The sequence below is a fragment of the Colius striatus genome, chromosome 8 (assembly GCF_028858725.1).
Source record: "Colius striatus isolate bColStr4 chromosome 8, bColStr4.1.hap1, whole genome shotgun sequence".
Classification (NCBI taxonomy): domain Eukaryota; kingdom Metazoa; phylum Chordata; class Aves; order Coliiformes; family Coliidae; genus Colius; species Colius striatus.
In genome coordinates, this window is record NC_084766.1 from 31,806,726 (window position 1) to 31,949,825 (window position 143,100).

The 143,100-nt window shown below is 40.4% G+C and overlaps 4 protein-coding genes across 4 annotated transcripts; 3 read left to right on the forward strand and 1 right to left on the reverse strand.

Annotated features, from left to right (window-relative positions):
- Positions 1-433: 433 nt before the first annotated feature.
- Positions 434-15,669, forward strand: LOC104559821 (pancreatic lipase-related protein 2-like). The gene is given in 13 exon segments (XM_062000728.1): positions 434-482; positions 1,884-2,038; positions 4,134-4,259; positions 5,160-5,294; positions 5,660-5,768; positions 6,914-7,033; positions 7,123-7,245; positions 9,484-9,599; positions 11,131-11,260; positions 12,639-12,750; positions 14,449-14,608; positions 15,431-15,566; positions 15,569-15,669. Coding segments are annotated over 13 exon segments (1,572 nt in total).
- Positions 15,670-27,864: 12,195 nt separating this feature from the next.
- On the forward strand, positions 27,865-43,451 carry LOC104560109 (pancreatic lipase-related protein 2). The gene is made up of 14 exons (XM_010205332.2): positions 27,865-27,887; positions 28,728-28,758; positions 31,458-31,506; positions 32,287-32,441; positions 34,117-34,242; positions 35,701-35,835; positions 37,497-37,605; positions 38,184-38,300; positions 38,380-38,502; positions 39,872-39,990; positions 40,782-40,911; positions 41,180-41,291; positions 42,284-42,451; positions 43,388-43,451. The coding sequence occupies exons 1-14, from the start codon at positions 27,865-27,867 to the stop codon at positions 43,449-43,451; spliced, it is 1,461 nt and encodes a 486-aa protein (XP_010203634.2).
- A 3,252-nt stretch (positions 43,452-46,703) lies between these two features.
- On the forward strand, positions 46,704-60,809 carry LOC104560107 (pancreatic triacylglycerol lipase). The gene is made up of 12 exons (XM_010205330.2): positions 46,704-46,752; positions 47,489-47,643; positions 48,120-48,245; positions 50,331-50,465; positions 51,048-51,156; positions 54,031-54,150; positions 54,388-54,507; positions 55,958-56,076; positions 57,188-57,317; positions 57,861-57,972; positions 59,473-59,640; positions 60,746-60,809. The coding sequence occupies exons 1-12, from the start codon at positions 46,704-46,706 to the stop codon at positions 60,807-60,809; spliced, it is 1,407 nt and encodes a 468-aa protein (XP_010203632.2).
- A 12,355-nt stretch (positions 60,810-73,164) lies between these two features.
- On the reverse strand, positions 73,165-132,598 carry HSPA12A (heat shock protein family A (Hsp70) member 12A). Its single transcript, XM_062001459.1, has 12 exons — positions 132,446-132,598; positions 118,369-118,454; positions 116,592-116,719; positions 110,777-110,963; positions 109,784-109,888; positions 106,334-106,450; positions 86,251-86,422; positions 83,340-83,426; positions 82,700-82,804; positions 81,366-81,624; positions 79,802-79,905; positions 73,165-78,347 (listed from the first exon to the last, which is right to left on the reverse strand). Exons 1-12 carry the CDS (start codon positions 132,471-132,473, stop codon positions 77,713-77,715), a joined length of 2,013 nt encoding a protein of 670 aa, XP_061857443.1. The 5' UTR covers positions 132,474-132,598; the 3' UTR covers positions 73,165-77,712.
- Positions 132,599-143,100: the final 10,502 nt, after the last annotated feature.

The window sequence follows — 143,100 nt, forward strand, 5'->3', positions numbered from 1 at the left end:
GTTCCTGGGTTCTTTTAAATACAATCACTGAACAGCAGTTCTATGAGTAACTTTTCTACTCAATACTAGAAGAAACTTCACTCCGTAAAAACATATTGTTGCAAATCTTTTAAGAACTTAATTTACTTGCCCATATATTGAAAATCTAGAGAGAAAACAAGCTTCTGTTTGTCAAGGTCAGGAAGACAATTCTTTAAAATATGCTTAGAGGATAGCCTGCATACACAACATCTCCATGGCAAACAGAAAGAATCCCAAAGGTATTTCCCTGAAACCATGCTGTCTTTAAGGAAGTGTTGATTCTTTTGGATTCAATTTATTACCTGTTTTAAGTATTCCTATGGCCACTGTGACTTTTCAGAGAGTCAAAGAAACCTTTAGGTGAATTCCAGATTCTATTTTTAATTGTGTTTTATGTTCTTACTTGCTTTAGATGTTTGCAATGTGGATCATTCCCCTTTTTCTTCTCGATGTAGCCAGAGGTAAGACACACATTTGATAAACACCATAAAGAGTAAAAATTGTTTTCTGCAGCTTACACTAGGACATCTGTAGTTTGGGAAAAGGATGTCATCTGGAATAGAATTAACATACATCATTAGGAACACTGAGTCATGTCTTTCCCATACTTAACCTATTACCTTTTAATTCTGTAAAGGTTTTTTGCAGTTAGTTAGCAAACAGAATAGTAATTAGAAAGATCTTTTTGTATGTGAATTGATATTAAAATTCTTCCAGAGTAGTTTCTCCTGCGCACCCTCGACCCACATCAGCATTTATGGTAGATAACAACACTTGTAATGCCAGCCTAGGCACTTTTCACAGCACTACACAGAGAACAAGAAAATAGTCCTGGTCTAAAATACCTCTCTACTGCTAGGAAATAGTTCAACAGAAAGAGCAGAGAGACAATCCAAATGTTTGCTGGCATCAGAGAGAAGGCCTCTGTGCAAATCACTAGGTCATTTGTAGAGTCTCTAGCTGCATCTGCACAATTAAATGATCTTCTTCTTTAAATGTATTTCCAGTATATGTCACTCTGCCACCCAGTTTTATACACAGCAGCAAATAGACAAAGTCTGATGTGGTATGAACCTGTCACTCATCTTAGGTAACAGGCAACAATAGTTTCTCATTGTTTTCACTGTCCTTTTAATAACAAAAAAATTACTTGGGATTTCACAACATTGTGTTATAATAGTGGGTAGGGATGACATTTAATGGCAACACCCATATGTCATATTTGCATCATTACTGTATTAAAGCTATAATAAGAACCTGGGAAACTAGTCCTTCAGGCACACACTCCCTGAGGCTGTGCTTTGCTCCAGGCTTCCTCTCAAATTCCACTTTATTGCTTCCACTAAAATCTTATGGTGATAAAAAAATAAGGGAGATTTTTAATGTACATTGTGGAACAAACAGAGGTATCTATTTCACTGGGCTTTTCTTAATTTTACTCCTTCATGAAGTAATGCTCAAGAAAAAACAATGTAGATAATCTCTGGAGGACTAATTTGAAGGACTGTGCTGTCCTGGCAGCAAAAGCTAGTTTATTCTCTGGATCTATAAAAGATCAAGATTTTATTGTCTTTTTCCAATGACTGTTTGTACAAACACATTCTGCACACTTCTGAGTTCATCAGTCTGAGCTCTACACCATGTCTCTGGCAAGAATCAGTCTTGAAGTTTAAGTCTCTGTTACATGCACAAGAGCTCAACTGAGCCCCATAATGAAAAACGAGCACAAGTCCCATTTTAACCTCAACCAGGCATTTTCTTCTTCCCTGGTATAAACACTATCCTCTCATCTCCTTATAAAGTGGCAGCAGCCTAACCTGTTACCTTTCCAGAACACTAACATTTTTCTTTGCCTACCCTAGGAAGGGAAGTTTGCTACAAAAGGCTTGGGTGCTTTGAAGATACTCCCCCTTGGTCTGGGATCCCAGGGAGAGAGCTAACAGGTTTGCCTAGCTCTCCAGAAGATGTGAACACCATTTTCCTTCTTTACACTAGAGACAACATCATGAAACATCAGGTAAGAAACCGCTTTGGTTTTGAACACTGATAATAGACAACACATCCAAATAATTCTATGGACAGTTTCTTTCCTCCTCTGTTTTTGCTTCTAAGTCTCCTGGGAGAAGCCCCAATTCTGTATTACACAAGAGGAGTCTGTTACCATTTTCTTCCATCTTTTTTTCTTTTTCCTCTTTTCAGCTCTCTGATGAGCCAGGTTTATTTACAGTGTATTAATCACAGCCTTCTAACACAAACAACCTGAGATATCTTGGATATGTTTCATACACTTCTCTACAGTAAGCAAAGGGCCCAAAATCAGTTTTCACTTTAGCATTATAAAACCAGAGGTAGGGAAAAGGAATACAGTACAAAAGGCAAGCCCAATTTTCACTCCTACATGTCTCCAGATTTAAAACATGTTTCAGGCCCATACACACTCCTCAGGGATGAGGTTCACACAAACGATTGCTATGTCCTCTGAACCACATACAACTGGTCTTAGAGGCTCTGCTTATGTGATTGCCAACTCTGAGCCCAAAGAACAGGTAGACAGTTAAAGTGAAGAGCAGAAGAGAAAGTATCTGTGTTCACCAGAGAAAGGAAGGAAAAGTGGGATGAAAAATTAAAGGAAAGCTTAGAAAGCAAAACGGGAGACTAAAGAAAATATGAAGGAGAATGAAATCATAAGTGGAAAAAGAGGAAACAACCTAAAAGATAATGAAATGGAGATGGATAAAAAACATAAACAGATATTAAACTCTGATTTGGAAGACTGGGATTGAGGGAAAATGGAGACTAAAAAAGCTGGAGAAAAAGACTTAATATGATACACCATGGAGAGAGCCTGCAGGTTTCTCTTACAGAGAGCTGAACCAGGTTCTCCCTCATGAAGACACATCAGATAAACAAGTGTATAGACAGCAGATTGCACCTGTATGGAACAAAAAGGTTAAAAGGTGAGGTTATCTATAACATCTGCAAGCTAGCAGCAGCAAGAGGGAGCTCCGTACTGTGACAGAGTGACAAATGGAAGTAGACAAAAGGAGCCTGAAGGATGGTTTAGGATGGACCAAATGGGAACCTACTGAAAGATGCCAGCAGCATGTTAGTCCTTTCCTCTGAAGATCAGTAAGTACTAAGAAAAGCTCACAGCAGGTTGCTTCAGGTGTTGGAAGTGTCCGAGTTGGGCTCATCCATAGCATGAAGCAGTTTCATGGAGCTATAGGCTAGTCTGGTGAAAAAAGAGAAATAACCAATAGAGAGTGGGAGTTTTACTTGGACAAAGAGCAATAAAAATTAAGGAAGTTAATGTGGGATAGGATGGGATGGGACACAACATGAACTTGTTGCTGTTGTTGGTTTACATACATGAAAACTACTTCATAAGTTGTTTTGTATAAATGTCAGTGATAAGCAGTGACTTAAATAGGAAAATTTGTTAAACTGAGTCACCTCAGAACAAGTCCAACATCTCTAGCTGACAGCGTCTATGAGCTTTTAACTTTCATCTATCTTTCACTGAAGGTGAGATATGTGTTAATTAGTGCATAACATCTGCCTTTAAGCTTATGAAACCATAACAAAAATATATATGAGCCAAGTTTCAAAGTATTTTGTCTAATGAGAAAATAATGCCTTCCTTCCCAATAAACCCCAAAATACCAACAGCCTCTGATGCTGTAAGCCTGGTGGGCTTTCTCATAAAATATCAATAAGCTTAACAATGAAGATCTTATCTTTAAAGAAAAACAGAAAGAAAACCAGGAATATATTTTAAGTCAACCCCATGTTATCCTGCACAAGATGCTACCTTTGTGTTTCTATAGCCAAGTTTGATAAGATCTTGTATTTACATGGCATGTGGTACCACTATATCTCAAAGTATTGTGCAAAGGATGCCAGTATCATTACTTTAAACAGAGGGAGTGAATCTTTTGTTGAAGCACTTATTTGGTATCCTTTAGCAAGGCAGTTTGTGAATGAGGAGCAAGATCCATCTTCAGAGTCCAGATCTATGCTTTAACCACTGAGGTACTCTGCTCTGTGTCAAAATGTAAACTTGGCTAGAGCACTCACATCCTTGTTGTGTCGTTTGGTTCTTTTTGATGCAGCAAATTTCTACTAAGAATCCTTCAACTATCAAAGCTTCGAACTTCCGAGCGCACAGGAAAACACGCATCCTCATCCACGGCCACCTCGTTGGAGCAGACCTCCCCTGGATAAAGACTATGTGCAGGGTATGGTGGGACTGTTGTCTGACAGTCATTTTCCTTGTGTTTGAAAGTGCAAATATCCACATCACCTCATCAACCAGCTTTAAATCCCCACATAAAACGTGTACCTCCGTTCTCTTGTTAATTTAGGGAATATATGAGAGGAAAAAGAACTCGGAATGAAACTCAGTTCCACGTGATCACCCTCTAAATGCCCTTTTGCTGCATTTACCTCCATGGGGAAACCTGTAATTAATCGATTTTTCAACTCCTTGTCCATAATGCAGAGGCAAAAAAAGCCAATTTTCTCACCTCAGCTAAAGGTTGAAACAAACATCTCTGTCTGAGTGAGGCATTTGATCTAATAAAACCAAAATGCTGTGTTCAGCATATTGGCTTCATTTTATTTAGGCACATTTCAAAAATTGAATTGTTTCAGAAGGGAATATCAGACTGTTTCCTTTCCAGAAGCATATAAATAGAGCATTTTGGTTAAAATATATGAATTTCTGAACAATTCAGGCACATGAACACAAATTTATGTATCCTTTCATGTGATCCAAGCAGATGAATTTTGAAGAATAAAGCTTGGACAATAAAAAATCATACTATCCTCTTTTTCTAACTGGGATATTGTTATTAAGAAGTTGATATCCTAGTCAACCAAGGCATCTGGAATGCAAAACAAAACTCAAGCAAGATTCTGTGTCTTTAAAACTTGCAAAACCCCTGCTTGCACTCAGCCTCCACTCTGCCTCCTTGTGTTGACTCTTCAGTTAGCAGGAATGAGTATACTAAAGATGCCTCTTTACCAGTCACAGAAACAGAGCCCTTGTCTATAGCAAAACCAAATACTGTGTACATATACCCCGCTACAATTGCATTTCATGCCTGTTGGCTTCCGTTCTTCCTGTTTCCCACCAGTCCATGTTTCTTGCTGAAGATGTGAACTGCATTTTGATTGACTGGAGAGGAGGCTCTAGTGGTCTGTACACCGACGCAGTTAACAACGTCCGCATCGTGGGGGCCGAGCTGGTGTCTCTGGTGAACCTTCTGGAGGTAAAAGTGTCTGTGAGACATAAAAGCCAGTGTGTAGTCTGAATGGTAAAGGCTGTGTTTGGGGTGGCACTTTTAGGTTTGATGCAATAGAGTAAGGAAGTAATGAAGTACTCAATGACATAGAGAAGCCTGTCCCTAAAGGCTTACAGGCCATAGTAACTGGGAATGCATAGTAATGGGGACTCACTCTCTTTTAGGTAGAGATCCTCCCAACAGTACACAGGTTTATGTTTGGGTACATCCACAACTGTAACTTCCCATACAAAACACTCCCCTCCACATGCTGGCACAGTATGGGGCCATGATGCAGTGCCACAAGCTTCTATCTCCCACTTAACACACTTGCTTTTATCCTCTCTTCACAGAAGGACTACGGCTACTCTCCTGCCAACATTCATTTGATCGGCCATAGTCTTGGAGCACATGCTGCAGGGGAAGCAGGGAGAAGGAAACCTGGCATTGGAAGGATAACAGGTACTGAACTATTTCAGCTTATGAAAGCTTTTTCTTTTCATGCGACATAAGAGAACGGAAGAGTCACTGCTGCCTTATGAACACACAATGTGGGCTGCAACGTGCTGGTTTGTCAGCAGCAGCAGCACACAGGCAGCATGGCAGCACTGAAACAAAGCCATGTCCTATCACATGCTACACATTTCACATGTCAGTGTTCACAGCTTTGAGAAACACTCCACTGCAACAGATCAGAAAAGCCCAACTGTCGTGGCTGTGGCTAAATTGAGGTCACTTTTCACAAGTCCCAGGAAGCACTTGATTATGACTTTCAGTTATAAAAAAAGGAACAAGAACAACATACTATATCACAGACGGAACAACAGACTTACAATACATTATTAGCTCATTGTCACGTTTGGTTTTAAAAGCCCACTCTAATGTGACTTTCCAGCAGTTCAAAAGATTGAAAATCTGAAATGAAAAAGTGAAAACCTTAGGACTGGTATGTCAGGATGAGACAGTGAATAGCCATGGACACCCTGAAAAGGAAGCAAGCTGTTAGCCACATAGCTACATAGAGAGACACAGCATCATGACTCACTCATAAACACTTTTTTTAAGGACTCACCATTTTCTACTTTCTTTTCCTCTCCAGTCAGTCCTTTTATCTGCACAGATGCTGCTTTGACTAAGCTGTGTGCACAGCAAGCAATAACATAAGCAATCCAGGGAAACTGGAATCAGAACTGTGTTGTTTCAGCCCCAAAGAGAGCTCACTCACACTGATGGGAGGGGTAGCATTTTCAACCAAGTTCTTTTGGAAATAAAACCAGATTTTTTACCTAATTACATGCTGTAAGTAACATATCAATATTTTATATTTTTCACTAACATGCACAAGAAAACTCAGCCCAAACCTCTTTTAACATTGGTCCCCAAAATAAAGCCAAGCACCCATCATCATTTTACTCTGCTGCAATGCCTCCAGACACATTTCTATTCAAATCCTGCTTGTTTTGTTGGCTATGGACCAACAAAATGGATCTTTATATGTGGAGTAAAGGCTGAAACGTAATGTCATATGGAGTATACACACAGTGTACAAGATGACATATCTACCTACAGTGTTATTTACTCAATCAGATATATCTCCATTCATTTAGGTTTGGATCCAGCTGGGCCCCTCTTCCAGTATACTCCCACAACAGTTAGGCTGGATCCTTCAGATGCTAAATTTGTTGATGTAATTCATACTCACGCTGGTCATCTTTTCTTTGACTTTGGTAAGTTTTCACACAAGGGCTGCCACTAACGCAGAGGTTGGTCACAGCGTAGCTGAGAGTGATCAGCCTTGATTCATTGGACATTTCAGCTCCAGGGATTCTTCAGACTTGTGGCCACCTGGATTTTTACCCAAATGGTGGGAGGCAGATGCCAGGATGCAGGCAGCTTCGTGTACCTCCTGCAACTCGGAATATCAATGACCTTATGAGAGGTAAATGTATTTTAAAGAAGTAATACCTTCTTATAAGCTATGGTTAGATATAAAAGCTAGGCTAAGGTAAAGCCTTTTGAATGTATATATAATTCATATAGCTCAGAATTGGAGGGAGGAGAGAATGCCCAAAAATAGAATTACCCTCCAATTTTGTTTTATACTTACCAAGGCAAGTTCTAGATGGAAACTTCAGTTAAAGCATGCAGAGTTGATCATCACAACCTTCATAAGAGCGTGCCACTGTGCTGATAGAGTGACCTCAGTGGGAACTCCACACATGAAGGACTGGTAAAATTTAATTCAAGGATAATCCAAAAATGAGTATTTAAAAATCTGAGCTTCCCTTCTGCCTAGAAAGACATCAGTCCCAATATTACTGGGGTTAGATATACTCATCCATACCACTTACAGCTTTAGTGTCTTCAAAGGGAACAGCTCAATGTTTAAAATACAGATGATAACATGACTGCTCCACTGATAGTTCATGTTCTTCAAAGAAAGCTGGGCAGTTAAGCAGAATTACCCTGGGATCCAGCACAATAGATCCCCAAAATCCTGTCTTCTGATCCTAACCTACAGAAACGAGAACATCTGTTGTTCACAGCTCAATGCTTTGAAATTCCTGTCACCAGTGAAGTGAGTGACCTTCAAAAACACTGTCTTAAGAACAGTTGGAGCACTTGGTAACAAAGAGGACTGAAAGCTGGCTGTGCATGAGGTTACTTGAAACCAAAACACTTCCAAACAACTGCATCAGAATGTCTGCATTTTCAGAACACAAATTAACTATTTCCCAGAGATGTTTCTCAATGTTTGCAATGTTTTGTGGTGAAGGAGAGGCTCAGTTCTACTGAACACAAGCAAATGGAGTTGGTTGTTCATGGAGTTCCTAAAAATAGAGACAGCCTTAACTCCTGCCTCTTGGTCAAACCTTACTTTGTGTATATCTCTTCTGTATGATAATATTTACATTTATGTAGTATTTTCATGTATGAAGTGCTTTACAAATGCTGTTTAGTAACTTCTTTCTTTCGATGCAGTAGGGAGAGGAGTGTTATGCTCCCATTGTGTAGATGTTAAGTGAATTCGTCACCAACACAAAGTAAGCCAAGGATAAGAACTAGCACTTGTAAAGTTAAAAGCATAGATCCTTCTGAATGAGATTTAAAGAAAGAACTATGAAGAAAACATACTCAGGAAGCCTTGATGTTGCAGATTATTTTCAAGGAAAAGACAAAAGTACTTTTCAGAGGGTTTTTTTGATGTCTTTTTTTCTTTCCTTATGTTAAGAACAATGTGTAGCAACTGGTCACCACCAATTGGTCTGTCTTTAAGATGTGTAATTATTGACAATAGGTGAAATTCTGATTTCATTCTAACCTGTGCCAGCTTGCAATCATTTCAGTGCCTCCAAGGCTCCACCCTGTGGTTAGGTGAGCCCCACATATGCTGAAGCAGAGTAGAGCCTATTTTTGTACGTTGCTTTAGTACATCATGCTTTGACAAAGGAGAGATCTCAGAGTCAATGAAGGCAATACTCATTACAAGACACTCATAAATAGAACCCAAATAGCACTTTCTTCTTTCCTACACTGACTGCTTATAAATTTCACACTGATGGGAAAATAATTCTGACAAAATCAAGGACACTCTACCAAACATCTTTCTTTTCAGAGCATTTCACAGAATCACCAGTGTCAAATGATCACAGGCTTTCTAGAGCTTAAAAATACTGCAAGCCAGTGAAGTTAAATAATTACCACAATAACCTTTACTTCTAGAAATGAAAACTGCTTCATAGTAACAACAATATGCTTTACAAACCCTGTAGCTGTGACTTATTCCAGTCTTTGAAATATCAGAGGAGAATTCTCCTGAATTCTCCTCAGATCTTGTGCTAAAGTCAAAGCAGTTAAGTACACATAACAGGATGGGAGGCTGCACAAAGTCTGCCTTGGTGCATCTCCAGCTCCATTAACTTCAGCATGAGCACAAGGGCACACAGACTAGAACCTAGCTCTTCCTCAGTAGAAAAATATACATAGACAGAAGAAACTTTTTGCTATAAAACCAAATAATTCTTCAAGTTCTTTTAATTATTACTGTTCTTTTAAATCTGAGACACCATTCTATGTACAAATGCTCTTGAGGAAGAAAGACCCAGAAGTGTTGCTTTGGCATGGTTTTTATGTTAATCTATAGCTTTAATCTTTTTTTACTTGGACTTTTTCTCAGAATATAGATCTCTTGGATGTGGACATAAAAGAAGTCTCCGGTATTATGCTGAGAGTATTATCACTCCAAAGGGATTTGTTGGGTATAGGTGTGAAACATATCAAGCTTTTGTATTGGTAAGTATCAGATATATATAACATGATAAAAATCTATCATGTATATATATGTTATAACCTGGACCATCTTCTCTTAGTAATCTCCAGGACAACTTCTACGCTCTGGATCATGAGATCTAGGGAGGCTGTGTAGACTCACTGAGTGCTTTCATCCAAACCATACCCAAAAACCAGGCAAAATGTAAAAGCAGCAAACTCAAAAAAAAAAAAAAAGATCTAGAGGAAAATGAGGTAGACATATAAACACCAGAAAGTCTGTCAAAGGGAGAGGTGAAGAATTGAGTAAGAGAGCAAAGAGAGGCAGTGGCTGGGTTCATCTTTTGTGTAGGTCAGAAATAAGGGACATTCTGTTTGAAGGAAGTCCATCTAAACCTGGTGGAACCCAGCATCAAAAAGTCAGCCTCTGCATTTTAGAACTGTTGAAACATCTGTATGAACAATAAACATCCAGGGTATATAGGGCAGGGGAGCTATTTATACAACACACTATTGCTCACACAACCCTCATAGTGTGAGAAAGAAGGCAGCATAACGTCCTGGTGTTTCATGCCTGATATAATTGGGCTTTTATTGGGCCAGTTGTGACAATGCAACTGAGTACTGATCAAGGAGGAAGATGAGTCTGAATTTATTCCCAAAGGAATGATAAAAATACTGTGGAAAAGTTGTTAATATTTGTACCAATGTTGCCACATAACTTGAAAGTTTGATGTAATTCAGGACTTGAAAACCTCAGCCCTGTGCAATTTAGCAACGCAAGGGCAATGTTTTCTTCAAACTCATAATAATTGTGTGATGATTTTTTATTCATCTAATGCCCAAATAGTCAAAGAAGCACAAATTCTAGTTCCTACAGAACATCTCAAACATCAAAACTGAACTATCTAAACATAACAATGCCATTTCTTTCCAGTTGCAATCAAATCCCTTTCATTGAAAACACACAAGCCTATCCTCTTCTTTAATCTCATTTCTAATGGATGTCAGGGTCTCGATCTGAATGTTTGATCTGTCTAGGTAGATTAGTTTTATTACAGTTCTGCATGAGAATAAAGGCTGAAAAGCAGGCAGAACATATCCCAAAGAGACACCTCAAGCTTCAGTATTCCTAAACTATCTTTATTATGTAAATGAGGTATCCAAACAGCACTCATTGGCAATATGGTTACTCACCCTATAATAATTATTAGACAAACTTTCAATGGACCCTATGAATGATGAATATATTACCTGTATTCTACATATCAAGCAGTAAGGCACAACATAAATCAAGGGACTTACTTATGGTCTCTGCAAGAGAACAAGGAATTAGGCCAGATTTTCAACCTGTTTCTCTCTTCAACCAGATGAATAGGCTGAGTTACCACCTCAGCTCTTTCTCACCACATTGATAAATAGTGAAGATATTATTTGAAGCAAGTACCTTCTCAAAAAAGATAGGAAAAGGATGAAATACCCTAATTCCTTAAACTGTAAGAAATTTAATTAAAACAGATAACGTCTTGTAACACATGTTGTTATTTTCCCCCAGGGAAACTGCTTCCCATGTCCAAAGGAAGGATGCCCACTGATGGGTCATTATGCTGATGAGTTTATATATAAAACTGAAAAAGAACAGCAAAAGGTTTATTTAAACACAGGGCCCTCCCCTCCGTTTGCTCGTAAGTGCTCCTTTTGGGTTGTGAACTCTAAAGTGGCGTTGAATTACGTGTGAACAGATATCTTACCCTTCTGAAGAGAGCTGCTGGAGTTGATGAGTGGCACTCAGTACAAAATCTAGAGTTTCAGGTGTGTTAGGAACATGCAGTTCCAGCACTATTTGAGAAGGACAGATAATTATAGACCGACTGATGCTGACCTCTGAGTTAGAAATCTGCTAATTCATTAGATAATGGATGCAAAACTTCAATAAAGCTGAAAGGCAGAAGAAATTCTGTGCTAAAATATTTCAAATCTGAAAGAATTATATCACTTCTACTGACAAAAAGTTATAAAATTGGATCATTTCAGGATATTTTTGCAAAGCTCAAGTCAAAATGGCAGGGTCTAATTAGAAGTTTCATTTTAATTGTGATTATTGTAGAAGAAACCTCAGAACTGGGAGATAAGAACATTTGTGAATAATTGGTAAACCATCACAGGTGATGAACTGGAAGGGCAATAAATGAGAGAGGGTCTTTTCAGTCCTTATTTACTCAATTATTAATTCACTAAAATATTAAATCAAAATTAAGAACAAAAAATTAAAAATCATACCTCACTTCTCCATGACAGCAAAAGGTGTAAAAATGAGTTTAAGTACAAAGAAACTAGCCTTTTCACAAATCTGAATGAATACATTCATTTCAACATCTACAGACTGTTGAGTTTACAGAAATTACAGCAGGTGAAGAGATTCTCCTTTTAAAAGTCCAAATTCAAACAAGTCCAAAAATTCTCCCAACCTGGTTGCTTGAAATCAACGTGTGATATTGCATCTGAGACTGCTTCTGGCTTCAAAAGACAAGTGGGATGACAGGATCCCCTAACAGCTGCTGGGCTGTGCACAGGCATAAGAAAAGCCTTACATGCTCTGTTTGTCAGAATTATCCTGGGAAAGTAGCCAGTTTTTTTGTTAGATCTTTATAAACACAGAAGTCCAGAGGCCTCACTTCATAGTTAAGTGCAAATATGCTACACAGAGTCACAGAATAGTAGGGGTTGGAAGGGACCTTTACAGATCATCTAGTCCAAACCCCATGCTAAAGGAGATCCACTTAGATCAGGTCACTTAGATCAAGTCACTTAGATCAGGTCCACCTAGATCACGTCCACTTAGATGCAATGGATCTGCAATTTAGATTGCTGCCAAGGAAATCAATCTTAACAGAATCACACAAGACTAACCTTTGCCTTAATAAAGAGTGTCACTTTGTTTGCTTGTAAGTACATTTGTGCATCCTTTCCTGTCCCTGAAAGACATTGAAACATATGAAAAGTTTTACTGTTAGGAAAGCAATCTCCTTTATCACCATCATCTATTTCATTTTGCTTTCAAAGGCTGGCGAAAACAGATACATGTCAGAGTATCTGCAACAGAAACCATGAAGGGAAATATAGATGTAGCCTTGACTGGAACTAATGGGATCAGGAAAAGATATACAATTGACAAGTAAGTTTAATATGGCTGGTGAAAAAAATGGCTCTATCATTGTTACCATATCGAATTTATACACAGTTCTTTCTCATGTCTCATCTTGTTCTATGTGATCTGTGATTTAAAATGGTTATAAAAGTAGCTGAGAAGTCCTCCCATACTAGAGATTGTGGACAAAATCTACTAGCTGGTTTCTTCTGCTTTGTATTTTGTTTTCTTCTCTGAGGATGACAGCTATCATAGCAGTGGGCAAGAGTAAAGAGGTCTGTGGCTACTTCTGGATTCAAACAGCATTTAGTGATGTTCTCTGAGAATATAAATAGCTGCATGATTTACAGTCATTTAATCACTCCCCCCTCTGGGGAATATGTGAGTAAGAAAGTTGCAATTTGCTTAGGAACTGTGCAGAAGTCTGGGATTCCTGTCCACTCAACCTGGCTTTTCCTAGTAAATAAGAATTTAAATCTCACACTGATCTTTGTCAAAAGCAGGGTTTAAATATTGTAAAACAACCTCCTCTGTGTTTGATCACAACTCTGTTACTGGTCTGTACCAGGAATGTCTTTGGTTGCAAATACACTACTGCAGGGATACAGCTACAGGTAATTTCTATGTCAGCCTGTAACGTGCCACAGAAGGCACAAACTATAATTTTCGATTTTCCTCATGGTTGAGAGCAAGCAGGAAGACTGAGAGAGCTTTTGGACTTGGGCTTATTTGAAGATAGATCTCATTTTTCAAAAATAAAGTCTAGAATAAACCCCATGGCAACACTGGCAAAGGCTGGGCTAACTAACCCAGTGTTTTTATCCTAAAAGACACAGTCATTTAAGCAACTAAGTCGTTTGCATAGTTTTGTAGATCCCATTGAGCAGCTACCTCCTCCTTAGGTGCCAACAAGCCCATACATTGGGCTGATAGGCTGAAAACCTACAAATCTACAATAACTTCCCTGCATAAGCAGGAATAGTGTTTCTTCTGATTTGTCAAGTAAGGTTAATACAAAGACTTTGAGCTTCGACCAGTTTGCCTAGCTGGGCAAAACCATGGGCTGCTGCCAAAGGGGGAACATTTATTCCTCAGAAGTTCTTCCAGGTATTCAAGACAAATGATGCTGGGAGAAGTGAGGTAACCTCAGCACCGTAAGGGCTTCAGGGAAGGCACAAAACTGCAATACTGATTTGAAGGAATAAGTTAACCAGAATTTCAATGAGACATTCCTTCCTAATCCTTACAAAGAGGGTTACATGAGAAGTGCATCATATATCTTTTTGGTATATGTAGGGGGTTTCATCTTCCCTTAAGTTTAGCTCTATTATAATGTTTGTCCAAAAAAAGTATTTGTTATATTTTATGTATAAAAATTCTATTGACCAAGAACTTTGTAAAAGACTTTGCTCCATGGCTTGAATGACTAGTCAGCAAAGTGTTTCTGAATCTGACACAATGATGCCCTACTGAAAGCCTCAGATCTGTGTGAGTCTCTGCATTTCCCAAGGAACATATTCTCCAAGAACATATTCTAAGCTAAAATTTCTCCTGACATCCCTGATTGGTAATTCTTGAAAAAATCCCAACATAATGACATTATTCAAAGCTTTAACTCTCATAACATCCCACAACTCATTTCCCTTTCTGCCTAAAGAGTAGCTTTTTTCCCCCTTCTATTTCTGAAGAATACAGAGCATCACTTCTGTTCCTTTCTCTTGGCAGGGGAGCTTTTCAACCAGGCAACACATACTTTAACTATATTGACACAGAAATCTCTGGGAACATTTCAAAAGCTGAGTTTCTCTGGCAAAAGCATCCACATGTACAAAGAGGCTGCATGGGAGCTGAAGAAGTCACAGTAATATCAGGGGAAAATGGAAATGTGTGAGTATACAATATACCTGTTCCATCATGTGGGCTGGGGGAGGAAGAAACAACAAATAAACAGAATACAAAATAAAAACAAACAAAAAACATAAAGGCAAAAAGGACTGAAAAGAAGAGCCTAATCCAAATTTCATGGCAGTCCCTGGGTGTTTTGCTGACCATAGTTACTCCCAGCAGCTCAGCACTGCAGTCAGACTTTCCCAAAGAACAGAGATATCAAATCTGAAAATCTGGCAGGGTATAGCCCTGCACTTTTAAGAAAAGTACATTTTTTTCTGCTAAATTGTGGTTTCATATGCCTACATCTCCACTAGCACAGAGAAGTGCACATCAGAAACAGCTCTGCACAGCGCAATAGTACATTTGCCTCGACAGGATGCTTTAGGCTGACTCAATCCCATGGGCCAGGCACCCACTGGCATCTGCAGAACATTAGATACACCTCTTGGTTTAGTTTTAACCAAAATGAATTTGGCTGATGTGTCCCAGCACCACCCTGCCATGTAAATCAAAGTGTGGTAAATGGGAAAAATGGAGTGAGATTTCCTTCATAAGGGCACTCCAGGTGCACATTAAAATGCTATAGGAGTCTGAGCATAAAGACAAACCCATCCTAAATTCAATAACTAGTCCCTAACATAATTCCTTTTAAAAAATCATCTGATAACACAGGCTTTAGCTTATCAGTGTACTAGGACTCACACTTTGACTTAACATGAAACAAAAATAGGATTTACATTGATTGTCTTGGGCTAATGCTAAGAAAATGATCCATTGTGCTGAAAAATATTTCCTTGAATATTTCTTCCTTCACCAGGTCTGTGTTCTGTGGCTGTGGAACTGTGAGATCCAGCACGTGGCAAGCCCTGGCTCCTTGCTGAGGCTGTGATTGTCCCCTGGGGCAGCCCCTCATCAGCCACTTCTTCAGCCAGCAGCAAACTGTTCACAAAGCTTCTTCAATACATGGTGAAAAATTTGCCCAGCCCACTACAAAAGCTCTCTTTCCATATTAGTGTCATCAGCTTTTATCCACACAGGGGAGTTACACTTCTGTGAATTCCAGTTACAATGACAGCTACTGTGTACTTCACTAGTAACACACACATGCAGTGTGATCATACTTCAGAGTCAAGAGGAAAAAGAACATAACAGGAAAAAAAACTTGCTAGCCAATTCACTTTTGAAATATATGTAATTATCTTAGAAGGAAGATCCAAAAAGAAGCAACAAAAACAAGAAAAAAAAACCCAAAACCAAAACAAACAAGCAAAGGAGAAAGCAAGTTTTTAAAAGCCATAAAGAAAAAAGAAAGGAAAAAAGAGAAAAAGTGAGGATGAGGAAAAAAAAGCATAGGCAGATAGCCAAATTCTTTAGTAGTGCCTACTTACTTGTTCAGGAGAAGGATACTTGCACACCCTCAGAAGCATCTGATTGCTTCTATGTCAGGAGTCTGAAGAATATTTTTAAGTATAAAAAATAACCAGAGTTTGAATGGCATTGCCTGACAAGTCCTTCCCTCCTGGAGTATACATTTAAACAGCATTTTAGCAACATATTCAAAAGACTGCTTAGGAGTTGGGACTGCATACTGCATCGAGAAACTCTACCATTAAAGTTCACCATGTGTCAAGTAGGACAGCTTGAGGTACAGCAACATTTTTCCTGGGAAAGAACTCGTTGGTGGTCTCTGCTGAGCACTGAGTGGGCTGGGACCCTCTCCATTATAGGAACAGGCATTTTCTTTATCAAAACTGTGAGGATCCTCAATTTTCTGGCAGCCTTCAAAGTAACTGTTTTCTCTTTTCCTATGAAGCTTAATTTCCCACCTCTCACCTTTCTGAAGCTACTGAAGTTGCGGTTGAGCTGCATTATTCATGTTATTACATAGCAGTGCCTCCCTCTCAAAGTCTGGCAACATCTTGATTATACTGGCTGACAAAAACAGGCTACTAAGACTTATCAACAGCAGCCAAAACAAGCTAAGATTGTTTCTATTTCAATATAAGCTACCCACAAAAATCAGTTTGGTTTTTAGTTGCCCAGAGTGGTCCAGGACATATAAGTACTTTATAAATCTTTTATGAGGCTTAGCATTTGCATGTTTTGGGTGCTTCATGTTGGGCAGAACTCTTGTTCTGTCCCATCCTAACAACTGGCTGTTCCAGAGCACTTCCAGTGAGGTTTACCAGAAGGTGTTGAAAAGACACATTACACAAGGCATGTGAGCAATGAACAGGTGTTTCAAGTGATGCAGCAATGATTTTGAGACATAAGACTTCAGTTACCTCTTGTGAAGTTTGCCAGAGGAGCTTGCTTAGGAGGTTTGCAGCAGAGGTGACACATTTGCTGTCCACCTTCTCACAGCTGCAGTACCTTCACCACCTCCATCCATGTGAAGTAGGATCCAGGGAATTCATCCTCCTCTGCCTCTTTAGGGAAACTCCTTAGGCAAGACTCACTTCTTGCCTAAGTAGGGAATCCCCTCTTTTGTTTTCGCCTGGAGAAGTACAAAACAACTTCAAAGGTACTTCTACACAGTTGGGAAATATCCATAGCTGGTAATTACACTATCTTTAACATTCTTCATAAATCAGGCACGGCTCTTTGCCTCAGAGTTGCACAAATAAAAGAGGTTTGGGGAGGAGAAAAGGAAGATTTATTTTCCCTTTCCTGTAGTCAGGAACTGAAGCTAAAGTAATGTAAATATTTTTTTCTGGGGGTCATGTGAAAGCATGAAGAAGGCCCAGGCACTGGATTGTTTCATCAGATTTAGTGACATGAGACAGCAGTGTAAGCAGTTCAACGGAGGCCACCACGTCTCCCAGGAACAAAGCAATGTCCCCTGGAACTCAAGACTTCAATAAAGCCTCTTCCCTCCTGCCTCCGTACTTGGCTGTGCCACTTTGGCAATTCTAAACATTAATTTGACAGTTCTTATGGATAGAAAATAATATTCTAACTTTCAAAACTACAAACTTTCATTTTGCTTCATATTGAGCTGTTGATTTCAACAGTGTTCTGACAAAACACGACAGCTGATGACTTCTTTTATAAATGTGGTCCAATTGATTAGAGCACTTAAAAACACACATTTCCTCACCCAAAAAAAGTTCAGCTAAAAATAAAACATTGCATTTATTTCTTCCCCTTGTGTAATCCTGTATTGCATTTTTGTCATGTACTGTTTCATTCTTTGGTAAACACGAGCGATGTTTCACTACAGGTGAAAAAACCCTACCATTGACAGCAGCTATGTGTTGCAGGTAGCAAATTGTCTCCCTCCTGTTTCTTTCTGTATTTAAGAACTGAAATTGTTGCCTGTATGAAACCTTTAGATACTATCACTTTGTGTTGATGGAGCCAGTCCAAAAAACTGTGAGAGTCTGGTATTTCACAAGACAGTCTATCTTTGACAAAGACTGGGACAGGTAATTCTTTCATATCTTCCCGAGAATTTAATTGAGAGTTGACATTGAATGTTTAAAATGCCACATGAGATGCACCACTTGAGGTGTTTGGCTGTCATGTTGAAGGGTGGCTTTTTTTTTTCAAATCAGACATGCTTCATTTGTCCAGGATTTTTAAGGATATGTTACGATTTGCATTCACTCTTTTAGTGTAAAAGCATTCATAGTGTTGCAAGGTATTTGAATAGTGCAATGAACTGCAATACAAATTTTGTTTAATACTCCTTCAGCATTTGTTCACTACAAAAATGATGCTAAAGGTGAATTATTAACAAAACCATTACACAGCATTCAGCCTCAGTCCCTTTTCTCTCTCATGACACTCTTTTGGCAACTTGGTAAGGTAAAAACAAATACACATACAAACAAACCTCAAATCATTTTCTAGAAGGGAACAGCAATAAAAAGTAATCCAAAATCATAGAATCATAGAATGGTAGGGGTTGGAAGGGAACTTTAGAGATCATCTAGTCCAACTCCCTGCAGAAGTAGGTCCACTTAGATCAGGTCACACAGGAACATGTCCAGGCGGGTCTTGAAGACCTCCAAGGAAGGAGACTCCACACCCTCCCTGGGCAGCCTGTGCCAGGGCTCCCTCACCTCACAGTGAAATAGTTTTTCTAGTTTTAAATGGAATTTTAAGTTTAAATATCCCTTGTCCTGTTGCTAGATAAACTAGAAAAAAGTGCTTCCCCAACCTCCTGATATCCACCACCTAGATATTTGTAAATATTAATGAGATATCCCCTCAGTCTTCTCCAGACTAAACAGCCCCTGTTCCTGCAGCCTTTCCTCATAAAGAAGATGTTCTAGTCCCCTGACCATCTTGGTGGCCCTGTGCTGGAATCTCTCCAGCACTTCCCTGTCCCTCTTGAGCTGAGGAGCCCAGAACTGGACACAGGACTCCAGATGAGTCCTCACCAGGGCAGAGTAGAGGGGGAGCAGAACCTCCCTCAGCTTGCTGGCCACACTCTTCTTGATGCATCCCAGGATGCCTCTCTGCTCAACTTACATTATCTGTATTACTTTTTATGTGATGTCAGGAAAATTATTTTAGGAGAAAGCATGCCCTTGTCATAAAGTGATATATGTAGGGGTGCTAATGTGCAAGCAAGGGCTAGTTTTGTCAGAGTTCTCCATTAACAGGAATAACAGCAAACCTTCCTCTTTACAAAAAGCAGAGCCTATCAAAATGTCCCTCAGAAATATTTGTGAGCCCAGAATCAAAAGCATAAGAATAATTAAAATTAATTGAACAGAACCACTAAGCAGAGACCTCGATGTTTAGCTTATTCCGTCATCTCCCTTCCCACGTTTGATCCTATCTGTTTTATTTCTGTGACTTCTCAGGTTTTGTCATGATACTCTAATATCCTAGAATATATTGATAAAATCCTTGTAAATGAACCACAAATTTGTAGGAGTAGTCTACCAAGTTCTTTTGGTCTTTCATCTTTGTTAGAAATTAAGCTTGACAAGGCTCTTGTAGAGAAAGGCACCTTCTCGGTGCCTTCATTTTCACTTTAAGACTATCTCCTTTATGATTGTATCATTTTACAGCCCAGCCATTTGCCAACATTTCCTTATTGAAACTCCATGAGAAACTCCATCACTTTATCCAGGTAAGAACACATTGAGATTTTTTTCTTCTGTAGATAATCTGTTTTGCCTGTGTTCCCATATAATTTTTTATCAGTTTATGGTTTTCTCTTCAAGCTTCTATTTCCCCAAGAAAACCTAAATCTTCTCAAAAAGTTGCATTTTCATAAGTTTTTTCTGACTTCTCCCTTTACATTTCCTTTAGGTGAGAGTCTTTATCTTTGGCATACCAGAAGCAAGTGAATGATTAGTGTCACCTAATGTCTGAGGACACACATCCTGAAGGGACTTTTGGTAGACCTGAGATTTGCTTTTAATTTCTTTCAGCCCGCAGTTGTTGCATACCAGTTACCAACCCATCTGCAAGATCACATCACCTGGGAGCTAAGTCCAGTAAGAATTCTTGCAAAAACATCACCTCACTTCTTTCTCTTACATTTCCTCCTGCATGTTTTTATAGCAAAATTATTTCCCTACAGTTTCCCCACTAACTTCCCTTAGTGCAAGTTACTGATTTTTCCTACAGGCTCCAATTCTCCAATGTGTGTTTGTTACATAGAAGGTAAAATAAAATCTTTAGAAAGTGATTTTGCTGAGATTTTAATGCAATCTGGGTATTCTCTGTAACCCCTGGCTCTAACAGTTACCCAAACAGAGCAGAAGCAAAACTGAAAATGAACATTCCAAACATTTATTTGAGTTCTTCTTCCAAAAGCAAAGCTGGAGTTGCCACTGGGAGTGTAAACAATTGATCAGTGACCTATCAGCAAATCTATCTGCACAGGCTCTCGTGGCTCTCCTTTTGTTGTAATACAGGTATCAGGGACTTTGTAATTTCAGTCTCCAAGCTGCTTTAAGTTATTCTGTTTCCAATACTTAGGATTCAGAAACTAATATCATGCCCAAATCTATATTTTATGCACATTTCCAAGATACAACAGAGATAAGAATCTTTTCTTTAACTATCAAGGATCTAAAAACTTGCAGAAAGAATGCTCATCATCACCAACCCTTGCACAAACAGAGCACACCCACATTGCTGTGCTGCAGAAAAACATACCTCTCCTGCCAGCTCCTGCAAGCTTGGATGGGGCAAGTGTCTTGCAACACCGGAAGCATAAGCAATATGTAAAAATACAGGTTGGCATTGGTGTCAGTCCTCTTTCTATCCTGTAATTGGTTTTCCTTTTCTTGACAGTAGGAAAACTTAGATGGAACACAGGAGATATGTAGAGTCCTACATGGCTAGCTCTGCCCTGAGCCACTGGTCTGTATCTGAGCCATTCTTTTATCAACCTAAACATTCAAGAAGATTTGCATTTCCCTTTCAATTTCCAAGGCAAATTTACAATTATTGCCTTTTATTTAACCAACTCCTTTCAAATAAGTTTAATATTCTAGTGTTAACAGGAGATCCAGCATTCAGAATAATGGACTTCACCCTCTTCCCTTCAGTTCTGCCCATTACTTGTAAAGAAAGCCTGATGTCCCTCTGACTCCTCTCTGTTTTTGATTGCTTTCATCATTGGCTCCAAAATGTTTGCCTAGCATTATTTCCTTTAAATGATACCACAAGACTCCAGCTCACAAAACCAGAAGTTAAGATAATCTTTGCATGCTTTGACTGATTTATTTAACAGGCAGCATGTATTATGGAAGGTCACAAATATTTAGCATTTCCAAAACATTCCTCTCATTGCTGTTGTGAAATACCAGAAATGATCCACTAAGGAAAATTGGTTTTTTTCTCTATTCAATGTAAGATTTGTTCACTTGACCAGAATGAACACACTGGAGTCAGACAACAAAAGTGTCTAGAAAGTCTTTTATTCGTGGCTCTGCCACTCAGAGATTAAAGGTAAGATTCTCCAAGAAGGTGAGTGGTCTATACATATTAGCAGTTCTCTAGGGGATGGAATACACAAAGCTACTTCCACATGACCTCCATCCAAGCTAAGAAATTCATTAACCACCTTCAATCTAAAATTGAAATGAGAAAGAAAAACATTGCTTTCACAATTTTATTCACTTCTCTTTCTGTGAAAGCCTTGGCAATTTACCACTGCACTTGAAACACAGTCGTTGAGATTCCTTTGGAGAACATGATTTTCAATGAGTGTTTTGATCCTTTTTCCTACCCATGTGAAGGCCACCACTACCAGAATGCAGTTACATCCTTGATTATTCCCAAGTTGACATTTATAAGATCTCTTGGCTGTGTTCTCTTTCATATTGTCAGAGGCAACTGCAAAAAGCCAGTTTTTTCTTGCTGTCCATAAAAACCTGCCATTCCTCATAAGACATAAAACCAGATTCAGAAACACAAAACATTCCTAAAACAAACTAGACTTCAAAACCCTAAAACACGGGATAGAAATTCTTTTCTCTATTAATTCTGACTTGCCATACAGGCTTACATTAGTTTAATTTGCATCACTGTGTATTCCCTCTGAGCTACACCAGCAGTGAGTGTTGAAAATATAAACAGGCTCCCTGTATAGGCCACACTGCCACTTGTCAACCTACAGAGAAGATCAAAAAGTGAACTAAGGAAGTTAGTAATCTTCTTGCAAAATGCACTTTTCAGCTACTCATTTCCATTTGTCCCCAGAGGTATTATTGCAAGTATGTACTTCTGTTGCAACTTTTACCTGTATCACTGGAGAGGGGCTCAGTGGCACTATTCCAACACTCAGGCACAAAGAACTAACTCTGTGAAAAGTGCAGCAAAATATTTGAGTGTATCCATTGATTCTAGTGCCCTAAAAAAAGGGATTTTCAAAGAGGTCTGATTTTCACATAAAGGTGTTCAGCAATTTCTGAAGATGTTTCATCATTAATAAGTTTCACTGGCTGTTCTGCATTTAACTTAAGTGCCAGTATTTTGACAAATGGCTCCCCAACCTCATTCCTCGCTAGACTTCTCCAATGAGCTATATCAGTCTGAGGAGATGTAGGTCCCATAACTGCTGCCAAATTTCCATCTTCCAGTCAATGAACACAGGCTAGACACAGTAATTAAATATGAGATCCAGTCGCTGACTAGTCCCTGCTTCTGCAGATTCCTTTGAGACCTCTTTCTAATGGTTATCAGCATAAATGGCACTGGCTTGCACCACTTTACCAACAAGAACCAGACCCAGATCCAAACATTCACGTAGGCGCCACGTGCTACAAGGAGTGGCGGATGCTCTTGACTTGGTTTTTACAACTAGCAGGCTGAGCACATTATGTACAGCTCAGCACATGAAAAGCATTTTTCTGGTGTTATTTCTGCAATTATATCTTCTCTCAGGCAATGCACATATCTCAAGACCACAAATAGGCTTCTTATACGAACCGTAGATTCAGCCCAAGTTACTTCCTGCCTTCAGGCACTTGAATCACTCCTTGTGTGTGGATGACAGTCTCTACTATACAGTAGCCAGAACAAGTGACTATGGCAGCAACCATCCTGTAGTTAGCAGTGCAGTAACTTGAGGTCTTGCCCAGGAACTGAAAGACCTGGGTGGTGACACAGTTGTGACCCACAACCTCCAGAGCACAGAGAGCAGCCTGGAACTTGCACAATGGACGAGTCACGAGACTATTGCAGAGAAAAAAGATGAATGACACGATTATCCTCACCCTATCCTTCTCCTCCCGACACAGCTTTGAATGAAAGTGGCTGTGATTTCTCTGCTTTAAGTGGATCACAAGGCTGTCAGCAGATGCTAGTTATATTTGGAGCATGCCAACCAATGAGAAAGCTGTGTACAGAGATGCCTAATGTGTGAATCCCACATGGCCTTAGAGGACATAGTCAAAATGGTAGTGGATAGATAGAGCTTGAGTAACTTCATTATTAAATGCTAATAAATGCTCAGGCACCCATAGTGTCCTTAAGTTGTAACAAAACTTTTGCTTACTCCCCTCTTTTTAAAATAGGCCAACAGCTCTTTGCAAAAAATACAAACAGGTCTGATTATATGAAAATGTGCAAAGGTTTGCTTCACATGGCATGTACATCAGGCAGATGACAAACAGCTAACTGGTGGCTCCCAGCAGATGACACAGAGCAGCAAAATTCAGCTCCTGTTCTGAACTCCACACCGCAGAGGAAGCTCAGCCCACTTACTGCTTGTAACAGGAGCTTACAGGACAACCAGCCCAACCAGCCAACTAGGGTAAGCATTTCACTTTGACTGTTACAAATGTTACACACAATAACCCCTCTGAGGGCTCAAGTGGCCTTGTCTTGCTCTTCTGCAAACCCTTCACAAAACTTTAAGAGGTGGGAATTTTGAGTTAGATATGACAAGAGACAAGGCAACATCTGTTATATCCAGCAATAAGGGTATCATTCTTACAAAGGTTCTCACTCACCCACACAAACCTTATAATTGGATGCTGTGTGGGCAGGTCCCCACCCACTGTTGTGGGACTGATTCCAAGTGAAAAGAGCCGGTAGCAACCAGGATTTGACAAGGAGCTGGCTGAACAGAGCTTGCAAAGCAGCAAACCCTTTCTGCATTCAGAGTGGTAAGTGGCTGAAAACTTGGTAGTGTTTTTGGGCAAGCATCCTTACTAACTGCTGGTTGAGCCTAGAGGGTTGTAAGGACTCCTGCTTTAAAAAAAAAAGACAGGCTGAACAGTGTGGTCTGTGTCAACAGGTGAAGAGCAAATAGCAGCACTGGGTGATCCTGAGGAGAACATGGCAGCAGCTACAAAGCTTAGAGCTTTTCAATTCCAGGGAGTCCCAGTAGGAGATGAGAATTTCTGGGCTGTGATAATGTAAAGCAGCTAGGAAAATGGGGTAGATTTAGTGAGGCTAAGGTAATTTAGGACTGAAGACATCTCTCTGCTTTTAAAGGAAGAGCAAAAATGACAATATTTGCACATGGAATCTGGACTTGTCTTTAAAAAAGGGGGAAAACGTGTGAGAACACAAACAACAGCTGCAATGAAAAAGGAGGATAGATTAAGCTTCATAATTCAGCATTATTGGGAGCACTGTGGGTTTAAAAGGAGAATGGAAGAATTTCAAGGGAGAATGGGGAAGAATTTCAGAGCTGTTATATGAAAGAATGTGGTGAACAAGATGCATTTTGGTTGACTATCAGAGAAACTTGAATTATTCACCACAAGGGTTATTCTACAGTTCAGGAAGGGCAAAAGGAAAACAGTGCTGGTCTTAGAGTTGACTAAATTTGACAGTAGTCTAATCATGAAGTGCGACAGTGAAGGTCCTCCTGGAAGACAAGAGACCAGATGGAGGCTACAAGTTAGATGAAGGCTCCTTAGTTAGCAAAGAGCTGACACAGCCACCTCCCAAAGCTGAATCACTTTTATTGGGGGTTTTATGATGTTTGTAGTCAGATTAAACGATCATAATTGTCTCTGTACATTTTAAAGTATGAATACCAGTGTAGGGTCATGGCCAGAACCCTATTATTTAGGAAATCAGAACAAAGTCCTTGAAATGGGAAGCCAAAGACTTGACATTTAACCAGTTTTCTTTACTATGATCCCTCAATTTTTTCAGATTGTTCACCATCTCTAAGCAATTGATGTAAACACCTTAAAAGCCCAAACCTTACTGCATCCTCCAATGGTGAACAAATATATGTACAACTTTGTGTATTTACTAACCTTCTATTGGAGCATTTATTACATGAAACACCTCAAGAAAAGTCTTTGCATCACTATTCTGAGTCATTATTTCAGATCCACTGTTTCAGATTCAGTTTAAAAGGTCAGTAGAAAATCAGAAAGCTCAATTACCCAGACCAGACAACAGATGTGAGCCCTGCCTTGTCTTGGTTACTGCTTTGGATTGGGTGGCTTGGAAAAGAAGATCTACAAAATATTCTGGATATCCTGGCTCCACTACAAAATTGATTTAGTTCATGTTAAATTTGTGGGCTTCAGGGCTACTCAGTTAAGATCAGCTTCCTTAAGGAAAACCTAACTGTATGCAAAAGCTGGTGAGTCAACAGGAAAGAGGATTGGCTAATGTCAAACTGCTCTTTTACTTGTTACTACTTGTTTGTTCTGAAGCAGTGCCAAAGAGCCTTCATCTGTAATCAGGACCCTACTATGGGTTATTTATGGGACACGAAATCAAGTCTTTTATCAATCATGTCAATTACTCTGCTACCTGAAATAGCATATCATATCACCAGCACTTTGTCTGGTAGTGTGTTATCAGTTTTTAGTATTTGATAGTCTGGCTAAATACTGTGTCTGAGCTACCAAACAGGGACTGTGCCTGGAAAAGATGGTATTCTTTGTATACTTGTAAAGAAGGAACTAGACAATCTCTATGGAAAAATTACATTCAAACAAACAAACAAAACCCAAAAAACCCTATACTGTGCCTTCAGGTATTTGTATATCAGCAAATACATATGTGATGCCCTTTTTAAGGCCTAAAGGTAGTTTTGTAATATGTTTTTTCCTGAATTTCTTTCACCTTTTTGAGTAATGTCAAAATGCTTGAGTGTGCAATTAGCAAGTGCTTTCTAAACACCTCAGGCTCAAAGCCATGCAAGAATTTGCCAAGAGAAAAGGAAATCTAAGTTGTAACTTCTATACCTAAGGCTTATATGTTACTCTTGATGGCTTCTTCTCCTTTGTGTTCCCTTTACACTGTTAACAAAGTGCTGAGCCAAACTACCAATACGAAAGGCTAAAATAAAATGCTGAAAAGGCAGAACTAACAAACATATTCTCTGTTGAAGGACAGTGCCAGTGCAGGAAGTGTGGTTGGGGTGAAAAGGCAGGAAAAGATGGAAAAATCCATAAATGGCGAAAATTAAGAAGACTTGAAAGAAGGTGAAGGACTTAAACTTCAGTACTGAATGGGGGAAAGCAGACCTGAAATTCAGAAAGATCACACAAGACTACAGGGACAGAAGTGCTAGGCTTAGCTTTGCTGACAGATGAACGTGAGCCAGTACTGTTCCTGCCCTACTGCTCCTTACTTTGAACATAGTAATTTTAACAAAGGCTTTTCCTTACCTCAGCACAGGCCACTGAGGTGACTCTCTAACTTCCCATCTGGTGTCTTTGAAGCACAGGATAAAGAAGTGGGAGGTATTGTCTAGGTCATTAACCCTTCTCCATGCCACTTCTCACTGTCTCAGCAAAAAGAGATAGAACTCCATCTTAAAATTAGCCATGGTTTTTTGCCCTGTGACTTCAGCTTTATGGCTAGTTCAGGACAGCACACTGGACTTGATTTCATGGACTTGACTGGACTTTTTTCAGGGCTCATTCTTGTTCCACCACTACTGCTTTGTTTAAGTATCACTACTCCTCTTCTGGTCTAAAAAAAGTCCTTTCTTCATTTCTTGTTCTGAGTTGCCTCTTCTCCACTCTCATATTTCCTCAACATCCCTCTCGGACTATGTGTGCAGCACCAATGAAACTTCTGTACTCTTTAAATAATACCCCTATATACATATTCAGTACAATATAAATACTGAAAATACTATTCTCCCAACTGTATATGTGGAAAGAAAGACTGACAAGTCCTTTGGCACTTCAAAAGTCACTAATAATATACTAGTAAGCCTTCAAAAGTCTTTTCAGTTATTGCTTCCTCAGATGCTCACTTCCATTCTGTATGATATGCAGTGTGACAGCATTTGCTTTCCCAAACAATACAAAAAATCCAACACCCATGGCCTGTACTTATTATTTACTATTCATCTAGATGTCAGTATGTTTTCACTGTGAGCTCACATCCAGCAATACCAGGGTTGAAAGCTGACATGCAGAGTAATGTCAGGAACTGGTTCCTCTAAAAGCCTAACCAGTGATGATCCATCATGAGCAGTGATTACCTATAGGGTCAAGAAAATGCAGCTAAAACACTACAATCACAGCTTGATCGTGATGTGATGCTATGGTGCACAGATCATAGAATGGTAGGGGTTGGAAGGGACCTTTAGAGCTCATCTAGTCCAACCCCCCTGCAGAAGCAGATGATGCACTTGCTAGAACTGTATTTGTAAATCCAAGAGTTGCCTTCTAGTTCCTTGCTATTATAGTGTGAGATGCAATAATTACTTTTTAATCTATTTAATCCATGCATTTAATTTTTAATCTACTTAATTGTTGTAACAATGCACGTGCACAATGATAAATTCTTAGCCAAAATATCAAGTAGCAGAGCAGATCTTATCAAAATCCAAGTATCATGAGGTTTATAACGTTGATCGTGTAAGAGCAGCATGTTTTGTCATGTCATGTGGCTGAGTTCATTTACACAATTTAATCTTTTTCACTCTTTTTCTTTCATGGCTGAGTGTCCTCTGAAGAGTTTCATTATTCTGTCTCAGGCTGATATTGGACCAAAATTCCACAGATCTGAAGCTACTTAAGTCATTCATCCTAATTTTTTTAACATGTTAGCATATTAGTTTTTTCCAAATCACATCTCTGACATTTTCTTGCCAATGAATAACTTAACAAAAAATTATCATTAGTATTTGGGCTTTTGATAGCTATATTTTTGAAGGATCTCAGCTACGAGTTACCAAAGTCCAATGATTTTAAAATATCTAGTTCCAGCAGCTGTTCTATGGCAGATCCAGAGTTATTGTCTGAACAGAGCATCACCATCACTTTTTTCTTGATGTGAACAACATCAGCTGGTTTTAGTAAAGAGGAAAAAAAAGAAAAGCCTAAACATTTCACTTCAGCTACATCATTGCCTTTTGCTCCATCTCTTTCTAGTAATGGACCAAAAGCACTGCATCGTTTTCATTCTTCCATGCATGAAATATTCCTTCTTGACTCATGTCTTCATTCTACTGGTAGTAAGTGTACATGCTGCCATTGCTATTTTCTTAATTAAATCTGCATGACTTCTAGCTATTCCTTCAGTTTCCAATATTCCCTTTCTTCATCCTCATGTATTTAACAGTTTCTTGCACTTCACCAAGTTTTCTGCCTGGTTTTAACCTCTTTTCTGTGACTTTATTTCAGCATACAGCTACTCATTGAAGTACTTCATTAAAGAACACAGTGGCTCTTTTGTATCCTGCTACTGCTCACCAGGGAAAGAGATAAGAAGTGTGATAGGAGAATGGTGAGTAAAATTCTTAAGCAATAACATATTTTGCTTATGTTTTTCTTTAATAATCTATTGACAGCAGTGAGATTATTAGGCTAAAAATGCTGATAATTAAGCTCCCCCTGAGATTTGGGCTTGCTTTTTCTGAATAGACTGGGTGCCCATGTCTGCAAGGGAAAGGTATGTGGATACAAATGTGGGACTTGAAAATACACAGTAGACTTTCTTGTGTCTCACAAACCATCCACTAGTGGCCTATGAATCACAGGCTGAGTAACAATGCCCAGAAGGTGAATTGATGGCCTACTGTGGAGGACAACTACTGCTCCAGTGGAGGTTTTATACATCAGATTGTCAGTCTATGGAGGGGTTTTTTTGTTGTTTTTTTTTGGGTTGAACAGTGATTTAGAAATATTTAGTGCTGGTTTTGCTTCAGAAGTGCATGTCCTCTGTTAATTGAGTATAACAATTTAGGTCAATGTTCAGCAGTCTTCTTGTCAGCCATACTGGCTAGGCTGAGATCACATTCACAAACAAGTCATTCCAGTTCCACTTCTTCAGCACTAAGCCTCTAAACTGCCCAGAGAAACAATATTCCCCAAACAAATTGTGTGCTCTCTCAACTCTTTTTACAAAGACACAATCTCTTAACCTCTTTGCAATCTTTTTGCCATTAAGTTAACAGAGACCAATACCAAAAGCCTACCTGTTAAAAAATTGTCTCCAACTACACTCTCAATCACAGAATGAATCAACATCCCACAAAACCCCAACAATAAAACAAACTTTCTGCATCTTCCACTACTTGCTTAGCTCTATGTTCATTTCTGTTTTCTGCCTTCAAAGGAAGAACATCTGAAAGGAAACTACTGATCACTTATTTGGCAACAGCCTCACACATGTTCTAAAATCATTACTCATCAGCTCCCTTTCAGATTTTGGGTCTGAAAAGAAATTACACTATCCTTCCTACTCTGGTGTTCCCAACATTGACTATATGTCTCCTGAGTATGAGAGCTCTCAGTTAAACATAAACAAGGCCCACTGAGCTCTACAATTCGTTTGATGAGCCACATCATCTGTGATTTTCTTGCACTGTCATCAGGTTCTCATCATGATGATGAGTACTTCTTGGCAGATATTCCAGTTGAACAGAGGTGTTCCTTTCAGCTAACAGTTAGGGCCTTTCTGTTTATCACCAGCTGCTTAGAATAACTCCTGATCCTTTCCCCTCCTACTCTTACTGCTGGTGCTCCTCTCTTCTTTCCAGTCTCCTCGAGCAGCAAATTTTCTTCTCTAACTGCATCAAGGGATATTTTAGGCTAGGGAACAGAACTGTATTTCCAAGGAAGTTTCATGACTCTTATCAGCTCTGCACTTGCAAGTTCAGCTCACTGCTTAGATAATGAGCCTTGCTCCTCTGCCTTACCACACAAACAAGCTATTACCACACAGGGACACAACAGAGTTGATTAGAGTGTGCTCAGAACACTCTCTGCACTCTGACCTATCCCCTTGGGCCTGGTTAGGAAACTGCATCGTTACAGCCAAGTAATCCAACTTCCACCAATAAACCAAAAAGGTGAATGAGGCAAATGAAAGGGGAGGAGAATGGTGGGATATATGGAACCCCTCCATGGGAAAGCCAAGTAAGGGAAGTGTAGAGGAAACGAATCTGAACACAGTTAGATGCAAAGAGCCCTAGGTATAAGCAGTGTAAACGACCTGAAGATAGAATCATAGAATCATTTATATGAGAAAAGACATTAAAGATCACCTGCTTTCAATTGTTAACCTCACACACTCAAGCCCACCACTATAACCATGTCCCTAAGCATCACATCCACATATTTTTTACACACATAGCTCCAGGGATGGTGACTCAACTACTTCTCCAGACAGCCTGCACCAGGGCTTGATGACCTTTTCAATGATGACATTTTTCCTAATCTCCAATCCAAACCTCCCTTGCCACAACCTTGAGGCCATTTCCTCCTGTACTGTCACCTGTTACTTGGGAGAAGAGACTGACTTCCACCTTGCCACAATCTCCTTTCAGGTAGTTGTAGAGAGCAAGAAGGTCTCCACTCATCTTCCTTTTCTCCAGACTAAACAGCCCCAGTTCTCTCAAACACTCCTCATCAGACTTGTGCTGCAGACCCTTCACTAGCTCCAGTGCCTATCTCTGAACACACTCCACCACCTCAATGTGAGGGGCCCAAGCTGTCAAGCATGTAGATCTCTCCAATTTACATCTATCACTGTCTAGTTTACCACATCTCTCACCTAGCTCCTCATTTGCTGGCAAAAATCAGGACCTTGTGATCTGATTCACATCCTCAGCAACCTGCATGCAGTTTTGGCTGCACAAGATATGCAATGAACAGTAAAACTGAGAGTAAGGGAAGAAACTCCTTCCTCATTCTGCTGGCAATACTCCTAATGCAGCCCAGGATGCTACTGGCTGCCTTTGTTGCAAGGGCATGTTGCTGACTCATGGTCAACTGGTGTCCAACAGGACCCTCGAGTCTCTTTCTGCAAAGCTTCTTTCTGGCTGCTGGGTTCCCAGTGTATACTGTCTGGTGTATGAGGTTGTGTATGAGGTTATTCCTCTCCAGGTGCAAGCCTTTGCATTTCTCTTTGTATTACACTCTTTTAAGAAGGACAAGTCACTCTAAATAAAATGCTAAACCTGTATATTCAATTTGCTTTAGGTGGTTGGAATGTGGATTGCTGCATTTTATCTCCTTGGCACAGTGGCAGGTGAGGCACTATATCTACAAAAACTACCACTAGAAGCTGAATTCAGATGAAATACTCTATAGAAGATGATGACTGGTATTTGCCTTTGCACTGAAGTTGTATGATTTGCAGGTCATTATGTGACAAAGTCTATTGCTGTACATAGAACTAATGCTAAAAGGCACTGCTCTGTTTAAAATTTATCATTAAGAAAACAATAGACATAACTCTGCACTGAAAATTCACTGAGAAATTCAGAGCCATGTGTTCTATAGAGACAGTGCATGAACTGTCTTTACATAACTGCTGTATATAAAGAACCACTCAGCAACAGGGAGCTTAGTACAGCAGACAGGGCCAGAACATAAAAGTTGAGCAAGAGACCCAACTTATTTAGAAAAGCTACTATTATAATTTCATTCACAGTACAAGGTTACTGCATAGATATTCATTCCTATGAGAAGAGATACAATGCTTTGGAGTAGGAAGCCTGCAGGAGCAATTCTAACAAGCACTTCTTAAAAGATTTCTTTTTAAAAGAAATTGAATTAATCCTGTACAAGCCTAGAAAATGGTGTAAAAACTGGGTCTGGGTCTTTTCTTTGTTTATTCTCAATTTAGCTCCCCTTGTGTTACCTGCTTCAGGCAATATCCATAAAGGAAACAAGAATCAATCTCAGCTTCAAAATCATTCATAAAATGGAATCCTTAATTTTCAGCTCTTCAGACTGTTGTTGTCTCAAATACACCATCAAGCATAAGACAGTCCAACATATAAACAAATTGTTTCTTCTACTCTAGGTAAAGAAGTTTGCTACAGCAGGATTGGCTGTTTTACAGATGATCCACCCTGGTCTGGGATACCAGGGAGGCTTCTCACAGGTTTGCCTGACTCTCCAGAAAGCATGAACATCACTTTTTCTCTCTACACCAGAGAAACAGGAAATAACTCACAGGTGACATTTACTTTTAACATCAAGAACTGTCTAAACCTACAAATGTTTGTTGTTAAAAAGTGTATTTCAGTCATCAGAGACAAACAAGTCAGAGCAAGAAAATGGTTTGAAGGTACAGTGATGAATGGACTTTGGACACAGCAGCTTTCCTGGCATTTTTCTGCACAAGGATGTAGCTTATGGCAGACTCCCTTTTGCATGTAGTTAGGTCTCTGAGGAAGACTTGTTCAAACAGACAGCTGTCTGAGTATTCACATAGAAGAGCAAATGTTGCTGTTTAAGTGGGAAGCTAAGTTAGATACTGTCACTTTTAAAAGTCTGGAGAAGACTGATGCTGTGCAATTTCCAGACTCACACTCTGCCTTGAAATGTATGTGATTTTAAATTATTATATAACTCTCTGCACTCTGAAAAGAACAGGTAACTAGTCAAGTTGCTTATGTCCTGAGACACTGAGAGAGCAACACGAAGGAACCTGTAAGATGGGGAGTTGGGTCCACACTGCTTCAGCAAAAGCTTGTAAATCATAGAATAAGAGCCTTTTCAGCTGGAAGAGAGCTTTAAGCTCATTGAGTCCAGCCTTTGTCCCAGCCCTATCAACCGCTAGACCATTTCCCCAAGTGCAACATGCACCTGTCTCTGAAACTCCTCCAGAGACAGTGACTCCAGCACCTCCCTAAATCCCTGTGTGTCCCCTGAGCTGTGCAGGGGTGTTTAGGATTCTTCTGGTTTGAATTATGATGCCATCACTGCTGTTGCAGATGATGTTGCTTACAGCAATCCTGGTTGCCATGCTGAGAATCAAACTCAAGCTCTCTAAGGATGAGAAGTTCTACCTGTAATAAGTTTTTTATGACCTGCAAAGCAGGGACAAGTGAGCACACAAGTGAGCACACATTCAGCAGCAGGTTACTCAGCACTTCTTTTGCTGACAAGTCAAAATACAACTTGTGCCACTTTCCAGCCACTAAGCTGAGATGTATCTATGATCTAGGGCATAGCCCTTGAACACCCAAACTCCCTAAACTCACATCACAGGCCCTGTATTTGTCTCAAAACAACACAGACACTCAGATATCTATCTCGGAGGAAAAGGAAAACATGTAATTAAGGAGCTTGCAGCAATGTGTGAAGTTCAGCTTCACCTCTACTGTCTGCAGTTCTTGCATGAAATTCCTTCAGCCTTTCAGGAGTAGCTAGTGTCAAAACCAAGCACAGAAACACCATCTACCTAGAAAAAAAACAATGAACTGATGCTTAGATGCAGAGCACCACATAGAAGCCAAAGGTCAGGTCAGTAAAGGGGCAATTTGAACCAGGAGATGTGGAGCTGGTGGGCTGCTCTCTGGAGAAAGCTGTCTAACTCAGGGCAACAGGAATTGTGTGACACTCTGGCCCTTTTAGGTTGCTTCACATTCCACATAAGGGAGTTGTTCCTTCATTAGGCAAAATAAGAGCCACGGAAACCACATTGGCACAATTTCTTTGGAAACCATAGTGGAACAAAGAAAGGCAAGATACAAGAGTCCTTGAATTTCAAACCTCACAGACTGTCTATTCACAGTAGTCCCTGGCGTCCTGCAGAGGGGATGACTTCTTAGCTGAAAGGTTTTTTTAATGTTTGAGCTTATGAATAGCTAAAACTTTTTCTTTCTTTCTTTCTTTTCACACACAGGTGATCTCAGCAATAAACTCTTCAACCATCCAAAGGTCACATTTTTCCTCACATAGGAACACCTCCTTCATCATTCATGGATTTGGAAGCACTGGAAAAAAAGGCTGGGTGGTAGAAATGTGCTTGGTATGAGACAGTGGCCTCTGATTCTCATCAGCACTTGTACCTACAATCTGTCAATATCCTTTAGATGCTAGTAGTCACCTTCTCTTATACAGTTCACTTGATAGTAGCAGATACTAACCAAGAGGTGTATTTCACAAAAGCCAAAGTATTCACGCTCTGGAAGATGTAGTATAGTGAAGGCTTCTTGGTCATCTCTGACATTGTGTTTCTTTAGAGAATTTCCATCTCTAAATCCTACAGATCAGATCAAAGCAATACACTGAACATAGATGTCCTTGGCCTCTACACCAATGTCAGAATACTGGATTAGACACATCAAGACACTACTCCCGTTAGGAGCAATTGGACCATTCTTCAGACAAAAGGCCCTCCTGAGCTGTAAAGCTCAAGATTCAGTCTATAATCACTATTCTGATTCACCACTATTCAATTCTTTAAAAACCAAACCAAACCAAATCATCTTTTTGTTTGATTACAGAGTGCAATGAAACAAAAAGATTTCAAATAGGAAATGAAGAAGCTACCAGAAAACCAGCAGAGGAGATTGTCAATGACAGCCTTGCCTCTGACAGATATGCAAAATCTACTCTAGTTTCTGCCTCTTCCTCTCTGTCAAGGAAAAGGACAACCTAGAAAAAGACCACTTCTGAATATTAAGTCCTAGATCTACAATAATATTTTGTTCATACATCTATGAAAACTTTTAATCTAGAACATTAAAATTCCAATTTTTTCAGTTGAAAAGAAACAGCATCTGTTTCCCTCCATCTGCCTCTTCACACTACAAACTTGTGGTGCCTACAGGAGATGAGGGAGCCCAGGATTCAATGCATAATCACTTCAAGCCCCCGTTTTCCTCACCACTCACATTCAGCTGTTTATCTAGGAATCATTTTGGTTTCCACTTCTATTTCTTTCTCAAACCTTAGATGAGCCTTAATCACAGAAAGCTACAACTGCTGCTTGATATATGTTTTTTTCCTGTGATCTCTGCAAAACTGTGACCAAAACATTAGCTATCTTAGCTGAAAAATTCTGCTCTACTCCAAACCATTCCAGTCTGATGTGACTTTCAAAGGCATTCTGTAAATAAGTCTACTCCCTCTGCTATTCAGTTAAACTACCAACATCTCTCAAAGAGAATCACATGCTGCACGTAGAAACTACTGTGCAGTTGAGTGGCTTTTCCAAATTATTTCAAATCTTTACACAAATAGCTTATAAAGTAAGATGTTTTTCTTAAGGTCTTTCATAACTGATACCTTATGGATGAATGGTTTGTTATATTGTCCTGTAAGCAGATGCACGTTTCGGTGTGATACAGGCTACAGTGAAGAGCTCTGTTTAGTAAAGGAGAAATTCCACTACTACCTTACTTTTTCTTGTTCATCCTGCTTTAAGTCGAATCTTTGTTATTTTGTTTCCTTAAATACTTTGTTTTATGTGTTCCCACATCAGCTGTTACTGGAAGTGGAAAATACCAACTGCATTGCTGTCGATTGGCACGAAGGTGCAAAAGGCACCTACGTCAGTGCGGTGAACAACATCCGCGTGCTTGGGGCTGAGGTTGCTTATTTCATACAAACTTTACAGGTAAAAGACATAGCTTCACCACCGACCATTCTGAAGTGGTTGTAGTGGGGTTATGATGCTGCTGCTTTGATTTTGAACCCTGTTGAGTATGGTCGGACGGTGCTTTGGGATGAGCTGTACAATGCATGCAGTTGCAATCTAGCTAATTATACTAATTATCAACTCTGTAAGGCCTTCTCACAGCCACAAAAGACGTAAATTAAGCTGTGGTTGAAAAGAGGTGCCAGTTAATTAGAGACCAGTAGGTGGCAACATTTCCATACGATGATACAGGCAAGAAGGCATTCAACAGAGACGAAGCCTAGCAGCACTGAAACAGGGAGCTGGCTGATTCAGTAATGCCATATTTGCTGTCTACATGCATGATAAACTGTACATCTGCCTTATTGTTGTGAACTTCATATTCCTGAAGGTAAAAGCTCACATTTACACATACAGAGCAGAGCTGCTTGGTTGCAATGTTGAAGAGTATCAGCATTTCCCTGTGACTTCAGAGAGACTCACGAGCACTCAGAACTGCTGAAAGTCATAACCCTCCCTGGCTATGGATTTGATCCTGGTCAGCTGGTGCTCATTTTAAAGTGCTGCAAGGGAGAGTCCAGAGAGCACACGAGGCAAAGCACCAACTTTGTGGGCTTCAGAGCATAAAAGGACACTTCCCCACAATCTACTGTTTCTACCTAAGAAACTCATATCAAGCCTCACACTTTTGTTTCTATATCTTCTCTGTGTATCATTCCAAATTTTTTGGAGATAGGCTGAGTTTCTCATTTAATATCCCTTGCTGCATGATTTGCAGTCTCAGCCTCTCTTTCCTCCCTTACAAAAATGCATAAATGACACTCCTTTCTTTTCCCCAATTCACAAAATTTCTGGAGTTTGACTTTAGGAAAAGTTAAGCTGCACTGTAAATGGAAATACTGCAGTAAAATGTATTCAGAGGAATCTGCTGTCTGACAATGAAGGTAGATAGGTCAACACCACAGATCTTTATTTTGGTATGTGCGTGACAAAGCAAAACTAAACATAGTATAAAAACCCCTAGCAATTAGAAACCAGTCCTTATTTTCTTTGGTCACTACAAAACCCAGTAAATCTCTGGATGAAGCATGACTCCTGTGTGCAGCTGACACACTGATTACTCTGTATTTCCACCTTCAAAACATGTAGTCTCTCGGCAGTGCAGGTCTCACACAGCTGATGTTTGGCAAAGAGGAGAATGAATGTCACCCTACTTGAGGTCATCAGAGACAATATTGAGTGATATGATCTCATACTCTAAGCAGACACAAGGAGAATAGACATGAGAGCTCCATAAGAAGGTAAATTATGAAAACAAAAGATTGTTTTGATAGAAGATAAAGTTAGGGATTGCTCCAAATCAGAAGGAAGGCTCATATTTTGGAACTGAATACGGTAACCATAAGCAACACTACAACAGTGAGTTCACCATCACTAGGCATCTAAAATTGTAGATTGCATTATTCTCTATCAAGTCTCAATGTAATTTAAGCAATAATGAGCTCAGGAAACTCAGACCATGTTTGCTCTGCAGGAAGTCAGTCTAGAGGTTCCTAAAGGCCCTCAATGTAGGACATTCTCTTTGCTTGCTGTTTAAAGCCTGTGTTCTTGTCTCCCACCACTACTACCTTAATGATCAGAACATCTTCAGATACCCTCCTTCTGAAATCCATTTAATTGGCCACAGTCTGGGAGCACATACTGCAGGAGAGGCAGGAAGAAGGATCCCAGGCATCAGACGGATAACAGGTAGGCTGTTCACAGGGAGGGCAGAGCTAACTTAGCCTGTTTCTACAGGAGAGGAACTTGCAACACGCTGGTCTGTAGACTGGAATTCAATTATTGGCAGTGCTGGAGACACATTGTGTGAGAGCAGGCAAATTTTATGGTTCTCAGAAACAGAGGAATTATTACATCTTTTTCTGGCTGGGTTTAAAACTCTTTAGTGGAAAGACAAACATAGTTATGTTTGTAACATTACTGTCATTCACTGAGTCAGGTCAAGCCTTGCACAAAGACAAAGCAACATATCAAGAATCCTTAGGTTTCCCTATTCATACAATGTTATTGGCCAGTCATAACCTCACAGGCAATAAAATGCCTCCTTCATGGCTATACAATGCAATGTATTGGGAAATATTTTGCTTCTGTTGTGATAAGTTTGCAGAAAGGTTTGCAAAACTGTATTATTGCACATTTTCTTAGAATTTATAACATTACCATTCAAATACTGAGTGTCTGATGTAGTCTGTTGGCAAAAGATATATTAACACATGCAATACTTCTCTGCCTCACTCAACTAATAAATGTGGGGATGTTTTTTTTAGGCTTAGACCCTGCTGGACCCTATTTTGAAGGTACTCCTCCAGAGGTGAGACTAGATCCTTCCGATGCAAACTTTGTTGATGTTATTCACAGCAATGGTGCTCACTTTCCTGCTGTAGGTAAGTGTACATGTGGAAATGAATATATGCAGGGATGGCCATGTCACAGAGACACTATATCAACCCATATCTATCTCAGGGCTTGGAATGTACAATGCCACTGGTCACCTTGACTTTTACCCTAACGGAGGAACTGAGATGCCTGGATGCACCGATTTAATTCTAAAGATGAAATACACCAATTTTGAAGTTATTCTTGCAGGTAAACATACATTCCCAACATACATAGTGCTTTGTTTTCCTTCAGTCCTCAAACAGGAACTGTGATGTTGTCTTCCAAAAGTAACTGTCATAAGGTTGCTCATAAGGTTGAAAAGGAAATAACCAGCAAAGGCTGGATCAGAACACTGTGGGGAAAGGAGATATATTACAAGCCTACATTTTGCTTCTGTGATTTGAAATTGGACTGCAGAACACAAAAAGGCAGGGAACAAGAAGTCTGTCAGGAGTCTGACACCCTCAGTAGGAGGTTTCCTAGGCTGAGACAGGTCAGTGTCAGAACCAAGCCTATGGCATGACACTACAGCCTTTGGTTTCTTGCAGGTGCTACAAAGAGCATTTGACTCTTAGAAGGCATGAATTGGGCAAAAGCTTATTTCCAGGGACTGTACATGCCTCACTTCTGCTTCTGAGACTTCCCCCTCTTCACAGGCTTTGGAGAGTTTGACCGAAGGCTAGTGGATTCTCTTTCCTCTATTAAGGTTTATAAAACTAGAATCATTATCACCTTGCTGTGACACCTCACAAATATATATGCATAGAAGGCCAATGGCATCCTGGGATGCATCAACAAGAGCGTGCCCAGTAGGTCAATGGAGGTTCTCCCTCTCTACTCTGCCCTGGTGAGGCCTCATCTGGAGTCCTGTGTCCAGTTCTGGGCTCCTCAGCTCAAGAGGAACAGAGAACTTCTGGAGAGAGTCCAGCACAGGGCCACCAAGATGATCAGGGGACTGGAGCATGTTCCTTATGAGGAAAGGTTGTGGGAATTGGGGCTGTTTAGTCTGGAGGAGACTGAGGGGAGATCTTATTAACATTTATCAATATCTAAAGGGTGGGAGTCAGGAGGCTGGGACATCCCTTTTTTCTATAGTAGCTAGTAACAGGACAAGGGGTGATGGGATGAAGCTGGAACACAAAAAGTTCCACTTAAACATAAGAAAAAACCATTTCACTGTTTCAGTGAGGGAGCCCTGGCACAGGCTGCCCAGAGGACGTCCCTATGCAACCTGATCTAGGTGACCCCGCTTCTACAGGGGGGTTGGACTAGATGATCTCTAAAGGTCCCTTCCAACCCCTACCATTCTGTGATTCTATGAGATATATATATATATATGTTTAGTTGTCTTCTTTAAAGGGACTATTACTCCATAGCAGACCAATACAATTGTTGGGTAACTCATGCACAGTTCTCCAGGTAAAACACAGACAAAACCGTAACTTCTACTGCAACTAGAAATGTGTAGCTTCAGAGTGTTCTGTGTCTGGGCTGTTTCCATGATGAAACAAGGGCAACTCTTGTATAGAGGAATGGGAGGTTATTTCACAGATCCTCATAAAGTTTGTTCCGACAGATGCTCCAATTATTGGAGGGTGCCATCACTCACGCAGTCATGAGTTTTATTTTGAAAGTATCCTCTATCCCACTGGATTCCTTGGATATGCCTCTGACAAATACGAATCCTTTCAGTCAGTAAGTGTATCAGCCCAGGAATGGGTGAGCTGTAAAGAAAGTAATCCAAGTCTCTGCACTGAGGGTAGGTTCAGCTTTGTGCACGCAGCGCTTGGATGCTGGTGGTTGTACTCTCGTGGTGTGATCACTTGGATGCTGGTGGCTGTGCTCTTGTGGTATGGTTTGGTAGGGGGAAGTACACAGTGAGGCACAGTGGCTTCATGAACTATTCCATTCTGATAAATTGCTTCTGAAGCACAGAATGATATCACCAAAATAGGGGGAAAAAATAAACCCCATGCAATTCTTACCCTAAACCTTTATGCAAATAGCATGTAAATTAGATACATCTATCCTACTAATTTGTGGCTGGAAGAAGAGACATTTGGATCCTCCAGAATCTTTGGCTGTGTTTTAATTCACACTGGGCACTGATTAAAGCACCTACATAAATCTGCTTACAAATAATCCCCCTTCCCCCTGCAACATGAATGCAGGCAAGTTCATTTTCACTAGGAGGGTAAAATTGGCTTACATTTTGTCCTAGACTCTAGCTGAAAAAATATTTGAATTAGAGAGACTTACACCATCATCAACACAGGTATTGTGGATGCTGCTTGTTCTACACCTTCTTGATATATGCTTGGGTGCAGCTGTTATCTGAAACTATTTCATCACATTTTGATGGTAGGATATGATAACATACAGCACTGCCAGAGCTTTGCAAGATCAGAACAGCACCTTGAGCCTCAATTTTGTCAGAACTAGGATGACAAGTACTCCTTGTTAACTGATGTTCTTATTTTCTCTAGGGAGATGGTTTCCCATGTCCTCAGGAGGGTTGTCCAATGATGGGGCACTATGCTGACAGATTCCCAGCAAAATTGGAGAGGATAGACCAAAAGTTTTTTTTGAACACAGCACCAGACCCACCTTTTGCTAGTAAGTGGAGAAAATTTGTTACAATTATTCACATCCCTGAAAAGTGATTGCCTCAATGTGATTTAGAGCCAAGCATCTGTAAGCTGCCAATATCTCTGACAAAAAAAAATGCTCAATTTGTTACCAAAATTCAAGCTCAGTGAGTCTTTTGTTTGCTAACCCCAATGGATTTCAGTTAGGGAAAAATAAATAACTTTCCAGTATACTAGTGGTTTTAGATTTCTCATATCAATGACAATCTAGTTTTACTTTGCTTTTATTTGTGCAGCTTGGAGACAAAAAGTATTTATCAAACTGTCCGGTGTCAAGAAAATGAGAGGGGACATAAACCTTATTTTCCATGACACAGAAGGGAACACAAAAGAATATAAGGTTAATAGGTAAGAAAAATGAGTGTTTTCCTATAGCATTTCATGTTAACATTAATCTACACATTCTCCACAGATTTAAGCAGTGCAAACATTTATTCTATGTTGCAGACTTTCTAAACATCAGATATGAAAAAAGTTACCACATAGATAAGACCTATGAGGGCAACTTGAGAGCTGCCACAAGGAGATGGAAGCCACTTCTTTACCATGAATTGTGTGTCTTCACACTAAGTTAGGAATACAGTTTGACAGAAGTTTTGTTCTTAAGGAAAAAATGAATGTATACTGAAGTGCCTGCAATTCATAGAGTGCTCACGTGTTACCTACATGCTTCAGCACTACCAGTCCCACACCAGCATGGCACACACATGTCAGGATGCTCACTCCACATGCTGACAAGACTCTCTGCTCTGGTCATGACTTGCTGTATCTCATGTCAGGCAATGCTATGCCTGAACTTATCAAATTTGCCAAGTGGATACCTCCTTCTTCCCTAGGATACATTAAAAGCCATCATTGCTGTAGATACAATCTAACAAGTAAACCACAGCTCATATCATCTCCCACTATCAAAATAGAAGCTCCCACTGTACCTGGTCTGAAAGAAGCATTTCCATGTATTCTTCCTCTATCCTCTGTGAATGTGCAGAACAAAGTCTCAGAGAGCTTCCAAACTCATCTATAAAATCCTCCCTGAAAATCTCTCCTAGAGCCCTCCCTTCAGTGACACCTGCAAAACTCAGCACACCTGGGTGCTGGAGGCAGCCCCAGCCTCACCTCTACCATCTCCTGGTGTTCTGCTGCCACACGTGCATTTAAAGTTCCCAGTATTGCTTCCCATCCTCTCCCTGTTCAGGGCTGGTGCAGTGTCCTGTGCTGTTGAAAAGAACAGCAAAAGTGCAAATTTCTGTTGTAACAAAGGGGAAACCTCAAATCTTGTGGAGAACATGATTTGGTTCAATGACTTCTAAACTGCACTGCTGTCTTCATTCTATTTGCAGTGGAGTCCTCTCTCAAGACCAAGTTTATACAGAATACCTTGATGTTGAAATTAATCCAAAAAATACTAAAAAAATTGAATTTCTCTGGAATAAAACCATATTCACTCTGCTCTGGGCAAGACTGGGGGCAGAAACAGTCAATATAACTCACGGAGAAGACGGACATAGGTACGTGCTTCCTTTTTACATCAAATGTTCAGGTACAAGCTAGGGAATGACTGTCTTGAAAGGAATATAGCAGTGAATAATTTGGAATGTATACTGCCTCACCACAGTAAAACAATTACAAACCAAGATAAAGCAAGTCTCCTTCCCAGGTGCAGTACCAGGAGTACTGTGAAGAAGATCCAAGGGGTATTTATGCTAATTTGAATAACCTGGGTAAGACTGTAACCAGAAACAGGATCATTTTCAGGCTTGGAGATTATACTTTAAGAAAAACAGACAGACTTAAGTTTGGAAAAAAACAGCAAAAGAGATCCAGAAAACTTCATCTGTGTAGATCAACTAGAGAAAATGTATTTCTCAATAAAGAAAAGCTGGCAGAGGAGCATAAAAACATGCATAAACTGTCTGTGAGGGTCTGTGTAGCTGCAGGATTTAGGTCAAGTTTTAACTGATGTATTATATGACAGAAGAAATACTGGTTAGATATTAGGAAAAACCCTTCCCTGCAGTTTGGCATTGGCATGGATTATTTAGAGAAGGTGATGAAATCTTTTCCAGTGTATGCTCCAAAAAAACCCTGCAAAGCTTTGCTTGGGACAATCTAGTTAGGTACTTAACATGAATAAAGGGTGCTTAATAAGATGCCTTCTGGAGCTTTCATCTAGAGCTCTATATTTGTGGATCTAGAGAATTAATTATTCCTGTATTAAAACTGAAATTTTACAGCTGGTCCCTAGAAGAAGGAAACACACCTTGTTACTGTTAATATACAGACACTAACAGTCTACACAGCAGGCTTTTGAGAAGGCTTAAGTGAGGTTATGGATCAAACTTATGATCCTCAAAGAGACAGCTGACAACATTTCCTTTTTTCTTTGGGGGAAAACAGATAAATAAATCTTGATTCAAGTTTTGGTGGTTTCTTTTTCTTTCCAGGTCAACTTATTGTGGGCATGGAACTGTGGCATATGGAGTTCCCCAGTTACTTACACCTTGCTAAAGGTCACCGAATAAAACTGTTCTGTACACGGCAGCTGAGCAAACAATCAGTCCTATGCATGGGAATGCTGGTACACAAGGCTATTAAAGCAAAAATCAAACTGCCTGTTGCTTCCTTTATTTTTCCAGTTCTTTGCAAGTGCATTTGTCAGTGTTTTTCATGTTTGAAGCGAGATTATGAGGCTTGTAACTGGAAATTATATATGCTAAAATCTATTTATAACACTCCACAGTCTTACTCTACCAGTGCTTCAGGGAAAGAGCTGCTTCCCACCACACTGATATTTTGTCTATCAAACACTCTCAAGGCAGTACATTACCTCAGCATGTCCTGCATCTGAGAATGGTCCTTTCCACAGCATATGCTATCACTCAAAACTTTCCAACCCCACATAAGAGCACTGCTCTCAGAAGAAACTCTGGGATGGGGCAGGGACAGAACAAGACAAAGATATTTCTTCAGCAGCTTGGAGCAGCCCTTTGTACACTGCACCTTCATGGAAGCTATAAAGACAAGAAGAAACTTTGGAAGAAACTAAATGGTTGAATCATAGCTATGGGCTACTGTTTCATTTCAAACACATACCTTTGCTGTGGGCACTGACAATCCTGGAGAGGAATTCTGAATAACTCCAGGCTTTGCAAAACCTGGGATTGACTATTCCACAGTAAAATAAACACTACAGCTCTGCAAAGCATGGCATGAGTAAGATACCCAGGGACCAAGGCATTATTTTTCTTAGAATCAAACTCAAAGTTAATGAATAGAAATAAAATGTTAATCATTCACTCCTGTTTCCCCGTGTTTGATAAACAATGTATGAGTACCTGGGAAGAAAAAATTCTAAGAAATAGGCATAGAAATACAATGCTAAGGACAAATGAGTATAAATATCTGAATGAAAAGTGGTTTTTTAAAAAAAGAACAACAGTGTTGTACCCTTGGCTAAATACTAACCAAGCCTGTATGAAATTACAAGCATAACCAAACACAAGTCTGAGGTTCAGCCAAGAGCCTCTTTCAGTCCCGAGTACTACAAGTCCCCCAGGGACTTGACAGATGGTAAGGGAAGCAACAACAATGTCAGGAAGCACCACATTGACCTGCAGCACAAATCCAATGCTCTGCCTGCAGCCTACTCCAGAATACAGCTTCTTCAGGACTGCAGAAACATGGCTGGGCCTTTATTTATCACTTTTTTTTCCTCAGAAGCCATCTTTCTCAACAGAGGGACATGGATCTCATCCCTACCTCTTCTTCCCAAAGGGTAAGTAAGCAGCTGAAACCCCTCGGAGCATGGCCTAAGAACCTTGCTAGTTATTCAGTTTGTCCTGTATTATTACTGTGTTGAATAGGAGCAGCAGACTAATTATGATCAAATTCTAAATCAAACCTTTTCCATCAGCTCTTAAATTAAGTTGGAAAGACTGTTCACCCCTCATTCTGAACAAGTGTTAAAACTTATGAGTGTGCAAGGGCATGTACTGATTCTCTTGTATCACTGCTAGGAACATATAAACTCAAAAGGTGCTTCAATTAAGTGTGGGAAAACTGAGCTCTAAATTCGTGTCAAAAGAGATATTTAAAAATAAAACTTCTCTACTGATAGAGAAATAAACCCCATTAAGATAGAAGATAGCAGTGTAATACATATATACACAGCTGGTATCCACTTGGACATTCCCAGAGTTGGAGATTAGGGAATGGTAGTTCTACAAAGATACATGGCCATAGCCTAGAAGCTGACAAAGCTTTCTACGTGGAAGGTTAACTGAGACCTCATCTCTTCTTGAATTTTCTTACAGCTTTGTTGTAGGAGAGGACAAGGCATTCCCAGACCTAGTCCTGTTCACGTGCACAGGCTGTTTTTCACCTTTTAGTTAATCATAGAATCATAGAATGGTAGGGGTTGGAAGGGACCTTTAGAGATCATCTAGTCCAACCCCCTGCAGAAGCAGGGTCACCTAGATCAGGTCACATAGGAACATGTCCAGGCAGGTCTTGAAGACCTCCAAGGAAGGAGCCTCCACAACCCCTCTGGGCAGCCTGTGCCAGGGCTCCCTCACCTCAACAGTGAAAGAGTTTTTTCTTATGTTTAAGTGGAACTTTTTGTGTTCCAGCTTCATCCCATCACCCCTTGTCCTGTTGCTAGCTACTATAGAAAAAAGGGATGTCCCAACCTCCTGACACCTACCCTTTAGATATTTGTAAATATTAACAAGGTCCCCCCGTCAGTCTTCTCTTTTCTAGACTAAACAGCCCTAGTTAATGTCTATAGCAGAGCAACCTACTGAGCTCTGTAACATCTCTACACAAAGCAGTTGTGTTGCAACATCTGGGGAAATTTTCTATGTTATTTGTATGTATTTCCATCATGTTTGCTCTCAGAGAACACTAAGAGAAGAGCTTTCTTAAAACTTGGATTACATGAATAGTACAGAAAAGGTCCGAAGGGATAAACAATTGCCCTTCTACAACTATTTATTTAGACAAGAAAATGAAAGGTCAGACTCTTTCACCATAAAAAAACCCCTTAGGAGTTTTCCAAAAGGGATAAGGCTTTGTCAAATTAAGCTGGTGTCAGGAAAAAAGCATAAAAGACCCTGAAGCACAGAAGCATTCCACATCCAAAGCCACTTGAAGCAAGGCAAAGGAAGAGTCTTAAAAGATGATGTGGTTCCCTACTAACTCCTCTAGTACACTCCCTACATCCCAACTACACAACACTAAAAACAAAAGCCCTTCCATCCACAACAAGTCCCTAAATGCACTGCCACACAGATTCACACAATTATCTTTAATGTCCCACTCTGGATGTGTTGCTGCCTAGGAATCACCCAGCCTCTGGAACTCTAATCCTATTCTAGGCCCCAGTACACCAATTCAAGAAATTGATGTCCAAGGATTTTTGAGTTTTCAAATAAACAAACCATTACAAGTTATTTTCCAGCTACAAACTATAACCTGAAATAAATGCTCCTATCTTTCTGGGAACTTTTCCAAGGACAAAGAAGACTATAAAAATGTACATGCAAAGTTTGCACATTACTGCATGGATTTTCAAGCCTGCATTGTAAGTAGTTCAGGTTTTGGGGGTTTTCTTTCTCCTTGTCAGGTATATAACTTCCCAAGACAACAGCAGTATAAAGGGGAATAGGTGTCCTTATGCTAGCTCTAAAGCAGCTACTCTACATCCAATTACAAGTGTAGCCTCAACAGGACAAAAATCACCCTGGTTTTCTATTGTTCTAGATGTTTGGGATTTGGATCCTTGCAGCACTTCTGCTCAGCATAGCAGAAGGTAAGCACATGGGGTTAGTATTTATACAGCCTTTCTATGCTCCTGTATTTTGTGATATCACTCTACACTATGGTGCCTTAAAACTTTCTGATTGAGGTTATACAGTTCACTTTGCAACACAAGAATGGTGAGATGAGGCTGTGTATGTGTGCTGCCTTTCCTCTTCACTCTGGAAATCTCATTCTAGGAGTGTGCAAAAAATGCTGGTGTTTTCTCTCTCAGAGCAGGGAATTATTTATTGTGCTCTTCCTTAGTGATAGAAAGGGAGAAACAGCCAGGGTGGAGGTAGGTGCAGCAGACTTAGTACAGACTTATATTCAGCAGAAGCCACTGGCATGTCTAGTATAAGACTTCTAGTGTACAGTGCAGTCATCTGTTCAGCATAGTCTCTTGCTGATTATTTGCAATATCTTGGCTTGGCATTAGAGAAGAGATTCATCAGCTGCCTTTACCTCAGGCAAGATACAGATAGAGAAAGACACCGAAGGTATGGTACAGGATACCCAGGGAGGAACTCCACTGCATATTTATTGCTGAGTAATAGGATAGCTTCTTTCCTTGGGGTAAATTGCCTTTGAAGATCTGAGAGAGGACAACTGCTGGCCTTTGCTTTCTGTAAACTTTAGGATTTTCAAGAAACCAAGAGACCTGCAGAGAAGAGATACTATGATTTATGACTAACCTGCTCCACTTCTTTGCACATTCACACATTATTGATCTGATCTGTGTGCTGCAGGTGAAGAAGTTTGCTACGACAGACTCGGCTGTTTCTCAGACGATGTACCATGGTCTGGGACTATAGAAAGACCAATCTATAAGTTACCTTGGAGTCCAGAAAAGATAGATGTTCAATTCCTCCTGTACACAAGAGAAAATCCTGTTGTCTTTCAAGTAAGAACTATTGTGGTTTAAACATTATGAAATCACAGGCAAAAAGAGTAAACAAACACAGGCTATAGATGTGTTCCTGGGAGTGTTAGAAATAGCCAACTTCCACTTTATTCAGGAGACAACATCTTGCAGCTCCCTGGCGGGGTCTCTGGGCCTTAACTCTCATCCTCCTCCACCCCTCATATGTTTTGTATATGGCACTGAGGAATAATGGGAAACTCTGCATTTTTTAAATCATTGAGTAATTTTTTTCCACAGATAAGATGAATAACTCAAAGTCTTGGCTGCTCTAAGATAAGTGCCTAAGTTTGCTTTGAAGGGAGATACAGCCACAGTCGCGTGAACACTTGCAGATGAGTTTTAATGTTGCATAACTTTCAAACCTCTGTGCAGATGAGCACAGTTCAGGTCTTTGCAATTTTGATAAACTATTTATAGAAAGCAGAATTAAATGTGGATTAATTTGCCTCCAACAGGAGATCTCTGCAACTGATAACTCAACGATTACTTACTCCAATTTTAAAACAAGTAGGAAAACCAGATTCATCATACATGGATTTACAGATAATGGAGAGGAAAACTGGCTGTCAGAACTGTGTGATGTGAGTACCAGAGGGAAATCCTATCCCTGGGAAGTTCTTTAGTTTGCATTTATAAATCCATTCCTACCAAAAGTCTGTTTTCTCTATTTCTAAGCAATTTCTCTCATGGTACTTGTAGTGATAACAAGGGGAAGAGAGGCCATATTTTCAAACTGTTAGCAACTCAAATATTTAGCTCTGCACCCACAGGAAAAGCATGAGGTAAAATACAATCAATCCTGCTCTTTAGCAAAGTGACTAACAACAGGATTTGGCTCAATAACTTTCATGCTTCTTGGTGAAAAAAACGGAAACCCTGGAGCAAAATACTGTTCAGGAATGAAGGCAGTTCTAGAAATAACTGCAGACTCCTAACTACTGCATCATATTTCTCCTGACAAGAGAGAAGGGTTTTTAGATGTGGAAAGTCCATCACAAAGGTGTGGGCTACCACGTGAGTGGCTGAGGACATGGGCTGAGCGTTAACAGAAGCAATAAAGCTGTAAAAATGTACAGCCCAAAGGGACCTCAAGGGGACCCTTTTGAGCAGAGCTTTCAATCTAGGACATGTGATGAAAGGTGAATGAAGTAGAGCACTCTACTTTCTGGATTTTTGTGCTAATTCCCCAAGTTGTTTCTTCATTTTGTCCCCACACAAAGTTGCAATTCCAGCTAGTGGTTTAAAGTCTTATAAACCTGCTTTCTATTGCAGCTGCAGCTAATGAAAGCTACTAGTCATACAGCACAAAGGAATACACCACTTGATGGTATACAACACTCTTAGGATAAGGTTTTTCATCTAGTCACACAAGGAGAATCTTGTTTCAATTCTATATTCCTGTTTTACTTCTGAGAAGCAATGTAAAATCAAGGTATTTATTACATCCTGTTAGATGCTTGTCTTTAAAATAAGTTAAAAAGAAAAGAAGTTAATTTTGACGATTTCTCATTGAAGAGAAAGGATCTATGTTGATTATCACTTGATTATCGAGGAATGATTGCTGGATTTCTTAGTTTATAATTTGTTCAAAGTATCAGAGGCAGGTTGATGTTTTTATAGCTCCTATTCTCCCATGTTCCACTCTTAAAACAGAGATATTTTTTTTCCTGGAACTTCACAATCGACAAGACAATTCACATTTTGCTTCAGCAAGTCCTTTAAACCCTTTTGATCAATTTTCACAAGGCATGAAAAATCTTTGAAGTCTTTGTCCATCATAGTGGCCCTTGTTTTATCACTATACTCCAATTTATTTCTTAAAAAACCCAAATTTAGTCTCAGTGAATCCTTTAAGTAAAGAGTGGAGCAAATGAGATTGTGGACACATCAATCCTCCTATGTGCACTTGTTATTTAATTTCCTTTGCATTAAGTAACAATCCTAGCTGCACATTTATTACTTCTAACACAGCCACAGATACTTCTATTGCTTCTTTTTTGTCCTTTGTCAGCTTGTTTTTTATGCTTTATAATGGCTGGATATAAAGCAAAGAAGAATAAATATGTAGAAGCTGATCAAGCAAAATACATTTAGCCAAACTATCCAGCTCAGAGGAAAAAAGCAAAGCTTCAAATATTGTGTCAGATAATGAAGTACCTGCTTGTATATACATATTCTCAAATAAAGCCATAAATCTGAAATGAATAATCAATGACACCAGCAATTTCTGCAGCCTCTTCTAAAAAACACAGACATTCCTTCACAAACCTGTACCAGTAACACTCTGGATTTTTATCATCAAAAGTGTAAGTTCTAATTGAATTGGAACTAAAGTACTTTTAGATTGCTTAAGTGAATCAGCACATGAGTAGAGCTCTTATTTAGTTTAACATATAAATTCTGATTGAAGTTAAAAATTCAAAGTATCAATGTGCATATTATTTTCCTTTCTACTATTTCCTTTCTATTTTCCTACTTCAGCACTGTGTGAGCACATATATGCCTGGGAGGAGGCATGACCACATATATATGCTAAAGTTTAACTTCTTAAAATGTTCTCATACCAATTCATGCAACATTTATGAGCTGTAATAAGCATCATGGATCGATTCCACAATGCATTTACTGTGGGGCTCTTTGGTTTTCGCTTTTCTTTTACAAAACAGAGGATGCTTAGTGTGGAAGATGTGAACTGTATCTGTGTAAACTGGAAAAAAGGTGCAAGATGTCAGTACTCCCAGGCATCAAACAATATCCGAGTTGTGGGCGCTGAAGTAGCTTATTTGGTAAATGTTCTTCAGGTAAGAATCTTCTGGTTACAAAGTTGTGGTTATAATGTTGCCTTGAAGGAGACATGATTCAGGCATTTTCACAAACGTGAATGTAACCAGCAGAAAACATTTTCTTCTACTTGGTGATTATTGTAGAAGTGCTGAACACAGACTCTAATAAAGAGAGTTTGTGAAGTCTGTGGTAACAGCAGGGTTAGCCAGCTTAGGGATATGAATTTGTACAAGAAATCCTCATACTACAGCCAAACAGTTATTCCACAACAGATGTAAAATGTTGTGTAGTTTTAAATATGCAGGACACAGAAAACTGCCTTTTCGTGGAGACAAAACCTACCAACAGAGAGCCTCTCAGGACTCTTGCCAGAGCTGTCTAGAGTTTTAACAGCCTCCAAATGAGGGCAGCACCTGAATAAGTTTTGAACAAAATCTATGCACTGGACAGAGGTACCTCAAGTGGTAAACAGATGCTGAAATCCTATAGGAGTTCCTGAGTCTGTAATCAAATCAACAGTAGTTTTTCAGACCCTTTCTACTCTTCCCTGTTGCTGCTGAGAACAGATGTAGTAATTTTATATACTGCTGTTCTCTCAGACACAATACAAATACTCCCCAGCTGATGTTCACATCATTGGCCACAGCCTTGGAGCACATGCAGCAGGTGAGGCTGGCAAGAGGCACCCAGGCATCGGAAGAATAACTGGTAAGTCAGTGACTTAACTCACAGCTTATACTAAAGACACCACTGCTTAACAAGATGTTGCTGTTCACTTGTTTTTACAATTGTATCTGACTTGTGGGCTGTAGTTTAGTCAAGGTCAATTTGGACATTACAGGGCTTAGCCTCTTCTCATAGGTGTCCTGATAACTGTGGGAAAACAGTCACTGCACTGGTGATTTTGCTTGCATATGGTTTTACAAAGCAAAGGAAAGGCTCCATACAGCTAACAGGGCCAGAAGGCCCCTTGCAAGACATCAATTGACTTGCCAATACACATTCATGGTTGTGGCAATCTCTGTGGACCTTCTGGTGCTTCAACCCAACAGTGTCGCTGTCTAGAACAGTACCAGTTTGGGGCAGGACAGGAGCAACGCTGTAACATAACAATACTCCATCATCACTGCTAAAAATGAACTCACAATAACTCATATACAATCAAAACCAGTTTCAGCTGCCATGGTTGCTTTTCTTAATGATTTATCCAACATTAATGTAATAAAACAGACCAAGAGGGTAATCCCTACTTTCTTTGTCTTAGCAGTGCTTCTCCTGCCATTTGGCCTGTTGCATAGCAGCACATCTGTTGCAAAACGTGTCCCACAGCCTGCAGCCCCCCCAAAGCACACTAGAAGCCGCTTATTTTGTACAGTATTTTTGCCAACAAATACAATTTGGATTGAGCCTGATGTTTCAGAAGTTGTAGGCTTCCTGATATATCACCCATTATCACCCTGCTCTAGGACTACATAAGCTTTTCACCTAGTAGAGTACATTCCCAGTAAGCAAATTATCTTTATTTCCAGCAAACTTTCTAGAAGTTCATTTCTTCACTTAACAGTCGATACACTGAATCTCTGTATTTCCTTGACAGCAAAAATTGAGTCACACCGGATTGCATCATCTGTCCAGATTAAAGATTTCAACTTAATGTGCTTTCTCTTTGTCCGAGAGAGAACACAGACATTATGTTTATACAGCCTGTATTAGCCTGAGCCACATGAGCTCACACTTTCCTTATAATGTCACATCTGACTGATCAGAAAGCATTCCCCTTTTTCACCATACCCCTAAGTAACAGGCTGTTCCTTTTAAACACTCCCATATTTCTGAGATTGGACATTTTTAAGGAATATGATGTTGTTGTTTTAGTTTTCAGACAGCTGAACCAATTCAATTTTTGCCTCCCCCAGCAGCAAATTGCCCTGTTGTCTTTCCCTGATGTGAGTTACACACTCTATGCTCTGAGAAAGCGAGGATGCCTCTCGCTACTGCTGAAACAGGTTTTACTGTCCAGTTCTTTCAGACAAGACATTTTTGGTTTAGGTTTGTTTTATAGCTGTCCTCATGTTGCTCTGAAAATATAGACTCTGGATATCCTTGAGTGGTCCCATAAATAGTGTCTGTGTCTTGCAAGATATAACAAATCAAGTCCCTGTGACTACTGGCCAGAAATGGTTTTATCTTATCTTTGATCCAACAGCAAGTTTTCGTTTTCCACCATCCTTGGGCTTGTAATCTGCTCTCTACCCATCCTAGCTGAGAGTGAATGACTCTTGAAGGAATCATTTTGCAACACTGCAGGATCTAGATGATGAAGATGTGTATAGCTGAGAGGCAAAGTGAAGTTTTGTGGGGGCACAGGCCCTCTCAGGCTTCTGCTCACCATGGGAGCATAACTGCAATACAGTCACTGCATAAACCATTCACCAGATCCCTACAATGTTCTTCAAGGAGTAGCCCTCATACCTCTGAAATTGTTCAACTGACTCTTTAAAAGAGCAAATGGCAATCAAATATGCATATTTATTGCAATATAAACTCATTTCTAAAAAAAAGATGTTCCAGAGACCTCACAATCCAGAGATGCCATCTGAGTATTTTAAAACCTCCAATAGTTACCCAGAGAGCAAAACTTATAGGCGGTATTATCAGCTAAACTTCTGATCAAACCACCCCTTTCTCAAAATGCAGGTAACTCACTGCAGTCTGCATTCTTTAGCAATTTTTTAACGTGTTCAGCACTCTTAGAGTTTCAAGCCAAGGGCCTGATCTCCTTATTCATCATGCAGTGCCAAGGGCTGGGTGCATTAAGCAGAGTGACCTTTCATACACAAAGGACAATTTTGAATAGCATTAACACAGCACTTTTCAATTGTTACTTTCCTCAGGGATTTGAGACTTGGTCAACCTTGGAGTAATAGTCTGCTAAATTCAGACTAAAAGCAAAACTAAATCTGCTGCCCAGGGAAAACAGGAGATGCAAGTATGAGACAGCAAAAACTGCAATTTGCAAGACTTCACAAGCTCCTAAAATTGCTGCAGCAGTTTGGGAGGCAAATCAGTTCTGTTTTCTGCTAGGATCAGTTGCAAAGATTATCACTAGAAAACTAGATGTTTTTCTAAAAATCTAATTGGAGCCAGAAGCAGCCAGGCTGGTTTCAACACCTCCAAGCATATAGCAGCAGCAAGTCCTGTTTGAGTCCTCTCAAACAAAGCACTCTGGAAACCACGCAGATAGATCAGTTTAATGGGATACAGGCACAACAACCCCAATTTGAATCACATCATTAAAGGGAAGTGCAGTCTTTTAAAACAAAAGGTTATATCCAAGTCTTGGGATTCAAAATTGATGTGAAATTTAATGGCCTTCCCACAGGTAAACCTTTCTCCTTCCTGGCAGAAGAGGTACTTGGTAAGAGAGAGAGAGCACATCACTATTTTACCCATGTTTATAATAGATATAAGGAATCATAGACAACTATGTATGTGATATTCATTACATACAATCATGGTGTTCTATAAAATGATACATCTATACCTCTTTATCTGCTCATAACACAAGTCTTTTTCTTTCAGGACTGGACCCCGCTCAACCTTATTTCCAGGACACTCCAATTGAAGTCAGACTGGATAAATCTGATGCAGAGTTTGTTGATGTTATCCATACAGATTCAGCTCCCATGATTCCCTACTTAGGTGAGTGATCATCTCTACTGTATTTATACTGAATTATTTATGCTCTGTAGCAATTTATCCTAATCATTCATCAAGACTCAGTTGTGCTGGGTGGTGAGTAGACACCGAACAAATAGACCACACTAGTTACCAGCAGATGATATCCTAAAATACCAAGCACAGACTTCAAAGCAGCAGCTATAGGTATGAGACAATATAAATTTAAAACATTGCTTACCCCTGGTTTAAATGTTTCAGGGTTTGGCATGAGCACACCCGTAGGTCATCTCGACTTTTATCCAAACGGAGGAAAGGAAATGCCAGGCTGTGGGAAGAATGCGATTTCACAGATTGTAGACCTGGATGGCATCTGGGAAGGTAAGTATGTTCATTACATAGCAAATTCAGAGGAAGGTCACCCCTCACCATGTAACAACTTAACTTTTCTTAATTCAGGTGTTTTGCATTAGCTTTTGGTGTGTTCACCAGCAATGACAGCTGCAGAGTGTAGTGCAATGTTAACATGCTCAATACACACCGTTATCCTCACATTCATAGAATCTTAAGCGATGGAAGGGACCTTGAAAGATCACCCAGCCCAACCCCTCAGAGCTTGTTAAAAAAATAAACAAGACAAAGAGTTTGCCCCTGGAAGATATTCCACTTCTAAAGCGTCTAAAAGCAGAAATCAAGGTACTGAAATCATGCCAAAAAATTTTGACGAGTCTGCAACAACACATTCCACTCTGTTTATATTTTCCATGTAGTTGCCCAGCAGCAGCATAGGGTGGAGCAGGGTAATGATGCTCCCAGCTGCTTCTGTTGGTTACCTGTTACAATCTGGGTTGCCCTAAAGGAATGCTGGTTTGTCTATTTTTAGTCAGCTAAAAAAAAAAAAACACCAAACACACTGTTCTGTGTTGGTTTATGTGGTTCTAAAAATAAAGCTCCAAGTATTAGACAAACTCCAGGGGTCTCTGGAAAGTTAAATTGCATAGGGCATTATAAAACATAAACCAAACCAAGATTTCTGCTGTAGAGATTTTTCAGTATATTATCCAGGCTCTTGCTTGCATTACTGCAAACACCTTGAACTCTGGGAATCCCAGCTCACTTGGGATAACCAGCCTTTCTCTCCAAGTTTTAGTCAACACAGCTGGAAGCCTTCCTTTCTATTTCTTTTCTTTTTTATTATTATTAGTAGAGTAAGCTTTTTATCACTAAAGGGGAATTAAAGTACAAAGAAATAACTGTGTTGTGTATGATCTTCTTTTAACCTAAAGTTAGGAAAATAAAGGTAGCACAAAGGAAAAGAATATATTCATTATTTGAATTTGAAGAGTCTCCCTTCCTGAAGCACCTCCCAAATAATAATCATTTTGTTTTGAAGTCCTCGGCTGGAGCAAATCAGCATTTCCTTGGGAAGTTCACTGTTAAATACTTTTCATTTGGTTTTCCTTTGTTATGGTAATGCAACTGTTGCCTACAAAAGACCCGCTTCATGCAGTTCTCCTTTCTATTGTGAAACTCGGTCACATTGCTTGAATAAATGTTAGGGAGGGGAGGGCAGGCGCTGAGCTGAGCTGCACAGCAGTTCTGCTCAGAGCATTTCGAGTTTGCATTTTGTACCTGTTGAGCCATTGACATTCCTTTGAGCATCAATCCGTTGCCGAAGCAAGCTTCAAACCTTACCTTTCATACCCCAAGAGTTGTGAGGAGGCTTCTGAGGAGGAATGATGCATCCCGACGACACAGCAAGGGCTGTGCCATTATCTTTTCTCAAATGGTACCAGAAAGGAAGAAGTAACCTGGGAGTATCTTTTCACAGGAACTCGGGACTTTGTGGCTTGCAATCATTTGAGGAGTTACAAATATTACTCTGACAGTATTATCTACCCTACTGGATTTCTAGGCTACATTTCTACTTCATATGACACTTTTGAAGAAGTAAGTATATCTCAAGAACACATAGAAAATAGCGGCTCTCACCTATACATCTGAAGTTCAATTTCTTCAAGCTAGCTTGTACCCAACAAGTGCATCTGAAACGAGTGTCAGACATCCTAAAGTACTATAGCTCATGAGGCTAACATGAGCTAACAGGTCAAAGTAGGAAAAGGGAACTACAAAACAGACATATCCCTGATGTGACAGCCCTGAAATATTACTGGAGCTAGCGTAGCTCCTCAGGCCTGTTCTGCTGCATCAAACTGGGAAAGAGGTAAGGAGAAGAGGCTGTCCCTGTAGTCACTAAAGGCATTTGTCAAACACAAGGAGTGGAATCCATACTGTAGCAGGTGAGCTTTCAAACATAGCTTAAATGTCTTTTCAAAATAACAAGAAGTAAAATAATATGTGATGAGCTGATGGGGTAAATTCATGATCATAGTACTTTGATGACTTAAGATGGCCTCAGGGACAAAGCACAATGGTTTATGGACCAAGGTCAGGAAGCCCTGTCTTATCCCAGACAGGTAGTAGAAGGGAGATAATGGGCTCATCACATCCTTCATGCAGCACAGACAGGTATACATTTCTGTAGTGCTTAAACTGACCTGTGAGCAGGTGACATAGATCACACTTCTCAGATCACTTTGTGAGGTGATTACCTGCTTCTGTCACCATAGTAGAAACCTGCTTTCACAACAAAAATTAGCTTTGTTTTCAAGACAAAGTCTTTCTTGACCCAACCTGAAGTTATAAGAAGACATCATTCTTTCTCATCAGCTGCTGGGAAGGGCACTTCCTCTTCCTCTCTGCTCCAGCTGGAGACTACCCAAAGATGCTACTGATGTGGCTGGATTGAGCTAAATGGCATGAGGAAAACCATAGGGCCCAGACATTCAGAGCATCTGAGAAAGCTGGCTAGCTTATATGATAGTTCTCAAGTCACAGAGAGGGTTACTTGAAATTGCTGTTGCTGTGATACAGGGTCAGTTAGCTGGGGATGTTAAAAATAAGTTCTATAACTAATCAGGGGTATTTTAGGGTTTGGGGCTTTTTTTGGCTTAATGGATAATTTTATTTATTTATATATGTATACATCTGTTTTCTCTAGGGCAGTGGCTTCCCGTGCCCAGCAGAGGGATGCCCAAATATGGGCCACTATGCAGATAAATTCAAAGGGAAAATTACAAATGATATAACAAAGCTTTACCTGAATACTGGAGAGGCCAGGGATTTTGCTCGTGAGTGTTGATTCCTTCCATTGCGACCTACTTCTTGGAAACCTTTTATTGTCTTGTTTTACAAGTCATTTTAACAGATGAACAGGCCTCATTGCAGTGCAATGGCTCTTCAGTCCTCTGTGCCTTCTCTTTTGCTCCAATACTAGTGCCCTATTTTGGCCCCTCCAATCCAAGAAGGATGTTGACAAACTACAGAGTCTAGCAGAGGTCACTGAGATGTTTAGCCGACTGAACTAAAAGGTATAAGGAGAAAGGAGGATAGGCAACACACAGATGTTGCAGCAAGGGAATTTCTTATTAAATAGTATGAATATCATATGAAAATGAAAGTCACAATGACAGTGCATGTCCTAATGAGAGTGTTGTGTTAACCCCTTTGAGTCCAGACAGCCTATGGTGTAACCTTGAGCTAAAAGTCAAAGGCAGAGATCATTTTCTTTGCTTTCAACTACAGTGTACAGATTGAAGAAAGCACAACACTTGCTGTTTTGGAGACTGGTTTTTTTGTCCTGGATAGAATCTAACTGTGTTTCTTCTCTGTAGTTTGGAGGTACAAAGTAACCGTGACCCTCTCTGGAAAGAGAAAGGTACGAGGATATGTAAACGTTGCCCTGTATGGGAGTGAAGGGAACACAAGACAGCATCAGATCACTGAGTGAGTTAAGAATCCAATAGAAAAGAAACTGGTCTTCTAGACAGTTTAATTGCTATTTTTAATTAATATTTCTGTTTAAATCAGCTTCATTATAGAGATCGAATTCTACTCCCGGTGTAAATGCAATGACAATTCACTCACTCTGGGTTTCCATTTGAATGGAGAAGGTTAGCATGCAGGATTTAAAAATCTTAGACTTGGGTGTCACTTGTGTAATTGTCCCACTAAGGTCCTGCTGGGCCTATGCTAGCAGAGTTCTGATTTTTTTGTCTTACATAGACTTGCAAACTAGTGCTGCCACAGTTTCTTACAACTGAAGTTACCTCGTGATTGACTGTATTAAAATCTACCTTTTATTGCTCACAGCTTTGTCTGCTTACATTGAAGCTGCTTGCTTGCCTCATGTGGTTTTGTTTAGTTATACTTTTCTTGTTTATATTAACTAAAACATATGAAATGATGATAAATAGGGAGAAGGCATTTAGATGTGGACTTGGGGGTTTACGTTTTGGTTTTGCACATCTTCAGACTTGGCAGCAAGTGTTTCTCATGACCCGACTCCAGTTGCAGACACCCATGCATTCACCTGAGAAAAGTCTGCCAGTACTGAATGCACTACAGCACTCTCCAGCTGCCACTTGCAGGACCTGGACCAATTCAACTGCTGGATTCTAACCTGCCAGACACCACTGTGGATCCAGCAAAGAAGCAAAAAGACAAAGGGATTTTTGTCTTGTCTCTCTTTTAATATGGAAGAGAGTAAACGTCCTCCTCTGAAGGCAGATGAATGAGAAAGTGCAAAGCTAGAAGAAGAAACAAAAATAGTGTCTTCTCATGAAGCTTGTTAAACCTGAAGAAGTTTTTTCTGAGTGGTTCTGATGAGTCCTTTTCTTCCCCTCCTGTACCTCTCAGGTCATGTCTACAACAACAATTCTGCAGTGATAAAGGCATCACAGATTCAAATGTCACTTAGTTTTAGCCAGCAGGGGTAAATTTAAAAAAGAACCCCATCATCCCCTCACCTTCAGAGCATGAGAGTGGGAAGGAGCAAAGGAGAGCTCAGAAAAGCATTGGCTCATATCCAGTGAGATGTAGTTGCTGAAGCCATTACCAAATTGTTTTGTGTTTGGCCATCCCCAAAAGTTTCCAACATCTGTATCATACCAATTAATTAACATTAAATGAAAATTTCATTTCTGTGCAAAAACTCCTGCCTACATCAGCAATAGGGAGCAAGTTCTATCTTCTCCACAGGGATCGTCCTGTAAGTGGGTCTTCACTGTGAGGTGTGGCTGCAGCATATCAGCCCTATCCACCTCTGCTTCTTCTTGACTCTGATCTGGGATGAAATATCTAGGAAAACTGGCAACAATGTTGTCACAATTTTACAAGCTAAATATTGTCCCTGCTAACTTTCTACTCACTTGCTTCTATAGCCAACCAGTTGACAGGACTGGTAATAAATAATGTCTTGCATACATCAAATGTTGTTTTTTACAGGGGAACCCTCCAGCCAGACAACACTTACACAAGCTTCCTTGATGCAGAAGTTGACATTGGAACACTTACAAAGGTTAAATTTCTTTGGAACAACAATTGGATAAATCCAACTCTTCCTAAACTAGGAGCTGCAGTAATCACAGTACAACCTGGAGAAAATGGACAAGTGTAAGTATAGCCATTGTAAAAATCTTGACAGTTGCTTGGGAAGGTAGGTGACAAAGTTATATGGGAGGTGAAAGGATTTTGACAAGAAATACCATTTAAGACATTCAAAGACTATCATGGGAACCTTTTGTTTCCCTACTTGCAAGACACTGTTCATCCATAGTTCAATATTATTTCAATCCTTTGTCTTAAGTAGCTTGTGTTTACAAGCTTAAGACAAACTTCCCAAATGACTCTGACAGAAGAATTAGCTCTGACTTGGATTATCATCATCATTCTTGCCAAGCTCCTACTGTCCTCAAGAACAAGTTATCTGTGTCTGAGCTTGCCTTTGGATGTCTGATTCTGAGAAGTTTTCCATTGGTATTGATGGTCCTCAAGATCATGATCGATAAGACAGAAGGGTGATAATAAGCCTAACCCTTTCAATGAGCAAGGCTAACACTTGGAAGCTGTGCTTAAGAGGCTAAATCTAAAATCAAGGGAAACAGCCTAAAACTGTTCTGTAGATTTCACAAAATAAGGCTTCATTGCTCAGATTATAGAAATAGGATTCACTGACCCAGCTCTATTAATTTTCTTGATCAGCTATGTTATTTTAGCCATCCCCATGGGTGGGTATCAAGAAGAAGAGCTATAGTGTATGTTTTAGACCCATACACAAATTCATAGTTAAAATGCCACTGCTTAAAAGACAACATGGGAGATGGAAAGAGTTTCAAGCAGAGCAAAATGATCACAGCCCAGCAGCATTACCTTTCAGCAGAGGTCCTAAGTCCAGTTGGGGCAAACACATTACTGAAGCATATTTCTGCAGCTCTCTGCTGCTGACTCGTGCCCTTTGCACAAGTAGTTGTGAGCATCTATATAGTGATGATAGCACAATATCTGAAAAGAAAAGAAACTGTAAACTGAAAGGTAGGCAGGCAGCCAGAATGAATACAGTCCATCAATACTTTCCCCAGGGGTAGTATTTCATACAGGAGCTCAAAGTCTGTGCTGTTCAGTTGTGTCAAATGACAGATCAAGTTGATACATATTAAACCACATCCATTTGTATAATCTCAACACTTCAAAGCACTTTACTGACTCTTGTTTTCTCCAGATACCGTTTCTGTGGTTCTGAGACGGTGAGGGAGGAGGTTCTGCAAACTCTTACTGCTTGCTGATGGAACACACAGATACCCAAAACCTTGATACCAATAAAAGCTGTTGTGCATAAAACATTGGAGTCTGTGTTCATCGCAGTTACAACTCTGGTGACGTGGGGGAGGAGAGGCTGTTCATTTGGGAGGCAGTGGTTAAGTCTGTGGATACCTGTCTATAGACAGAACTTTTAGAGTAGTTTTAGGGGTGAATGAGCCAAAGCCCATGCAAAAAATTCCCTTAACTTCAGCCTGTTTTCAAAACAGTTTCAGATAAGAGGAGGAAAGGAGTTGGGTAAAGAATCTGGATGGTGGCTCCTGGGCAGTACAAGAGAAAGCAGACCTGCTTGTAAGTAGGAGAGGATTAGGAAAGCTGATAAGAAGCTGATGTTCTTAACCAAACTGAAGGCTGAGACCAGAATTAGCATGAGATAAGGATGAAGCAGATAGGAGGGTGAGTGGATACAAAATGGGGACAGCTTAATTTTCATTACCTGTGAGAGATGCAAGGTGAATGTGATGGAGAATCAGTAATGTGTTTTGGTCTGTTAATGCTGAACTAAGCTTGTACCATATGATCTGGACAAAATGAATCTGAGAAAGCTGCACAGTAAATTTCAAATGTCAGTAAAGTTTCACTAAAATGCTTCTAATCAGAACAATCACCAAAATGTCCTGAAATATGCTGGCCCTCAGCCTTGAATAAAACTACCAAATAATATGGCTGAATCAGGTAATGCAATGAGACAGCTGCTTCTTTCTTTGCTTTTTGTTTCAGACATTCAGCTGAAGTGTGGATAGTCCACAAGTTCATTTCTGTCCCTACATAATTCTGTCTCAGCTCCCTCAGCCTGCTGCTGGAGAAGAGAGCTGCTTCTCCTCTGCTGTCAGAGGAACCCCATCTCCAATGAAAAGAAATACAGAATTGCTAGGGCCTGGAGATCTACCACTCACTGGGACCTTTTTCCTCCAGTAGTTTCTCTTGAGGATCTCCAGGCTGGGGTCTACCTCTCTGTGTGACTTTTGCTCCCACAGAAAGTCTTGTCCTGGAGGATATCAACTCCCTAGCAAAGCTTTGGACTCTCCTTGCAGTAGTGGAGGTTGAAACCAATGTATTCTGTGTTGGACCACTACTCTGCTAATACTGAAGAAAAATCAGTTTAATTAATTCAGTGCATTCTGACAGCACTCACAAGGTGACAAGAAGGAGAGAGGGCTGTAAAGAGTAGGGAAAGAACCATCAACACTGAAGATTGGCAGCTTGCAGGCATGCTCAGAGCTGGAAAAAGTTCCTTATGTGAAAAACAAATTCTCCCTTGTTTCAACTCAACTGAAGAAAATATGTCCCAACAATTTCAGCTCCAGTCAGAGATGTATGGGCTTGTTTTTATATTTAAAAGCCTTGTAAACTGCATTTGTGCTCCTTGCTCAGACTAAAAGGCCTATCCAGTTGTGCTGCCCCAGGAGCACAGTATGAACCGAATTTTGAACTGGAGAATCATTGTTTTCTGAGTCCCTGAAACCTTGCCCTAGGTAGGATACTCAGGAATAAATTCAGGCATTAGTAAAGGGGAATAACTCTTGGTATGCTCTCATAGATGTGTGGGATATTAAAATGCTAAGCCAATTTCTTTTCCATCTTCTCTCAAGGGGGAAAACTTTGTATTTTTCATCCCAATGATATTGTCTCTTCCTCTCATTACAGTGTTTCTCTCCCTGTGCAGCTCCTCATGGCAGCAAATGTACAGCAAAGTTTGCTTTGTGTTTTTTCTGCCCAATCTACATGAGGGATATCAGCTAACACTCAGAGTGGCTCCAGGTTTTCCCATCTGTGGCCGGTCTTATGTGATAGAACAAGAGAGTAAGGCTAATAACTTCAAGGATGGGAGTTGTTTGTCCTGCGTCAGGTTGCAGCAAGTTGTCCAGCACTGGACTGCTCCTGCAAAGCCTTTCCTGCAGCTTCCAGCTGTGCAGGAGGCAGAGGATCCAGTCAGAGCACTCCACACACTTTCACACTTGATTTGTATCATCCAGTCCAAGGATGAACACTCATCCAGGGAAACAAATAGTTACAGATTTACTCAGAGGCCACGTAGCCATAGGCACGAGAGCTGGCATCTGAGGTTGGCCTAGCATGTACTCCAAGTCCCTTTGACATTGCCTGCCTCCTTCTGCCTTGACTGTCTGTTGTAGAATTTGGCTTCCTGATCTCTGTACCTCCCGCTGAGGAAACCTCAACAGGGTTATTAACTTCCTAACACTGCAGAAGAGTTTCTCCTTTGTCTTTTGTTCCTTTACCTTAGTATAAGCAGATTCTTGCCTACACCATTGTTTTGACAGCCATGATATTCTCTGCATTATCCTTTGCCATAGCCATTTCAGCAGCCCATGTAATTTTAACAAACACCTAACAGAATCAAGACGTTAAAGCTGACAATAGCATAATAAAAACTCTCCTTTTAATAACGAACTGGAGCTGCCGTCATCTTGTTTCAGCAGAGTAAAATCTCTTCCCCCCCCCCCCCCAACCCTTCCCGAACGCTTTACAAAGCTATTACATAAAATGCAATGTTAAATGAACAACAAATTACTTTCCCTTTAGCTAGCTTTTAATGCTAATGGTGCTATTTATTCCTGACCTTTTGAAATATTAGATTTTTTAAATGACAACATAAAAAGAATTCTTGTTTGAAAACGCGAGCGACTTCAAACCACATGTTATTACTTGTAAGTACAGCATGCACATGCATCATTCATTTCAGTGTCCCATTTCTGCCTAATTGGTATATATTTCAGTTGACATATATTGTTCTCCCTCAAACGTGTCAAATTCCTTAACGATGTGGGTGACAAAAGCACAGCGCTGGAGATATAGAAATTACGCTCTTTACCATATAATCACTCTTATCTATCGGGAATGCTATTTGTGACAAGTCGTGTGCAAAAAACACACACTCAAATGGCTTGTTTTTCTTTTCAGCTTGAATGTCACACCGTTCCCTGGGCGAGGTTTTGACTCTTTCAATGGAGAAATGTCTCCATCTCTTTTTTTTTATCTGCGGCGTTGTGCAGCTTTTGAAAAGCTCACTTTGTTTAGGAAAGGAAGAGCAGCACAGCGCAGATCTTAAAATGTATCTGCATAAGAAAACAAATGGGCTGTAATTGTGGATATGGAATGAGTAATTTGGTGAAGGACGCTTTGTGCTGTAGTTTAGGGTTTGTAATTCCTGCCAGAAATTACTATTATTTTGTTGGTGGGCAGCGTTGCAATCAGAATTTTAACTACGGGAGCAACTTGGGCCACGTATTTTCATTACATATTAAATTGCCATGTGCAATGTATTTCTCTCCTATATTACAAACCATATGAGAAGAGTAAGAAAAAAAAAGGGAAGACTTCATGTGACTCTAATTATTACTGAGGCATAGCGGTGCTCATTGTTGTCTTTAGACAATGCTGTCTCTAGTCATTACTTTGCTCCACAAATCAGTAGGATAACGAGGTTCTATCTTTCAAGAAACGTTTCAGTGTATCTTCATTTAGTATTGATGAATTCTCCTTCCTCAACATTCTGAGGGGTTTTGTTTTTAATCTAGTTTGGCATATTAGAGCTCTCATCACCTAGCCACAGCTGACAGTGTTATGTAGGCATATTTATTTCCATACCTCACTGGGATGCGTCCTCAGAGGTTGCAAATAGGAAGCTGATGATGTTTGGCCGGGTTGCTATATTGTTCTTGAGTGTAAATCACAAGCTATTTTGCCACACCCTCATACTTCAGAAATATATGCTGTGCATGGTTGTAATTAACTGTGAAAAAACAAAGCTAAACTTGGTAACATCTTGTCACTTAGTTTCTTTGACAAAAGAGATACTCCCTTGAAGAAATCACCATCTTTTGCCACTGAAATTAGACAACAAGTTCAGATACACATTCTTTTTTCCTATGAAAACCCTCTGAAGACAATGAAAGAGTAAAATATATCAGCATTCTTAATCAGTCAAAACAGAGGGCTTCAGTAGGGGGCAGAGGAAGAAAGGAGAAGGTCAATGTGATGCTTCTAAAGCCCTAAATGAAAAAATACTAATAGTAGCCTATGTGCCACTTACTTGTAAATGATGCCTGTATAGCAACAATAACCAGAAGCAAAGCACTCTTTACATTAGTCTAAATATCGTATTTGATTACACAATAACAGTTGAGTGGCTGCTACACTTGCTGGCATACCAAAGACATATATTATCTGAGACCTAAAGACAGAAGTTGCATTCCAGTCCCTCTTTGTGCTATGGCCCATGTAAATACGGTACATATCCTATGAAAAATCTTACCTTTAATTGCATTAAGTGGATTAATTGCTTCACATCAAACCAATTAGGGAGGTGAAGGGGGGAAGAAGGGGATCTAAACCTCCAAAGCAATGCCTTTTCTTCCTGCATAATAATCTGCATTATAATTTTAGATAAACAAGTCTCCTCTGTTCTCATTAAAAATAACAACACTGGTGCCCCAGTTTGGGGCTTGCAGTGTCAGAGTTTAGACTCCCCTGGGAGTGCTGATTATCCTTTTTGGAAAGTGAGTTCTCCTGTGGGAGCAGCTGCATTTCTCACTCAGAAGAGGTTCTTCATGGAGGAGGAATATAGCCATCACGTTCATTATGAGGGATGCAAACCACACAATGAGCATGTGTAATGTCTTGCCTGAGATGATGGGAGTGCAGGAGCCATCCCCTCCTTCTCTGAAGAAAGAGCGCTGTGTCTGTTCCAAAAGAGCTGCCTAAAAACAAACCCAAACTCGTTTTAAACTGACAACTTTTTCCTTGCTGTCCTTAACTCCTTACTCAAACACCAACCATTTCTCATCTTATGAGGGCATAAAAATCAACAGGAGAAACGTGAAATAAGTTTTCCACCACCTTCAGCTCCCACCAAGGCTCCTAAGAGTCCCTTGGGAAGGTCTGTGGCCTGATTTCACATCTCACTCCAACCTTTCTCATCTCCCCTTTGCTTGCAGTTTGGAAACCTGTACCGTCTGACCACTTTATATCCTTGCAGAGGTTCAGTAATTTCTGCAGGGAGCCACAGAGGAGGATGCATTTGCTCCCTCTGCACCCTCACCCTGCAATCATCTGTCTCCAAACCCATGTCTCCCACAGAACACAAGGAGGAAAGGTTTGGGAAGTAAGGTTTCTCCACTTCATTAAAGACAGACTGTAGATTTTTAAGCCTTTGTTTTAAGTCAAAGAAGAGTCAAAATGTCTTTGCTGGGTCATAAAAATCAGCCTCTTGGTTCCTCCCATTGAACTCTCTCCCAGAGGCTGTTAACAGAAAGGACACTGAAGGGCAGTTCATAGCAGCAATGTGACATTCCTCACTAAGACTGAAGGGATGGCAACACGGCAGCAGAAAGGGGCATGTTTTTGTTGCAAAGGATCACAACATCACAGAATCACAGAATCAGCCAGTCCTCCCATTCTGGTGACATCAAGGAACTTGCTGAGGGTACCCTCAGTCCCCTCATCCCAGTCGTTGATGAAGATGTTGAACAAGACTGGCCCCAGAACCAATCCCTGTGGAACTCCACTGGCCACAGGCCTCCAACTGGATTCTGTGCCACTGATCACCACCCTCTGGGCTCTGTCATTCAGCCAGCTCTCGATCCACCTCACTGTTCACTCATCCAAGCCACACTGCCTGAGCTTTGCAAGAGGGAGACAGTGTCAAAAGCCTGGCTGAATTCAAGGTAGATGACATCCACTGCTCTCCCCTCATCTAGCCAGGCAATTACACTCTCATAGAAGGCTATCAGGTTGGGCAAACAGGATTTCCCCTTGGTGAATCTGTCTTGAGTCCCCTCATTAACCATCTTTTCCTTCATGTGTTTTGAGATGGCATCCAGGATAGTTGTTCCATTACCTTTCCAGGGATGGAGGTGGGGCTGACTGGCCTGTCATTTCCCACATCCTCCCTCTTGCCTTTTTTGAAGACTGAAGTGACTCCAGTCCTCAGGCACCTCACCTGTCCTCCACGATCAATCGAAAATGATGGAGAGTGGCTTAGCAATAGCATTAGCAGGTCCTTCAGCACTTATGGGTGCATCACATCAGGTCCCATAGATTTATGGGCATTAAGCTTGGCCAACGGGTCTCTCAACCTCATGCTTGTCCACCAAGGGAAAGTCTTTCATTCTCCAGACTATCCTACTATCCTCCAGAGATTGGACATCCTGAGGGCTGTTCTTGGCAGTGAAGACTGAGGCAAGGAAAGCATTGAGTAGCTCCACCTTTGCATCCTCTGTCACCAGGACACCCTTCCTGTTCATCAGCGGGTTCACATTCTCCCTAATCTTCCTTTTGCTGCTGTTGTATTTGAGATAAAAGTGAGACAAAAGTGACTGTACTAAAGAATAATCCTTCTTTTGACCCACAGAGGTGCCTAATGAACATATATGATCACGGGCAGTGTGAAGATAACTGTCTGATCAGATAATGGAATTGTTTTCAGTGATAAGAATGAATCCATTACTAATGCAAATAACGATAATAATTATAATTTGCAATACAGTAAAAATCACCTAGTCTACCTCCTCCTCTGACAGGAGACTGTATAATAAATTATAGGCTGAGGAAAAAAAAAATCAAAGGGATAAAGGTTAAAAGATTAAAAAAAAAAAATCTGAAACTTAAATGCTTACCAGGGAAGTCAAGACCTGAAAGCAGAAATGGGTGCTGTTTAATAAAGCAATTGTGAAGGATGAGATATTATGGAATTGATTAACAAACCAGAAAGCAAACGTTTCCTCGTATCACTACCCCCTTGTCACAGATTTCAGTATTTTTGAAAGAATAAAAAATTAAGAGTTGGCATGGAACAAGAAAATTAATTACTTAAATGTAGGGGAGTATGCAAATAATATTCTCAGAAGATGAATGGAACTTAAGACACAAAAAGCCTCCCAGAAGGGTTCAATAAATTTGAGGAGTTTCACCAACTTGTTTTTCTTTGCTGTCCAGCTGTTCTGTCCCTCCCAACCAGGACTGCACTTGTAGACCACGTATATCTATAGGGCTGATCTTTTGGGATACTCTGAGCACACCAACTTGCTCATATAAATCCATCATCTTCTTGTTCACTGAGGGCTTTTGGGTATGGAAACGCTGCGAAAAACACTTCATTTCACCTTTGTGGAGGAATGGAGTGGGGCAGATGAAACTACCTTTGTGTAACGGAGATTGCACTACAGTGAGCTGTATTTGTTTGCAGCAATGTTTTTTTGCAGCAATTCTGCTTTCTCCAGCAGTCAAGGAGAAAGTACTACACATGGCTTACCATACATCCTTGGCGTTGTACAGCCATATAGATTTAGGTGATGGAGCACTGGGAATATACCAAGAGTTCTTTTACACCCATCAGTTCCAAGTAAAACAGCAATTAAATGACCAAGTCTAAAGCACTATCCTCCAACACTCTTCATTTAGACCCTCATTTTCCAAAGCACAGTTCGTCCTGTAACAGCCACGGTAGGAGCCAGCGATTTTAATCACAGGGAGTGTGCAGGGGAGACTTAAAGACCAGAGATGCTGACACTTAGTCAAAAGTAGGGGTGACTAACAGATTAAATTAGTTTTAATCTCAGAGTGGAGCCTGGTTTTCTGCAGGTGGAGTATTTTATTGCATTTTAAATTGACAGTTAAGAGCTCCATGTATCTTCCCTAAACTTCCCCAGCGAGTTATTCGGGAAGTTAGAGATTTCTCACCCTCTTTGCATTGCAGCATTTTCTGTGTAGCTGAAAAGCTCAACACACTTCAGGTCAGTAAAGGACAAGCAGTTTATCAGAACTTCCACAGTAAAGGAGTTCAAATAAAATGCTTTAACAATGCAAATTCTGAAAGCCAAATGAGTGCAAAACTCGGAATCTATTTCATAACCATGATTTGTGGTTACCTCGTAAGTGCAATTTATCAAAAACACACTTAGCTACTGTAACTACTGCAACAAGCTCCTAAGGTTTAAACACTCACCCTTCAGATGGCACACAAGAAGGTCTTTCTGTAATCAATGCCTGCAAAAGTCAACACCACAACGTGCCTTGACTACTCGCATCATATTGTTTGTCGATGCTTCACCAGGGCTATTTCAGTGGTATGTGCACAAATCCTCCTCCATGTGTATGTACACAGAAGGACTTCAGCACAGGTTTCCAAATGTCCTTCCAGCAATGAGATGTTTATCTGCAAGAAACCAGCATCCACTGTCTAATCTTCAAAGCTGCCAACAGAGCCATAAAAACAGATCACAGTTCTATAAAATGTGACTGAAAGACCTGGGGGTTTAATTAGAGAATCAGATTCAGAGTAAGCATGACACTAGTCTTCAGATATGTCAAAAGCTGTCAGAGCAGGGATGGGATGAAATGTTCACGTGTTCTCTAGGGGTAGGACAGCCACAGAGTCAGACTTGACATTATGCAAAAGTTTAGAAAGGTGAGGACAGAGAAACAGAAGCAAACTGCAGCACCACTGCCACATCAGAAGGTTTAAAAGCAGATTAAACAACAGTTGGCAGTAGCTTAGGCAGAATTAATAACATTTTTGCAGCAGGGAGATGAGATACAGTTGATGTCTCAGGTCCTTTCCAGCTACATGCATCTCCTGTGATGCTCTGCCAGAGCTGCAATTGCAATGAGCAAAAATACTGGATGGGTCTGCGTAGAGATAGAGAAGAAAAAAGGGGAAAAAATCTAAATCCACAAGTAATACTGTATACTGACTCTGAAGGGGAGAAATGACAAATGTTTGTGTGTGAACAGTGTATTCTGGCAACATTCCCTCAGTCCTGCAGCATCTTTGGTAAGTGTGTGGCATTTTCTGATCTTCAGTCTCCTGTGTCCCATCCCTAAGACAAAACACAGTAACTACAAAAGGAATTTAAATGTGTTTTGGAACACACTCACTCATGTTACCTGATTCTTCAAAAGCCTTACACAACTATCAGAAGTAAATGCCAACCTTGTTGCTCTGAGCTGACAAAAGGACTGTTCTCCTGCAGAGCTATGTACTGCTAGCTAAGGACTTTTTCATGGACAAGACAGTGAGCTGTGTGTTCCCAACACCCTGAGACATTACTAATACCTGGGACCTCTGCTTACACAAGGAACACAGAGAGGAAACTATCTGAAGGAGGATGCTGTAATGCTGTTTGGGGAAAAACACACCTAAATACAGATGTCATACACGACTGGCACCTTTTCTGCTGGATTCAGCTCCGCTCACAGTTAACTTTCTTCAAGTTCACTCATTTTGAGGAGTTCATAGTCATCTAGATAAAGATGGTGTGTGTCAGAGTAGGGAAACAGGCTGAGAAAACAGATCTGTTACGACTGTCACTAAATGAAAAGGAAGAGCTCTGTGAACAATTCATTATTGAAGGGCTTTAACTGCAGCCTTGGTCTGTGTTAGCAAACAGGCAGTGATGGCACATGCATGGCCTGCACTGCAGCTGTGTGGGGGAAACGTCAGGTCAGCATCGAGGTTGCTCCTTGTACTATAGAGGATACGTTCAGCCTGGTGTCTGCTCTTATCAGTTGACAGCAAGTTCCTACTAGAGCTGCAGAGCTTATTCCTCAGAGGAACAGAAATACTCCTTGTTGTCCTTAGGAAAGGGAGAGATACCTTTCTAACTCCTTAGATTACTATGGTTTAGCAAACTCTAACATTCACAGCTCTCAGTGTCACTATTTCTTTTTACTTTGAAACTTTCCCTGATCTCCAGCACACCAACGCCTCTGTCCTCCCACATCCAAATTCTGGTTACACACCTCATCAGTCCACCATTCCTTAGGTTTCCTTACACTCCATCTAGTATCCTTTTACTACTTTGCTCTGCTGCAGCACACAATATTCCCAGAGGAAGCTTCTAATTGTTCATGTTTCCATAAGCTCACCTGCAGACACTGATAGAAGGATCACAGCAGTTGCAATGCACAAAGTTCTAAAAGCAATTTTTTGCCATCACATGGTGGCAAACACTATGTCTTAGTTTGATGACTTCTGCTCTGGGCACAAAGCCAGTGCTCCTGGATGCAGTGCCTAGTAAACTTGTTCTTATTACCACAGTCCCTGAAAAATGAGAAAATATATGCTGCTCCAAAGTTACAGCCAGCACCTGCATAACTCTATGTTACATAAAGAAAACAGATTGTCTTGGCTTGCAGAAAAACGTTTGCAGTTAACTCACTAACTTAACACGCTGCACTTAAGACCCTTCATGTCAGTGAGATATGTGCTCAGCTGCATTGGATACACCCCTCAGTGACGATGAGATCATCCTACATTTTTTTATCCATGAGCACATACACACATTGCCATAGGTATAAAACCAGAACTGCCATGAACTCATACATCACAAGTACATACATCAATATCGTCACCTCCCCAGAGGCTACTCAACACTCTTGACATTTGCTGTGATGCATTTGCAGGGTGGCACGAGACAGTTTTTGCTGCAAGAAACTGATATTTACATCTGTGGAACTGCACAGGCTGTAGTGCAAACATCTTTCTTTGATTGAACACTTTCAGGTCTCTGAAGGAAAAAAAAGCACACAATTCTGCCCACCCCCCCACCAAAACCTTGCTGACACTTTATGTCAGTCCCACCACAAAAATGTTTATCTGTGTCAGAGCACAGTAAAGGATGAATGAAATCTAATAAAACAGAATTTATCCCTCAAAAAACCCCTAAGTATGAGCTTTCCAACATCAGTAACTAACGAGACTGGCACATTAACAGGCCTGAATCTCAGCTACAGAAAGCATCTGCAGTTCTCACCAATTTATCCAAGCTGCAGCTCCTGAAAATGAACTGAGCTCGCAAACTGAGCAAGGGCACTTGGAATCCATTGTCCTTGAGACAGATGTCTGGGTGGTGTTTAATGTAGCTGCTTAGGAAACAGAGAGAATCTCTCTGGGGAAACTGGACCCTGCTGTCACGGGAGGTTGTTCTATAAATTGTTTTATTCCATGGCTATTAACACGAAAACACCATCTGTAAACTTCAGCAAGGATTTATGTGATCTTGGCAGAACCAACAATTTATAAAAACCCCTTCCTATCAAGATGGGGCTGGAACTTTAAATATAAACACACTCAGAACCACAGAACCACAGAATCTTAAGGGTTGGAAGGGACCTCGAAAGATCATCCAGTCCAAGCCTCCTGCCAGAGCAGGACCACCTAGAGTAGGTCACACAGGAACTCGTCCAGGTGGGTTTTGAATGTGAAAGCCCAAATTCTAAATGCACATACATGAAACTCCCTTGGAAATCAGAGCAAAGCACTAGAACACTGAAAGCAAAATTTGGTTCTTAATGTGCTCCTGAAGACTGTAATTATATTTCCCATTGTACTAGTAACATTAATTGAATGTTTAGCTGAAATCAAGTTCATTACAAGTTAAATACAGTACCTAGCCTATTAGGATGGTGTTTATAATTATAGTCATAAAGCACTTGTAAAACATCTTCATTGCAGCAAATAGGTGGAAGTTGGGGTGTAGTGGCTGCTACGCATCTCAGTTCCTTCTCTGCATCTTTGTGTCTGAGCTGCACTGTAGATTAAGGTTGTGTACGCCACCGAATGGCCTCTGTAGCCAGTGCCAACACTGACAAATTTTAGAGACACAGCCTGATATGCTTAGAAGAAAAATACAATTTGCACAAACAGTCAGACAAGTTTTTTTCAGTGCAGCTAGACCTTACTGAACAGTCCTAGCTCTAGAAACACACAATCAAGATGTACACTCTCATGCAAATATAGCTGCTTAGGGGTCAGCTTATTGGCCTGGGAACACAATTTTAACAATAAACCAAGAGAAAGCCCAAGAGAATACAGTCCTCTGATGTGATGGATGATAAATTTTTGTATTTGATTTCCTGGCCCTCTTGATGCATCATGACAGAAAATACCTAATCTGGTTTTGGTATTGTGCAAAGTCCTTCTGTCTTTGGACACCCTACATGGACCTACCCCAACTTTGATTTTTTTCAAGTAATCACCAGCAGTGGACTTTTACCTTGGGCACCTATGAAGTCCCCCTAGAAAGTACACAAGTGAACTAAAAATGCAGCAGCCTCCCGTCCAAGAGCTGTGTGTGCTGCACAGGAGCCTGCAAGCCCTTGGCAAAGACTCAGTGCCCACACATCTCAAAAGGTTGAAGAAATCTCCTAAGCAGTAAACATGGTTGGTGGCACTTTTGCTCAAGTTACACATACAAAGGAGCACCCAAAGGGCAAATATAACCACTTGGCCTTTCTCACTCACTTACATAATAAATTGGGTTTCTTCTTAGTAAAAACAGTAACACCCAAAAGGAAAAATTAAGTTTTAGGGTATTTTATTTGACATGATTGAAGACACAAGAACACTCAAGATACAATCCAGACAAGTTGCGAACAGCTCCAAACATCAGTGAAATCTGCATTTATCTGGCACAGAGGTGAACAAGACCACAATGGTTGGGTTTAGAATATAGTTTAAGTCTATTTCAAGCAGGTGAGTACTGTGACGTTATGCCCAACAACTTTTATACTATTCATCCGCTTAAGCCACTTCATATCATAAATATGCAGCTTATCTTGGCGATTAAATCTCTGCAATATATAATTAGCCTTCTCATAATAATGCATTAAAACTCCTGTATATAAATTTTGGTATAGTCATACCAATGTAAACTGTCTTAAAATCATCACTGCACACTTATCATATTCTAGCACAATTCATCATTCCATCACAATTAGCTGCTAACTTTCAGCATGGAGTTAAGTAACTTGGACCCAAACTTGCAAGTTGCTGCTTAAAGCGTAACTTCTGCTTCCCAAACGGCAGCAGGCCTTGCCTTTTCAATGTTAAGTTGCACAATGTCATCTGAAACCGCTACCAAAAAAATGCTCTGCAGGGCATCTCCTGCAAAAGCATCAGAACTATTCTAAAAATTACTCATTTCCTAATAAATTTCATATTAATTTTACAGCCTAACAGCCTTTATCACTGTGGGCATCCACATGCCACTTACATGTAAAGTTGTTTAACTGGGTTATAGACTACAGACCACAGCATAATATTCTACTTAACAATTCTAATCCCTTAGAGAAACAAGCTAATTTTCCATTCTCAGATTTTAAAAGGGCAACAAGGACAGCTGGGAGTTTGTTCAGTGCTCTGCAAAGATAAGCTTGACGGTGCTCTCATCAGACTGAATGAAGACGTGCAGAAATATGCAAGCCACATTTTACAGTTAGAGTGATTTCAGCAACAAACCCCTGCTTGGATCCAGATGGGATCTTACAAAAAAAGCAAACAAGAAAGGGTAGAGAATTGCTACTGTGCAGGGACATAATGCTTCAGAGGAGCTGCAGAAACTACCTTTAGCATTCCCTGCAGAAACTACCTTTAGCATTCCCTGCAGACAGGCTGAAATTGGCAGAAAAATCACAGGCTACCTGATCTTGCAGTTCACCTCCTTTTCAGAGGGGGAGAAGAGGAAGTTGTAGTCATTTATTAGATCAAAATCCATGTTAACTTAAGGCCACTGCAAACCAATCTGTGCAGAACTTGACTGATTCAGTTTAACACAGGATGCAAAGATGCCAAAGCCTATTCTAATTTAGGAATTTTGTCTTTTGGTAGGTTGGTAGTGGTAGACAGAGACTGAGTCTTACCTGTAGCTACAATACATTGGCGTTGCCTGGCTTTGGAAGGTAGTTTTGTGTTCGGTTTTTTATTAAACTAGAGAAGATCCTTAATAAAACCTGAAAACCTAGTGAAGAAGCTGTATATCCAGATCATACAATCTCATTTTTAACTTGGTTTTACAGGAGGATTCATCCATTATTATGATGAACTGCTGGAGAAGGAATGGTCACTGTCTGAAACAAAGAAATGAAAATCCCAGCAACACACTAACGCATCTGTGTAAGATGCTTCACTGGTACGATTTGCGTTGCAGGAAGAATGTTGTATTCTCTGACACATCAACATTTCTTGCCTATTATTATAAGATCAGCCTTTTACATTTCATATCTTACCATCTTTAAAAGCCTATAATTACAGAAGCTGATTGAGAAACTATGTTATTTAAAATTAGCAGCTGAATGAAATCAACAGAGGCAAAGAGCATTTTTATACAAGAAAATAGCACTGTAGAAAGAAAGAGTCTGTACAATATTTAAATATTGTATATACATAAAATTATATTGTTCATAACTCATCTTAAAGTTTCTCTTGTTTGTAAACCATGGAAAGCAACACACAAAAAAACCTCCCAGTATTTAGCTTTTAAAGCATTTAGCAGGCAGTAGGAAATTGAATGCTAGCAAGCACACTTTGTAATTATAGAAAGTATCCAGCCAGATACTGTGACTAGCATTCTCCAGAGTCCTTTTTTTTTCCCCCTTTTTTTTTAAGCTGAATGCAGAACAGATTTCACATTCAACCAGGGAATTCTGCAGGAGACACAGAAAACTCAATGGCAAAATGCAGCAGATCGGTTCTGCAGCTCGTTACTGCGGCAAAACTCCAGGCTAACCACACAAAGCTGAAGTGCAGGATTGGAACATAAATTAGTGAAATAATTGGTAAAGCTTTCATTTCCCACAAGTGTCAGTCGTGGATTTAACTCATGCTCAGTGTATCAGAGGGGAACACTTAGTTGAACGATTAACAACTGTAAAGTTTTAAAAGTGTAATGAATTCCAGCAGGTAATCAGGCAGCTCTGTATAGATGTTCTGGAAGTGCCAGCAGTTGAGGGTGACTCTGGGGGTTAGTATCATTCTGCCAAATCCAAGTGGGATTTGCATTTGAATCTGAAGTTGCCAACTCATGGCAGATACAGATTGTAGGTTTCAGGAGTTATCCACCTGTAGTGTTTTGCAAAACAGAAACTGTTCCAGTTGCAGAAAATAAACCTTCCCTGGTCAATGTGATTAAGAAAAAAATCCAGAAAGTTATAATTTGGAAAACAAGATGCCACCATGAGCATCCTTTTATTTCACCTGCATTAGGATTGTGTGCTCAGAGCCATATAAGGAATGCTTTATTTAATGCTATTTGGAGTTTCATTCTCGTGGCTTCTGCCTTCCACTTTGCTGGCCATACAACTCCATCCAGAAAGAGATTTTACACAATTAAAATACTTGCTACTCAAAATACAGTGCAGGACTTTTGATCTGGGCATTTTCTCTAAGTATCCTGGACAAGGACCATCTAACTATACTTCCAAATCTTAACAGAGAGATTAAGAAAAGAAACAGAATCACTTGGAGAAGTGCTTGATAAACCAGATGGGTCAGAGGGACCTCAACAGGCTGGAGAAATGTGCAGACAGGAACCTCATGAAGTTCAACAAAGGGAGGTGTGAAATCCTGAACCTGGGGAGGAATAACCCCAAGCACTAGTACCTTCAGAGGGTCAACTGGCTGGGAAGCAGCTTTGCAGAACAAGACCTTGGAACCTTGGTAGACATAAAGCTGAGGGGAGTCAGCAATGTGTCCTTACAGCAAAAAATGTCAACAGGCCTCATGGGCTGCATTAGGAAGAGCATTGCCAGAAGGTCAAGCAATGACTCCCCTTCATCCAGCCCTGGTGAGACTGCATCTGGAGTGCCAGGTCCAGTTCTGTGCTACTCAGTACAAGAAGGAGATACCATGCTGAGACCAGGAAAGGGTCACGAACATGATTCAGGGTCTGCAGTATCAGTCATGTGAGGAGAGGCTGAGAGAGTTGAGACTGTTCGACTCAAGAAGGTTCAGGGAAGATAGGGATGTGTATAAATGCCTGACAGAGACAACAGAGAAGATGGAGCCAGACTTCTCAGAGGTATCCAGCGAAGGAACAGGAGGCAATGGCTACAAATTGAAACTCAATAAACTCCTTTTAAACATGACAAAAAACCTTTTTGCGGTGAGAGATGTCAAATACTGGAACAGGTTTGCCCAGAGTTTAGGCAACTCCATCTTTGGAAATGCTCAAAACTGGACAAAGCATCCTGCCCTGGTTGACACTGCTTAGAGTTGAGGTTGTCAGATACTCGTTGGATGTCGTCTCCAACCTCAACTATTCTGTGATTTTACAATTTCAGATGGAGACTAATAAGATACGTTTAGTGTCCAAAAGGGAAATAGTTTTATTCTTAATAGTATTCCAAAGTGTACTGAGAGCAATGCTAGCTATTTAATCCACCAGCTTGTTCTGAGGGCTTTGACAATAAGGGCCTTGTTTTCAAACCAGAGCAATTGATACCAGGCTCCTAAAATATATAAGCATTTCCTAAATTTAACTTTAAGGATTTCTGAAGATTTTCTTTCAGTAAGATCTCAGAATTTAAGAAACTTAGTTCCCATTTCTTTAAGTCATTGATTTTCAGCACTTAAAGTGTGAAAGCACAGGGCAAAATCAAAGAACAAAAGAATACTATAGAATACAAAATTGTTCTCGTTGCCAGAGGATGGTGCTGTTTAAACAGACAATCCACGCAGATTCGTCCCCCTACAACAGTCACACAGGCTAGTGAGGTTTTCTTGGGAGGAAGAAGAAAAAGGCAAAGAGATTACCCCCTTACATGTTTTTAACTAATCTTCAGGACCCAACAATAATCAGCAGTTACTTAATAAATGTAGACCTTTAAGCATGCTTGGGTAACTCAGGAACTTTTACTACCTCTGTTAACTTTTGCTCCCAAAACTTTTTAAGGGTCTTTCAAAATCCAGCCTTTGGTCATCAAATGGCACAAACATGACATAGCCCACCTTGCTAGCTGTTCTCACATAGCCTGCTGAAATTCAAGTTGATTACGTGATACATGAACGACAAAAAATGGAACAGTGGAAGAACAGTCTCACAAACAGGCAGCAGTGGGGAGAACGGGCTGCTAGTAGTTTAAGAAATCAATACCAACTTTGACACTTTTAGAGGTGGCAACATCGATGGCCATGGCTTTGATTTCAGTGTCCCCAAACTGCATAAGTGTTTTGATCTCCCGTCGGTTTGGCACCGAAGCATCAGTCCCCGTGAGATCCAAGCGAAGGGTGCCGCACTTCTTCACTCCGGCCTCGGTGATGAAGCTCACGTTATCTTGTTCCGAGCTATAGATATTGATCACTATTACTAACTGAGAAGGCTTGGCGGGTGTGTAACTGCGTGTCACAGTTTCTCCAAGGGCTACGGATTGGTCGGCTGAGATAAATTTGTCAAAGACATCAGTGCACCAGCGTGTGCCGTCTTTGATGAGCAGCTTCTCTGGTGGATGCTTCCCTTCCACGTAGCGATTGAGCACACCCACGCCATAGGTGAGAGGTGAGCGTCGCACTTTGATGACAGCAGGGTCTAGGCCAAAGAGAACAGCTCCTTTGAGGATAGTGAGTCCCACATCCTGAGGAATGATGACTCGACATCTCGAACCAAAAGCGCTCTGGACAGCTTGTTGGAGTAAGGGAGATTCAGCAAAGCCACCCACCAGGAACAGAAACTTGACATTGGTCACTTCTGGCTTATCAAAGACGTCACCTAAACAGAAACAGACCATTCAATAGAGAAAAATCTGCTGAGACAAAGGCAAGGCAGGTAAAACTCCTAATGCCTGAGTGCACTGCATGTCTCATGCACGTGCACAATGTCTGGAACTGCCACATCTGTGCTCACACTACCACTCTCAGCATGCACTAGAGTTCCAGTTCTGCATTCTCTTCTATACTCTGTTTCATTGGGAATGGAAACTTACCCCAAAGCATTCAATACTTCTGAAGTGGTATTTAGAAGCTAAATAAAAATTCTGTTTTATCAGTCAAGGGAGACACAGAGTTCTTGCAAAGAAATCCTGGCATGCACATTAGAGGTGGTAGAGAAACAGACATCACTTCGCCACCTCAAGTATTTATGGGATATTCCCAAAGGGATATTCCCAAACTTACCCAGTTCACATACCCTTTACTGTGTTCCAGATAAGTCACCTCACTTTAAATTCACTTATTATACCCGACCCCAACATCTTAACCACAATAACCACCACCTGCAAAGTAATACCTCCTTATATTTTTGCAGATATTCATTCTTAGCTTAAGCCCACATCCCCTGCTTTCAGAAAGAAAATCATCCAGTTCAGTTGCAGGTTCACTCTTAGTTCAAATAACTGAGGTAGCATGACTGAATTATCTGTCACAACTATTGTAATTTAGGTCTCTCCCTCCCTGCTCACATATAAGCTGTTCTGTACTAAAAATTCCTCATATACAGTGAGCAAAGCTGGATATTCAATTCCAAATAAGATTCAATTAGCACTTCGTGTAGAACAGAATACTTTGCTCAGTACATATATTATACTCTACTTGATACAAATCCAATCATCCACCCAGAAGACTTTAAATAATACATTTCCCAATAAGGCTATGTCACTTTCCATTACTGGAGGAATAACTTCAGTGCTGCTTAAGCCATGCCTGGAAGTACTTTTACCATAATGCATCATTTATCATTTGTGTTTTAGAGATGTCAGTGGTTTGGATGGTCACGAACGTATGTGACCATACACTGAGGAGAAATTAAATAGAGGTCTTAATAGCAGAAATAGTCAGAAACTAGTTAGGTCTCTGGCATTATGCAGTTGTTACCTGACAAAGGAAAATGAAAAGCAGGATCTGGGTTAGTCAGTGTATTTCAGCCATTTGAATGCTTGCAGCCCTTGAAGCATGGAATGATTGAAGCTCAGGTGGTACCAGAATTTAATCACACTCAATAACTAGTACTAGAACTAGACTGCAATATGTGTTAAGGTCATGTCTCTGACTTTCATTATTTTCCTGACTAATCTGTAGAGCACTACAAGTTTCAGAACTAAATTCCCTGCCCACATTTGGTGTCTACTAGTGGTGGCTGTTTGACTTTAATTTCAGTTCCTGGTAAACAGGTAAGTGACACTTCAGTTTCAGCTCAGACAGGAAGAGGAATCACACACAGATACATACTGAGGTGCTGAACAATCTGGTCAATTGTGGGTTTGAAAAGAGCATTCATTGCATCCGGGCTCATCCTCAGCATTCCCTGGGAAGACCACTTCACAAAGTCCACACTGGAAAAGAACAGATAAAAAGAAGATTAAAACATTACAACTCATCTGTAGGAAACAGCCAAGCACTCACAAGACACACTAAATAAATAGAAGAATCCAGAATCTGCACACATTTAGCTTGGAAGAAAGGGCCTCACCTCACCCTAGCCACATACCAACAGCAGCATTGTAAAATTTCAAGGGAGAATTGTTATTTTTGCTTGCCTAATTGCTGTTTTCTGTGCCTGATTGCCTTCTGCAGCATTACCAATGCTCAGCTGCTTTCTGAAACAGCTGGCAGTCAATCCAGTGCTCACTCATCTGAAACAGCACTGATTCATCCCCAGAAGGGCAACATTTAGATTATAGCAGTAGCAGGCCAAAGCCACTGGAAAACACACAAGGAAAACAAGCAAGTATGGGAAGCCTCAGGAGGCAGAAGGAAGCACAGCATTTTTAATGAGGCATAACATTTGTTAAGTCAATACAGGCATTATGTTATTCCATCACTGATGCACAGCCATATAGCTCAGTAATCTCCTTTGCATTCAGGCACATTGTATGTCACTTTTATACTCCTCCGATCCCATTATGAAATTAATGTCATTTTATGTGAAAGGAGCATTTTGCATTCCATCTAAGATTCACTGTTAAGACTACAATAAGGAATTGCTCTTGGGAGGGGGAATGTTTCCAGAAACTTTTAATCATTTCAGAACCTCAGCCTCATTTAGGAATTGATTCTGAGCTGGACTCCAAGTCACTTAAACTTGAAGTACATTGAACAATAATTTTAGAAAGAGATGCAGCAGTTTCAGCCTGCATGCTACATTCAACATTCATTCAATCAAAAAACTCAGAAAGAAGCTAAGGTACAGGTATTAAATATCATGTCTTCTCCTTTCAGGTCTCAAGTATTCTGTCCCAGATTTGCAGAACAAATTATCTAATTGGTAAAACAGTAGAAGAAAAGAAAGCCTGCCACCACTTCAAAAGATGAATGCCTTCCTCTTGGAGCAGTATATGCTTTCACCAGTGATCTCATACTGTTAAGAACTTTCCTCGAGCCATGAATATATTTACACATCTCACTCAAGACCTTGGACTTGTTCCCAGGCCTATATAAACTACACTTCTAGGTACCTAACTTTTAGACATCAAATATTTGATCTGATGTTTCTAACCAACATGTAAGGGACTCAAAATAGACGGTCCAATTCAGGAAAGCAATGCAATGGTGGACTATCAAAAGTCACAGAAAGCAATACTAGAAGAGTGACATTCTTGAATAGAGAAGCTTTTGCAGGAGATCGATCAGAATGTTTCAGTCTAGAAGCTGCCCTTCAGGCCATCCCATTTTCTAACCCTTATATTAAGTTTTTACATTATTATCTTTCAGTCTAAATGTAATTAGGATATGTTATTCGTCTTCGATACCAGTAGTTAGTTCTTCATGCATTTGGGTTCAATTGGCTACTCACTTGCTTTTCCTCAAGGCATGTTCTACACTGTGACCTCGAAACTTCTTGTAATAGTCAATGAAGGAGAAAGGCAGAGTGATGTTGAGTGGATTGGTCCTGTCTGGAGCTGCCGCCCGTTTACGGGACTCAAACGCTATCATCAGATCTACCCAGGCAGCAGGACGCTTGATTTTAAATTGCTCGATAAAATCTTCTCCAAATATTTTACAAAGGAGCTTTTCAAATTCATAGTCCACACCTAGAGACCCGTATGGCCCACCTGTATTGCAAAGAAGACACAGATTTAATATTCTGAGCTGATTATTAGATTTCAAATTGATCAAACACACATCGGGTCAAGGCTACTAGGACCATCATAGGAGAAAATCTACAGAAAGAGGTATCTCTCCTAAATGTAACAGTTGGTCTAATACAAAACATAACCTCACCTTTGCCTTACTTTCACTCTTACAACATCATAGCCACGGTAACACTACCACTATAAAATAAAACACTTATATTGGAAGCAAAGGAATCTGCTAAAGGTGTGGGCTGGATGCATATTTAGTAGACAGACTTGATGTACATTGTCCCATTTGCCTGACTAGGATGTTTCCTGAGGCGGTCTTACAGCCACCAAGAGTGAGGAGGCTCAGTGACAAACCATATAGATGAAGAATAACTTGTCATAGAGACATAGCAAGAAATAATTGGCTAACTTGTGCTTAACAGCTTAGACACAAGACAAAGTCAAAGGGGATCTGGAGTTCAGGAAGGGAATGCCATTCAAGGACTTGCACTTTATGTTTTTGTTGGGGACTAATCACCTGCATTTTTTCCCATGGGCATGGCAGATGCTCCCTGTTACACTGCCTGTGAAACTATAAGAATCCCCTTAAATCTAGGGAAACTTATCTATTCCAACAACAGTCGCTTTACAAGGAGCTTGTTGCATCACTCAGCTATTCGTATTTCCTTAGTACATCCCTGAATACCTGAAAAGAGCAGGAATACACAGGTGATCTCTCAAAGGACAGGAAGATGATGACTCTACTAGCAGAAGTCAGACCAGGACCACAGCCGGAGGTCATGGCCTGACTGGGAGTGAATAACACAGGCGGAGATGACAGTTCACTACTTTCCCATTGTTAGCTTTACCATCCAAAAGCATCAGATGCATTAAGTGATATATCCATGTCTGCTGACTTGCAGCTAGGTTACACTCATTTTGATTGCCAGTCTTATTTCAGGAAGAATTACTAGCAAAATGTACTGAATAATAAAGAGATATACATTTCCTTCACTCACAAGTCAAAATATTACATAAAACAAGCAAGTAGTGGAAGTGTCATTACCTGTTGCCTTGTATAGCTCCTTAAGGTGTCCTTCAGGGAGCCTGATCTGATGGACAGTCATATCCACTGTGCCTCCTCCACTGTCAACAACGATGTAACGGTCACCTAGTTTGTCACAGGAACAGGCAAATGGTATTTACATTAGTGTTATCACAACAGCATATTGCAGTGAAAGCTTCTCGTGGGCATTATCACCATGAGAGATAATGACATGGGGAAAGCCATGAATGTCTACACTGAAGACTTGATCTTTATTATTAACTATGATGCAATAACCGATTACAAATATGAAATTCAGATGTCAAAAGCTGTTGATTTAGCACAGATGAAATGTAAAGTAGAAGAATTGCTCGTGCTGCTGGCGCACATTCTCACTAGCTACCAAATTAATAGCTGGTTGCATTTTAAAACCTGGATTGCTTTCTACCATCTCCTTAATTAACCACATTTTGCTAGAGCATACAGAACTGCAGCTCAGCCTTAATAACTAAGAGCAGCACATGAACTTCTATTTTTTTTCCTTTTCCTATTTATAGTCACTGTAAGAACAATGCAGCGCACAACACATTTATGGGAAACACAATGCTTGCCTGCAATGTAAAACCAGAGAGAGCAAAGTTGATTCAAGAAAGGACATTACCTTCTTCCAGTTCGGACCAGATCTCTCCTATGACATTCTCCACCAAAAAGGTCCGACTCTGTCGATTCCGACGGATGTGTTCCTTAGCTAGGCATCCACAGAGAAAAGAAGCATGAAGAAGTTGGTGCTACAGCTGCACGAAACAAGTGCAAGCAGGCTGACAGATCTGTATGCACCGTGGTTAACACAACAAATAGAAATTAGTGCATTCGAATGCAGAATAGTGTAACATTGCTTCTCGAGAGGAGGAGGAGGTTTTTTAGATTCTGGTTTTTAAAACCCACAGGGCTCGGCCTGGCCTTCACCGCCAGGCGGCAGCCCCGGCTCTGCTCCCGCAGCCCGGCTCCCGCAGCCCGGCTCCCGCAGCCCCGGCCCGGCTCCCGCAGCCCCGCTCCCGCAGCCCCGGCCCCGCTCCCGCAGCCCCGCTCCCGCAGCCCGGCTCCCGCAGCCCGGCTCCCGCAGCCCCGGCCCCGCTCCCGCAGCCCCGGCCCCGCTCCCGCAGCCCCGGCCCGGCTCCCGCAGCCCCGGCCCGGCTCCCGCAGCCCGGCTCCCGCAGCCCCGGCCCCGCAGCCCCGGCCCCGCAGCCCCGCTCCCGCAGCCCCGGCCCCGCAGCCCCGCTCCCGCAGCCCCGGCCCGGCTCCCTCAGCCCTGGCTCCGCTCCTGCCATATCCCTGGGCTGGGGTGAGGAGCCTCACACTTCCAAAAGCTGCTGCTGATTTTGGGTGCTCAGTCCAAGAGGTCTCCTGACCTTTCAGGACACTGGTGTATCCCAAAAGAAGCAGCTAAAGCACTGCTTCTCAGATGTGTAACTTCTTCATCGGTTACCAAGTCTGAGCCTCGTCATGGACAAAACTTAAGCGTGATCTAGCAATGCTACTACAACAGTCAGGTAACATTGAGACTTAATTGCTACTTAAACATTTAAAAAATGCAGAACAGCCTTTGAAGAAGCAGCAGATCAGTGAAAGCCTTTGCTATTATGTCAATCTCTAAAAGTCAGTGATCAAAAAGAAATCATTCCCTGCATAACCTTTGCTCACCCTCAAAGGCACTTGCACAAAACACAAGGAGAGGCATCCTGTCATGCATGAAAATATCACTCTTTCTGAAAATATCAGCATGCAAATCACTGAATGCATTTTGCCTCTCATTTCTATAGTGCCTGTCATCAGAAAAAGACCACCATGTCCACATGCCCTGTACGCTCCCCACGGATGAAGACCCTCCCTGTGATGCAGACACACCTTGCTGCACTGACTCAGCAGCACACAGTGAGAGCTTAAATGACAAAGCATTCAATGACAGAACAAGCCTCAGGTCCATGCAAGGGCCTAACACAGAGTCCAAGGGAGTCCTTTTACTCACTCCTGTGGGCTAGAAATGAACACAAGACCCAGTCTTTAACAGCTGAAGTAAGCTTAGCATGGCTACTGTGAACAGGAAAATTTTGGGTTGGCTTCATAGCAGCATTATGGTCCTTGGAGTGCTTCTCTCTGTCTGTATTTAAAGTGTTTGTCCTTAATCTGATCTCGGCTTGTCTTGGGTGTCTGCCATGCCTTTATGAAATTTTAATTCTAACCCCAAATTAATTCACTCCAAACTTTGTTTTCATTAATTTTGACAAGAAAGCTTTCTCATCTCCGGTAGCTTTTACCATACAAAGCCAAGAAGGTGAAGGGTAGCCCCCATTCAAGAGAAAGCCTGTTAGAAATAAATCATCTACCAGATTCTGCCCAGCTTCAAAACCTTAACAAGAGAAAACTGTTTTATTATTTTCCCAGAGGCAAATCCCTGTGTAGCCTGAAAGTGGATGGAACTGGAATGGTTCAGGACATAAATGAAGGGGACCTAAGGCAAGGGGCCCCCAAAGGGACTATGTCCTGTAAAGGGATTGTGCCCTGTGCCTCTGTAACACTGAACACATGTGACAAGTGCTGGCAAGGAGAGGCATGGATTTGAGAGAATGATGTAGTGACTTGGTCTAATAAAAACCAGTACCCTCTGGTAAGTATTAGCTTAATTTTCCATTTGTCTGTACTGCTTTGACCTAGTAAATGTCATAAAATAGAGATTCTTGGGAAAAAAATCCTTCTGCGATAGACTGGCACACTACTGCCAACATCAGTGCCACCGTTACAATCCACACAGATGGGAATCTGCATTATGCAGCAATCACATCTTCCTGCTGATTAGTTTTTCCTTTTTTTCTCTCTCTCTCCTTTTCTTCCAGTCTCAAACATGCTCAAAAATGTTTTGGCAGTAACCTTTTGGCAAGTGACTTCCACTGTGGTCCAACCTCTGTCCCTCATTATAAAGTCAGTCTTCAAACATTGATATTAACAACACATCCTAGGTCAATAAATCACAAGTGCTGTATCCAGTTGCTCTTCTACAAGCAGGTAAATTCACTGCTATATTCCAATACCCTGAGTTCCCCTCAGTGTTTAAAGTAATTATTGATATGTCACAAAGACAACAAAAAGCATCTGCCAAAACTCTGGAACACCTCAGACTGAAGGTCTCATTACAGATCCAGTTACTTAACACTGCTTCAGTAACGCAGCTAATTGAACACACAGTTGTTTCTGAGAAATTAAGTTTAAAAACTAATCCAACACGAAGTATTGGTTTTCATCAAGGCAGAAAAACACTGCTGTGAAAATACTAAGTCTCCCACAACATCCCAGCAAAGGCAAGGCAGTGAAGCTACCTGTGCGCATGCAAACACATCTGCTGGATCAATGCTCAAACTAGTCTGTTACAATCAACTGCAAAACAGTTTATAACTGCAAACTGATGCTGGCCTGAAACATTTCAAGACAGCAAAGAAAATGAGAAATGGTAAGAAAACAGCCTTCATGGACAAAACAAACTTAGGCATAACAATCTACAGAAGTAATAGAAGTATTACCCTGTGTAAATCCAGTTCCAATAGTGTCACTGGGGCTATAACCATTGACAGGCGCCCTGCTACTCAGGTCTATCATCTGGTGCAGGCGGAGCTTTCGGCAGTAGATGGAGGCAGCCTCAGGTTCCAGGGCAATGATCAGCTGCTCGGGATTTTCAGGAGATGCCATTCCTGCCTGTGAGAGAGAATCAATCAGAGAAGTGGAGAGGGAAATACTGCAACCCAGCAGACCCTTCTCAGCAAGTGAACAAGCCTTTCCCCAGCTTGGGGTTTCAGTCAGGTCAGCCCTCTGAGTTCAGCACGAAAAAGAGCTTCAGCCCTTTGCTAAAGGTCTTGATCTGAGGATCATCCTGCCCACAATGTCTAGGAAAACTTTACAGGCTGTAACAGGGAGGTATGCATGCACTTACCATGCTAAGTGTCTAACTCAACAGTTAAGTATGTGACAGGCAGAAAAAAGAAGACAGTTGTTTGGAAACCTGTAATGAATGGCCTAACACTTGAGTTCCTAATTAACCTGTGAATCTGCCTGCTAAGAGGGGGCACAGTTTCCTTTAAGGAATGAAGGAATATCTTCATTTGGCCTCTCCTCCCCATGACATTTAGGTATGCCTTTCTTTATTTCCCAGATACACCTAGCTCTTGCCAAAATGGATTCCTTGCACTGGGTAACTTACTAGGAATATAAGATACTTTGCCAGTAATGCATCTTCCAGTTTAAAACCAACATTTTCAATTTCAAAATCCATTGCTTTTAAGCACATTCACTTTCATAACAACTTCAAAATACCCAGTATACTCAAGGACTCAAAATACAATAGGGCAGGTTCCCTGAAATGTAATGACAACAAGCCTAAAAATAATACCAAGTTATACAATCAACATTTGCCGTTCTATTTTCTTCATGGATTTTCAGCCTCCAGACACATAAGATTTTCAAGCAAACACAAGTTCTCATGTAACCACATCACTCTTAGAGCTGGACTTAGAGAAAAATATCAAGAAACAGTTGAAAAAAACACGTTTTCTGTTCTTTTTTCCTGTACTTCTTATTCCACGGTTTTCTCTTAAAGGATAACAGTATCTTTCAACACCTTCTGCCCAACTTTTGGTTTATCTGCTACTGTGTTTCAGTGAAGTCTCTGAGTTCTAAAGCACACTAGCAAACAAGTACATGGATGAACATTTTTCTGCTTCCACAGTCAGTCTGGTGGCTTCAGAGCATCCCCAAAAGAAGGCAGCCTCATATGGAAAGACTGCTCATCTGGACTGGAATTTGGCTTCCTTCATACAGCTATAGTGGGGACTGTGAGACTTGCTGGCTAGTTTACACCTGCAGCTACAAACTCACAGTAAAGCTTGTACGAAAAACAACACTGGGGTAAGACTTGAAGACACAAAATTGTCCCTTCACGTTTACTGACTCATTTTACCCTCTCCATCCTAATAAACAAGACAAATGCATATTTATAGAAAGCATCTTCTTTATTGTTGAGAGCAAAAAAAGGGAAACACAACAAATACATTTCAAAATAAGAAAATGAGGGTTAAACTAATCATGGTTGCTCATTATTTTAAAAGCATGCCTCAACTGGAATTATGGTCACTTTACATCCTTTATTGCTGTTGGGCAAAACCTTCTGCTTCAGTTACACTAACTGGACTCAACAGCATGATCTGAAATTAGTGTAACTGTCTGGGAAGGAGAATATTGTGCAAATATCACAGGATATCAAACCTTTAACGTGTTTTTAAATGCATTAAAGAATATCATATTGAAAAAAATGCTTGCAACCAAACTTTCAGAATATGGAAAATGCAGATTTACAACAGCCAGAGTAACCCTAAAAAATATAAAAAGGTTATCAATCAAGCTCAGGTCCAAACCAGAACCTCATGCCATCATACCACTTGCATGCAAGCATGTTGGCAGGCACAGGCTTAGATAAAGCTCCAGAGCTGTGCTGGGAATGAAGACAAAGCTCTTGCATCCTGCCTTAGTATAAACCCAACCTTTCCTCCCCACTGGCTGGAGGATGCACTAGGCAAAAGGAGGGGTTTTTTTCATGCCAGCTCACTTCAATATCACTTATCTCCAGCTGAGCTCCTCTACACACAAAGCTCTAATTTGTTGCATTGGAAAGGGCAACATTCAAGATAAGAATCAATACTTAGTTCCTGAAAGATATTTATCTAATCTGCTAAAGAATTCAAAAAATGTATGCTCTCTGCATATAAACTATCTCAGCCCTTGACTGTCTTTGCCTTTGGAAGGTTTTGCTAAAAGGCTAACCTTAATCTTTCCTGCTGCAATTTTTAGGCCAGCACTTATTGCCTTATCCAATAAGGGCACAGAGAATAAATAGCTCCCTACTACCTTACTGTATGTTTCACATATATTAAATCTATTCTCATGTCTTGTATCTGAGCAGCAAGTGTGGGTTTTTTACTATCCAGCAACGTGCTCAGTCTGCTCCATGCACTGGGCATATGTTAGTAGCATAGACAAAGCAATTCTTAAGTTTGGTGTCTAATCTAGACACTAAAAGAGAAAATTGTATTTTAAGGGAAAAATACTTTGTTGCTAAGGGTATTAAAATCCAAAGGCTACACCATAAAGCATTTGCAGAGGTGACATATACTGAGTTGCACACACAGAGAAAGCACTGTTATTGCCTAATTTGAGGGGGGAAAAGAAAAGATTGTATTAATTGCAAAGTCAGCTGTTCTACAGGGGATTTTGGTACAAATTTCCAAGGCTGTTTCTACTAAAAGAAAACAGTAAACCATTAAGAATAACATTTGCTTCCTCCCCTCCTCCAGCAGTAGTCTGAACCATGAACTTTTCACATTGCAGCCCGTATGTCAGGAGAGAAAGGCAGTGACCTGCAGCGGATGGACTCAGTTTCATGTTCTCAGACCCTCCAAGCATAGCAGATGCTATTCTAGATGCTATTCTTGCTACTTTTTCTCTCTAGATATTATTTTAACATACTCAAAATATCTTCCAAGGAAAACATTCAACAGAAATGACAGTTTTTAACAGTTTGAAGCACAGCTGATCCTACACAGAATTTCATGAAGAAAATGTTGGATTTTTTGGTTAAAAGGCTATTCTTCCTGAGGTTGAAGGGCTAGTTACAATGAAGAAAGTGTTATTTCCCATCATTAATAGACCATAAAAAGAATGTTTGTCATCCAGCATATGTATATGTACATATATACATGCATAGACATGTACATATATATAGATGTCTCAATAATGACTATTTCATACATTGTGTATGTAGTATTTCTACTTATCTCATCAGAGACAGCACTTTACTGTATATATATTTCTATACATAGCACCAAGAGAATGGGAGAAAGGGAGATGAGAAAGAAATGTGAGCTCGTACATCCTGCTGGGGATGAACAGAGCTATGAGGTTGCTCTCAAACAGGCTCTGAGAAGATCAAGACTTGGGAGGTAGTAGCTCTGTCTCATCATTACAGCCAAGCAGAAAGGGACAGAAGGCAGAAAAAAAACCAGCAAGCATGCTGAGGAAGTGGAGTGAAAAACAGCAGGCAGTCAACACAAAGAAATGGTAATGCATTCATTAACATGGTTACTATGGAAGTTTGGGATTTGCTACATGTTACATTTGTTCCTTTCTATCTGCCTCAGTCTATGCCTTTCTCTCGCTGCTGCCTGAGTACTACAGCCACTAAGAACAGATTCACAAGGTAGTAGGATTGAACGGGACAGATCTAAACAATGTCTCAGCATTCAACTCTACAGATGGTTCTGGCAGTGGGACAGCTGCATCACGTTGCTTTTGCCTAGGGCAGCTCCTAGCACACTTTTTAACAGAGCCGGCTCCTAACTCCAGCCTGCTGAGGTGATTTCCTTTCTCCCACTATAGCTACTAGCAGTATAATCCCAGTGATCACTTATGAAACATGAAGGAAGCACAGAGTGCTTTTCCCAAAAAAGTAAAACCATGGAAAACCCACCACCAAATTCCAAAAGTCCTTTGAACGCCAGAAAGTTCTTAAAAATTGATTTTTCTGTAGGACACTGCTGCATTTGTATACCTGGAAGAAGCACTGAACACTATGAAAATAACTACTTTAAAAGACAGCCTCAAACTCCCTTTGCTTATATGTTTGAGGACTAGGGTTTCATGCCTTGACAAGAGAACTCCCAGACTTTCACTCACGCCAGTAAAACAGGTCTGTGAGCTCCTGCCACCACTTTGCTGCTCATTCGCCAAGATGCATCATGGACAGCAAATCTCAAAGTGCTTCAAAGCCTCAAGTACTGGAGCACAAATAACTTTACCATCCAGCTGCAGGTGAATTCTCAATATGGCACACCAGTTCTGCTTTTACAGCCAGAGCTGCATCACCAGATGAGAGTCACAGCTGATCACAAATGCATCCTAGAGTCCCTGAATGGCATCAGCTGCTAACTCATGACTAGCAAATATTGAGGTCTGGACTGAAGCTCAGTGCAGTCTGAGCTCATGTAGAAAACTAAACTACATCCACTCATTCCATATTCAGAATCATAACTATGACAGATTAAAAGATGCTTGTTTTAAAACTCAGCCTCACACAGAATCACAGAATGGCAGGGGTTGGAAGGCACCTCTAGAGATCATCTAGTCCAATCCCCTGCTAAAGCAGGTCCACCTAGAGCAGGTCACACAGGAACTCACCCTGGTGGGTTTTGAAGATGTATGCCAAGATACACAATGAAAAAAGAAATGTACATTTATTTTCTTTTTTAAAATACAGAAATGTGTGACCTTAGAGACAACATTATGGTAGAAAACTGCATGTAGTTTGAGCCTTTTCAAAAGGCAAATGAAAGTCATGAGAAGTAGGCCTAGGTGAAAAGCTCCCATCTCTGAAAGCCTATATAATTAGAAGCATCAGCATTTAGCTGGAATACTCCTGTATTTCATAACCCAGCCAAGCAGAATGCTGTTGCTCTGTCAGGCTTTATTTATTACACCATGGTGACCTCAGAAGGAATAGCATATCAGAAAATAATGCTATAACTGACAAGGTACACATTTCCTATTACTATCTTTTTTAACTATTAAAAACAAAAGCTGGATTTCCTTTTTTGATTTTTCAGAGAGATACATCCGTCATCTTTTCATAGGCAAACAAAAAAAAAGCCCAACCACTGACTGATAACACAAGAAACATGCCTCACATGGAGTGCACCCATTTCTTTAAGCTATGAAACTGATGAAAAGAACTGATACTAAGGTCTTAAGTAGTGCCAAAAAAAACACCAAACCCATGTACAGAAAACAGTACTCCATCTGTTGAAATTAAGATGCAAATTTATTATTAGAATTGTATGTTAACTGGAGTCAGACCCATACATTTTGTATTCATCTTTATTTTCTTGAGCTTCACCTGCCTGAAAATAATACGTTTCTTTCTTTTGTGTACACACATTTCCTCTTGATTCAAAAAACTCTGAGTCAAACTTGTTTTCTGAATACTAAAGCTTCTGAAATCTCATGGCTGATTGCCATGCAGGTTGAGAGGCTCTCAGCCCACACTGCAGCTTTTCATGGTCAGGGACCACAGAACCATGCTGTCCTGCAAACAGGAACCCATTTTCCATCATTTGTGAAGCTTCAGACCTTCAACCAACACTGAATGATAACACAGGCAGGAAGACATGCTTTCACAAGATCACTGCATATGTCAAGCTTTCTTTTAGAACCAGATCACTAAAATAGGCATAATTATACTACACTAGGGGCAAAATAGCAATGATCAAATACTTCCTTGTTTTGTGCAGGTCTTCCAAGAACTTCTCCATCCAAAATGAAGGTATTTAAGGTTTGTATGTACAACAATTAAATTTTTGGTGTCCCTGAGGCTGTGTGGAGGAAGAATAGTCATAGCACAGGTGGTAAACCCAGCTGATGCTGTGGGTCAGCTCTGAGGCTGCTCCACAGGCTCACAGTGCTGCCCTGCCAAACCAGCAGGAAAAGCAGCAGCTCACTGGACCAAACTGGCCCCATGCAGACAGACTGACAAAAACCAGAGCAGAGGGATCTGCCTTAATGATATTCTTCAGCATGGGGGTTTGGGGAGATGAAAACATTAAATAAAGAAAGAATGAGATGCATTCTACCCTATACTTCAATAGGATTAGATCCAGATGGTTCTTGCACCTCAGTGTTATGTTAACATAGGCAGAAAAGCCTCAGCCTCTTAAGGTGCAGCTGTACTTAACATTATAAAATTAGCCATCTTCCTCATGGAAAAAAATACCATGAAAATATATATTAACTTTAATATAGCCTCTGAAAAATGTCCAAAAGTAAAAGAGAAATGGTTAAGGGATAGTACCTATTAGAAATAATGGAGGTACAAAAGAGCACTACGCAGATCTCGGATTAAGCAGATCTGTGGAGGCAACTCTAGTCTTGAGCTCCACTTTGAGGGATCTGGGGCTGTTTAGTCTGAATAAAAGAAGGCTCAGGGTAGACCTTATAGCTCTCTACAACTACCTGAAAGGAAGTTGTAGAGAGGCAGGGGTCGATCTGTTCTCCCTAGTAACAAGCAATAGAACAAGAGGAAACGGCCTCAAGTTGCACCAGGGGAGGTTCAGGCTGGATGTGAGGAGGAATTTCTTTACTGAAAGGGTTGTCAAGCATTGCAATGGGCTGCCCAGGGAGGTGCTGGAGTCACTGTCCCTGGAGGGGTTTCAGAGATGGGTGGATGCTGCACTCAGGGAAATGGTCTAGTGGTTGATAGGTCTGGGACAGAGGCTGGACTTGATGATCTTAAAAGGTCTCTTCCAGCTGAAACAATTCTATGGTCTATGAAGTATAGAGACAGGGCCAGAGCAAGCTGCAGCTGGATCTACTTCAATACTAATACTCACATTCACTTACAGAGTTCACTACTGCAAGAGGAGCACAGGGGCCTGAGCCCTTGATTCCTCTTTGGTCCACGGAGCAGTTCAGGCCAGTTCTCTGAACTGGAGAAAACAGATCTATTTTTTACCCAGTTATGAATACTCACTACATCACTTTCAGGGTCAAATGGAATAAGCAAGTTTTTCCAACATATACTCACAGATTTTTAAAGGTGTCCTTTCTCTGGAAAAGAGCTGTGCTTACAGTAAGGAAAAGTGAATTTTACTTTCTGTTGCCCCAGTAACGGGTAAGATGACTCTGGCACACTCTGTACTCCTTACCAGCTCAGATTACCCGCCTGTAAAATACATATACTAGTGCCTTTGTCCTTTATGCACTGAAAATCACTGAAGGCAAGCATTTTATAATCTAAGAGTAATATCCTGTATTACTTTCATGGCAGTTTAATTTGATCTTTCAGAAAGAGAAACAAACTAAGAACGAGGTCTGATTGAATGGATTCTAACTTACTGCTATGATAAATTGGGTAGTAGTCTAAGAGCTGATTTATTTAAGACCACGTTAGTGCCATAGGCAGTGCATCACAGTAAGACATTTCCAGATACAAAAATGCAGCATAAATAGACTACATGGATAAACATGTGCAAGAGAAGAACCACCCTCATTAGACAGTTGGAAAAACAAGGCTCAAAGACTAAAAGCATTGGGTAACGTGCAGAAATGCACATTATGGGGGAATTAACTCCACAGCCTCCGTATTCCAGTGTCCCAGACAAATGCTACTCTTCATCACGCAGCAAGCTTCAATTCCTGCATGTGTCATACAGCACATGCAGAAGCTGCAGGGACAGCAACATGACGGCCTTGAAGTTCTTGTTCTGCTTTCAGTTTACCATCTCCACCAACTGCCTTACTTGAATCACTTCTGAAGCGATGCTGCAGACCAGATGAGTGTAACAGTCCATTCTCCCAGGTGGCAGGAAGAACATTTTAAACCTGTTTTACCACTAAAGCCACACTTTTAGGCACCAGAGATAAATGTTAAAAGTTAGATTCCATGAAACAGCTTCGTAAAGACAATGTGGTTCATTAGGAAATGAAGCTTTGCAGGACATCATTCAGCCAAAAAAACCCAGAAGCTGTGAATTATTGTCAACACTTTTTTCTACTTTCAGAGATATTTATTATAATTAATGATAACAGGAAAGCCAGGATTGCAAGTTAAGCTCTGCACAGCCTGCATGAAGAAAGTATTGTGCGACTGAATCAAGGCAACACAAAACAGCAGTTGGAAATTAAGTGCCTTGTGAAATTCACACTGTTTAAACTAATCAGTTCATTGTGTTAAGGGATTCATGATAACACCATCCACTTAGTGCCTTAGTAAGTGAGCTCTTCTCTAATCCTCCTCCTTTTTCACTAGCTAGCACTTTCTCCAGTTCTATGGCATCAAACTGGGATGTCACAAATAAACGACTGAGATCTAATTACAGAGGCAGAGCATGCCAGGAAAAGATGAGCAACATGGGAAGAGACTCCCAGCATTATCACAAAGAGGCACATAAGGGGGAGATGGGTTGGCAGGGAGTGGGACTAGTGGGTATCACAGAGCTGTGTGGACAGCACACCACATGCAGTTTTGCTGCATCTTCAACTTTGACACTTAAGAAGCCTTCACAAAAAATGTCTGAAAAAAGCACAATGTCGTCACATCACTGATGCTTTGCTATGAGGCTTTGGAGGATGAAGATTACTGGAGTGAAGTATTGTGTATAAATACAACAGGATGAGGTCAGAGAGCCCATTTACCCAGTCCACTTAGCTGTTCAAACACAGATTCCTAAAATCGCTCACCAGTCACAAAACAAACAGATTATCAAAGGCACACAGATTCCTCTCAGTGACCCAGCACAGAGGCTGGGTTTGCCAAAGGCAGGAAGAGCTGCCCGGTGCTCCTCTCCTTTCAAAAATTCATCCTTAGGATTTAAAAGCCTAGATAAAAACTGACAATTAATGTCTTTTTTAAATGCAGCAAAGACAATGTTTGGGTGGTGGTTGATCCTGCAAAGATCTGACATCTACAGTGCCATAAAGTTAGTTTTTGCTTTACCAAACTAAGAGCTTTTTCACTCTCTTAAACAACATTTGCTACACATACATGCATATACTTAATAGATACACAGAAATGTATACATTTGCACACTACTGTTGCATGCTGAGCTAAAATTAGGTTTGTGGCACAGGCTGCTAATCCTATTCTGATCAGATGCCACTGATATTTTGCATTTCCTGAGAAAATAGTGAAAATTTATCTCAGCTGAAGAATTCCTTCACTGTCACCTTCCCCATCTGTACAGTTAAGCGATAGGAGAAAGATACTCATCTCTCTGTGTGAAAGCTGTTTGAAAAGAACAGAAATCAAGCCTCAGACTATGGTAAAATAGCAGTAACTTCATTCTGCAGACAAGGGAAATACAACTTAAGAAAGATGAAAGGTGGAAAAACCATTGGTTTAACGAAGGGGATACAAAACTGGAAGCTAAGAGATCCCTGTAACAGTTTCTACTTATTCACTTTGCAGTAGCCTAAGTGATTAAATCATGTGAAAGACACAGAAAGATGAACCCCAATGGAAAAATCAGCCTTTAAATTGTCAATAGGGTTTTGGGATTATCCTCAAACCTCTCTGAGACCTCAGATATCTTTCCCTCTACCATGATGAAGTAGATACTGTTACTATATACTTAGATTATTTTGCTTTGCTTTTAAAATACCAGAGAGTAGGTTTTGCAGTGCTTTTTGAATTCCTAGGTCTTTGTCCATATCAGAAGTTCACACAAAGTAACTAACAGAAAATTCACAGCCTTCCTATAGACTTCATGTAGGCTGAACTTCCTGCTGCTCACACTTTAAAGGTAGAGTTCACAAGCTGTGAACTACTGTGAAAAGAGTTTTTAGGCAAAATCCTCTAACCTGCAAGAAATCAGAATAGATAATACTAAGGTACTTCATGCTTGCACCCACATAGGTGGCTTGGTGAACTTCAGCAGACTAAATATACACTAACTATGGCTAATAGCAACATAACTCCCCATTTGAGAGCTCATGCATGAACATGTATGTTGAAGGGGCAAGAGGTTTAGAGAAGCATTTTATTTATAATTAGACTTAGTTTTATAGTTGAAGAAACTCTTGGATATCAACTTCAAAAAGCTGGAATGAAAATATGTAATCATTGTGTAAACTATTACTATTATTGTTGATTACAAAGAAACCTTGAGAATCACTTACAGCCCTCTACCACAGCACACACTTCCTTGTTATTTCTCAGTGTAAGTATTCATAGCCACTAATTTCCATGATCAATGGCTTCAGAATGAGCTCTGTAAAGGTTAACAATCAAAAACTTTTGCACCCCTCAGTTCAAGTAATGAAGAAAGTAAGAAGAGTTCAAGGAGGGCTGCTAAAGAACATGTCCTGTAAGGAGAGACTGAGGGAGCTGGGTTGTTTAGTCTTGGTAAAGAGGCAGCCAAGGAGGAATCCAATAGCTGCCTGCAACTATCTCAAGGGCAGTTAGAAAGACAGCTGAATACAACCTCCCTCACTCTTGGCAGGATTTACAACAATGGGCAACAGCCACATTCTGCAGCTTGTAGAGTTCAAACTGGATGCTACAAAAGCTCTTTTTACAAAGAAGGTGATGCAGCACTGGAACAAGTGCCCAGACAGGTATCTCTGCCCTTGGAGATTTTATAAACTTGACTGAACAAAGCCAGTGCTGACCTCCAGTTGGCAACGACCCTGCTCCAAATGGAAGGTGAAACTTGATGATCTCCAACAAACACTTCCAAGGAATGCTTCCATGATTCTAAAGTGGTGCAGGTATTATACACTAAGACCATGGCTGCTGGTAGGAGTCCTCCCCAAATGCCAAAGATCTTCACACTTTCTGATTCCTTGACTTTGTGAATGCCATGTCAAACCCTTGCCTGTATTAGTGAGAGGGAGCCCATCACGTCTGACTGTATGACAGCAGTACCAGATTCACTGTAACAAGCCTGCAGACACTCAGAGCCCCACAGGTTTCTGGTTGGACTTCAATCACCCTTGCAATTAGATCAATCGGAAACATTTGTCACAGTACAGCATTGTTTTAATCTGAAAGCTACACTTTTAAAACCTGAAAAGAGCACAGTCTTAAGCAGTTCTTTAGCCTGATGTTTACATCAGCCATCAGTCACTTTAAAGTGCTTCAATGTAGTAAAAGCAATTAGTTTAACACATCAAGGATGTACAAGTTGAGTTTACAACACTAATACAATCAGCACCAAAAAAGTCTGCCTCAGTCCAGTGTCTTACCAGAGATGGAAATTCAGTTCCTAATTGATTAATCTTCCTGTATGTGGTTGTAGAGTAAAAATGGTCTTGAGAGAATACAAATAGCAGACCTGGACTTGAAGCTCAATTCTTTTGCACTCAGCTCTGCCACAAGCATCCCATATAACATTTTGTAACCTTGTGAAACAACCCACTAAAGCAAATGCATGGGTTTCTGAGTATCCAGCTCAATACCAAGGTTCACAACAAAGCTACTGCTGAATTTTGTTAGAACAGGGTGCTTAGACTCTGAATAACCAAGCTGGCTATCCATCACACACATACCTGATCATGCTACTTAGTAAGCTGTTCAGTACCAGACAGAATCTATTTAATATTTCCTTTCTGGTTAGTAACCTATCAATAAAGCTACTCCTGTCATAAGAAACAAAGTCCAGCCTGTAACATTGCTCCCTCCTACTGGCTGTTGAGAAACTATAGCATCCCCTCATTCTGAAAAGCAAGAAGATAAATGTGGCACCTGGAACTGGACTGATGTGTGATTTTTACTTTCAGCATGCTCTGAATAATAAATTTTGTAGGACTGCATTGGCTACAGTCAGAATTGCTGCACTTGTGTGGTCACTGATTAGATGAATCAATTTGTTATAGATGGCTAGGCTGTCTTATTGAGATAAATGCCTTTGCTAAACACAGCCAAATTGCCTCAATTTAGTCTTCCTGGGGTTGCTGTTACCCAGCTAAGAGTACAGTCTGCTTTACCAGTGCATTTCTATACCTTCTCTTTTAGATACTTCATTTTTATAATACATTCTTTGTATTTGCAACGTGAACTTGGAATTTCTTGGGACTGTAAGCACTGCCTGACTGTAACACTAGCAGAATTGCACCATACTGAAATAATACAGTATTCACTATATAAATATTGCAAGGATTAAGATTATACTTCTAGTCCAAATGCTTCAGTAAATGCAGCTTCTTGCAGAACAAACTAGCAAAGATATTCTACGACTCAAATAAAGTCCCTGGGGCAATCTTGAACTATGTTATACCTGTCAGAAATCACTCAGGAATGTGTACAAGCTGTTCAATCTACAGTTATGCTTTCATTGAAAAAAAATCAGTGTTCTGTCTTGGAAAAGGTGAGGGATGGAAATCAGAGATAAGAGTGCAGGCAAATGTGTGTATGGCACCTGTGGGAGGCTCTGGAAAGAGGGTCTGGAGGAACTGCCACATTCCACTGCGTGTTGTACCCCCTCAGTCTTTGACTCTCCTTTTCATGCACATACTTCAGCAAACTCATGAACCCGGGCTCCACTCAGCACTGGCCATAGCCACAGAAGTGGGGTTGGTTGACTGAGAGGTCACAGCAGTTTTGAACACAATAGAGATGGGCAAGGGCTGTCACATCTCCTTGCAGCACATGACAGCATCTAAAACTCCAAACATGCTGCTGTCCAAATGCTTCCTGATACAGTCACTGAGCTTATATCCCTGTCACAAGCCTCCTGCTTTCTTCTTTTCTCCCCTGTACTGGTCTGGAGCACCAGAAGGTGAATCAACAGAACACTTCCAGTACAAACAAAGTAGTTCAGCTGTCTTTTGCCAACTACTGGGAGGAGTAGTATGAAAATTCAGTTGCCTTTTTTCACTGGATAGCAGTCTGCCCCAAATCTCTGCCAATGTACAAAGAGTCTGCTGTCCTCACTAAGACAGAAAAAGAGGTCTTACGTTTCCCTGTAGGGACACCTCTTCTCCATTGCCTTTAGAGGATGTCTCCTGGAACTGAATGCCTCGAAGTGGCTGCTTTCCAGACAGAAACACAGATACAGAAGTACTGCTTTCTCTTCAGGGCATGGTAAGAGGATTATTCCTGTCGCTATCTTAAATCCAAAAATGTCCTCTTCCAATTCCATTTCACTTTGCTAGGGAAGAGCTCTGTAGTTTGCAGAATAAATACACTCAGAGGTTGTAACAGTGAAATGGATGAATCCAAGAGCAGATGGCTAAAGCAGAGTGGTTTGGAAATTAGTATTGTAATATGTACTGATGAGCTGGCCTTGAGGAAGGAAGGAAATACCTGAATTACAACCATTGGCTACCAGTTATGAAGCAGCATTAAAATGGCTTTTGTTAACAATGACAGGAGGAGGCTCTGCAGTTTACCTGTTCCTCAAAATGCTTTTGTTAACTGCTGATAAGAAAGGAAGATCATTTTTTGCCGCACACAGACAAGGAACAGGCTTTCAGCATCATCAGGAGATAGAAACGGATTTCTTGTATTTCTGAGGCAGAAAAGGCTACCAACAATTGCAGCACACCTCACTAAGGGCATCACTTCCAGTCTAGCACATTTTGGTCTCAGAAGTTATCCCAGAAAGGCAGACACGATTTTGTAAGGGGAAAAATCTTGGATCCCATACAAGCTAAGGTATAATCACAAGACTCTGACATCTTATTAATATTTACCAATATCTAAAGGGTGGGTGTCAGGAGGTTTGGGCATCCCTTTTTTCAATGGTATCTAGCAACAGGACAAGGGGTAATGGGATGAAGCTGGAACACAAAAAGTTCCATCTAAACATAAGAAAAAGCTATTTTACTGTGAGGTGAGGGAGCCCTGGCACAGGCTGCCCAGGGAGGCTGTGGAGGTTCCTTCCTTGGAGGTCTTCAAGACCCTCCTGGACACGTTCCTATGCGACCTGATCTAGGTGATCTGCTTTACCAGGGGTTTGGACTAGATAATCTCTAAAGGTCCCTTCCAATCTCTACCATTCTATGATTCTATGAAATAATCAGCTTTTCTCTTTGCACAACAAGCTACACAAAAATCTCCAAACTGCTTATTTCATTCACCAAAATTTTTGCAGGACCACCAATAAATTGCAAGTAGCACTACTAAAGCTGACTCACATATTGATGAACAATTAAAGGAGAGGTTACGTTTGCTGACAGGTTGATGGTAAATGGGACCAGAGTGGCACTGAGTCCATATATCTGCCAGGGTGATGTTGCTGCAGCTCAGTCCCATATGACAGTTGCCACAGATCACACTTGTGCAGTAAATGAAAGCTTAGCTCCAAGTGGCATTATCAAGAATTTTTTGCTGCATTACTCTATATCCCCCAAGGTGCAGGAGGACATTAGATGTGGTTTTATGAGTAGTGTGCATTAGAAAAATGAAGCCATTAAAGTCTCATAAGCTTTTCAATTTTTCATGTTACTCTAGAAATGCTTTTTACATGGGCATGCAGCAGTCACCACAACAGCAAAGCCTCACTGTCTTCCTACTGAAGAAGCCTTATGGTGTCTCAGGCTTTCCCTTTTCGTTTCAAAATATCCTCCCTGTAGGTCCTTACAGTTCAAGCTGATGTCATTAAAGAGACACAAGTGTCCCTGATTGAAAGCAGTTTTGCCAATAAAACGATATGCTTTCTATTTTCTGCTAGTTGCAACTCATTTTGTACTTTGGGCTTTCTGATTTTGCCTTAATATTTTTCACTACAGTTCCACTTTCAGCTTGTATTCCCTTTCTCTGTCTTTGTAATTGAATACTGACATCTGAGATGTCTTTTAGACCAATCTATTCTCCTCCTTCATTGCCCTTTCCGTGAACTTATTACAAACAATCGTAGCTGCTATTTTTAGACCTTGTCCACACTGATTTATGTTTGTGGACTCTTCTCCCCACTCCTACTATAGTTTAGAGCCTCCCAGACTGTCTTTTTCTTCTTTTGGCTGGAAAACCCCATCTAGCACAGTCTTTCTGACAGGGGGGAGGGGAGATTATAATATTTGGCTATTTCTGTTGATTGCAGTGCACTTTCAGGCAATTTCTAAGATCCTAAGGAACATGTTCCACAGCTTTATAAGACAGGCTGTCTCTCTTACCTAGAATGCCTGGAAAACCTCTAATTATTTGCTTAACAAAATAAAAAGAAATCCTCAAAATATTGCTGCTTGTGCCAGAGAAATGGACAAACAGAAATATACAGAATTGGCTTAGCAAATGGCTTTGTCAACCACTTCTGCTTTCATGTGAACCTGGCTGGGTAATTGAAATGTGTATACTGAGATCAATTAGTACACATTTCCCACCGTCCTGAGTTCTTACTCTGTAATCTTCACTCTTCAATTAGTTATCCTTTCCCAATTGAACACAGCTACAAGATGCAGAATCTTCACTAACGTATGATTTAATAAACATTTTAATCTTTAGTATCACAAAAGTATTTGAACCTAGCACTGCAAAAGTAAAAGCATGAGCTCAGGAGAGCCCCAGAGGCTATAAATAATCAGGATGGCTGATGCCTTAACACACTTCTGCCTCATCTGCCTCCACTAACAACTACTGTTACAAAGAAGTCACCAGCTTCCCTGTGCTGCTTAAGCCTGAATATCATTGCCTTTTTATGTAGTTTATTGTAGAAGTCTGTTACACTGTGCTGAGACAAACACATGTCGGTTGTCTATGTTCCATGTACCAAAGAAAATACTTACAAAGAAGTAACTAAAGCTCAGCACCACAGATTTCAATCTGATTAAGTTTCTCTATTCATCTTTTAAAAAATCAAACATGCTTCACACCACATCTTTATTAACAAGGAATTTTATATGCCATCACATTACTCTTTCACCAAATTTGTTTACTTTTCTACAAAGGTTTCCACAGAACAGGCTAGTACTGATCAATGTAAATGTAATATAACCCTGGAACACAACGTGTTAAATAACTCTCATCACGTGCATTCCACAATGAAACTGATGTGAAAACTTTAACAACTATTTAGTGTAAGAGTTGGTTAAAGAAAGCCTCTGGAATTCCAGGATCACTGGACCTAGATTGCCTCTCTGTTTATTTATATGAGCTTACCATGCAAATGATTTTATTTGTTAATGATAATTGAAAGATAAATCTACCACCTCTAGAAACCCATTTCAAAATCAACAGTTCACATTAAAAAGAAAAGACCCCTCCATACCTCTAAGTAGATGAGCTGGCTGATGTTTGAAAGCATCTGTATTCTGAGTATGTATGAGTATTCTGGGCAAGCTTATGAAAATGCACTGTCCTTCCCTTTCCTTTACTCTGCTGTGAGTGCCATGGTTCACTTTCTTATTTTACAGCTTCTGCATTCACATACTTCTGTCACATTCCAAACTCTTCCTTAAAACCTTATACTTATTGGTATGTTCAAGGAATTCCAGCCTGCATATTCTGCTCTGCAATAACAGTGCCCAAAGAATGTTTACTGAAAGATGAGCTGGAAGAATGCCTTTACTAAAAAGAAACACTGCCAAGAATATTGGATCCTGTGTTCCTCTAATAAACAATCTATAGTGCCTGAATTTCATTTGGGTAAGGGATTAACAGTGCTGCTCATATGATATATACTAAGACAGCAAAGTGCTGTTGAGACTGAACAAGTACTCATGCCTACCTAGATTCAATGGATTTCAACACAACTGGCCTCAGACACTTTTAGAGCTTCATCTCCCCATAAGTGGAACACTTTTTTTGTCACCAGTGACACAAAACTAACAAAATACAGAATTTTCTGTCAGTAGGACCTCAGTCAACACAGATGGGAGATCCTGGTTTTACATCCCTGTTCACATGCCATTATGACGAGGCTGGAAATGCCAGGCCCATGTTTACATGGAAGAGGCTTGCCTCCACACCTGAGCTATTTTTTCATGTTGGGGTCTAAACTTCAGGCCTAGTGCAAGGAGTTGCATTTGGTTGCTCCTGCAAGAACAAGGGCAGGTTGCACCCCCATGAGTGGAATGGAGTCCTCATGTGCCGTCCAACCGGATCACACCGCCAAGGTCTCCAAAAGAAGAAAATGTATCAACAATGCGAACTTAGTACTCACAATGTGAGTTCTTCATGAGAATGTGACTAATACTGGTAAATACAGCACTTCTGACAGAACTACACCAAAGCAAAGAATTTGAAACAGAACAACCAAGACACATAAAGAAGAAAAATTAACCTATTTATGATGACAACCTGAGCAATGCATCCGAAGAGCAAACTAATCCCAGCAGACACGCTTCGGGAAAGGAATTTTAAGCCAAAATGGGTCCTACAAAGAGGATACTCTGCTCTCTCCAAGTGTGACTAGATCTCAACAAGTGTCACACAGCTTTAGAACGATCTCTGGACACAGAGGAATTAACACATGAGGGACAGGGAGAAGCATCCACAAACTGTTATCTGGGAATAAAGCCATTATGATTCAGCAAAATGCAACTATAAAGACAGGCAGCTGTCTACAGACAGCAGACTTAGCTCCTCAGGAGGCCCCAGAGAGCAAGACAAGTGAATATAAACAAATACCAGCTTCAAAGAGATAACAACTCAAGTATAAAAAGAGTTAAGGATACAAACAGCACAATGGATGAATACAGTTGGGGCAAGCAGAGCAACAGTGAGAAGCAATGGGAAGGAGTTTTCACATATCAGTAGGTTAATCACAGTCAAATTTTTGTAGGTGTGAAAAAACCCAGCACTTTAGAGAGGGCTTCAGAGGAGGAAAATGAGTTAGTGTAACAGAGATTCACACTCAGGACATGCAGGTTATGTCCAAGAGGACACAGATGGAGTCAACTGTAGGTTCATTCCCTTTCAGATGCGAGGCTACAAAACTCTTTAGCAGCAATATTCTGATGAGATACAGACCAGGCCAGATTACAGTTGCCAAAGCCAAGGAAATGACGTTGCAGTAACCAAGATGCAAAATCAGCGACAGCTTTGATGAAAGCTCAGCAGTATGTACAGACAGGAAAAGCTGTCATGCAGACAGAATTAGCAGGACTTTGATGGGCTAGATGGAAAGGGAGAGGAAGAACTGTGAGCTGAAGGGAACACTCAGGTTACTCATTCCAAAGAGAAAGCAGCCCAGCAGCTGGAAGGAGGCATTTCAGGAGCGCTTGGGCAAATGAAGAGCTCCAGGTAAGCAATGGTTTAAGGAAAGACAAAGATGAGGATATGTCAGAGACACACTGAGATTGTAAACTATACAAAAGTTGATGGTGCAGAAGCAGATCTACAATACTTCTTAACTTGACCTAATTCAACACAATATTTAGCCTTGTCTAGACAACTACTTAACTACTCCAGAAAGGCTGGGCTTTACATTGTGAACCAATGACTGAAGCCATTAGCATTTTTGTTTCCTTAGAGGAACTGTCACTTGCCAGAGATTACTCAAGCAGAATTCCACAGCTCATTAACATTTCCCACTAGCTCACTCTCAGCTTAGACTAGTGGTTCTAACTTCTTCGTGTTTTCAGTCACAAAGTTTCTACCACTGCCTTCTCACACTTTTCTCCACTCAATGCCTCAATTACTGTTACAACAAGCTCTCATTTTCAAGATGCTTGCATATTCCAATAGCTAGCAACAAGAGCTGCTACTCCATCTGTACATACTCATTTGAGGAACCTGTTGGATCCAGCAATAGTCATCTGAAAGACCAAATGACAATGCAGAATTCTCAGTTTCTTGCACTTCTTTTTTTGAAGTAATGGGGATGATGAAAATCATCTGTGTGCCAAGTAAACATCAGTTATTTCCCTAAACTCTCATGTTTTACTGAAATCGATCACACACCCCAAGCTAAAAGCCTTGTCAAGTCCTTGCTGTTTATCAAGCTTGCCAATAAAAGTACACGATCACAGACACAACCACAGACACAGACACTAATTAACAACATTCCACTGTGCCACAAATGAGAAATGCCAAGAGATCTACCTTACCCTAAACTGGTCCTTACACGGCTCCCAGTTCACGAGCACACATGCACACAGACAGCAGGCAGACAACAATATACAAAGATAATGAATGGGTCTCTAGTGTTTCAGATTTACCTACAACCGTGTCCTTCCATCAGAACTTTAAGAGTGTTTTGCTTCTGGCACTAGCATTAGCAATCCCACAATAAAGACTGTTAAGAAAAATGTTGCTCAACATTAGAGATAGTTCAAAACAGGGTTAGAAAAATCTGGGTGCTTCCCAGAAGCACTCTGCAAATTACTCATGAACTACTAGATATTTTGCAAACTGTGCATCACAGAGCTGCTGCCAGCAGGTTGCACAAGTCTCTGACCAAAAATTGAAAAAGAAAAACAAACCAGAAAATGAATATCCTGATGAGAAGAAGAACGTGTACATCTCGTGCATTAAGGACACAAACTGAATTTGAAATAAAGGACATGCATACAGAAAATGCACACATTTGTGGGGGTTTGGGGGCAAAGAGTTAAATGCAGATAAACCTCTTACTGGTGCACATAAAACATTTTCATTGAATTTTTTGTCTAGACTATCCAGTTCACAGTCCTTTCATTCCTACTGTGGGAAAATGGGAACTGGATAAAAAAAGTCCCACTAAGGAGGCTCTTTGCTTTCCCTCATCTTCCTTAATTTTTTTACTTTAAAAGTCTGTGATGCCCTAAAGAAAGTAACAAAATAAAACTGTGTCCAATATTTTTAAATCAGCCTTCCCTTGGGTACCAAAACTGCATCTCTTCCACATGCATTGAATTCTGCAGGAATACAGTGTACAAGATGACTAAAACATGAGAGTCTGCAGTGAGGGACACCAACATATAAAATAGAAAGTAAAAGGCACTTAAGAAGTGAATACATATGTCTTAAAGCTACGGCCTGATAGGGTTAACTCTTCTTTCATCTTCTAGCTTGACTCTTTTTCTAGACAACTTTTATACAGTTTATACTAGAGCTAGTTGTCCCAAACACAGTTTATCATTTAGCTTATCAGCTAGGGCTAACAAGAGCTCTATCAAAGGGGCATTTCTACATTCAGCCTGGAATCTTACCTTGTAGGCAGCTTGTCTCATAAACTGCTTTGCAGGCTGCTTCCAAATAGCAGGCACTGTAATGACCCATCTTACTTCAGTGTTTTCAAAGTCCGAGCCTCCTTGGTCACTGAGCTCCTAAATAAAAAGAAAATAGAGGTGAATGAAAAATGATGAGTGTCAACTTTATAAAAACCCATTATTTTGTGCTGGCTTCGGTAAAAGTTACTTTCTCTCTTCATTTTTTTTCCTGTCACATCTATGCTATAAATCAGAATTATTGCAAACCTGTCAAGAATGCTTTACTGTGCCAAAAGCTAGGACATGGGTTGATGCCTTCTCAAGGAGGCCTATAGAAAGTTTACTGCTTAATATCCAGTAGAAAAGCCAGTTTTTCCAGAAGCAGCTCAAGCAGTGCTGAATATTACAGAACGTTTATGCACATTCCTAGTCACAGTGTGGGACTTGCTGTTGGCCTGAAGAATTCACACTTCCATCTTGATTAATACACAGAAAATATTTGAGGTATCACTGCTGAACGTTATGGTTTACAATCTCAATTTTTCAATGACTTCTTTATACACTACTTACCTTTAAATCAAATTTTTACAACTCAGTTAGCAAGGGGAAGTTACAGTTAAACCCTTTTCAAAAGTGACTTATTGCTCCTTGAAAATTTTGCTTTAAGCAAACATTCAAGACCAGTTTAGCTCTTTTATTGTCCTTAGTTTTTTTCCTTAAAAAGAGGAAAGTCTGTATTGCATTTGCAAATTGGGTGATATACTGACATGTTTTGGGAAAGGTTCCAAGCAAAATGTCATTACCATATGTCCTATCTAAATCTCCATCCAAACAGGGAAAGGTTCAGAAAGGTGAACAACAGGCCTTCAGAATGTAAAAAAATGTTTCTGCATGTGCTGTGCCAAGGTGTTGTGTTTGTTTAGCTATGCTGCAGTTCAAAACTCCATGCTAGAAAAGTAGTACCTTTATACTGCACAGGGCACTAGGAATGGACAGATTATAGTCTCAAGTAACAGTTCATTTACATTGCTTGTCTAATTATTTTCAGCATGCACTCATAAATCACAGGGATTTATTTATTAACATAAACAAAGCCTGTAGCCTCAAACAGTTGTATCCATCAACATCCATATTCACTAAGAATTTCCACAGACTACGCATGGGTGTAAATCTGAGACTCCACAATTAACCCCAGAATCTAGTTAAATAAGTCTTTGATAAGATGAGGAATATAAGTTGCAATGGTAGAATTGTTTCTCTGTAGCCATGAAGAATTGACTGAGATTTCACAGAGAATCAATCATTCAAAATCCATTTAAAATAGGTTAGTTTTTAACAACAAAGCTATTTTAAACAATGCTTGCCTGGACAAATATTCTCCTTTGAACCAGCAACCACTAAGCTTACACTGACATTACAGTGGTGCATTTGAAGCTGATGTGTACTTAACTCATAGTTAATTGTTTACATGAGATTTTAAATCTCAAAAAATGTTTACTGGGGAAATGTATTTCACAGGAGAATAAGAAAAACAATCTTGTGTCTCAAGAAGAATATTACAAGAAATGAGTATTTTAAAATTTCAGATGTGAAATGGAAAATAAAATTCATTTTTCCCACCAACATCAGCCACAGCAAGAAAAAAAAAGGCCACATAAATGAAAGCAGTCCATCAGAACACTAACAAACTGAAACCTTTTTGGTTCTCCCTAATGCTTGCTAGATTTTCTACACACATGTGCATTCAGGATCAGTGCAACCAAACAACACAAACACCACCAAGTTGGGTGGGAGAGTTGATCTGTGTGAGGGCAGGAAGGTTTGACAGAGAGACCTGGCCAGGCTGGATTGATGGATCGAGGCCAATTGTATGAGGTTCAACACGGCCAAGTGCCAGACCTTGCACTTGGGCTCCAACAACCCCAGGCCACACTACAGGCTGTGACAGAGGGGCTGGAAAGCTGCCTAGTGGAAAAGGACCTGGGGGTGTTAATGAACAGACAGCTGAATATGAGCCAGCAGTGAGCCCAGGCTTGTATCAGCACTAGTGGTCAGCAAGACCAGAGCAGTGACTGTTCCCCTGTACTCAGTGCTAGTGAAGATACTCTTCAAACATCGTGTTCAGTTTTGACACCGAGGTGCTGGAGCATATCTGGAGCTGGTGAAGGGCCTGGAGCACAAGTCTGATGGGGAGCAGCTGAGGGAGCTGGGGATGTTTAGTCTGGAGGTGGCTGAAGGGAGACCTTCTTGCTCTCCCCAACACCCTGACAGGTGGTAAATGAGGTAGAGGTCAGGCTTTTCTCTCAAGTAACAAGTGATGAGACAAAAGGAAATGGCCTCAAGTTTGTGTTAGGGAAAGCTTAGATTGGATATGTTGAAAAATTTCTTCCCCAAAAGGGCTGCCAAGCACTGGGACAGGCTGCCCAGGGAAATGCTGGAGTCACCATCCCTGGAAGTACTTGAAAGACGTGTAGGTGTGGCACTGAGGGACATGGTTTACTGGAGGACAAGGCAGTGCTGGGTTAACGGTTGGACTTGATGACAGTAAAACAGGTCTTTTCCGATCCAAATGATTCTGTAGTGCTATCTCACTGCACAACAACATGAAATCTGCCCCTGCAAAGGGTCAGCAAAGGGCCAAAAATACCATAACCTAATTTTGACCCTCTGGTACATCCACTCCGCTTTAGCTGTGTAAAACAGAATAAAGGAGTGCTGTGCAAAGGTGTCTGTGTTGGTTGGGGTAACAGAGGCTGGTATAGATTTCACATGCAGATTTTCTCTCAGTGCTATCAAGTGGCCTGTACAGATCACTGCACCGGTATAATTACACTACTTCCAGCAGGTTAGCCAGCTTGTACACCTCAGCAGGTCATCAGACTTGCAATGAGATTCCAGTCACCAAAATGTAAATGAGCTTTTAATTATCCTTCTATGACAAAACAGATCCAGCTCATCCAACTTCTCCAGCAGGAGACATCAGTTGGTGACTCTCCTACTGCATTACAGTGCCAACTCCTTAACATGTGAGAGAAGCTTATGTGAACACAGAACAATCCATCAGCACAGCAGCAGAAGTGTAGGAAACAAGGACAAGACACAATCTCAAACTTAATTCCTGAACTTCAGTTCCTGCACTTTTACATTTTCTTTCCCCCTCCTAAAAAAAAGCCCTATCAAATATTTAAGTCAGTAAGAAGATATTCAGAACTCTATATTGTACTGATACACTTACTACTAATGAATCAAGCTTCCCCTGTGTGAGGGGAAATCACTTCAGGCTATTGTGAGGTCTCTAGAGTCCACAGCTTGCCTAGAGTTTCTACAGCTGCCTTGCTTTGTTTACATCAAATACTACAGAGGTTAAAGCTTGGCAAGGTTAGAAGTGTTAAGCTCACATTTATACCCTTTATAAGTATAGAAAATCTAGATAAGGAAGCACTACCCTACCTTTAATGCCTGTTCCTTAAAGAACTGCAGAGCATAAGCAAATATCTCAAGTGCTTTGACTTTTTTGCCATTTGCAGCTGTCAGGTCTGTCTCCATGGTGAGATTCTAGATGAAAGAAAATAACTGGAAGTTATTAAAAGGAAAAGGTAGGCATGGAATTAATTCCCACTGCTTTGGGAAAGGGAATTCTTCATTATCCACCTGGATAGGAAAAAGTGACAAAATTATTCTAAAGAGAATGGAAGTCATCACTTGAACTTCCTAGAGCATGACATTTGCTGCTTATTTTAGACTTAGTTTTTAAGCTCCTACCATGTCTACGGGCAACTGCAGGCAGAGAGAAAAATATGGACTAAATATTAAATCATTACATGTACCTGTAATTATTTGCAACAAAGCTGCGTATGCAAGACATTTAATACAAGTTAAAAGCATAAATTTTTGGCTTCCCACCAACATGAGAAATCAGAAAACACCTCAGTACAAAAAGGACTGGCCAAGTCCCAAAACTCTGTCGATTAAAGACAAAAATACAATCAGTAGGAATAATGTCAAATTAACATGATTTTCACTTGCAGCTTTGACAATTAACTCTAGGTAAATTTGCTGCTCTGCACTAGAGTTCAGTATGGCTCTTATGCCATTTCTGCTTCCTGAGTAAATTTACAGAACAAACCAACCTCATGCAGCCTCCCTAGAGAGTTACGGATTTCACCCAGGAAAACGACAACATGAAGATCTGAGCAAAACAGAGCAAAAACTTCTAAGATCTAGAAAGAAGTCTGACAAAAACACTTGCCAAATGCTGTGAGAAGCAAAATGAATCATACTGTTAACTGAAGAGTTTAATTTACTTTATTTGCTCTCTAAACTCAGAAACAGAGCTGCTTCCCTTGTAGCTGACAACCTTTAAGCAAAAATGTAGTTCTGTCTACACCAAGATAATCTGAGTAGCAAACACACAGTCATCCAAGAGAACTGGTTATTACTTACACCAGTGGTATGTAGCTTCATCTTAAACTTTTCAAAATACAACCAGTGCTTTGATTCAGTGGGATCCAAGTCATGGTAGAAATCTCTTGCTGCATAACCAAAGCTATGGAACTTTCTCTCCGGTGTTAGGAGGATAGTGGTTGGTGTCTTCTGACTGGATACACCTGGATCTCCACCTTCCCATCGTCTATCCAACAAGTGAAAGAGCTTCAGTAAGTGATACTAACATTTAGAGCAGCAGAAAAAAAACCTAGTGTATAGTGAGAAATACAAGACAAGCCAGTTCAATCTTGACCATCATGGGCCTCATTTCCTGGACAGCTGAAACTCTGAAGACACGTCTGCAGATGTTAAGCTCTCTGCATTGCTCTCTCTACTCACCTAAGTTGATGGATTTTTTTACTTCAGATGCCAAAAATGCTTTAAAAAGTTTAGTCTGTCCAAAATAAAGCAGACTTCTCCAACTCCCAAGTATGAACAGTGAATAAGGGAACACCCAGCATCAGGAATTGGAGCATGGCAAGATGACAAGGTCAGACAGTAGGAAGTTGTACCACAGAGACAGCTGTGAGCATTCTTGTATTCTCCTCACTTCTCCATCACAAAAAAAGCAGAATGGAAGAACAAGAAAGTGTCCTTACTGGTCCTCCTCACCCCATAGATAAGTACTTTCAGCATGGGAAACAAACACCAACAAACATTTTCATAAAAAGGCATCAGTGGAAAATCTGCTTTATGGTATCAGACATAATCATAACACAGCTCAAACAGGAGCCAAGTTAAGATCACAGAGGCAGCTGCATTCATTATTAAACCACATGTTGATTGCTTTTTTTCTAAAGATAGCAAAACCCACTTTCATAACATACTGCTGCCAAAGTCCTTGTTCTGAAGCACAAAAAATGTTGCCTTGTTCTATGGTACTTGTTTATGTGACACAGGAAGAATATGTAGGAAAAAGTCTTTTCCGTTTCATTCTCAGAAACAGTTGAATCAATTGACAATTATTTGACCTCCAGAACAAGGCAGACAACTGACATGGAAAACTGCAATCTAAGGGTTAATACATGGCAAAGTAACAAGGAACAGGATCTTCTAAAGTGCTGGGAGCACTTCAGACCATTCAATTATGTCGAACAGAGCAGAATCTGTACGGTTTTGCACTGGCAGCAGCAATAGCAGGGAATCACAGGTCCATGAATTTACTTCAGTGTACAGGGCAATTCCACTGCTCTGGAAGCAGAAACATCACGATGAGAAGTGGAATGATTTCCACCTTCATCCACTTGTAAAACTTTCCAAAACCTTCTGAGTCCCTCTGCCCAACCCCTGAGCATATTATCAACCAGCAAGAGCTCTGCTCCAGGTCTTCTTCCAACCTGCTGCTAGAAATGTACTTGGTCAACTCCAAAAATCTTTTGAGTGGGTGTTACAGCGAGCATATGGTTCCAATGTGAGGAAGTTGGGATGCCACAGCCCATGAACAGAAAACACTGCCTATTTCACCAGATTGTTAAATCCCACACACCCGCTGCAAGCAGAGAGGAGACAGACTGCTATCGTTTCTGCTCAGAATCATTAACGATTCATTCTGAGTCACTGTTGGGAAATTCCATAAATAGGAGGTGGCTAATAACAATACTTCTTTATTTTTCATGATGGCTAAGCACACTTTCTCCTTCCAGAATAAGTACACTTCAGGTGCAGTTTAAATCATGACAAATTGATGCTCAGTGGTACGGGCTGATATTCTTAAAGCCACCTAAAGAATTGGATGTTCATTTCCTGATGGTTTTCTAATGGAAACTGGATACAGTAATTGCTCAGCACATTGTAAAGTTCTCAGCCTCTACTACTGCTCTTTCTGTGACTGAAGAGTGAGTAAACAGAAAGGGAAGTCTGACTGTACCATTTGCAATCAAACCATTTTAAAATATTCCTGTGTAACATCTTTTCTAGAGAGAAGCAGCTGCAAAAGCACGTGCATGGTTACTCCTGACTGTAACACTCTTCTCAGTTGGAGCTCTAGCCTCCTTCCAGTTTGTGGAGGCTTCTAGTCAGTAGGGCTAGGATTTCAGCACCTCTGGTTTGCAGTTTTCTTCCATGGTCCCAGCACAGGCAAAATAATGGTAAGGAAGTGCCTATTAGGCATATGGACTAATACAAGCCAGGAGTAGTACTCTAAATGCATGTGGGAGATATTTTCTCAAAGTAGGGTCAGAGATAAAAATCCACTCATGCAGAACTGAAGGTAGATTTCTGCCTGAAATCAGACAGAGGAGACCAGCTCCTAGGCTAATACACAGTAGCTCAACAGAGCTGCGTAGACTCGCTTAAGCCACAGAGGATCTGACTGTACACTAAAAGTGAAAATAGAGACGAGGAAAGTTAGCGTGGAAAGGATCACAAGGTTATGCTAAGGTCAGAGAAATGCCCTTCCTTACAAGTGACTCTGGATAACAGAGTGATTCGTGCAGAGTGATGAGAATTTGATCCAGAGCTGCAGCATAACAGTCAAGAAAATGAAGCAGCGGGGTCATCAAAACGTAGCCAAACACCACTAGGAGTGTGTATGCAGAAGTAAAGCAGGCATGTGTCTGCCAAGAATTACAATCAAACAGGGAAGAGAAGGACATGGAAAAACCTGAAGGTTGAAGTAAAATTGTACCGAAAAAAGATCACATTCTCCTTCCTTCCAAAGACAGGTTGTATTTTGGTTTGCAATCACATGTGTTTTCTCCATTTATTTTTCTCCATCTGAAACATGCGCGTTCTGTTTGTTGCTATTTAACCAGCAGCTAAAACATTTATGACTTCTAGTAAGTGCACATAAATCAGTAGGAGTTTCTCAAAAGTGTGTAAGGCCTCGTGTATTTCCTTCAAAGGATATGTTACTAACTCATTCTACAGCATCAAACTGTCTTTCACGATGGCCCTGGCACTGTCCTGCCTACTAAAACTGCCCAGATAGGTTGTGGAGCCTCCTTCTCTGGAGACATTCCAAACCCACCTGGATGAATTCCTGTCTGACCTATTCTAAGTGGCCCTGCTCTGGCAGGGGAGTTGGACTGGATGATCTTTCGAGGTCCCTTCCAACCCTTAAGATTCTGTGACTCTGTGATTTACTCAGTCTGAAGGTATGCAGACAACAGCACTTCTCTGCAACAAGAGCCTGCAGGTAGCCACAACTACCTTTACAGAAGCCATGGAGAACTAGCAAGAGCTGACAAGCACAAAGTACTACCTCAAACTGATAAAACAGTGACTAATGTTATACAATTAAAGTCATTCATCCATATCAAACACACGCCCAACTCCAAATACATGCTGTAGTCTCCTGAAATGAGTAAGGTTGTTAGGTCAATGCTTAGAAATCAGTTTTTTAAGTACTGGGCATCATAGCAAAAATATGACTTTGGCTACTTAATTACACAACTAGAATCACGATTTTGTTGCCATTACACTCAAACCTAGTGCAAAAGCCTAGTGTGTTCTGAAGTAGGACCTCCTGAATAAACCAAACTTACTCTTCATTGAGACATTTACAGAAAAGCAGCTTTGTGAATAGGCAGTCAGGAATTTAAATGTCTGGAAAGGATCAACACTAAGGAGGAAAGGCAAAAAAAATTTTAGGAAGCAAAGAGGACCACGTATCCCTGGTATATTTTATTTTAATGTAAACATTCTCCAGTGCAGGTGAGAAGTTACATTTACCCTGCTGAAATACTTCCAAGTTATTCTACATGTAAGCCTCATTGTATACAGAGTTTGAACCTCTTAGTACCTTCTGAAGCTTTATTTTTCACATTGAATTTTGTGATTTCATAAGGATTTACATATAAATATACATAAAAGATTCTAGTCATTATTTTGTAAGTCAGTTTCAGTTGTATCTGCCCCCAAATCCTTCCCTGACAGCAATATATACTTTAAAGAATAAAAGTCGTTCTTGATACTAAAATATTTTTCATTGTTTGAAATACATGTTGGAAATCTGAATACATCCCCCCTCCCCAAAAAAATATGTTCCTTCCTTCTCTTTGGAAAGAAATGAATTCATTTATTTCATGTCTTTTTAGATTATTATCTCATATAATATCTTCACAGGACTGAAGTCACAACCATGCTACCAATATTGCATACAGAAGAAAATACAGTGTTTTGAACCACAAGTTGTAAAATGTCAATTAAAACTTGCAATATAGTTTCAGCTGGCCATGCTGCACTCAGATTTCAATGTCCCAGTGATCTGCAGTTAGAAGTCTGCGACCCTGGATGGAAAATCTAGTTAGTAATTTACCACAGTACAGTGTGAACCCAGTGGCAAAATCAGGTCCTAAGGTAAAATTTTGACTCCCTAGAAAATGTCCTGATCTCATACAGTAACATCTCCACAGAGATTACAGGAATACACAGTATATAAGATTTAGGCTTGCTCAACTACAGCTTTAGAGCTATCTTCCCTTGTTTCATCCAACCTCTTTAAGAAATTTGATGAATTACTTGCTGTCAAAAGAGAACAGGAATTAATAAACATGGGTTCTGACTTGACAAGCTGGTAACCTGTCAAGACAGCAACAAATGGCCTGTCCTTTGACTTCTAGCCTCATGCAGCTTCCTGTGCCGCTCAGAGAACAACAGATAGATGAGATGCACAAAAGGCCTTGAAGCATTACTTGTCCTTACTGAAAATGGTAGGGATCTTCACCACTGGATAGCAGAATACTATTCCAAAATTCACCTCCCTTTAGAGTATTTCAAATCACTCAGTTGCATTAGATCTCTGAAATACTTGACAATCATCTCCAAAGCAACTCTGCAGGCTGACTGCACAATCAATACTGTCTGCTGTGATTTAGAGAGCTGCATTCAGCTAGCATCCTTGCTTAAAAAAATGACAGTATATCACATGGGACTACAGCAAGTTAGGCTTTTTGCCCTTTTGTTCTCAGCACTTGAGTGCTGCAAACACTGCATTAACTACTGCTATAACAGCTCTGTTTAGAAGAATTTCCATGGCTAAGGTTTTTATGCATACTTTTTTATGCATAAATTGTCTATATCTTGGTCTCTTACAATGTAGCCATTTTAAAGATACTTTGGCAAGAATTGCTTAGGTTTTCAGTTATTAAAAAAAGCTTTTTAAAAAGCTACAAAGTGGTTTGTAGGGTAATCCTTTCAGGCACTTGCCACAATAGATTTTGTATGTATGACTGAATGCACAGATTTCTATTGTGAGGGAATAAAAAATAAAACCCCCTACATAACAGCATCTGAATTCTGTCATTTACATACATATAATACAGAACAAGTTTCACATCAAATCTTAATTGTAACATCATCACTGGTTCATTATTAGAGATTTAATCCAAATTTAATCCTAAAAGGGCTAAATCAGTCAAATGAACTACCAGTTTCTGGGTGCAAGTAACCATGTATTGTACACACAACTGTACTGAAGAATGATTCCAGGGGCCAGGCAGCTCCTGCGAAATGCCATGACCCTTCATAAATGTGTAGTTTACCTCAATCTCTGTGATAAAAATATCTTGACTTAATAATTACTACCCCTCCTTGAACAATTCTAAATAATCACTGATCCCTTCTTTTACTCATGTTACCTTTTAAACTCAGCAAAATAAGGGGATGTGTTCATATTTATTATTAAAGCAAATTCGAATACAATAAGATGCAATAAAAATATAACCCTGAGACAAATCTAGACACTTCAGGCTCCTGTAGAAAATCTCTACAGCAAGTGCAAACAACCCATGTTATCACAATTGAAAACTAAATGCTGCATTGCAGCCTTTACCTCATTACATGGATACATTCCGGTTCCTTGGTGAAGCTGTAGGCGTAGCCACTGGATGTTGTGCCAAAATCAATAGCCACAACAACAAGAAATAACTGTTCCACAGCATCATCTGCATCAGAGTCCTTCTGTTAAAACAGCAGAGGCAAAACATACTGAGACATTGAGTAGAATAACTGTAACCTGTCTCACCCTTCAGTATTTCTGCTCTCCAAGACATCCACATATCTTCAGTGGCAATAAGGACTTCCTTAAAGTTGCATAAAGTTGATACCAGAAAGCTGCATATTCCAATTGAAGTGGAAATTTATTGTATCATTGGGTATTTGCTAAAGCCTTTTATCTCTAACCTTCTGAAAAAAAAGTTTCCTTCATATTCACTTTTTTGGAATAGCTGTTATCCTGTACTGTTAAAACTTGGGGCTAAACAGAAGGTTATTGGTTTGGCTGGTGGCTGGGGTTTTTCTTAAATTGATCAACTGAAGAATGTGTTTCTATCCATTAGTGGGCTATACTTGGGATTTATTTGGTGGTTTTAGGAGTTAACTACATCATAACCTTTAACATAAGGTACTACTATCGTTCAAAACTAGTGGAGACAGAACAACCTTAAATACAGCAAAATAAGCTTTATATCCCATTAGAATAATTCATTTATGAAGAATTTACAAAACACTTATTTTGCAAGTACTATGTATATTCCTTCCCGTGCTAGAATGTGGAATGCTGTTCAGCTGCTGGTTGTGAATTTGAATCCTTCTCCCTGCCTTTTACCTGTGATCCTGTAACTTCTGAAAGGCACAGTCAATTTAACAACATTAACAAGAAAAGGTGAAAGAGTTATGGCACAAAGCATAAGGGTGTGATATATACCACGATGTAAAGAAAGAAAGAATTATACCATTACCCTGTATGCTGTTGCCTAACATAAATCCTGTATTTATATGTATCTTCCTCAAAGAGTTTAAGCAGCAAATCTAACCGAAAGAGGACAAAAATTCATCAGTATGAGAGAAGTGGGGGTGAGTTCTAGAGTATACGCAGAAAGAAGGGGAATAAAAGCAAAGATTTATGAGGGTGAATTCCAGAAATCCTGACTAGGAATTTGTACAACTTTGCACTTGATACAGAAAGCTAAGTAAGAAATCCAACGAGGGTAGCAATGAGCTCTGAACATGATCCCTTGCAACAGCAAAAAATACACTGTGTATATACTATGTTACGGATAATGCAGGTGATTTTAAAAACAGATGGGACTTAGTTTTAATGGGAGTTTATCGACAAAATAAGCGTGACATACAAGAGACTAAAACACGCTACCTTTACGGGATGTTTGCTTGCTTCTAAAATCTTACACAAGTGGCTGTTTCCCTTAAGAAACTAAAACAGTGCTATTTATAACTTCTCATTTATCATATATATCCTTCTTTTATTCTGCACAGAATGAGAGTTTTCAGGGGCTGTCTAATCAGTGATAAAGACAGGGACAGGACTTGGGAACTCTGACAATGAAGAAACTTCTGCATTTGATATAAAAATACGCAGGAGCAAATCTATCAGCTCAGCAAGTAGACAAAAACCAACAAAACCAGAACCCTAACAAAATGAATGAGAGCTCTGCCACCAGCCCCAGTGGGAAGAAAATTTCACTTAAGACTATGAATAGCATAAAAGGGATCACTATGTGAAGAAATTACAACTTTTTAAAGCAACTACATCCGACTAAACAGAGAAAGTAGTGTCAACATACAGTACACATCAAGAGTGCATTTCTTACCACAATATGTGACGGAGACAGTGGAGTTATTCCAGGGTCTCCCAAACTTTTGGCTGGTGATGAGTAAGCAGATGTGGAAACTGCATCTGAAAGGAAACAAAGATTCTTCAGTGTCAGTAAGCAAAATGAGTAGGATGAGGCATAGCTTTGCATATTGCTACATTATTTTCCTCTTGTAACAAATCTTCTAAAGAAAGCAAATTCCACAGTCACCACATATATATTTTTTGCCATTTACAACTTGTTAAGATACTACTACTGCAGCTTTGGTTCTAAAATGTTTGTCTGGCCTTCGTGACTAACTTCCATTCTTTTGCCAACTACATTACCATGAATAATTTTTAAAGTCTCCCTAAATATAATCGATACAAGCAGTTTGAACACTATTCACTCACATTAATGGTGTAAAATTTAAATGTATGAATGCAGAAACTAAATACAAGATGTGAGATCAAAAAACACAAACTCATTTTAGGAGAAAAAGGGGAGTTGATATGAATTTCACAGTGCAGTAAGTTGCAATTATTCCACTATGAACCTTTATTCTGAAACTTTCCCAATACTGTCTCTGGTTTTATTCCTCAATATACTCTGTGCTGAAACATCTTGCAGCTGTTAATATTACTGCAGGATAGAATCCAGCTGGGAAAAGGAAAGTATTATTAACAAATCATCAAAGAAATATTTCTGCCCTGCATCCAACATTGAAATTTCACTTAAAGGAACATATTGAATGAGTGACAAATACTATAACGAACTAGTTATATTTTTCCTTCTTGTATTTATCCCACTGATGATAGAAAAAATGAAATAACTTATTAAAACAACTAAGCACCAATGATTCAGATGGATTTATATATAACATTTTCTTATGACGACTGCGATAGTGTTTCAAAATGGACTGTAGAAAATGTACCAAACACTTTGTCCATGTTCACATCCCTCTGCCCCCAAATTTAAGCCTCGAGTTTATTGAATTCTCTTCTGTAGAATATAAGCTAATTACATGTAAAGAAGAATAAATTAATAAGTCTTTAAAGATTAATAGCCATGATAAATACTAAATTCCAACATATTTTCATCACCTACTTGCACATGTCACACAATAAAATGCATATTTATGTATAGTGTGTAATTTCTAGATATGACTAATAAGTAAGAGCATTATTCTAAGACAGGAGCTGCTCTCCAATAAAAGACCTTAGAACTACTAAATGGAGAATCCTGATGTTCCTGGCAATAAAATATGTGTTGTTTCCCAGGGAAGTGCAAAAATTCTGCAGTAGGCAACTATGGGATACACAGGGAAAAAACCTTCCTCCAAATCTTAATATTGCTCTTGTAACATTTACTTGTGTTCAAGTTCTAATAAGCATATTCAGCCTGATCTTCAGAAGCATTTGCAGAAGCAAAATATTCACATTTCCTACACAAGCTCTTCAAGAATATGGTATGTGGTGAAGTACAAAAAGCCACAGGCCAAAAAGTGACAAGCACAGAATCTGCTCAGCTTGCTAAGATACATTTGGATCAGATGCTGTTATCGGTCTCAGATGTTGTTATCTCCCTCCCTTGTGCATTTCTCCCTCTTTTCAAAACAGATACATTCTGGACCACCAGCATGGCATTTCTGTAGAACACTACTTCAGAAAAACAAAAGAAGAGGAATTAGTAACAAAAGGTGTTCCTTGCCTCCTGCTGTCATCCCTGATTGGACCTGAACCAATACCTCCTGAGCAGACCAGGACATGGCAACACTGACTCAACATCTTTGGAAACTGGTACATTTTCTCCACCGAGGATGCTGTCTTTGAAACACAACTATACAGGCATCAAATCACTATCTATATGATTTCAGTGTTCCTCCTTGTTACCAACTCCTTTTGTTACCTTTTTTCAGCACTCGTGTTTCAGCAATCTATTTTCCAGCCTGTCTTCAGTTATCAGCCTGGCTATACCCTGAGAAGTTATTTATAGCTCTATATGCAACTCAGAAAATCCTGTGTGACAGTAAACACATTTTTTTGGCTCACAGTAGCAATTAAATAACCACTGCAACGTTTGTATTCATCCAATGGAACTGTGTGAACTTGGGCAGTGTTCTATCACTAATTTATTCAACCCAACTAACCCGTCATAATCCAGAGGTGTAAAATGTATACAAAAAGTATACAAAATGTACACAAGCATAGGTATACATATGCTTGTATCCACAAGCATAAAAATATCTGTTAACAAAAATGCTAAGCAGAAATCAGAAGTCTGTCTCAGCTACATTCTATGTCTTAGCATAGAAAATACCACTTAAAACGGAAAACATTGATGTTTTCATCAAAAATCTTTAGCATCAATTGCCCATTTCAGTTTCAGAATGCTCTCAGAAGACTTCTGCCTAAAGGCTAGGTTTGTGGAAGTGCTAATTCTTGTAATTCTCATCAACTGCTCAGCTCTGCTGGGACGTTAAGCTCTTAGTGATTTACCAATAGTTTTTTACAAGAGGAAAAAAATACCCCTTCTAAAACCATCACCATTCTGCACCATCTTTCACTGCTGGACCTCCAGTGAACCCAGCTAATCAAAATCATTCTACAGTGAGTCCTACATGCCACCAGTCTACAGTTCTGTTGGATCAGGACAGGAAAATTGTGGAAGGCAATGTTACAACCTCTAAAGTGGTAAACTAAAATTTGAAGCAAAATGTAGCGTTACAGTCATTCTGTAGAGTTGTTATCATGTTGGTACCAGCAGTTACATCACACTGCAACTCATTTCATGAGACTACTAAATAATCATGGGCAATAATTGGAACAACCATAATTGTTATGCTAATAAAGGAGTAAGTATGCAGAGCTAATAAAGTGCAGTTCAGAATACTGGGAAGCTAAAAAGTCATTTACCAGACTTGGTCAGCATTTATAGAGAAAGGCTTGCAAAGCCAGTCACCCTGGACTTATTGTCAAGAATTCTTCTAACAAGTAGTGAAACAGTTGTTAAAAGCAAGTGCAATAAGGAAATCTGGAACATTATGCTATCTACCCTTTCTAAACTGAAAGGTGTTAAAATATACTTCCCCATGTTGGAACTGAGTTACTGTTTGCTTGGGGAAAAAACATGAATGTGTCACATTTCTTACAAGTGTGTTCTGAAGAGCAGTAAATATATGGATATTCCAGGGTATTTAAAAACCTCTTCTTTCTAAAGGACTGTGATTAGTCAAAATCAAATTTTTAAAAAAGCATCTGCTCCAATCCAGACAATAGGAAAAGAGTTGCAAGGAACCCAACTTGCAATCATGCAACAAAAAAAGAATGATAGTCTTTAGGAATGAATTCCTTTTCCTAACACTTTAAAAAAAGATGTCTTAGATAGTATCACGGTGTTTGGAACAGTTCTTAAAAGCAGGATGATTTATTCAGGCTTCTGTAACAAAAAAGCACAACCAAGTCATGTCCCACATAGCTCAAGTTCCAGCTTTATCTCCCATGTTTACTAAGGATGTCTATCTGTGTCAAATCACACACTAGGAAAAAAACAGCTAAACAGCACGTGTTAAATAAACATTTAATTCTTGACAATTTGCACGCCAAATTAAATAAGAGGAATCTGATTTAGAATCCAAATTAAAGTAAGCCTTCAGGCACATGAATATTTAAAATAATCTTTTTCTAAATATGATGCAAACTTCTTGAACAGAAATTCTTTCATGAACATTAACCTGAAAGATGACTGCCTATAGCAGGGATAATTTAACTAAAGATGTATAGAATGAGTTTGGCCACTCCAGTACAATTTTTTACTTTAGTCCTAACCTAAGCAATTGCCAAGAAACACCTTGTGCACTTTCAAGGTGACCAGAAGAGGAAGGTAATATACAAAAGACTTCCATTTTCAGCTTGGTTTTTTTTTTTCCTTTTAAACATTCAAAGGGTTTTACCTGATTTGCAAATCCCCAAACAATAACATAATGGTGAAATTATGAGATCAGCACATAGTATACTAATAATGAATCATGGCCATTATCATATTAGCTGCAATTGCTGGTTTAGTAGATTTAATTTAAATTATTCCTTCTCTTCATCTAAACACATGTAAGAGTTTCTTTTCTGTGGTTTCCTGCAATAGCTGATCAGTTATGTTTTTTTTCTGGGTTTCAGTAAATGATCAGCCACATTCTACATTTCAACAAAGTGCAGCAAAGGATTAACCTTTAAGTGGCACAGAATACACAGCAGAAGCAAAGTCCAGAGCATTTGTAAGAACTCTGCTGATATGCTGTGATTACTGCACTGATAGCATGTTCAGATGAACCTGAGTTTCTAACATATGTAGAGAGCAGGATCAAGTTCATTATTTAATTAGAAAGATCAGTTAATGGCAGCTGATATCCTCTGGAATACTACCAGTCTGTTCTGAATATTTCAGAGCCCCTGCCACACATTCCCATTCAGGGCTGGATAACCACTGGAAGTATTGGATGTGGAACACTACAGACCCAGATGATCAGTTTTAAGACAGCAGGCTTAAACCAGTTTCTAAGAAAGGTGACTGCTAAACCTCACAGTCACAAGTCACTGAGGTGGTACTAAACCAAAAGAAATTTTTCAGCAGCTACACAAGATTTTCTTTTCTATTAAATCCAGCCTTTATTAAATATTTATGTAATTCAGCTATACCAGATATCAGCAAAATTTCCTGTTTCACGTTAGGGAAATTACTCATTTCAACGCGAGCAGCACGCCATAGCAGTGGATTCTCTGCTAACAGAAGGTTCCCTGCAAACCAAGTAACGTAGACAACAGATAAAGCTTTTGCAAACACGCATTGTCTCCAAGTAAGAATTGCACAAGACAAGTAAAATCAGGGATTCAGGAAGCAGGATATGCTGCTCAACAGCAAAAAGCACAGGAGGAAGTTTCTGACTTTCTTATGTCACAGAATCACAGAATCTCAAGGGTTGGAAGGGACCTCAAAAGATCGTCCAGTCCAACTCCTCTGCCAGAGCAGGATCACAGAGAGTAGGTCACACAGGCATGTCACCAGTTTATGATATGGAAAAGAAAAAAGAAAGAAAGAAGGTATCAAGCCCTAAGTCTGCATCAGAAACCCCAGCATGGACCTTTTCAGACATGTTCTGCAGTACTTAAGGGTCATGCCTCCCAAAGAGAAGGCTTGGCTAGGAAAGAAGTGTGCTTTCTGAAGCTTCACAGACCTCATTTCCAAGTGATGGTGACAAATAGTCATGGTGGTCTGGATCTCCTACAACTGTTTTGCAAACCAGAAAATAGGCAGCATCAGTAGGAAATCACCTCTCTGCAGGAATATATCTGAGCACTAGTGTGTACATTACATCCCAATCAACCTATCTGAAGTTAATTTTTATTTCTATCCTGCCAGAGTGGCCACAAACCCAACACTTGCCTTTTAATTCAATTCTTCTCCTGATTCTCTGAATCAACAATAGGATCAATACTAGTCCCTGATTTTCAGATCATACTTTCCCAATAATAAGTGACTCTTCTTTTTTCAACTCATAACGTACAATGCAGTGAATTTCATTTGTTGTGCAGACCTGAGCCTCTGCCTGAGCCTGGGAATCCCTTGGGAAAGCCTCGATATCACACCCTCTTCCAGGCTCTCACAAACTCCCAACTGGGAATGCCTGATGTACACCACCCTGCCTCAAAAGGAGAGCTGCAGTAACTCTCTCTGATTTCTATAATGCATATCCACTGTTCCATATGCCAAATCCGTTCAGCCTCTCAGCTTCTCGTAGGCTGAGGAACCAGATGCCCAGGGTAAATCAGGATGCATTAGACCAACTAAAAATGCCACTGCTGCAGCTGATCTTTATGGCTCCAATAAATCTAAGTTACCTGACTTTTACTGTGTACGTGCTGATCATTTTCACAGATCAAACCCTTGCACATATCTGATGGCCATTGTTCTGGTATTCCCAGCCACACAGCAGCTGATGAGAGTGACTATATGTAGCTATGATCTCAGTCAGGTTGCTGGTCATACCAAAATCTTAGCCAAACGCTTCATTTTCCATTCAAGCAGGAACTCGATTTCAAACATGGAAAAAAAGGACATACTGAGTCAAATATGCATAGAAGGTAGCAATAACAGAATGGAATTAAAACCATCATTTCTCGTTCAAAACATTGTATATCATTTTGAGCATCAATAATATTTTTGCCGCAAGCAAAGCCTGCTAATGATGTTTGCACAACAGGAAATGAAGGTTTTACCATACTGCTGTTAGCTGGCAACTGCTACACTGATGAGGAAAAACCTTATTCAGCTTTTCCTATTGCTGAGATTTTGCTTTGCTTTAAGCACAAACTGTCACAGCTTCTAAATGTAACATGACAACTTAGAGCATTTTACTGTAAATACAAAGATGGCCTTTGAAAATAATTCCAGAATGAGAAAAAGAGACTGGGAGAAGCAAATTCAAAAAGAAAACCCACCACACTTAAAATATCCTTACATGTAATAAAAAGATCCCATATTTCACATCAGAAGACAGAAACTTCTGTGTCTACTAAAAGCAATGACCCTAGTGCTATTACCAACAATGGAATCAGAGTTCTTTGTTTTAAAACACCAGCAGGCATCCAGATGATTTGCTGAAGACTGCAATACACTTCCCTTCTATGACTATAGCCATAGCTAATCTCTGATACAAATCCAAGTTTCCTAATATCCTTTCATAACAAGTCACCCAAAGAATTAGTATTCATAGCATTGCTACCAACTAGAGCTCAGTGATTTCCAAAGTACAAACAACCTCTCATTCTTTTGATAAAGTTCTAAAAATAAGAGACATTCCTCATTACAATGTTGACCTTTTTCATTTATGCTTTTCCATTGCCTCCCATCATGATTACAATTTGACTGGAGGAATTACATTTCCACTGTACTATCAAGCTTTCTAAGATAGTGAAAGTTTTTAACATTATTGTTAAGAGTATCAAAAAGCAATCCCATCACTCACTTGTGGATCTTACTCATTTTCCTGCACCTCAACAGCAAGAAGAAACCAAAAGATACTACCTATTTTTTGTGAACTTAAGATGAAAGAAACACAAAAGAACTCACAGCAACCTTCTGCCACATGGGTTATGTTCACTCCTTTTTGATGGAATTTAGGCTAATCTGTTTTATCTGACCTCACTAATGCTTGATAAGATGGACTAAAACTGAATCATCAACCTCCCGTGCACACTTCATGGCTGGATCTGTAAAGCCTCGGCCATGTCCTCACAATAGCTAAGTCTGCCCTTAAAGCTGCCTTGAACTCAAACCCATTCACCATCTACACTGTGAAGTCTTAAATTGAGCTCCACCTTGAATGACCCAAGAGCTTCCCAGCTCTTGCCATCAGTCAGTTCCCTCTTCCCTCCCAGTCCTGACCCAGTCACTAGCTCAGACCTGCTCATGTGCCAGAGCCTGGGGTTTGGGGAATTCATCAGAGGCACCTTGCAGTGATGGCTCTCTTCCTGCATTCCAGCACTTCCACACCATGTACTACTGCCAGGAGGGATAAAACTGATTCTGGTTTACATGTCTGAAAGGGTAGACTGCATATTGTGATGAAGGCAGGTAAACAACAGATTTTGCAGCTCAAAGTGGTAGAATATAACTCTCCAGAATCTTCCTAAGCATTCCACAGATACGTTCCTGTAATAGGCAACTTTAATACACACTGACATTCTATGATTCTGTAATTCTCTTCCTTAACAAGCTCTCTGTGAACTTGCTTCCTTCAGGCTTCTTTGCATGATATTCCATTCAATAGAATATTATTCAAAGATTGAACAGGAATGACTGTTCAGCTTTTCTGGACCACGTGCCCAGCACAAAACAACATTCTTGGGAGAATTTGTTTACAAAGAAGGCAAAAAAAGGTTATTTAGTTATCAAACATTCTTAAATTCATGAAGTACCTTGCAATGCATCCAGCTGGATGGATGCAGTGACTGTTTTCTTAAAACATGAATTGGAAAAAACACGTGAAAATGTTTGTCTTCTTCATTTTGACAGTCTTTGGGAATGCCAAACATGATTCACACATTTGTAGTCTTGACAAGAAAACAAACCTCTCCTCCTCCTTCACCCCACCAACAAAAAAAAAAGGGAGACAGAATAAAAAGAATAGTCAAACTAGAATAATTATCTCTTACAGTAGTCAACATGAGTGATGCTATACACAAATTCCTTCATACTCTTCAAGGCTATTAAATCCCTGACTTTGTTCAAAGGTGGGAAAATAAAGAAAATATTAGTTGGTATAAAAATGTGGAAATTGGGATTACATTTGATAATTCTTTAGCAAAGTCATCTGTGAATCCACAGTCTATGGCTACTAATTTATCTTCTGAGTGACACTTCATAGCTAAACGGAAAGTAAGTTTGTATTTCTTTATTCTTTATTTCTTTATTTTATGATCTGGAAAACAGATGAGCTATCAAGCTTAAAGGAAAATACCTTAGGAGGAGAGAAGCTATGGATAAAAGGAAGTATATGTTTAGGATTTGTAGAACAGATCACAAAATCATCCAGTCACTGACCAAAATCCATTTCCAGAGGTTTTTATTCTGGCATCCATCAGGTTTACATTGAAATGCTGTTAACTGGGCATATATATCCCACAGAGACCAACACTGACCAGTCAGGTAACCAACTGGGAAGTTACATGGTCACAGCGACAAGATGATGGTCCAGCCTGCAAAGGACTTCCTATGGCTAAAAATCATAACAGGAGCACAGCAGAGAAAGCAAGAAGGCTACTATAAAAGGTTGGTTTTTGAATGCAGCAGTTCCATAATGACAATACTGAAAGCTTTTGTAAACGGCATGTCCTGCCGTTCTGATTGCAGCATGTGCTCTGCTAAGGTATCCATGGAAACTTGTGAAAAAGATGTTAAACTTGTTGGATCTGTTTGGCATCAAGGAATGGGGCTAGTTGCCAGTCAGTCTAGCATAAGCACAGGTATTTTGATCTGTAAGTGTGGAGAAAACATCAAGAGTGTTCAAATGATGACGAAATCTACAAGACTAAATTGTCACAGGAATGCAATTCCCAAAGGATGGCAGGAAAGTGGAAAAGACACACTAAAGAAACTGCAATGTTAATGTTGTTATTATCTCTTAACTCATAAAAGTAGTCCAATTGCTGTAACAAGGAGAGGGATGCCCAAATACCTAGTTTTCAGATCTTGGAGGGAATAAGAAAAAGAAAGTGGGAATACAGAGGCTCGCGAGGACAGGCTGGGTGGGACAAGTGCGCATGGAGTGTGGGGCACTGTAAAACCCTTCCAGAGAAAATGCTTCAAACCTAGAGAGTGGTCCTGAACAGCACCAAGAACAGAAGATGTATCCAGAAATGGACAAATTCTCAAGATTAATCCTTATGGGAGAAAGAAGTAGCATAAGGAGAATAATTTCTCTCTGCCTCCTTCCCCAAGGAAACTAGTGTAGGTTGGGTCAACTTCTGCAATAGAAGCAGTTTTTCTTCAGAGGGAGTAAGAGAATAAGCTCCCTCAGATGACATGAAATTGCTATTATAAAACTCCATTCAAACACACACTTCTTTCTGGACTCCAACTGAAAACAATTACTAGAAATCTCTCTTCAGATACTGCATCTGCAGAGCACAGTCTGAGCATGTTAACTCAGGCACTGAGAAATTACTGATGGAAGAAAGAGCTCTAAGAAAAACTCTCTCCAGGTTTCCCGTTCTTGTAAATTAAGATGCCTTTAGAACTGATCTGTGTGCCCAGAGCCCTGCAAATCAATCATGACAAAGCTACTCATTTGGGCCACTGATTTAGGCCAGTGAGCACCAAATGACTCTTGCACATGCCCAGATGACAGCAGTGTGTGATGACAGGGCACGCCAACGCAGGTCATACAGATGCTCTCTGATGTCCTTGACACACCCCGATGCAGTCCTGAGTAAGGACATCTAGTCAAGTCCTTAGGAAAGAACAAAGGCTTTCTAGCCTGAATGCTGGCTTCCACATTCTGAGTTAGTTTATTTATTTGCTTACTTTATTAGAACTGACTGCACTTTCCTCGTCATTTACATGAAAACCTTCCTCAAACCCCTCAGAGACAGACTTTGAAGGAATTTCCTGTTTTAATAATGATTACTTCCACAGTTCACCACTGCCATTCTATTTTTAGAACACTGCAAAGTCACCACTTTAATAGCAGTGTTGGCCAAATTTAAAACTTGCATTTGTTGGTTTTAAATGCATATCACCATGTTTCTTAGTAGCATGGCACATGGGCCATAGTTGACACAGTTTGAGAAACGAGAGCTATGGAATGTTCTTTTTAAGATCAAAAATGTGCCTGGTCACTGAGAGGTGGCAGTTTCAGTTTAATGACCCGGGAGACAGGGCACTTGTCAAAGTGAAGAAGATAAAGTCTGCAGGTGTGTCACAGGCATTTTAGATCACTGAAGTTCATACTTGGCAGCAGCGTTCCCTCAGCGCCAGACCAACATCTGCGACCTTACATCACCAAACAGCTGCACACTCTTCAGTAGAACATCTGTGAAGCAAACATACCATTTACAACCTCGTCTGATGGACTTCAGAGCTCCTGAAACAGATCCAAAGACCTCCTGGTACCTCTCAAATTCACCACTGGAGAAATAAAGCTGAAGAAGCCTGCATAACATTGTTGCAACCTGGAGTTTCATCCATTTCTGTTTCCAACTAGCACGGTTGTTCAAGAGAAAAGTTACGTGTCATACAGAAGCTGAATAAGTAAGCAACTGAAGTCACTTACAGATAGACAAAATACTAATAAAGATTTAACTAAGCTGCATATGGATAAATGTCAACATCTTCTTTACTTAAATAAAAAAGGAACAGATTCAAACTCCCCCAAAAGATCATGTTGCTTCCTATCTATTTAAGGTCATGACCATTCTTGTTCTTCTACTGCAAGTAGCACCGTTTGAGTGCATCAGGTTTTATTTCTTTCACATTTTCCCTTTACTGAGAGCCAGTAGAGCTTTTTTTTTAAACATTCACAAAAGCCAGTTTGCTCCTTCACAATACCTACAGACAAAGAGCCACAGAAAGAAGTTTCTAAAACCATAAATGGTGTGCTCCTTGAAGTCAAACACTTTTGAAATGCCATTGAACACATCATCAAAAGGCAGAACCAATTTAGGTACAGAAAATGGAGGTGATGGGATCCTTTGGCTGTTATTATTTTAAAATAAAGAGCATCTTTTTAAGATTTCTTTTTTTAAAGAAAGAGATGGTTATTTGGTGTAACTACAGATAGAAGAAGTGAAGTCACAGTAAAGGACAGCAAAAAGGGAACTAACTACCCAGAGCATCTTAGAAGAATATGGAAGTGGAAAATTTAAAATATTTAACCAGACTTGTAGCTTTAAAAGAAAAAAAGGGAAAAATTCCAGACAATTACAACAGCAGATATGATGTCCCAAAGAGGCCTCAACAATTTCAAGGTGATTCCCATGAAAGTGTAAGAAGTTGGCCATGGCAGATCACATCAATGCAACAAAAAACCACTTGGCAGAAACAAGCACGAGATGAGACACCAGTCAACTCACATATAACCTCAACCACCAGTGACACAGTCAGAAAGCAAAATGTATCCTAAATCTTGACATTTACATGCAGGGATCAGGTCTTTTGTACCTGAGGCAGCATTCTGGTCTTCCTGCATAGAACTGGCTTCCTGAAGGCTGCTCTAACTTGAGCTGACACCCTGAAGCCACAGTAGCCTCATTTAGCTCCTGGTGACAGTCATATTTGAGAGACATCCCAGTCACCCCTCTAGACTAGGATAAAGCCCCCTTGTACCATATCAGCTAAACCAGCCTCTGGACAGACCTCATGGAGCCTCACTACAGCTCACTGCAGCTTTGAGGAAACTCTGCAGGTACAGAGCAGAGCATGTCTGTTGAACACCAACTGCTGTCCCAGTGGGAATGAACTAAATAATTGAGACTGTAAGCTTACAAGGTGACAGTACCATACAGGAAAACTTGTCAGCTGAATCAGCAGCACCCAATTATGAGCCAATGGCTTTTAAAATGTTAAAAGTCAGTATAACTAGAAGCTTTAAAAGTAACAACTCCTGGGTATGAACAATTTCATCCAGGCTCATACTAACCAGGATGCAGATACCGCAATGCTGTGCTATCTGAAGCTATAAAAATGATTGGCAGGCACTGCATACAACACAGCTAGTTCACATATAGACATTTCTTTTACACATTGTAGTATGGTGCAATAAGTGTCTGCAGCTTCAACACTGTCAATACAGCAACATTAAATCACATTTTATCCCCCCAGCCTTTTTTCCTCTGACAGCTTCAGAATTCTGGTGCATGGAAAGGACACAAAGATTTCTGGCATAACAAATCATCGCTTTACTACACAGTCTTCTGGCTTCTAATAAAATCCCTCCTGCACAGGTTCTCCCTATGCCACAAGTTACTTAATTTCAGTATCGCATCACACTAACCTTGCAGTTTTGCAGAAAACAAAACACATGATACTCTGTCATCTAAAAGACAAATAAATCTGTCAGTCTGTTCTTCCCTTTGTCTGCTGCATACTAGAACACTTTTACAGGTTACTCCAAATCAGACAGACATCACAGACTTTACTCAGGAAGCACTGAGAGAACATTTAGATTGGGGGTGGGGGTGAGAGGACAGTGTCTAGCAGAGGTTATCTTCAAGATTGAACTAGTTTCTAAGCGTTGTCTTCTGGGTTCTTCAAAATGGATACTTTACAATTCTCTTATTCCATTTGTACTGCTATTAAGCTACTTTATTCAAAATGTTCCCCAAATCCCATTATGATCTGTACAAACTCAAACTTCTAAGTTTGCTTTACTGCCAGCACCTTAGGCTCAACATTAGTTTCCTCATATCTTTGCAGCATACGATGAGGAAGAAGAGATGGAGATATCAAATGAAATCAGGCTGAGTCCACATTTCCCTTAGGGTTATTCACCCGTATCATTTGTATCCTAGGAACCTTCTTCCCTCCCCCAGTTCCCTTCCCACACAAGAAGAGACCACCCCTGTCCTGCAAAGGCTGTTATTTTTATCAGGCAGCGTGTAATCACAAACGGACAAAAACGACAGAACCCTTGCTTCAGGCAAAATGAGGTTCAGGTCGTCTCAGCTCTTAAGTTTCTGAAGTCAGACAACCGTGGATCCATAACGTAGTAAGACGGAACCACTGGGGTTTTACCCCACCCGTACACTTCGTCTGGAGCTCTCTGGTCCCCGGGGCTGTGCAAGGATGCTAAAGCTTTCATCCCAGGCAGCGCTGCCTCTTCCACCGAGCTCCCAGGGCTTTCACTGCATCAGGCTATTACTAAGAAGAGAGTCTTCCTTTATTTCAGCAGCAGCCCCTCATTCCCAGCCCAAGCCTTTCCTCTTCTCTCCTGGGCCGTTCCTGGGAAAGGGAGACCCCGACCTCGGGAAGGAAAGAGCCCCAAAGGCCCCGCAGCGGGAGGGACACTGCGCCGGGCCGCGCCTGCCGCATAGCACCGGCGCCCGGGCAGGGCGCCCGCCTCCGCCCCGGCCCGCTGCCGCCGCATTGTTATTTCACCTGGGCCCCCTCCCGCTCTGCTGCACCGGCCCCCCCGGGACAGCACGTGATGAGCCGCGGCACCTCCGCGAAGGGCGAGGGGCTCCGCGGGGCTGCCCTTCGCAGCCACCCGCTGCCGTCCCTGCCCGCGGGGACAGCTCCGCGCCGCGCCCGCACCCCGCCGGAGGGGCGACGAGGGGCTGCCGGCCCTGCCGCACGCCGCGGCCGCCCCGCCGGCGCGGACACAGGCGGGGCCGGCACGGCCGCCGGGACATTGTCTGCGGCCCGCCCGCCTTCCCCCTCCTCCGGACGGGGCTGCGGCTCCAGATCATTTCCCCCGATAAGCACGGGCCGCTCCGCCGGGCCGTGCCGGGGCAGCGCACGGGCTGTGCCGCGGCTGCCGGCGCTCCTGCATTGCGGCGGGGGCCCGGCGGGAGCGCGGCCGCGCGGCACCGCTGCTCCCCCTTACCTGCGGCTCCGCTCTCCGTCTCCGACATGGCCCGGCCGGCCCGCGGCTGTCCGCCCCCCGCGCCGCGCTCACTGCAGACGCACAGGCATGGGCCGGCGGCGGAGCTGCGCTAGCCACCCCGGGGGGAGGCTCCGCTCCTTCCTCCCGTCCCCACCCCGCTGCGCCTTCCTGCAGACGGTGCTGAGAGCCAAAGGGAGGCTTCCGCGCTTGACCCGGCGCTGACAGGCTTCCCGCGCAGGCTGCGGGGCTGCGCCGCCCCTCCCCGCTCGCTCCCCGCAGCCGCACAAGGGACCCCGGGCTGCGGCTGCCGCTCGAAGGCGGGGGGAGCTCGGCGGGGGGGGGGGGGGGGGGAGGCGAGCTCCGAGGGGCAGCCCAGCCCAGCCCCAAATGCGGATTTCACGGCTGCTGAAGCAGAAGAACCCTAACGATGACGGCTATAAAAGCCTCCGCGCTCCGCGGCCGAAAGTGACACTTTGCCTCATCCGAGTGCTTTAGCTTTGCTGGATCCTGGAGTCCCGCTGGAGATGGAGACGATATTTACACAGATTATTTGCCTTCTGGTTGTCAGAGGTGTTTAGGTACAGGTAACCTGAAGAGCCAGAAACCATTAACAGGTCCCCCAAAATCATGAATTACAAGGAAGTTTCTATAACACGGTATTCTTTTTGTTTCCCTTTGGTGTGACCTTTCCCAGGTGGTTCTGCAGTGCCTTCAGGGCCAGAAACTCTTGTTTCCAGGACCTGGGAGAGAGACACCCCTCCTGTCATTTGATCCATGACTAAGTTTTAAGAATTTTCCAAGCTAAGTAAGAAGCCATAACAAACCTGAGAATAAAATCAAGTCTGGTGTCCTCCCATGGACAATCTGAGGAAACATTTTTTTTGTTCCTTCGATTCCTCATGGTCTCATTCTCTTTTCCAACCTCAGCTGCCATTTGTATTGTCAAAGCACTGCCAGTGGTTCATGTGGAGTAAATAAAGGCATGAACTCCAAGCCTAGCCACCATTCCTTGCAAACTCAGAGATTCCAGAGGCCACTGAACGTGCATCACAATGTAAAAGCCACCTAAAGTTTCCCCTGAGTCATCCCACCAAAGCTGTCACTCACACAAGGCAGAAGCCCTGAGGACCAGGCTGTTAGGAAGCAAAACCCTAGACATTGAGGTGTTTGCCCAGCACCTCCTGCTATTTGTTCCCCAGTTTCCTCCTCTTATGGCATTGCCTCTGTGCCCTCTAAGTTTTATTGCCTCTGAGGACAGAAAGTGTGGCACAAAACTTAAAGCAGTAAACTGCTTCCCATCTACACATCTAACCCATCTCAAAGGCCTTCACCAATCTCATACACACTACAAAGACAACAGTTCCTGAAATCCACTATCTTGTCCAGGGAAAAAGCTGAAGTCAGTTCTCTGCCTTCCAACATCAGCTGTACAAAGGGATTTTCTAAACTGTTGAGAGGGAAGGAGTGTACTGGGATGGTGGAACAGCAGCTCACTCCACCACCCACATCTGCTGGAACTTTATATTCTCATGGACACACAGTAACACGTGGACCACTTGCACAATCTGCCAAATCCCAAAGCAGCATCCATTGGGACAGCATGTGTTGGGGACTGCGTGTGTTGAGACCACGTGCCTTGGGGACCATGTGCATTGGGACAGTGTGCTCTGGAAATTGCATGCATGGGGACTATGTGCATTGGGAATTGCATGCGTTGGGGGCTGCATGCACTGGAGACTGTGCATTGGGGATTGCATGCCATGGGGACTGTATGTCTTGGGCACAGCATGTGTGGAGACAGAGTGCATTGGGACTCTGTGTGTGTTGGGCAGTGTGCATGGGGACAGCGTGCACTGGGGACAGTGTGCACAGGGATTGTGTGTTGGGGACAGTGTGTGTTGGGACTGTGTGTGTTGGGCAGTGTGCATGGGGACAGCATGCACTGGGATCAGTGCTTGCTGTCCTTCCCTCTGCTCCACGCCAGGCACAAAGAGGAGCATCTGGCCAAAAGCGGCCTTTAATTACCTATTTAGAGTGAGCCTGAATATTTATGCTGTTATTAAACAGCCATGGCAGTAAGAAACCAAACAATTCTATGCTTAGTTTCCTGACAAGGGACTTAAATAGCAGAAACCCTTCCTTCAAATTAAATGCACTTCAATAGCAATTAATCCTAGGCTTTTAAAATGTATTGAGATAATTAACAGAGGCAGAAGGGAAAGAAAAGAAACAATCAAGGAACACATAAACACATCTTCAAATTGTATACTTTCAGGAAAAAAATATTGTCTGCAGGCTAATTTTCCACGAGCCCTCAAGCAACGAGACAACACACATAAAAATAGCATTTGCTGGGTACAGACATCTTTCCGAATGTCAAGGCAGTGACTACATTATTCAGTATCAAGCCAGGTTGCCTAAGCTACACACTCAGCTGTAGGTGTTTTGAATAATGCAGGAGAATATTTGAAGGCATGTGACTGCTAGTTTCAGAAATAAGACCTTTTCCCAGAGAGCTTAGTATCTCCTTTTCAAATCTAATGAGGGGAACCAAGGGGAAAAAGATGCATTTGGGGTAAAATTACATTCTCAATCTGAAACATAAAAGGAAGAACTAAGGCCTTTTAAATATTGTTTTCTTTTTATATAGATAAAAATTCATTATATAGATAAAAATAAATTATAGAAAATTTTTCCCTTGTCATCACTCTCCTTAGAAGCACATAAAAAAGTACATTCCATATGAAAGAAAGTAAGTTTTTTATAAGGTCACCATATCAAATGAACCAGCTCTGGGTCCGAAGAGAGACTTCATTTTTGCTACTCATTCCATAGGAAATTTGTAATTTTTATGGTTGTTTTGACAAGTTGTTTGCAATCTCTGCTTTTATAATTTCTTATTTTATAAGTATAAACAGAAAATTAGTCTAAACAGAATGATTAAATTGTACAAGTACTCAGGATGACTTTGAAAGGGATGGCACAAGTCAGCTACATTCTCTGAATGTGAGAACACCTCAGTGAGCTAATTAGCTCCCTTACACAAAATTCCATTTTAGTATGGATCTGGAAAGAAATTTTTCCCTTCTCACTGAACTAACACCAGATGGTTTAGTACATTGCTGAAGAGTAGTAGAAGAAAGGAAGAACCATTTTTTGACTTCTGAAATATCAAAGTGTTATCTTAGACAACCGAGGCAACCATCAGTGTTACATTCAAGCACCAAACTCAGTACTTGTTATGGGGGAAAGCATGATTCCTGCAGTAGCTTGGGGCTGATGTTTACTTTAAGTTCCATCTGAAGCATCTACTTGGAACTGAACACCTCTCAAGTAAAATCAAGGATGGTAAATTAATACACTGTATTTTGCATCTGCAGAGCACTTCTTATCCTTGGAGATCCCCAGAAAGCTGCAGCCTCAAATTATTGAATTCATCACACAGGGGCTCAGATACACTGACATATGAAGTGACAGTGCAAGAACCATAGCTGCCTGATCCAGCTCTGATTTTATCAGAGCTACCACATCTATGTCATCCATTAGCATCCATCAAAATTTCATGAGAAAGCTGAAGATCACCATAGTGCCCTTTCAGGGCCATATTCATATGTTGTGAGAGCTTCACAAAACTGTGGCTAGTCAGCGAAAAGAGCTACATGCTTCTCCCTTTCCCACATGATTACAAGGGTCTAATCGAGGCTCTGATGGGGCAGTACTGAGAAACAGTGAGCTGTAAACACCAGGCACAGAGAACTGGAAGGATATAGGCACTCAAATATTGCTTTCAGTACACCTAACAGCAAAAGGTACAGATATCATTACAGACAAAGAAATCAGTGTGCCACTAAAGCCCAACACTCTGCCCCATCCTGGCACCAGGAAGAGATGTACCTTAAAAACCACACTAGATTTAAAACAAAAGACAAAACAGGTAAGCAGCCTTGTATCTTGGCAGCCCAGGAATCCCTCATCAAACACTATGTCCATCTGCTCAACTAAAATTCCAAGAGTAATGGTTTCATACTTCAAAGTTTGCTTTTATGTACTTTCTGGAGCATCATTAAACACACAATACCTGATCTTTGTCACCTGCATAATTGTTATTTCAGTCTCCTCTTTCACTCCAGCTGTATAGTTTTCTGGCTTACAGCACTCTGCTTACTGGTTCATGTACTAAAAACTTAGACATTATTTTTATTACAGTGTCAGCTGGCAATCTGTTTCCCTAGATGCAGTTGCTATCTTCCTCTTTTCTAAAAGCAGCCCTTTATAGTAATACTCAAGAAATCTTCAGAAAGACAAGAAGAACAAAAAACTATTCATCATTATCACAGCCTTTCAGTAAAGCAGGTTACTGAGCACATAAGAATATAAAGGGTTTCTCCTGTCTTTTATACATTTCTCCTTCATGATATCGCAGCATCTGTTGGAAGTGCATCACTCCAGGAACAGAGCCTGCATAGAATTCTCCAGCATTTCACAGCAAGAATGTTATTTTTCAGTAAAGCTGCTGAGCTATGGACACTGAAATCATGGTTCTGGTGCTCACAAATCTATGGCAACACACTTACTGATTTGGAGGGTGCTTCCAAAGGCAGAAATGGCAGCCCAGCACTCACCACCGCTTACACTGTTTGGTTTTTTTCACTTCTGGGGCAAGGTCTAGTTGGAGGCCTGTATCTAGTGGAGTCCCTCAGGGGTCAGAGCTGGGACCAGTACTGGTCAATCTATTCACTAATGACCTTGCTAAGGGACCAGAGGGCACTGTCAGCAAGTTTGCTAATGCTACTAAACTGGGGGGAGTGGCTGACACACCAGGAGGCTGTGCTGCCATTCAGCAAGGCCTAGACAGGCTGGAGGGGAAAAATCTAATGAAATTCAACAAGGGCAAGTGCAGAGTCTTCCATCTGGGAAAGAATAACCCCATGTACCAGTATAGGTCAGAGAACAAACTGTTAGAGAGTAGTGTAGGGGAAAGGACTCCCAGCAACGTGCCCTTGTGGCCAAGAAGGCCAATGGCATCCTGGGGAGTATTAGAAGGGCTGTGGGCAGTAGGTCAAGAGACTCCTCTACTCTGACCTCGTGAGACCACATATGGAATATTGTGTCCGAGCCCCTCAGTTCAAGAAGGACAGAGAGGTGCTGGAGAGAGTTCAGCACAGGGCCACTAAGGTGATGGAGTGGAGCATCTCCCTTCTGATGAAAGGCTGAGGGAGCTGGGGCTCTTTAGCTTGGAGAAGAGGAGACTGAGGGGTGACCGCATGAATGTTTATAAATACATAAAGGGTGGGTGTCAGGAAGATGGAACCTCCTCTACAAAACCCAAAGAAACAAAGAAACAAAGAAGAAACAAAACTGTATATTAATCAAAGTATAAACTTTATTGTGTTACATAGTTTCTGTGAACATGTACACCACTGAAGCATGTGATGAGTGTTGGCTCCCACTGAAGTCACTACAGCTGGCAGAAGGCTCAGCTGCTTCTAAAACCAAGATACTACAGTTGGCAAGGACAAAGTTCTGCCAACCTTATTTCTTATGGCCCCTGCTTCAGAGAATACACAGTACTATCCAGGTGGCATGTTTAGGTATTATTGTTCATTCCTTTGCTTTGCAGACTGCTTGATTCAATTAATAACATTAACAAAATTGCAATGTTATTTGCAGTGTGAGTAATAATTCTGCCCCTTAAAAATGGCCTGTACCAACTTGGGTACACTGAATTTGACAATGTAAAGGACAGGAACTCAGAAAATTATCAGACTCAACAAGTGACACCTGAGTACATTCTCTCACTGTGCACCTGTGATACAAAGCATGTCATCATGAAGTACACTGAACATATGTCAGTTACCAGGGTCCTACCTGACTGCTTTCTGAAGCTTCCTGTGGTCCAATTATATACTAGAAAGAAAAGGTAGCATGCTGAAAGATAAGCAACATGACTGACGTGATACTCAAGTTGCATCCACGGGGAAAATCTGCAACTAGAACTATATGTAGTTTCCACAGATTGAGTACTCATAAGAACACAGACATTTTGGCTTCATGTATGTACATGTCAGCTTAAGGTTGTGCTTTTTTTCTAAGATATTTGAGAAATTATGTGGTAAATACATAAATAGAATAAAAATGTCAACCCAGATCCTCCAGATCAGTACAGAATGAATTGCAAGAGTAGGTACTGTAATGTACATTAGATTTCATCCACCTCAATCCTTATCTAGAAGGTAGAAGAGGTCACACTGACATATGTACATGTACAGAGGAATAAAAGTAGCTTAAAGGCAACTGGAGAAATGCAGGCTAGCAATGTCATAGAGAAAAGACATGATGAGTTTTACAAGAAACTACTACTCGCACTATACAGAGAATCTACATCTTCACCTAAGGCTGAAGAAATTTTGTACTTACTGGAGAAAATCTTAACGAATTCCTCTGATCTCTAACTTCCACCTGACATTCAACAATGCAGCAGGACTGGGACATTTTAGATTTTCAAGGGAAATTAAAAATAACCAAAACCCCTCAGACACTTTTCAGAAGTGTCTGGTAAATATTGGAACAGTTTTCAACATTATAAACATATTTTGATCAGTTTTACAACCTTTAAAATTTCATGTATATAAACATTATATAACCTAATTTTTCCTTCTAAGAATGTTACCCAAAAAGAAAAGACTGAACTGCTGTAAAAGATATTTTACAAAGATATGCCCTAGAAATGCTCTTGAAATATAATCTGCAAATGTAAGCAATGTTGGATTTTTTTTTTCAGAGCATAACTTCTCTAAAAATAATAATTTATTAATGATTACAAAACATTTAAGAAAATTCCATTGACTAACACATTTGGAAAAATTAAAAGGCTAAATCATCAGTCCATCACTATGAGGCATTTCTTTTGGTTAAAATGTCTGGAACGAATGTGTCTAGAGTATCACTAATATTTTTTCAAACTATTGATGTGCCACTCTTCTCTGTACATTCTTTTTAAACTACCACGTACTTCTATTTTTGGACTCTTTAATGAGGGCACACACATATAAATGAAAGTACATACATCCCAAAAGAACACTCAATATCTAATTTATCTCACCATAGGTTACATGAGACCTCTGATTGAATTTTTTTCTCCCAAATCACTAAAGGGATGCCAATTCCATAAGATTACACAACTCTATCACTTGCTGTAAAATCTTTATGAAGAAAGACAGTACTACCATTTTTTGATGATTTCTAAACATGGAGACTAGTATGCTAAGAGAAAGACTATGAATTATTAAGTCATATTATCCCTGCAAAGGTAAGGAATTACCACCAGCAGTAGCAATTAATTAAAAAGTCAAATTATATAAGTAACAATGCAACAGTCATCTAACAAAGACATGACCATGTTTAAGAAAAGTAGCTCATAACTGAAATACACCATGTATTTAGCTTCTCTAAATGAACACTGTATTCATTACAACAGCTACATAAAAAATAGAAGCAAAAGCTAGTTATTTGCTGTATTTACACAAATGTAAACGAGAATATGGTTTGTCCTTGACTTCAGAATTCAATAATAAGAAAAAAAAAGATGGCACAGTTCTACTGACTTAAAATGTAATTGAAATCAGAAACTATAATTCAGATCTTGAAGAAGCGCATTATTTGCCTGTTCTCATTTAAATACAACAAACTGCACCAAAACCTTTAAACTGCCACATACAATGCAAGAAACATCCTTCCTCTTATCAAATCTGTTGGGTTTGCCTATGAGATTTTAAATAATTATTTATTATTTCAGTCTTTGCCAGCAGAAAAGAATGTTGTTGACATTCCTTCCAGCATTTACCCTAAATTATTACTAAACTGATGAAGTCTGGTAATCCAATACACCAAGAATTTGCTCAGGAGAAAAAATAATATTCCTTTAAATGTTACCACTTTCTTAAACTTAACTACCATAAAGATGATGCTTTAATCCCGTGAAGAAATGTAATGAAATCATTTGCTTTTTCATTGACAAAAGAAGAGCCACATAACATTGACCACATTAGTTGCAACAAAAGATCTGGAGTTTACTACTTGGTGAAGATTACCGTTTAGAAAAAGACACAGCAGATTATTCTGTATGCATTTGTATCTTATAAAACCAGGGTTTTCACTGACCACAAAAACATTCCATGTCTTTTTGTACTTAAGGCATGATGACAAAGTTTGGTTGCAGCTTCTTTCAGACTTTCAATGTCTGTTCAAACCAATAGAAAAATCTCCCATTGCTTTCAATAATTTTAGATTAGGTCCTGAATGTCATGTGACAGCTGCCTTGGTACCTGGGAACTGTATAATAGAGGATGTAATGTATGCTGATGTTTCTAACACAGATATTCTCTAGCTAGCACTTCATTAATCTGGGCTGTTACAAACAAACAGTGATTATCTCCATCACCAGAATGACTGTCACAGAATTTGGATTCGAATGTTTAAGAAGTCTGCTACACAAAGGGAGTTTGGAGGGTTCTTGTGTTATTTTTTAAAGAAGGACAGAACATGCTGAAAAGGAGACTACATTGTTTTCAGGATCTTGCATTGCCAGCAGTTCTCAGCAAGGACATTTGGAAACCCAAAGAGAGCGAATGCGCTGAGATTAATGTGTCTGCACCTCACATGAACCTTGTTCATCCAAGGTTTCCTGGCTTTGAAATACAGGGCAGTGAAAGTAAATGTAGGTACTTAAAATCAGTTCTGCAGTAAATATGTGTCATACAGACAAGGTGCAAGCCCAGTAAAAAAAGTCATCACCACAGGAAACTGCATTTGGTGTGTTTAGAAAAATAAAATATTGTTCCATCCATTTGACAGCTCTCTTCCAAAGGACTGCATTTTCAATCCCTTGCATTAAGCTTGCACTAACTTGCTCTGTTATTTAGAAAGTAGTGCCCTTCTTTCACTAATATATAGAATGAACAATTTTAAATGTGAATGTACAAAACTACTGCCATTAAAGTATAATTTAATGCAGTGCTCAATGCAGGAGCAGTCCTCCTCCAGGAAAAGCCTTCTTCCAAAGAAATGGGAAAAGTCAGACACGCCAAGCCTGTATCAAATCAAACAGTTCACTAACATAATTCTGATGCTAGCATAAAGGAAGGCTTCAGATTGCATGATTTAACTAAAAATGCGTAGTAAACAAAAAAAACCCTGTGAAGGTATTGCTCAAGAAACAGAAGGAGCACGTGGTGAGGAATGTACAGTGAGGAGTGACTGTTGAGAGGAGAATGAACACGAGGAGATAAGAATAGTATTTTCTAAAACAAGGTCATTGCAGGAAAGGTTTGAGACTCCAGTCTATGTTTATAGCCTTTGGTGTCAAGCTGTCCGGGAACAGATTCAGAAAGACTGACTTTGTAAAGGCAAATTTTCTCTCTCATCTTTTTTCTCACCCGGGGTGCTATTTGTCAAGGACTATAAACTTCACTGTAGACAGATTATGTTAATAAGACATGAAATATTGTATATAGCTACAGGGAAAACTGGGTGCTTGTATCAAATACATCTTCCTGTTTAGCGATGCGAGGTCTGAGGGGCACTTTCTACAAATAAATGGGTTTAGGATGACACTCATTTAAAATGGGATTCCCAGTCATAAATGGATCCTGCAGACGATGGAGATGGATGTAATCCAAATGTTGCCATGAATAACTATTTATAGTCAGTCTTCTTTCTGCAAACTTTTCAATGCTGGATATTTAATCAATACAAAAGCAGCACACTTAACTCTCATCATCTCAATTTTGTACTTGAGGTAACTCAAGTTTTAAAGCCCGTGTTTCACGGGCATCCATAATTCATTTTCCCCAGCACTGCATGGGCATAGAGAGGACTCAGCATCCCTCAAGACTTAAGGCAGAGAAAACTGAAATTCAGAAGCTAATTCTGAATTCACTAATTCTGAATGGTTAATTTGAATATTTTCAGAGTCTAACTTAATGGCTGTTTTCTCTAAGATGCAGCTGCTCGACATCTGAAAGTGCAAATGTCCAGCATTTAGAGTGCTCAGCAATAGCTAGTTGCCTAGTTTCATTTTCAAATTCACAGAAGCACCTAATCCTCAGTGAAAATCAAAGGAGATAATTGTAAAATTGCTTTTCAAAGACAGTTGAAAGCTACCTCCATTTCTAGGTCCTTTGCCAACCTCACTGGCACACGTATTTTCCCCTGTAATAAATGTTTCTGTGTACCCATGTGTTTGCAAGATTTTTACATCCTGTTTCAACTAAGAGGATTTTTGCTGGAAAGAAAATCAAGTTTCCCTTTAGGTGGTTCTCTTAAAACTGTATCTTCCTACAGGTATTGGAAATTTCAAGGGCTTTGAATGACTGAATGCATACAGATATCACAAAGAGGGGAAGCAGTTGTATTTCCATGTGAAATGCTCTTGTGTGTTATGTAGTAACAACTTTTATATAACAAATACCATCATTTCCTCTTCACATGGTACAGTTTATAGACAAAACCACAATTTTAAAAGAGTAATTACAACCATCATTTCTTCCAATTCACTGCTAAATTTCCTTCTTATAGTCTCTTCTGCTTGTAATGCTTCTCTATTTGGCTGCCCCTTCTCAACTGGAACAGCTGAGCAGGGACACTACAGAAGAGTT

Bases quoted from the DNA above. Each gene is read 5' to 3' on its own strand.
- LOC104560109 (XM_010205332.2), top strand. From the start codon at position 27,865: ATGAGGTTTATAACGTTGATCGT. The intron at 38,301-38,379 runs GTAAGTGTACAT...TATCTATCTCAG, and splicing joins TGCTCACTTTCCTGCTGTAG to GGCTTGGAATGTACAATGCC. The intron at 41,292-42,283 runs GTAAGAAAAATG...TTCTATTTGCAG, and splicing joins AAAGAATATAAGGTTAATAG to TGGAGTCCTCTCTCAAGACC.
- LOC104560107 (XM_010205330.2), top strand. From the start codon at position 46,704: ATGTTTGGGATTTGGATCCTTGCAGCACTTCTGCTCAGCATAGCAGAA. The intron at 47,644-48,119 runs GTAAGAACTATT...TGCCTCCAACAG, and splicing joins AAAATCCTGTTGTCTTTCAA to GAGATCTCTGCAACTGATAA. The intron at 57,318-57,860 runs GTGAGTGTTGAT...TCTTCTCTGTAG, and splicing joins AGAGGCCAGGGATTTTGCTC to TTTGGAGGTACAAAGTAACC.
- HSPA12A (XM_062001459.1), bottom strand. From the start codon at position 132,473: ATGTCGGAGACGGAGAGCGGAGCCGCAG. The intron at 109,889-110,776 runs GTAAGTAATAAC...TCTTTCATCTAG, and splicing joins TGAAGCTACATACCACTGGT to AATCTCACCATGGAGACAGA. The intron at 79,906-81,365 runs GTGAGTAGCCAA...GTTCTTTTCCAG, and splicing joins CATGCCTTGAGGAAAAGCAA to TGTGGACTTTGTGAAGTGGT.